Consider the following 144,179-nt stretch of genomic DNA (forward strand, 5'->3'; position numbering starts at 1 on the left):
TCTAACATTTCCCTTTTCCTCTTGTCCTGAAGAAAGTCTGGGCAGGTTCCATGTGGGCATCCTAGAGGCCCCCTCTCCCCTCTCCCGGGGGTCTGTTGCACAAAACCAGGTCATTGTAGGTCACATGCAACAAATGATGGCGACCAAAGAAAAACACGTCTTTAGGGAAAGTATGCAACCAGCTTCTCAGCTTGGGAGAGATCATTATTAATACCACCATGATCCATAATTTTAAAAAACATATTAACGTTTTTTCTTACCTGGCAAAAAAATTCTACAAACTTCTTCTATAATTTGTAAAGGGTTCAATTTCATTCTTGCTACCCTTAATGTAGCAGTGGAAATGAAAAGAGTTTGAAAAAGACATACACATTAGCAAAGTACAGTTAAAAGATTTATTGCAGTAATACAATAAAAGTTTAGAAAACATTTGTATGACTCAAACTGGTTTAGAAGTTGCAGAGCAATGGGGAATTCCTGCAGTATGATACTGTGAGATCCTCGGACACCAGTCCTCTAACAGCAGGCCACTGAATGCTCTTCCCCAAATGATGTGAGTCCTTACATGAGTCCCATCCACTCTACCCAATGGTGATACACTGTTTTCCCCCCTTACAGATGTGCAAAACTTTTCTTAGTTATATTCCATTATCAAAAAATGTCTTTAACAGGCCATTTTAAGCAGCCTGTTTGGTGCCTGTGGGTTTTTATTAGTATTACCTTGTTTCAATAAATCATTTTAAAATGGAAAACATGACCCAGTTCTATGGCTTTTTGTTTAAAAAAAATACCAGCTTCAATTTTTAAAAAAGCTGTTTACATATGGTTCTGGCACCTACATGAAAGATTTTAATGAGCAGCAAAAAGAGTAGAAAAAAACAGTGGTTGAAATGTATACTTAAGAGTATTTACAGGGTGGATCCAGTGCAAAATAATGAAACCCAAAATATTTCAGCAGGTGTAAGCCAGTATGTTGGTGTTCAAAACCACAAAAGGGTTTGATCACTTAACCCTACATAAAGTGCCTCTAGTTGATATTAACAACAACAAAATATATCCTATCCCTAAAGTTCCCACATTTGTAAATTTTGTTGAAGTACTCTAGATGAGTTTGTGATCTCTGGATTCTATTCTTTAGCTTCATCTCACGTTCATGGTTTCATAAGAGGCTTAAGAAAACCACTACGATTGCGTATCTCTCAACTGAAGTCAATCACCACCAAGCTCCAAATCCCACTCTTACAACTGGTGAGACTAAGCTCTTCTGAGGGTTTTAGGTAGCTAGACAACTCTTACAAGATCGTGTTTATTTGGTATCTGTTCAAATCCACCATCTTCACTCTCTATGAACTCCAGAACTGGATGGGAAAATGGAAGCCCAGCAATCATGAAGCTGAGCACTTAAAACAGAGATCCCAGCAGTGTCGAAGAACCCACAAGGGCCCGGGCATGGTGGCTCACGTCTGTAATCCTAGCACTTTGGGAGGCCGAGGCAAGCGGATCACCTGAAGTCAGGAGTTCAAGACCAGCCTGGCCAACATGGTGAAACCCCGTCTCTACTAAAATACAAAAATTAGCCGGGCATAATGGCGGGTGCCTATAATCCCAGTGACTCGGGAGGTTGAGATGGGAGAATTGCTTGAACCCAGGAAATGGTGGTTGTAGTGAGCCGAGATGGCACCACTCACTCCAGCCTGGGCAGCTGAGCGAGACTCTGTCTCCAAAACAAACAAACAAACAAAAACACCCACAACAAGAAAAGCCTACTTCTTCCTTTCACGGAAAATTCATAGCGCCAAGGAATTTGTGACTACCAGATAGAAATAAACTCCCTTTTGCAACTCTACCCAAAACTATACCAAACACCAAATATACCATTAGCAAAAGCTACATAGCACCTCGGACTTGGAGGCAAAGTATCAACTATAATTGTGATGATGAGAAAAGAAGCTGGGGCATGGCAAGCCTCTGAATGATTTATGAGGTGCTATCATGCCAATCACATACGACATGGTACTAATGCCTGTTAGGAATCTTCCATAGGATTTCTTTGGGTAGTTGTTACACAGGATTTTTTTTTTGCAGTTATTAAAAATAAAAAACTACTTACGTATTTGTACATAATGCCTCTCTCATTATAGTTTTCCTATAAGATTGTCACTAAAAGAATGACAAGACACATGACCTGAAAATGATCTCCTGGTGAGGGAAATCCTTTTGAGACGGAGTTTCGCTCTCGTTGCCCAAGCTGGAGTGCAGTGGCACCATCTCGGCTCACTGCAACCTCTGCCTTCCGGTTCAAGCGATTCTGCCGCAGCCTCCCAAGTAGCTGAGATTACAGGCGTGCGCCACCACGCCTGGTAATTTTTTGTATTTTTAGTAGAAACGGGGTTTCACCATGTTGGCCAGGCTGGTCTTGAACTCCTGACCTCAGGTGATCTGCCCACCTCGGCCTCTCAAAGTGCTGGGATTACAGGCGTGAGCCACCGTGCCCAGCTGAGAAATTCTTTATATTGTGCTTTCCCCAGAACAGAGCAGAGCAGCATCAAGCCGTAAGGATCTGCACTACATTTCTGAGCAAAGCTGTGTTCTCAGAGCAACAAAGAGTTCAGGGAAACAAGCAGGATGGTTTCCCCTGAAAACACCTGCCACCTACTCAATCCCACAGAAAGAAACTGGACACCACAAAAATGACCAGAGGCCACTGAACTAAGTGGCTTTTCCCCTGTGCCCAGGCAGGCACTGAGCTTACATAAGGGAATGACCTTCATGACTTATTTTCACCCAGAGAGGATAAGTTCAATTTCAAAATGCTCATAGTGTAGATGGCAGGACTTCAATCAACTAGGTAAGAATAGGCTTAATTCCCCTCAGAATACAAGAAAATAGTTAAAAACTCTCTAGGACATTATTGCAGCCAGGATTTCTTCCATTTATGGATGTGGGTCCTAAAGAAAAAGACTTTAATTTTCTTTGGTGTGTGGGGCAAAGAAAAACAGAAATGTCTGACAAACTACGACAGAGCAGCATGAATGCAATACGTGTAACTCACCCCTCCCAAACAAAATTAAAGGACCAAATTATAAAGAAATCATTTCACATTGCCTGCTGCTTCTCCGTACAAAAAAATCAATGGCAAAAAAACTCTTTATTAAAGAGCTTTTATCTTTCATGTCCTAATAATCAAGAATCACCTCTTGTGATTCAACCAACCCCTAAAACTTAGTGTCAGGAACAGTCTCAGCACCGCAAGGACCAGCGCACTGACCCAGGTCTGTGGGCCTGGTGGCCTGGGCCCAGAGGAAACCCAAATCAATTGCTTCCTTGGCAGAACTGGCCACACGCACAGGTCCTCCTTCCACCAACACTGGTCTGGGCAGAAAGACCTTCAACCCCTGTTCTATTAAGTATCATAAGCATATTGGTCACCATCACAGGCTACTTGACAAATAGAAATGTTTGTCTCCCTGCTTAAAAAAAAAGAAACACTTTAACCTTTGTTCCAGGCACTATCTTAACTTAAACAGATAATGTTTACTAGAGTGTAGTGGGAGAAGAACTTTCTTGATGCAGATTTGGCATGTTTTGGTCCATGCTCATTAACGGTGTCCAGTGTAAGCTTTAAACCAGGAGGTCACCGAGGCTGCTGCAGAGGAGATCATCCCACCTGCACTGCTGCTCGCGATGGGTGGGGATGCCTGGGTGCTCTGACTCTGGGAGACTTCCACGGACTGGGACGGGATATCACAAAACCGGGGACTAGGCAGGTTCTCCCAGTCTGTGCCCAGGTCGGTTTCTTCATCGCTGACGCGCTCGTCTCCGCTCTCATCTGATTCTCCAGCAACTCCGGGATCCACAAATTCCATGGACTCCTCAAGGTCTGCTCGTACTTCAAAGGGCCCTGACCTGTGTGCAGACAATGAGGGTCTCTTTAGGATAACCGCCATTCTCAACACCAGAAAACATGCCGTCTTCCCGAAGGCCCACCTGAGGGGATGAGGCGTGCCGCATGCTGCATTCATTCCTCAAGTCTGTGCAGCGCTCCGTGTGGACATATGATTGCGTTTTCCTTTACCCAAATAATCTCCATCCATGTTTTAAATAAAATCATGATACCACAATTTCCCACAAGTCTACCTACTTAATTGGTGATGACCCTGCATAGGAAAAAAACCTCTTCACTGAGATGGCCCATGTTGGTCCTAAGTCTGACTTCCTGTTGTAAAGAACTGCACTGTCTATGAAGTAAATACAGGGCACTCCAATGAGACAATTCTAACAAAAAGCCACTTGATGTATACTCTGGATATTATTTAGTGTAGTAAGTAATAAATGGTATACAAAGACGACTCAGTGGCCTCCTGTACATGTTTAAAAATACCACCACAATTTTCTAGGACACATTTGTAGCACAGAATGAGGCACAACTGTTTAGAATACATTCAGAGGCAATGTTGTATATTTCTGCACCATATTTCAGGAGAAAACAATTTCTATTTCTCAAAGGTCCCTAATGACACCCTCACTGCCAAGTCCTATTACCCTTTCTTAGGCCTCATCCTCTTTGCTGGCACCTCAGCACAGGGAACTGAGTCAGCAAACCTCAGAAGTCTTTCTGCATTTCTTTTTTTACTGAGACAGAGTCTTGTTCTGTTGCCCAGGCTGGAGTGTAGTGGCACAGTCTCGACTCACTGCAGCCTCCACCTCCCAGGTTTAAGCGATTCTCCTGCCTCAACCTCCTGAGTAGCTGGGATTACAGGTGTAAGCCACCACGCCCATCTAATTTTTGTAGTTTTAGTAGAGACGGGGTTTCACCATGTTGGCCAGGCTGGTCTTGAACTCCTGATCTCAAGTGATCCACCCACCTCCACCTCCCAAAGTGCTGGGATTAAAACAGGCCCGGCCACCTTTCTGCTTCTTTTTCCCTCCCTTTCAAATGCCCCTCAGCTCCGGCTCCAGGGCAACCAGGCTGCATGTCCTCCCTGTAGGCAGCCACCCCCACCCACTGCCTTCCAGGGAACTGCCCTGCAACCAGCTACAGGGTGGGACCAAGGTGCCACTATCTCCCTGCTGCTGCCCCCAAGATAAGCCTTGGTTCATTTAAGGGTTTCACTGATAACAACTTTGGGGAACAAAAGGAGAGGTCAAAATAAATAGCAGGCAGAAATGAGAGTCTAGAGTTGTACAGCCTGACATTTCAGCCTATGGTCCCAAATTCTTCACAGCCTTCACAATGATGAACGGCTAGTACTGGCCTCCAACACACCTCACAAGGTCTGCACCTTTGACTCACTTTTTACAGAAGCAAGCAGCCCTCATTCCTCCCAGACACCTGTGCTTCCCAGCTGGGTGAAGTAGTAATAATAGCTATCATTTATGCTCCAGGGACTGTTTTTAGGGCTTTAGTGATTACATTGGAAGATATGCCATGGGGTTTCCCACTTGGTATCCAGTGAGCGATTTACATGTTCAAAGAGTCCATCAGGCCAGGCGCGGTGGCTCATGGGTGTGGTGGCTCACGCCTGTAATCCCAGCACTTTGGGAGGCTGAGGCCGGTGGATCACAGGGTCAGGAGGTCGAGATCATCCTGGCTAACATGGTGAAACCCCGTCTCTACTAAAAATACAAAAAGTTAGCCGGGCGTGCTGGCAGGCGCCTGTAGTCCCAGCTACTCGGGAGGCTGAGGCAGGAGAACAGCGTGAACCCCAGAGGCGGAGCTTGCAGTGAGCTGAGGTTGCGCCACTGCACTCCAGCCTGGGCGACACAGCGGGACTCTGTCTCAAACAAACAAACAAACAAACAAAACAAAAAGCCCCTCAGACTAGGGGGCTTCCAAGTTTACTAGGCCCCACCCTGCCCAGAAGTCAGTATTTTGCAAGGGTGAAGGGAGTAGAACCTCCTACTGCCCCTTGAATTTCTCTGCCAGCAAACTAATGGCCACTGCACAGTTTTTAGCTCCGAGCACTCTTTTCTGTATCCTCACATTTCTCCTTGCACTTCATTTCTTTTCTCCCCTTTTTCTTTTCCTTGGCAAACAGTTCTACTCTAAAGCCATCTTTTCAGATTCCTCTCCTAGCGCCACTCCCAAATATCGTCTGGTTACTAAACCCTCAGGTTCATCCCAGATATCTGAACCAGTCTCAAAATTTTAGCTGGCTGAGATTCCTCCTCTCCCCCATCCTGCTCTGTGTCTGAGGTCACCAGGGCTACCTGTTATTAAATAAGCCCCCTTTCCATTCTCAATTTGTCACTCTGGCCCAGGTCCTCACCTTATCACCACCACTTCCCACCTGCCTCCTCTTGCTGGAGAGCTGCCTCTCTCTCCTTCTGGCACGCACCCACTAAAAATGTTCACCATTTAAATTCTTTGCCTGGGCTCCCTCCTGTACTAAACCCAAGATGCTCTGATTCTGTTCTGTTCAGCTGTGCAGTCCAGGGGGCCTCCAAACTGACTGCCAGGCTAAGTCTCTTGGTTTCCCCAGGATCCCCCAAAGGCCCCAGTCAGCTTTTTACCACAGCTTGCTCCTCCCTTCCTCCCTCCCTTCCTTCTTTCCCTTTCTCCCTCCCTTCTTTCCCTCCTTTCTCCCTCCCTCCCTTCCTCATTCCCCTCCTTTCTTCCTCTCTCCCTCCCTTTCTTCCCCAGTCAGCTTTATCCATAGCTCGCTCCTTCCTCCCTCCCTCCCTTCCTTCCTTCCTTTTTACCACAGCTCCTTCCTTCCCTCTTCCCTCCAAGGCTCAGCCTGTTTTCTTCTTTGATGCTGCCTTCTCTAATCCTGGTGTCTTAGTTTTCCCAGGAGGCAGGCGGAAGGGACAGAGAGGAGGAAATGGCATTTCCTTCAGGCAGAGTTCCTGGTGGACTCCAGTTCTCTGCGTGGAGAAACTCACCTGGCATGGAGCAGGTGCTCAGCTTAGTACAATGAAAAGCGACTGAACGGAAGACTCCTCAAGGAGCCCGTATGGAACAATTTTGGTTCCAACGATCAACCTACATCTCTGCCCCCAGAGCAGGAGGAGGGTCGTGGCAGAGGCCCCTGCGATGTTTCTCCACCCAATGCCTCTCTCCCACCACTTCTAGATTAGAGACACATCACCTGCCCGCCAGACCCCAAGCTAGAGACACAGCCCACATAACCAGTGAGCAAAATAATTCGTCCTATTTTGCTTAATGTCTTTAAGGAATAAAGATTATAAAATAGTTTCCTAATTTTTAGTTTAGCTGAATAATGGATATCTTTTTTCCAAGGCCCTGAACCAGGAATACTCATTTTCTCATGGTGCTGCAGGGAGGTATTCTACCAATTAAGGCAACAAAAGGATCTTTCTGGCTTTGTAAAAGTCACTTTTACAATATATCCTATTTCAAATATGTGGGAGTATGTGCATTTATGGATACAGAGACTGCACAGAGGATAAGCAATGGGCAAAATATTAATAGAATCTGGGTAAGGGTATATGTGTCTGTACTATTTTTATTTTTATTAATTTTTTTTTAAATTTTGAGATGGAGTCTCACTCTGTTTCCCAGGCCAGAGTGTAGTGGCATGATCTCAGCTCACTGCAACCTCCGCCTCCTGGGTTCAAGCGATTTTCCTGCCTCAGCCTCCCAAGGAACTGGAATGACAGGCACCCGCCACCACGCCCGGATAATTTTAGTACTTTTAGTAGAGATGCAGTTTCCCATGTTGGCCAGGCTGGTCTCAAACTCCTGACCTCAAGTGATCCACCCACCTCAGCCTCCCAAAGTGCTGGGATTACAGGCATGAGCCACCATGCCTGGCCCTATTTTTATTTTTTTGTAATTTTTCTGTAAGTTTAAATTTGTTTCCAAAAAAAAAAAAAAATTTATCTTTTCAGAATAGAATCCTCGGTTCTGCCAGTCTGAGTAGAAACAGGAAATCCCACCCAGGTTCCATGAACAATCTTCTTTACACTTTGATTCTGATGAAGCAGGTGGGAAAAGGGGACTTTTGAAGTTCTACTTCCTGTCCTCTGGCCATAAACTTAGATGTGACTCACAGCCTAATTGTGTGTGCAATTCTAAATGGAAAACCTGACTCAAGAGTAGGCCTACAGAAAACCTCAGATCCGCTTCAAAAATTCACCTCCAGTATGCGTGCCTTTTCCCCCCCAACGACCAGCAACACTGGATTCACTGCTCCTTCCTATTTTTGTCAAACTGATGGTTGCAAATGGAAACTTGTTTTGAATTGCATTTAAAATTTTTTATTAATTTTTTTTAAGAGATGGGGGTCTCACTGTGTTGCCCAGGCTGAAGTACAGTGGCTGTTCACAAAAGTGATCACAGTTCACTGTAGCCTCCAACTCCTGAGCTCAAGTGATCCTCCTGCCTTAGCCTCCCAAGTAGCTGGGACTATAGGCACGTATCACTGTGCCTGGCTGCATTTTTTTTTTTTTGTTCTTCTTGATTGAGCCTAAAGATTTTTTTCCTTTGAATACTGACTACCTTCATCTTTTGTGTGAGCTGCATGTTTTAATCTTTTGTCTATTTCTCTAATAGGTTGTTGGTCTTTCCTGTGCTGATTTGAAAGACTTAAGTTGTTTAGATTTTAATCTGTTGTCTGTTATAGAGGTTGCGAAACCTATCTATGACGTCTTTTAACTTTGTTTATGGCAGCTTTCACTAGACACACTCAGAGTTTTGACACAGGAAGATGTCTAACTCCTTTCCTTTATGGTTTTTGGGTTTTGTGGCTTACTTGGGAATTCTCTCACCATCCTATCATTATAAAACACGGTCCTTTGGCTTATTTTATAGATTTTTTTAAAAATAAGGTTGTTTATATCATCTGGATTTTATTTTTATATATAGAATGTGGTATGAACTCAACTTTCCCCCCATATGAATACCCAACTGGCCCAACACTATTGAAACATTATCTGATTCAACGCCTCCTCTATCATAAGATTATATTTCCACATATATAAGAGTCTGTTTCGGGACTATTCTCTTCCTCTAATCACTCCACCTATTTGCATGCTAACAGCATTCTGTTTTAATTACCTTTACGCTACGTTTTAAATGGACCAACTCCATCCCTCATTAGTTTTCAAAACTTCCTTGCAGACTATACTTCTAGTTGAACTTTAGAATCAGCTTGTCAAAGCTCCATGAAATACGATCAGTCTTCCTTTTGAGAAGTAGCCCTTTTGCAACACTGAGCCTTCTCATCCTGGAAAATCGTAAGGATTTTCCCTGCCTATGGCTTTCTTTCAGCTCCACTCCTCATATAGTGTGTAGCAGCCACTCAAAAAATACATGTGGAATAAAAATAAGCTTCATAATTTTTATAATCATTTTACATATATTTTATTAAGATCACTGCTATAGAATTTACAGTTTTTGCTGCTACAATAAAAGGAATACTTTTTCCATTAAATTTCCAAACTGGTTGCTGTTGGCACACAAGAAAGCAACTGTTTTTTTGTATGTTTATCTTTTTCTTTTTGAAGAGACAGGGTTTCATTCTGTCATCCAGGTTGGAGTGCAGTGGTACAAGCCTGGAACTCCTCAACTCAGGTGATCCTCCCACCTCAGCCTCCAGAGTAGCTGGGACTACAGGCATGCATTACTGTGCCTGGCTAAATTTTTTTTTTTTTACTTTTTGTAGAGATGGAGTCTCACTATGTTGCCCAGGCTGGTCTTGAACTCCTGGGCTCAAGTGATCCTCCCACTTCAGCCTCCCAAGTAGCTAGGATTATAGGTGTGAGCCACCCCGCCTGGTTTGAACTATCACTTCAAATAGTTTCTTAGTTCTCTTGGGAATCCAGTTCAATAATTATACCATCTACAATAATCCCAACTTAGTTTCTTTCTTTCCAATATAAATACACCTCACTTCTTTTTAAAAATGCTTTGCCTTGGCAAGGCCTCCAGAGCTGTTAACACAGCACTGACAGTAGGCATCCTTGATTTTTTCCTATGTAATCTATTACATAAATTACATCAATATCTATGTAAGTAACGTGCCATTAAGTATAACTTTCCTTGTAGGTTTGTGATAGATATCCACTAGTAATAATCTACTTTTAACTTGGCTAGTAATTTTTCCCCCTAATTATTAATGGGAGCTGCATTTTATTTAATTCTCTTCAGCATCTATCAGCTCGATTTTATGGTTTTTCTTCTTTAATCTGTCAATGTGATGAAATAATAAACACTGGTTAACTGCATGAGTATCTGTGACTGTGGAGGCAGCCAGGTGTGTGCTGAGACCCCGGCTCCACCACTTGCACTGGCTCTGTGACCATGGCCATGAGTTACTTGACCATACTAAGCTTCAGTTTCTCCTGTCTATAAAGTAGGAATAATATCCAAGGCAAGTAAAGAGGTTGGCCCTGTGTCAATAAAGAGTGGACCAATAAATATTAGCTCTTATTAATAAGGATAAATTTCCTAATTTGAGCCCGTTACAGGTAAGGTACAGAGAGGATGGTGAGTAAACTCACAGAAACCAACCATCAAAACTGGGATGGATTTCTAATGTTCACATTTCCATGGCTCATGAACCAATGAGGGATCAGGGGTGAGAGGTGTGAACTCCCTGTAAAATGGCACAACATTCTAAGTATATGTGCAGTTTCCTGGCGAGTTCACAGCTTTTTACAAAGGAGTCTATGTCCCAGAAATGTTAACTGTCTGAAGTGGAGAGGGGAAGGAAGCATAAGACAATGGTTAAAGGCAGATTATCACCGAAAGTTAACTGCTGCGTGGGGGAAGCCAGGCACACGCGTCAGAGGACAAGGCCTCCCCTAATGCCTTGGGTTTCAGTAGATGGATGATGCAGAAGGGAATCCCAAAAGAACTTTCCCGCCATTTGTCTTGAGTTCTCTTTCAAAAGTGTAAATATATAACCATATCCCATCTCTGCAGAAATGTACGGACAGACTGCTAAGAGCAAGGAAAAAAGGGCAAACACCCAGCACGAGGGTGTCTGGATGGAACGAAAGCTGAGCCTCGTATGGCTCGTGCTTTCGTGGGCTGAGAGAATAAAAAGATGTCACAGACCAGCCCTGGCTGGTATTTTTTGTTTAACTGTTTTTAAGCTAATTGATTTCAAACCAGTTCATCCCCTACACCTCTAGTACCTTTTGTCGCCAACAAATGGTGATCAGATTGACTCAGTGATAAGAAGAAAACTGTGCAGCTGGGCACGGCGGCTCAAGTCTGTAATCCTAGCACTTTGGGAGGCCGAAGCGGGTGGATCACCCAAGGTCAGGAGTTTGAGACCAGCCTGGCCAACATGGTAAAACCCTGTCTCTACTAAAAATACAAAAATTAATCAGGCATGGTGGTGCGCACTTGTAATCCCAGCTACTCGGGAGGCTGAGGCAGAAGAATCGCTTGAACCTGGGAGGTGGAGGTTGCAGTGAGCTGAGATTGCACCACTGCACTCTAGCCTGGGTGACAGGATGAAACCCCGTCTCAAAAAAAAAGAAAACTGTGAATTGTTACGATGGACAAGGAGTGAGCAGGAGCAAAAGAAAATGTGCGGGAAACAGGGCAGACACTAGGTAGGGCTAGGGAGTTCCCAGCTTTTTTATAAAGGGGTCTATGCCCAGGAAGGGCTGGAGAAGAAATAGATGCAGATCCGGCCGGGCGCGGTGGCTCAAGCCTGTAATCCCAGCACTTTGGGAGGCCGAGACGGGCGGATCACGAGGTCAGGAGATCGAGACCATCCTGGCTAACCCGGTGAAACCCCGTCTCTACTAAAAAATACAAAAAACTAGCCGGGTGAGGTGGCGGGCGCCTGTAGTCCCAGCTACTCCGGAGGCTGAGGCAGGAGAATGGCGTGAACCCAGGAGGCGGAGCTTGCAGTGAGCTGAGATCCGGCCACTGCACTCCAGCCTGGGCGACAGAGCGAGACTCCGTCTCAAAAAAAAAAAAAAAAAAAAAAAATAGATGCAGATCCAAAGACATGGCCTTTGGACTTCAGGGAGAGCACAAAAAGGCACCACTCCAGCAACACTTGGGTTCTTCGACTGTGCTTCAGGTATTAAAAATGATTGATATTAATTTTTTCTAAGACATGTTTACAGAAAAAAACTCATAAAAGTTCAAATATAATTACCTTTGTTTCTTTCTGTATGGGACTCCGCAATTTTTGTCCAGTTTGAGGAGTTTGGGATTAGGGAACACGACTCTACTATGCCAATATACCATTCCTCTAACATGAGTCACAAAAACACTTAGAGAAAAGCAACAAATACCTTCTTACCTGCCTAGGTGTTCAGAGCTCGGGCTGACCAGGTACATTAGATTCCTGAGGGTATGCAGTGGTTGTAACTGATCTAAATTTACATGCTAAAAAAAAAAAAAGAATTGGTTAATATTTTCAATTATTTAACGAAGTAAAAATTAGTTCACAACCTATTTTTCATACCTGAGAAAAACAAAGGTAAAGAATATTTGCATTCAGTTTCTTCACTGCTCGAGTAAATTTCTGCTTGCTTAGATTTTCGCCACAAAATTCACTGTAAAACAAATATACAATTTATAAAGTTGTATTTTTTTGAGAAAATTGTATGTTAAGATTTCCATTTACAGTACAATTAGGTATAGCACATACTCTGTGCCCTTTGACTCCTTAGTAAATTGCACTTAAGGACTTTTTAAGAAAACACCATTCCCCTCAGAGAACAATTACACTGCACCTATACACATTACGAAGGCACATACCCTTTGACCAAGCAATTCCACTTCAGGACATTTATTCTACACAAATATCTGCACACTAATGAAATGAAAAATGTACAAGATTATTTCTTGAAGCATCAACAGCAGACTGGTAAGATCTTGACACCTGTACAGAAAGGTAAACTATACAACTGTCATCTGCTTTATGCAGAATGGCAGTCAGAGGCTTACAACAGCCCTATGAGGCCCACAAGATTTGCACCCCATCTTCTTCTCTGCCCTCGTTATTCTATCCAGGACTTTGCAGCTGCCATTCTTTTTGCCCACAGCCTCTTTCCTTAGGGGTCCACACAGCCTGCTTACTCCCTCCCTCCCTCAGTTCCCCTATGACCACACACCTGCCCACTCAAACGCAGCAAGCCCCTCTCTCACTACATTCTCTTTCTCTTACCTTTTTTGTTTTTTAGGCAGGGTCTCACTCTGTCACCCAGGCTGGGGTGCACTGGCGTGATCACAGCTCACTACAGCCTGTAGCCTCAATCTCCTGGGCTCAAGTGATCCTCCCACCTCAGCCTCCCGAGTAGCTGGGACTACAGGTGTGTGTCACCACACCCAGCTAATTTTTTTTTTATTTTTAGTAGCAACAAGGTCTCACTATGTTTCCCAGGCTGGTCTCGAACTCCTGAGCTTAAGTGATCCTCCTGCCTCAGCTTCCCAAAGTGCTGGGATTACAGGCAGGCATGAGCCACCATACCTGGCCCTCTCATCCTGTTTTAATGTTCTCCACAGCACTTACTGCCATGTGACGTGCTGTTGATTTGTTTACTATTTATGCTGGGCCCTCCATGAAAATGTGAGCTCCAAGAGGGCAGGGATTATTTTTTTTTGTCACCAATGTATCCTCCAGTGCTGGCACACAGTAGGTACTTCATAAATGTTACATAACTAAAAATTTTTAAAGCACAGTGTATAACACCACAGTATAGCATACTACCATCTGTGTTTATTTAAAGGGGAAAGATGATGGCTGGGTGCAGTGGCTCATGCCTGTAATCCCAGCACTGTGGGAGGCAGAGGAGGGCGGATCACTTGAGCCCAGGAGTTCAAGACCAGCCTGGGTAACATAGGGAGACCCTGTCTCATACAAAAAAATACAAAACAAATTAGCCAGGTGTGGTAGCGTGCGCTGTAGTCCCAGCTACTCGGGAGGCTGAGGTGCGAGGATCGCTTGGGCCTGGGGCGGGATGGAAGTTGCAGTGAGCTGAGAGAGCGCCACTGCACTCCAGCCTGGGCGACAGAGTGAGACCCTGTCTCAAGAAAAAAGAAGAAAGCAAACTTTTAGTTTTTAAAAAAAATTAAAAAGAATTTTTTTTAAGTGGGAGAAGACAGTAATAATATGTTTATATATGCTTGAAATGCAATGATAGCTGGAGGGTAGTAGGAAGGTTGTAGTGCAAACTGGGTAGACTGTATATCTTTAAATTTTTTGAATTTTATTTATTTACTTTTGAGACAGAGTCTCACTCTGACACCCAGGCTGGAGTGCAGTGGTGTGATCTCGGCTCACTGCAACCTCCAGCTCCCAGGTTCAAGGGATTCTCCTGCCTCAGCCTCCAAATTGCTGAGATTACAGGCACAGGCCACCACGCCCAGCTAGTTTTTGTATAAATGTTTTGAATTTTAAACCATGGGAGTTTTTCGTTAAGAAAAAAACAACAACAAACAAAAAGAATTCAGGGCAGGGCACAGTGGCTCACCTGTAATCCCAGCACTTTGGGAGACCAAGGCAGGCGGATCACTTGAGGTCAGGAGTTCAAGAGCAGCCTGGCCAACATGGCAAAACACCCCTCACTCGTAAAAATACAAACATTAGCCAGGCGTGGTGGTGGGTGCCTGTAACCCAGCTACGCAACAGGCTGAGGTGGGAGGATTGCCTGAAACTGTGAGGGGGAGGTTGCAGTGAGCAGAGATTGTGCCACTGCACTCTGGCCTGGGCGACAGAGCGAGACTGTCTCAAAACAACAACAACAACAACAACAACAACAACAACAACAACAACAAACCAAAGAATTCAACAGCTACAATTTAACACATGAGGATCTGCAGCAAACCCTCTGAACATCCTGGTACTCCCCTTTATATTCTCTGTGATCTTCTCGAAGGCTTCATGTACAATTGTAAGATAATGAAACTAATCTGCACATAAGGCTTTTGAAATTAATCTCAATATTTCAATCTGACCTTCTTTGTCTTGATAATACTTACATTCTTATTTTTGGTTTACTGGAATAAATATGGACAAGATAGAAACCCAAAAGAGCCATGATAAAGATGACATTACCACCTTCAATTACTTGCCTGTTGCACAGCTTTTTGGGAAGATTTACATCAAGTATATGAGACAGAATGTTGACCAGCTGAGTTGCATAGCACAGCGCAGCACTGATGGTGTAGGCAGGGTTACTCTGCTCCATGTCTGCAGTAGGAAAACAACCACCACGTACAAAACCTTAATTCCAGCAAAACTACTAATGAGCCAAGAGTTTATCATTTATGATTTTATCACGATAGCACTGTTACGTTTTAGTGCTTACTCAATAGATGCTCCATGACCAGACATAAATAGTCCCTTATTTGTATTTTTTTTTTTTTTTTCTGAGAGCAATGTAACAGGGCAAATGGGCCTAAATAGACCCAGCATAAATGAAATTAAAGTCTGACCTGCGTGAACCTGATAATGTAATGTCAAAACAATAAAGGCCCAACTTGAATGGCACCTCCCCAGAAAGGCCTCTCCTGACAACCCTACGGAAGAGTCATCCCTTCCTCTGTACCCCACCCCACCCAAGGATGCTCCCCTAGTTCCTTCCACGGCACCCACTCAATGGACAGCACCTTGATCATTTACTTGCTTCCTACCTTTCTCCCCTGAGAAGGGCAAAGGGCCACATCTGTCTCGGTCACCTTTTTATCTCCAGCACCCGGCAATGTGCGTAACACAAAGCATGAGCTCACTAAATATTTACTGAGTGACTAAATGAACAATCTTTCTCCACCAAAGAGAAACTGCAGGGGTCTTAAAGGGTTTTTCCATCGGGGCCTTTCAATCTCCATTTAGGACTACTAAAACACGTTACAAAGTTATACTCTAAAAATACGGGTCTCAACAGGTGAAATATACTTCTTTAAATAATGTCTTCTTGCATAAACAAGGCAATATTAACCCCCAAAAGATGAGACATCTAAAAAATGTTTTCAGTCCATCAAGTGATGAATAAACCACATGTGGCTTATCCACACAATGGAATATTATTCAACCATGAAAAGGAATGAAACACTATACATATCATGCGGATGAACCTTGAAAACATTATGCTAAGTGAAAGAAGTCTGACACAAAAAGCTATATATTCTGTGATTCCATTTATATAAGTTGCCCAGAACAGGCAAATCTACAGACACAGAAAGCGATGTGTGGCTGCCAGGAGCTGAGGGGAAGGGAGAGTGGGGGAATGTGACACTTTCATGCCATGGGGTTTCTGTCTGGGATGATCAAAATGTTTTGAAACAACACAGAGGTGATGGGAGCACAGTGCTGTGAATGTACTAAATGCCCCTGAATTGTTCACTTGAAAGTTATTCATTTTGTTATGTCAATTTTACCTATAACTATCTCTCTCTATACATTTCAAAGGATATGCTGCTTCTCACCAGGCCCCTGGGTTGTTTTCTTCTCCTCCACCCAGCTGTAGTAGGCAGAGTAGTCCCCATTGTTAGGGAGGCTAATCCAAGGCCCTGTAATGCTGATGCTGGTGTCTCCGTTGTGGTCGTCACAGACCCATCGTCCTGAGAGGTAAGTTGTCCTCCGGGCTTCGGCGAGCTTGCTCACAGTGCTGGAGGTCATGGCACTGTCACTCTCTGAAGCCACATCTGCGGGGTCTCTACAAGTAGGAAGACACATACGGATTTCGAGAGAGGGTTTTAAGGGCATGCAACAGACCTGCGAGACATGCTAGAACATCGAAAAGCTGCCTATGAGCACGGGAATTTTACATTACATTTTTATTTTTTATGTTTAGAGATGGGTGTCACTCTGTTACCCAACAGGGAGCGCAGTGACAGAGGCAATCATAGCTCACTGCAGCCTTGACTCCTGGACTCCAGAGATCCTCCTGCCTCAGCCTCCTAAGGAGCTGGGACTACAGGTACCTACCACATCTGGCTAACTTAAAAAAATTTTTTTTGTAGAGATGGGGTCTCACTTTGTTGCCCAGGCTGGTCGTGAACTCCTGGCCTCAAGCAATCCTCTGAAAGTGCTGAGATTATAATCATGAGCTACCGTGACCAGCCAAAGTGCAAATATTTCAGTTGTGAGCCACCATGCCTGGCCAGGAATTTAACTGGAATATATGTAGAAAAGAGCTTGCCATCAGAGAGGAAGATCAAACCAGCTGTATGTGAGGAAGACGGAACCATGAGGTAGGGCTGAACATACTAGGTTCTCAAACTACTTGGTCTCAACACCTCTCTACATGCTTAAAACACTTTGGAATCCCAAAGAACTTTTGTTTATATGGGTTAGATTACTGATACTGAAGTAGAAATACTGAGAAAAACATAAATAATTCATTCAAAAATACCAATAAACCTATTATACATTTTTATGAAAAAAATCTTTTTCAAAACAAAAAATTAGTAAAGAGTGAAACTGTTCTACATTTTTAAAACTCCCTTTAATACTCAAGTCTTTCTGTTGTTCTTTCAAGTAAAAATAGCATCCCACAAAAACAGCAGCTAGTTCAGCATGCAGCTCAGTCTCTCAAGTGCTTTTCCTCGAGCCAGCAATGGTACTTCAGTGTGCAGCACAGGGGCCTTACGCATGCTTCCCATGCCACAGCCAGCCCCGTATTCACAGGTTCCATGTCTCAAACTAACCGAGGGCCGAAAATATTCGGGGGGGAAAAAAAGAAAATAAACAATAGGGCTAGGTGCGGTGAGACTCACATCTGTAATCCCAGCACTTTGGGAGGCTGAGGTGGGCAGATCACTTGAGGTCAGGAATTCGAGACCAGCCTGGCCAACAGAGTGAAACGCCATTGCTACTAAAAATACAAAAATTAGCTAGGTGTGGTGGTGGGCGCCTGTAATCCCAGCTACTCAGGAGGCTAAGGCGGGAGAATTGCTTGAACCTGGGAGGCAGAGGTTGCAGTGAGCCAAGATCATGCCACTACACTCCAGCCTGGGTGACAGAGCGAGACTCCATCTCAAAATAAAAAACAAAAACAAAAACAAAAACCAAGAACAACAAAAAATAACAACAAGCCACTATGATGGCTCATGCCTGTAATTCCAGCACTTTCGAAGGTCAAGGCAGGTGGACTGCCTGAGACCAGGAATTCAAGGTTATAATGAGCTATGATCACACCACTGTGCTCCAGCCTGGGCAACAGAATGAGACTCCCTCTCAAAACTCCCTCTCAAATAAAAAAGCAAAAAAACCAAACCCACCATAAGAAGTCACAGCAGGTACAAACGCACTGAGGGGGAAGAACATAGTGTGCCTGGGGAACAGAGATGTTCAGTGTGGCTGGTGTGTGGGATGCACAAGGGAAGTGCCAGGAGACGGTACTGGGAAAGCAGGTAGGAAGCAGGCAGACTGGGAAGGGCCTTCTGTGCTGCACCAAATTTAGATTCTGTCCTCTCGGCCAGGGGTTCTTCATATCTTTCCTTCTGCCACAACATACGTGTAAGATAACTGCTACCGCCTGTCGCAGATAAGACTGTGGCCAGTTATGAGCTGTACTGCTATGTCTCCCTTCTCCCACAAGAAGTTGAGAGAAATGAAAACAAGAAACCTTATTAGAAGGATAACTTTAAAACCACCAATTTCTTTTAAAAAAAAATTAATGGCATATAATAATATACACTAAATAAAATATTAAAACAGCACAGAAATAGTTTTTTTTTCACGTTTTCTCTTCGTGTATTTTCTTTTTGAAAAAATGTCAGCCTTACAGAAAAGTTGCAAGAATTTTAAAGTTTCCCTGTATACACTTTGCTCAACTTCCCCAAAGTATCAATTCAGGAAAATATTACACAATAATCACAACCAGATAATTAGCACTGCTACAACACTATTAACTAATTTATAGACCTTATTCAATTCTCTCCAACTGTCCTGCTAATATCTCTTTTGGGGTTCAGGATCCAAGATCACACATTGCACTCAGCTGTTAGTCTCCTAAAAACTTTCTATTCTGCTCTATTTTGAATCTACCTTTTTATTTTTCTATTTGCCAACTCTTACTAATGACAAAATATTTAGAGCCAGAGAGCCGCTTCTCAAGCTGAAAGCAGCCGTCAGTCTTTTTGGTTTTTAGGAAGCCAACTCTGGTAACAGACTAAAGGACGGACTGGAGAGAATAATCATGAAACTAGCAACAGTCCAGTGAGTGTCAGTTTCCAGGAAAAGGTGCTGGAGAGTGAGAGCAGTCAGAAGAGACAGGAAAATCCTCAACAGAGCAGTCTGGTGGCTTGTGGTTGAATAAAATGGAAGCCTTCGGTGGTAGTTTCCAAATCTGCTGACCAGCAGCAGCATCAGGGAAGTGTAAAGATACAGAAGTATTACAAGATGGACTGGGAGGGTGGAGGGGTGCCCTCTGGAACCTCTATTTCTCAGATGAACAGCCAGATGGGGGAATCACTGTCCTGTCCATCCCACCAGAGGTTATCCATGCACTACCGCCTAAGACTAAAGTCACAGTATTCAGTGCTCGATAACAGTTAACACAATAAGCAGCAGTCACCAGGAAAAGTCTAAGTCAACATGTAGTGCCCACCATATCGGAGACCCCAAGCTCCAGATGTTTTCTTATATATTTGGTCATGATTTCTCTGTGAAAAAGGCATTTTTAAATCTCCATTTATCAGACAAGGTAATCAAGATTTTGAGGTCCAAGAACATGCCCCACAACACACAACGAATAAATGGCCCAATATCGCCCATCAGATGGTTCTTTGTTTGTTTATTTGAGACAGAGTCTCGCTCTGTCACCCAGGCTGGAGTGCAGTGGCACAATCTTAGCTCACTGCGACCTCGGCCTCCGGGTTCAGGTGATTCTCCTGCCTCAGCCTCCCAACTGGTTGGGACTACAGGCATGCGCCACCACGCCTGGCTAATTTTTGTATTTTTAGTAGAGGCAGGGTTTCACCATGTTGGCCAGGTTGGTCTCAAACTCCTGACTTGAGGTGATCCGCCTGCCTCGGCCTCCCAAAGTGCTGGGATTATAGGCATGAGCCACCACTACCAGCCATTAGATGGTTCTTAATCAAGAGTGAGTCAGCACCTCATCTAGAAGCTCCAGGAGAGTACACAAGCCTGGGCCCCACCCCTCGCCTGGCTGCCTCCCCAGCTCTGTGCAGTGCGTACTGTTTGTTGAAGCAGATAAGACTTATGTTCCATCACCAGGAAAACCAATGACCCTAGAATAAGGCCCAATAAATGAGGTAATGACATACTTTAAAAAGTATTTGGAACTTGATCTATTCCTGGAGTCAAAAGACTTGCTTAATGTACCTCACACCAGTCTTTACTTCCTCGATTGGAAAAATGACAGAGGTAAGCTCTAATATACGGGATCGTCGAAGATTTGCCAGACGCTCATAATGACTTCTTAAGTCAATGGTCTTTTTTTCTACCAGGTCACCAAGTTTGCGATTATGCCTCTGAATCTTCTCCTTTTTCTCTTGGTGCCGTTGTGCTCGACTGTAAAGCTTCTGATTCTTTTCCTTGGTTTTGAGAAGGCCTTCAGAATCTAAAATAAATAAATCACACCCAACAATTATCTTTGCAAACAGTTCCTGTGTACTGCAGAGCTCCGCCCTGCAAGCACACGTGTTTTCCCTTGCAATCTAAACTGAAAGAAAAACCTCCATAAAATCAACTAATGTTCACTAAGTGGAAATTCGGAGAGTTTAGTTCAAGTAGATATTACACATAAAGCAAAGAGAATCATGATTAAAATGACTCTGGATCTCTATTTGTAATCACCATTAGTAAAAGGAGTCACTCAACTACTATTGAGTTTAAGTTTAGCACAGGAAGGACCTAATTTTCCTACAGTGCGCACCAAAGAATAGTCGTGTTGGGCAGAAAAGAGATCTAATTCAAGTTTGAAAAACTTACTGGCTATCTGATTTCCTTACAAACTTCTTAGGTGTGCCTTGGGCTATCATCAGAGAACCCAGGTATAATCTCACAGCAGGTGGTCATCCAGTAGAGGAGAAGGGCAACAGAAACAGCCCAAGAGCTCTGCAAAGTCACAGTGGAGTGTGGCAGCCACCAGCAGGGTGGGTGGGAACATATCTGGTGAGGTATCCAGAACACACATGCCCAGCATTTTAAGCGCTGGTCACACAACCATGAGGAGACATACACTCGTCCTGTCAGACGTAGGTTCTTTCTGTGGAGTTCCTTCGGGTTCTGGATCTTACACCTGCTAGGGCTGCTGGGCTGTAGCTAAACTTCACTTGAATGACAAAAACAAGCTGTCAACTTTCAGACAGATACCTAGGAGCTGCTTAGGCAACTTAAACCCAAGTTCAAAATCAAGTTCATTATTTTTCCAGGAACATCTTTTCCAGTTTCCCTACTTCAAGATTATGTTTAACTTGTCCACTGCCTAATCAACCCCTTGATGGTCAATTCCATTCCCAGTCCAAGTCTTTCTATCGAGGCCTTTCTTTTCATTCCTACTATCACAATCCTAGTTAATGCTCACCAACACTCTGCCTATCTCCAGCATGGCTCAACTCCAAGCCTTCATGCCCTCTTTCACTTGCTCAATCTTTACAAATTATAGTCAATGCTCAGTGTTTCTCCACTGCCTAACACAGAGCAAACCCCTCAGCCTCAAGGCCTCCTCCAAATTGGTATATATCCCACAGTTCCCCTCTGCATACCCTTCGCTCTAGCTGTACTCAACTGCAACATATTTCAAATCCTTTCTGTAAGATGGAACCACCTGAATGCATGGATGGATGAATGCTGAACCAGTCATCACTCCCTAACTCTCAGGCTATCTATTTGCTCCTGTTTTCTAAATGTTCGAATTTTACTCATTCAGGGAGGCCCCCCTCCATAAACATTCCCTAGACCTTTTGCTCCTTGGCACCCTACGGTAATGTGTTAGGACTCTTCTGATGGCACATAGCTCTTGGTTCCTCACATGAGGTCCCACCGAAGCCTTGCTGTCTCCTAACTAGGGTATAAAAGGCACCTGATAAATGTCTGTGGGTCCCAATCACCCTCCCACCCTCTTTCACTGAGCACCACTGAACTTAGGTATTTGGTTGCATGTATGAGATTTCTGACAGTTTTTTATTTGAGATGGAGTTTCGCTCTTGTTGCCCAGGCTAGAGTGCAGTGGCACAATCTCGGCTTACTGCAACCTCCACCTCCCGGGTTCAAGTGATTCTCCTGACCCAGCATCCCGAGTAGCTAGGATTACAGGCACAGGCCACCACACCCAGCTGATTTCTGTATTTTTAGTAGAGATGGAGTTTGACCATGGCTGATCTCGAACTCCTGACCTCAATGTGATCTGCCCGCGTTGGCCTCCCAAAGTGCTGGGATTATAGGCGTGAGCCACTGCACCTGGCCGATTTCTTACAGTTTTGAAACAACTATCAGCCAGGTGTGGTGATGGGTGCTTGTAATCCCAGCTACTTGGGAGGCTGAGGCAAGAGAATTGCTTGAACCTGAGAGGTGAAGATTGCAGTGAGCCGAGATCGTGCCACTGCACTCCAGCCTGGGCGACAGAGCGAGACTCCATCTCAAAACAACAACAACAACAACATCTCTTTGCCATCCTGCTCAATGTGAATGTCCTACAGGTTCAGTCTCTTGGTTCCATCACGTGCTAACTCATTTTCATTATCTTTACCGAGCTCTTTACAAGTGCTGAAATGAATCTATCCAGCCATGATCCTGAGTCATACAGTGGTCAGAATTTTTGGGGAGGATCCATTTCAAATTTATTATCATGACCACTCACAGGTGGCAGGAAATCATCAGTCACCCCATCTGCACTCAGTGCAGACTCAGCACCCAGTCATCCTCTCTCCCCACCATCTCCCCATAAATATCAAAATGTTTGGTGCTGTATAATCTACTCTTGCTTCTTTAGATAAGTAACTCTGACTACAGCACAGATCAACTCAACACTGCAATTGCATATAACCTAACTTCCCTATCTATGCCCTATCTGTATTATACCATATATCATGAAATCTTAAGTCAAAAGATTCTAGAGAAATAATTCATCAGTCTCTACAATTTATAATGTGTGCCCTTTCGTGAATACATGGCGTAATTCAACAACAAGCTCTTAAGCATGAGTCCAAGCATAGTTTCTGAAATCCATTAACACCTTTAAAATTGTTTGCAAATTTTGTAAGTCTGGTCTAGAGGGTGGGAAGGAGACTACATGTACATTCTAAAAGAGCAACAGTTCCCAACCCTGGCAGGTCATCAGAACCACGTGGAGTAGTACTACTCAAAGTGTGGCTTCTAGACCTGGGCCCATCTGTAAACTGTTACCGGTCATGAGGAGAGGAGGACAGAAATACAGAGTAAGCACATGGAAGCTATTTTCTTCAACATGGCGATCTGACATTGCCATAACATTCAAGCATGTGATCATTTTCCTAAGTCCAGGATAGATCCTAGGGTTCTCTCTCTAGATTTTAAAAGGGTCACCAGGTAACTGATGATTTGCTAGGGATGGAAACCACTGTTATAGGGTCCACTCCTTTAGATCTATGTCTAATTCTTTGTGGTGGTTGTTTTTGTTTTTGGGAGTTAGGAATGTGTTACAAAGAGCTGATCAGGGCTTTTAACTTGCTCATCAGAGAAACACACATGCTCAGTAAATTCAGCAATTTCAGGAGGTTCACAGATGCCCGGTGACAAAGCCCTGAATATCACGGGAAGATGAGGAGAGGGTGAACTAATGTTAAGGAATGGGTTTTTATGTTGCTACTGAACCAGAGCCTTTGGAGAATGCATACAAGACTGGGTGGAAAGTAGGTTCTATATAGTTCTGTGCACTGTTCACTGAGCTGCCCTAATTGTCTAGTTTAGTAATCCCGTGAAACTCCACATGAGCACTTTATTAGGACAAATGTTTTCAGCGGAGGCTTTACACCATTACATGTCACTATAAAAGACTTGCTTCTGGAAGCAATGAGTAGACAAGAAACAGAATTCACGAGGTCTGATGGTGACTCATTCTAAACTTTAAACAGTGATCTTCAGAAATTCATGGACTGCAGCTTGCTGCTGGCGCTCATTTAATGTTACATAAACACGCTCTTTGAGTCTGAAGTAAATCTGATTTTCAATGTGAAAATAAAATATAAAAACTGTTTTTGCCCGGGAGGCAGAGCTTGCAGTGAGCTGAGATTGAGCCACTGCACTCCGGCCTGGGTAACAGAGCGAAAAAAAAAAAACAAAAAAAACCTGTTCTTGGAGTTACTTCTAAACAGAACTTGTCTCTAACCCTAATGTAACAGAAATGCATATGATGTTACATTAGGATTAGAAACAAGAGTATTCCTGGGGCAAGTGGGAAATGGGTTAAGGATGTAGGATTTCTAAGAGAATTCGTTTTGACAGCGACCTATGATAAAGTATAAAGTGTACAAATATGAGGTAAAATTAATACAGATTACAATGTGGAGACTCACTAAGGGAAAAAAAACAAAAACAACAAAAACAACATTCTGTGCTTCTGGCATGAGCCAATAATTATTACAAGTGAGTACCAAGTTAGACTCTGAGCTTCCTGGTAGCCAAGGCAAATAGGAACATATATTCCTTAACTTTTTTTTTTTTTTTGAGACTGAGTTTCACTCTTGTTGCCCAGGCTGGAGTGCAATGGCACGATCTCAGCTTACCACAACCTCTGCCTCCCGGGTTCAAGCGATTCTCCTGCCTGAGCCTCCCAAGTGACTGGGATTACAGGCGCCTGCCACCACGCCTGGCTAAGTTTTGTATTTTTGGTAGAGACAGGGTTTTGCCATGTTGGCCAGGCTGGTCTCGAACTCCTGACCTCAGGTGATCCACCCACTTCAGCCTCCCAAAGTGCTGGGATTACAGGCATAAGCTACCATGCCTGGCTAACTTTTTTAATTGAGAAAAGAATCTGGTCATTTAAGGCCTCTATAATTGTGTATTTAATTTTTAAAAATTCCTTATACAAATGTTTTACAAGGACAGATGAAGGCGAGTAGCAAAATTCTCCAAGTTGCCACTGCCCCACCCCTCCCTCTCTTTCTGTGTCCCTCTAGTTTATTAATCCCATGAAATTCCACATGGGCACTTTCTAGGGCTGGAAGGAAGGACGTGATATACTTACTTTTCTCCATTTCTTCGTTTCCTTTACATATTGTTTGTTTTAACTGTTCAATCCTCATCTTGCAGGACATTATTTTCCATCTCTGAAAAAAGCATGTAATAAATATCACAAACGTTGGTCTCCTATGATTAATATGATTATCTACCTGGGATCACTGCTTGTTTTCAGATATGTCAGAAAACATAATGAAGAAAAAGACCAATATAATTATGTTTGTTATAGCTTTTGTAACTATGGAACATTACGAAAAACAGAACAATGTTTTTCTAGTTCAATGAAGAGAAAAGAGAAATTAGGCCGGGTGTGGTGGCTCATGCCTGTAATCCCAACACTTTGGGAGGCCGAGGCGGGCAGATCACGAGGTCAGGAGATGAAGATCATCCTGGCCAACATGGTGAAACCCTGTCTCTACTAAAAAAAATACAAAAATTAGCTGGGCATGGTGGCACATGCCTGTAATCCCAGCTACTTGGGAGGCTGAGGCAGGACAATCGCTTGAACCAGGGAGGCGGAGGTTGCAGTGAGCCAAGATCGCGCCATTGTACTCCAGCCTGGCAAGAGTGAGACTCCGTCAAAAAAAAAAAAAAAAAAAAAGGAAAGGGAAATTACACGAAAAAAATTCACATAGCTCTTTTGTATGTATCAGTAAGCAAAGAGAAAAAAGTTGAAGGACATTGTCTAAACCCGCTCTACTATACAGCTACTAGCCACATGTGGTTACTTAAAACTCAATTTAAATCAAAAATCAAAAATTCAGTTCCTTACTCACACTGCCCTCATGTCAAATGTCTGACATCACACATGGCTAGTGGCTACTGGACCAAACAGTGCAGATACAGAAGTCAAGCATCATCACATAGGGTCCTACTGACACACGGCTCCAAACCTCTAGTTCTAGTTACTGAGGAGACGGTTAACATAACCGAGTCATCTCACCCAATAAGCAAACAGTACTTGCAAGTTAATAAAAATGGCAAAAAACATTATTTTTTCAGTGTATAACTCAAGTAAGATTTCCTTAAAAAGCCTCAGAAAATTACATGAAACATGAAATTGCCTCTTTATATTACCAGAAGTTAGCTTCAGCATCCCCTAAAGCAGCAGTCCCCAACCTTTCTGGCACCAGGGACAATTGTGGAAGACAATTTTTCCACAGACAGGGTGGGGGATGGTTTACAGGGATGAAACTGTCCCACCTCAGATCATCAGGCTTTAGATTCTCATAAGGAGTGCACAAGCTAGATCCCTCCCATATGCAGTTCATAATGGAGTTTGCATTCCTATGGGAAACTAATGCCACCACTGATCCGACAGGAGGTGGAGCTCAGGCGGTAATGCTCACTCGCCCTACTCACCTCCTGCTCTGTGGCCTGGTTCCTAACAGGCCACAAACCAGTAGCTTGTTGCCTGGGGGTTGGGGACCCCGCCTTAAAGTGAACAAAGGATCAATAAAAATAGGATCTATGGCCCGGTGCAGTGACTCACACCTGTCATCCTAGACTTTGGGAAGCTGAGGCAGGCACATCACTTGAGCTCAGGAGTTTGAGGCCAGCCTGAGCAACATGGTGAAACCCTATCTCGGCCGGGCGCGGTGGCTCAAGCCTGTAATCCCAGCACTTTGGGAGGCCGAGACGGGTGGATCACGAGGTCAGGAGATCGAGACCATCCTGGATAACACGGTGAAACCCCGTCTCTACTAAGAAATACAAAAAACTAGCCGGGCGAGGTGGCGGGCGCCTGTAGTCCCAGCTACTCGGGAGGCTGAGGCCGGAGAATGGCGTGAACCCGGGAGGCGGAGCTTGCAGTGAGCTGAGATCCGGCCACTGCACTCCAGCCTGGGCTACAGAGCGAGACTCCGTCTCAAAAAAAAAAAAAAAAAAAAAAGAAACCCTATCTCTACCAAAAATAAAAAAAATTAGCCAGGTGTGGTGACATGCACCTATAGTACCAGCTACTAGGGAGGCTGAGGTGGGAGAATCGCTTGAGCCCAGGAGGCAGAGGTTGCAGTGAGCCGAGATTGTGCCACGGCACTCCAGCCTGGGTGACAGAGCAAGACTCTATCTCAAAAAAAAAAAAAAAAAAGAGGGGATCTACTAGTTAGTTAAGAGGGGATCTACTAGTTAGTTAAAAAGAATGAATATTCTCTAATGCCTCTGTAAACGTGGAAAATTAAAAGCTTAAAACAATGCTCAAATGTTTATGGTGTTACACTTATCTAAGTAGTCTGATGGTAAGAGATACAGAACAGATTACAGGGATGTTGTGGTGAACGAAACTCTAACCTCTAGAATAGAGTCAGACATTCAAAAACAGATCCACAGGGACTGAGGGGTTCAGAAATATATCAGATATGACCAATGCTCAATTTTAAAAGGTAGTAAGAGTCTTTAGAAATGAATATTGAGGTCTTAGATAGAAAAACTAGAAACATGACAGAACTCAGAAAAATCTTCCACAGAACATATTTTGTTTACTAAAACATTCAGAGTTAAAATAAGCAAAATTCACTTCTATCACAAATTTTAAGTATAATGAAATGTATGAATAATGTTTACTGTTGTGAAAAAAAATTACACATTACAGAAGAAAAACAGAAAATGTGACTGTTAGCCTGACTCCTTCCCATTTCTCAGGGGTAATCTTTAAAATTAAAGTTTAATGTGTATCTTTTCAGGGTTTTTTTTTTTTTTTTTTTGAGTCGGGGTCTCACTCTGTTGCCCAGGATAGAGTACAGTGGCATGATTACAGCTCACTTCAGTCTTGACCTCCCTGGCTCAAGTGATTCTCCCACCTCAACTTCCTGAGTAGCTGGGACTCCATGCCTGGCTAATTTTTGGTTTTTGTTTGTTTGTTTGTTTTTGTAGATGTGGGGTTTTGCCATGTTTCCAAGGGTGGTTTTGAATTCCTGGGCTCGAGCAGTCCATCTCGGCCTCCCAAAGTGTTGGGATTACAGGCATGCGCCACAACACCCAGCCCAGATTTTATGAGTCTATTTATATTTAAAATACATACTCACATAAATGGACTCATACTTCATCCTAGTTTACTTTTTTTTTCATTAATAAATACAACTTACAACTTGGACATCATTCCACAGCATGTAGACTGACCACATTCTTTTTACCAACTACATAGTATCATTTTTTTTTTGAAATGTCTTGCTCTGTCGCCCAGGCTGGAGTACAGTGGCACAATCTCGGCTCACTGTGACCTCCGCCTCCCAGGTCCAAGTGATCCTCCTGCCACGGCCTCCTGAGTAGCTGGGATTACAGGCGTGCGCCACCATGCCCGGCTAATTTTTGTATTTTTAGTAGAAACAGCGTTTCACCATGTTGGTCAGGCTGGTCTCGAACTCCTGGCCTCGTGATCCGCCTGCCTCAGCCTCCCAAAGTGCTGGGATTATAGGCGTGAGCCACCACGCCCAGCTCAGTATAATTTTTTATCTCATCCAGATTGATGAACATTTATTTATATATTTAGCTTCACCATTATGCTATAATCAGCTTTTTTTACCCATAAATCTCTATTCATGAGTATTTCCTCTTTTTTTTGAGAGTCTCACTCTGTCACCCAGGCCGGAGTGCTGTGGCACCATCTCGCCTCACTACAACCTGCCTCTCAGGTTCAAGCGATTCTCCTGCCTCAGCCTCCCGAGCAGCTGGGCTTACAGGCGCCTGCTACCATGCCCGGCTAATTTTTGTATTTTTAGTAGAGACGGGGTTTCACTATATTGGTCAGGCTGGTCTCGAACTCCTGACCTCGTGATCTGCCTGCCTCCGCCTCCCAAAGTGCTGGGGTTACAGGAGTGAGCCACCGCGCCTGGCCCTTTTTTTCTTTTGTAATTGAGATTTCATTGGTTGTGCCGAAGATCAGTACACAGACATTGCAATTTGTACCCAATTCTTAATATACGTACCAAAAATCTAAAAGCCATGTATTTTAATTCTTTTTTAAAGTTATTCCAGGCCGGGCGAGGTGGCTCAAGCCTGTAATCCCAGCACTTTGGGAGGCTGAGACGGGCGGATCACGAGGTCAGGAGATCGAGACCATCCTGGCTAACACGGTGAAACCCCATCTCTACTAAAAATTACAAAAAACTAGCCGGGCGAGGTGGCGGGCGCCTGTGGTCCCAGCTACTCGGGAGGCTGAGGCAGGAGAATGGCGTAAACCCGGGAGGCAGAGCTTGCAGTGAGCTGAGATCCGGCCACTGCACTCCAGCCTGGGCGACAGAGCCAGACTCAGTCTCAAAAAAAAATAAAAATAAAAATAAAAATAAAGTTATTCCAGTGACTTTCCAGCTTAAAATCTGGAAGCAAATTTTCCTTATGAGGTCATCAAGTACCAGTATCTTCACACGTTGATAAGCTGTTACGTATGTCCCACCAATTCACAACCGAATAGCAGGTACACTACATATTCATATTTTTAAGCTTTCATAGCACAGTATCAAAGTTATTAGGAAAACAGGACTACCACGACCAAAGAGCTCACAGAGTGCACGAAATTCTGACAGGGAGAGCCATCATCAAGGAGCGGTTTTCTTTAGGAAACAGTTCTACTAAAAAACAACATGGGAACAGATGTTCAATACATTAAATGCAGGACTGTGACTCCATAGTGCCATTTAGTATGCTTGGCATTACAGGATATAAAAACTAACCCCCCAACTATGGAATGTTAAGCTGACCCCCAAGACAGTCAAAGCCTCCCATAACTCAATATCCCACACTATCTTCTGGTTGTACCAAAAAGTAAACAATCAGAGAATGATTCCACCTTTTTAAAAAAAGCACCGACACTTAAAAGGGGCTCTCCTCAGTTTTAGTTTCTCGTTTTCTGCAGGTAAATCTTCAGTTTCTTGGTTAGCCACTTCTGACTTTTCCCCCTTTGCTCCCCTTTTCCCTTTTGTTTGCACTTTTTTGTCTGAAGATTTATCCTTTCCTGCGGCTTTCTCAGCTTCATTTCCACTTCTGCAGGAGCGAGTTCAGCTGATAACCGTGCAGATCTCCTCTTGGGCTCTTCCTTTGTGGCCCCTTCAGTGGAATTGACCTTCCTCTTGGGCATGCTGGCTGCAGGGAAGGCAGGTGCCGAGTGCCTGCGAGGCACAGCGCCTCTAGAGCCTTAGCAAAGCTGGGCTGCCTGGCTGCTGCCACGCCTTCCCCAAACTCTTTAATTGTTAAATTTTTTTTTTTTTTTTTTTTTTTTTTTTGAGGAAGTCTCACTTTGTTGCCCAGTCCGGAGTGCTGTGAGGCAATCTTGGCTCACTGCAGCCTCTGCCTCCCAGGTTCAAGTGATTCTCCTGCCTCAGCCTCCCAAGTAGCTGGGATTACAGGCATGAGCCCTTGCACCTGGCCAGAAGTTTTAAACTGTTATGTAATCTGTCAAAATGCTTTCCTCTATGGTTTATAAAGGTTCTCCCCACTCTAAGATTATGTAAATACCCACCCATATTTTCTTTGACACATTTAATCATTAATCCATTTGGAGTGTGTATGATAAATAATTTTTGCAAAAAGGATAATAGCCCGCTGTTTTTGTTTTTCTATGTCGACACCCCAGATTTCAAAATTATCCTTTATGATGGCTCCATAATTAATTGCCGATACCCCATTTTTGGTAACTAGACAAAATATTTGAGAAGGCCACGCTACAAGTGGATTAAGTAGAGGACTGCCAAATTTGATTTTTAAAAAATTTTAATTAAAAATGATTTTATTGGCTCAAGCCTGGAATCCCAGCACTTTGGGAGGCTGAGACGGGCGGATCACAAGGTCAGGAGATCGAGACCATCCTGGCTAACATGGTGAAACCCCGTCTCTACTAAAAATACAAAAAAACTAGCCAGGCGAGGTGGCGGGCGCCTGTAGTCCCAGCTACTCGGGAGGCTGAGGCACGAGAATGGCGTAAACCCGGGAGGCGGAGCTTGCAGTGAGCTGAGATCCGGCCACTGCACTCCAGCCTGGGCGACAGAGCGAGACTCCGACTCAAAAAAAAAAAAAATGATTTTATAAGCTCTACCAATTTAAAAACATGTAGCCCCAAGAAAAAGAACATGTATTACAACTTACCAACTGATCTGTTATCCATTTTCCTTCCATAGCTTTTAACACTCTGTAAGGAAAAGAGACAGAAAATAAGTTCCTGAAAATAATAAAATTCTAAGTTCAAAAATGTAAAATCAAACACTTTTAAAATTAAGTTCTCAGAAATGGCTAGAAATGTTAAAATGGGACTTAGCATTTAAAGTGTTTTCCAAATTCCCTGTTCTCTGCAATTTTTTTCATCTCCTTCCTTTCGTAGTTCTGAACACTGCTAAGAGCCTTTCTACAAACGTCCACAATAAATCTGCCCAACAGTCTTAGCCTTTGTCCTCAGTCATCATCAGTAACTGCCATCCGTCATAATTCACAAATAGTTACAAGAGAATTAATGATCCCAACGTTCGTTCCCAACGAAATGATACATGCCAGTATCTCCAAATATTGGTTCTATGGAATAAAATGTTCTATGGGAAAAATAAACTTTTTGTGTTTGAGGAAGTTAGGGAAATTACAGAGTTAAATAAATTCAAGCAGGTTTCTCTAATACAGAATATCCTGTTAGATTTAAACTGCTCATGAATGTGTTTATCAGACCACTGCAGACTCTAGAGAAGCTCGGGTCACACTTTGGGAATCACTGGCCTGAGCATTAACTGTTTTCATCGGGGGTGTGAGACATCCATGTTGGCATGGTTTGGGGAGGTGCCACAAAAGAGACGACCCTTTAAGAACCTTGAGTTGGGCAGGGCGCGCTCAGAGAAGAGGAAAAACACTGAGGTAGAGAGAAACTGAATGAAGGCACAGAGATGCAAACATCTGGGGTGCATCTAGGGAGCAGGTTCTATACCAGAAGGTTCTATAGGACAATTCTCAATCCTAGGGGGTGAGATATTCATCAGGTGTACCTGTTAATAACTCAGATTCCCCAGCCCCACCCCCCCCCAAAAAAAAACAAACGTCAGATTCCTAGGCCTCACCCCATATCTACTGAATCAGAATCTCTGAGGATAGGATTCCAAGAATCTGAATTTTTAACCATTATCTCAGCTAATGAATTCTGATATAGATAATGTGCAGACCATATGCTGTAATATACTGATATGGACAAAAGAAGAAAGGTAAATGGAAGCAGTAATGCCCCATGGGAGCCACCAGCACTAATTTAAGGCTACTAATCATGCCAACTGTCCTGGACTCACATATCAATTACCAGTGCCAGGGATTTGATTCATTGAGTATCTACTTTGTACCACGTACGGGGTCTGAGGCCAGTATTTTCTAGAAACTTGGTAGCTTCTCCCACTTTACCTCTCCCAGATGTACTCCTTTCCTACACTTTAAGAGGTTGTGGCCGGGCGCGGTGGCTCAAGCCTGTAATCCCAGCACTTTGGGAGGCCAAGACGGGCGGATCACGAGGTCAGGCGATCGAGACCATCCTGGCTAACACGGTGAAACTCCGTCTCTACTAAAAAAATACAAAAAAACTAGCCGGGCGAGGTGGCGGGCGCCTGTAGTCCCAGCTACTCAGGAGGCTGAGGCAGGAGAATGGCATGAACCCAGGAGGCGGAGCTTGCAGTGAGACGAGATCCAGCCACTGCACTCCAGCCTGGGTGACAGAGCAAGACTCCGTCTCAAAAAAAAAAAAAAAAAGAGGTTGTATCCTAGATTCAGTAAGTCAGCAATCCATATATCTGCATACCACAGCAATGAATTAAACCAAATGGTGACTAGATCACCTCCACAAATTAAAAGGCAAAACAAAACACTCACTCTTTTTGAAATTCTTCTTGCTTGCTCTTAAGTCGGCTTAACCTTTCCTTCTTGTCAATAAACCTGTAAGAAAAAATTCAATGTCTTATTTAAATGTTCATTTTTTTCATTTCAATGAGACTATGCAAATTCCCAAGAACCAATCATTCTGCAGAGTCATGTGAAAATGTCATTGTCCTGACAGTAAATCTTTTCAATGGGGTGCACACCACTGCTAACCATTTGGTTCTTTTAAAACTAAGCTCAAATCCTCAACTTTAAAATTCTTTCCTGTGTTTATAAAATGTCTATAGATATCTTCCCCTCAGGTTAAATTATTTGTCAAAACAGGAACATCAGAACACTAAAGTGAATTTGAATTCAAGGAAATAGATGCTTTCACTAGAAAACAAATTTTAATTACTAATCTGCACTCAATCCTGCTCTCTCCTATAAATTGATTCCTTACAATAAATTTTAAAAAATTGTACGTACACTTTTTCCACTAATTTTATTGCTAGTTACTACAGGCTAACAAATTACTTAGTAAAAGTTATCAAAAAGAAGGGGTATCACATTGCAGTTATTATTTTCTTTTTTCTTTTTTTTCTCACTCTGTCACCCAGGCTGGGGTGCAGTGGTGCAATCTCGGCTCACTGCAAGCTCCGCCTCCTGGGTTCACGCCATTCTCCCGCCTCAGCCTCCCGAGCAGCTGGGACTACAGGCGCCCGCCACCAAGTCTGGCTAATTTTGTTTTTGTATTTTTAATAGAGATGGGATTTCACTGTGTTAGCCAGGATGGTTTCAATCTCCTGACCTGGTGATCTGCCTGCCTCGGCCTCCCAAAGTGCTGGGCTTATAGGTGAGAGCCACTGTGCCCGGCCGCAGTTGCTATTTTCTATTTGCCAGTTTTCTATCCTTATTTTCTTCTTGCTAACTTACTTGGGGGTCTTTTTTTTTTTTTTTTTTTTTTAAAGTTTGCAGTTTAAGGTGATAACTCAGGTCAATTTTAAACTTCTATTCCTTTTAAATATAATCACATGAAGTTTTAAATTTCCTTCTATGCACTGTTCTAGCTATATCCTAAGATTTTGATATTGTGTATTTTCATTATCATTTAGTTTGAAACTTTTAATCTTCCATAAGAATCCTTTTGACCTATCCGTTATTTAGAAGTATATTGTTTAATTTTCAGATATACAGGCTTTTCTAGGTAGCTTACTGTTACTGTTTCTAATTTAATTCATTTTGATATAGCTACAAAATACATTGTGTGATTTCAATCTTGTGACTTGAGACCATCTTATGGCTTTACATATGGTATGCCGTGGAGAAAGTTCCAATGTGTACTTGAAATAATGTGTATTCTACAGCTGTTGGGCAGTGTTCTATAAATGTCTGCTAGATCTGTGCTGTTCAATGTGGTAGCCACCAGCCACATATGGCTACTGAGTGCCTAAAATGTGGCTTGCTGCTTAATAAGGGCATGGACAAAAAAAAAAAAAAAAAAAAATTGTATGACTAACATCATACAACTGACTATGGAGTGAACGTGACCCACTGACCATTTTCAAGGGAACAGGGATAATGACTCATGCTGCAGTAACATGATGTGGTGTTCAAGAATAGGCTTTTGGCTATCTCCCAGCATAAAGGAAAACAATTCAATAGGCCATAACAGACCTAAAAATAATCTGGACAAAGATGTCTTTCTAAAATACTACTTCCGTAACCCCATGTTTGAAACCTACCCCAAGATATCTAAGAGGAAGAAATATAATGGTCTAATCATGACTCTAACAAATTTAATAATCACTGAAAATGCACAATATTCATTAAACAGAAAAAGCAAATAGGCAATATTATATGTGACAGAACTATATACTTATAATATGACTATTTACATTTAAATTAATTACAATTATATTAAAAGTTCAGTTTCTCAGTTGTACTACCATCCACGTTTCAACAGCTACATATGATTTACTGGATGGCGTGCATAACAAGAACATTCCCATCATTGCTGAAAGTTCTACTGGATAGCACTGCAGTGTCCAGTAAGGTGGCAACGGCGTGAAACAGTATTAGAAAACTCAGAAACCAATGTGGAATGTGGATGAACCCACAGATTCATCAATCAGTCTATCAGGCATTTACTATGTACCTGCAACACAGAACAAGGCATCCTCCAGAATACTAAGAAGTCTAATTATAAATTCTCCTGCAGTTGACTTGAATTCTTGGACCTATCACTTGTTATATGCTTCCATTTCCTTGTATCAAAAATGAGAGACTAATATGGTATTTACTTTTACATCACTGAGACAACATGGTGATTTATGTTCTGATAATGCAGAAAATAACAAACTCACAAGTTAGCAATCTCAAACCATGCAAAGGACTGACACGGGAAAATAAAATCTTGACTTTAGAGGCCATAAAAGTTCTCCTTTGAGGTCTGTTGTAAAAATGCCACTTTGCTGTAAAACAAATTGGGAAGACAGACAACTGTGTCCAGCTTAATATGAGCTGGTTGATTTTCTCAGACTTTGTTAAAACACAAAAGAAACAAACTCTTACAAACAAATATACAGATGGCAGCAGGAATAACGAACAAAAGTACTAGTGCATCAAATATTGAAAGGAACAGCAAAGACAGCACTTTTGCACCAACCTAATACTTCATGAGTCACGTCCTCCTTCATGAAAGAAATCAAAAATAGGTGGTATCAGCAAAGCTAAAGAGCAGATGCTACCAGGCCACATGGGTGGGTCAGGGCTGCAACTGCTCACTCGGTCACTCATCCAGGCTCTGCAGTCTCCATCCCACCACTCACAGAAGGAGAAAAAATTCATTCCACAAGTCTGTGCTTTCTCAATACAGCTTCCAAGAGGTGAAAAATAAGAGTATCACTATAGTCAAACCAAATTTAATGATACATATTATATATATAGTTTTTAAAAGTGTGTGTAGGGGGATCCATATTTCACATATTGTTTTCCAAATTGCAGCTGTCACATAAAATATCTTGGTCTCTTTTACCATGCCAGAACATATTGATCTAATTCACTAACAGGTGCACAGCATTTCGCTGGATGGATGCCATGTAATTTATTTATATAAACCTCTACAGGTGAACACTAGTCTTCCTTCCAAATTTTCACTATGATCAGTAACGATACAAATGAATAGCCTAGTGCACCTTTACAGGCTTTTAAGTTTCTCTCTGAAAAATTCCTATAAATAAAATAAACCCGGCTGGGCACAGTGGCTCATGCCTGTAATCCCAGCACTTTGGGAGGCCGAGGTGAGTGGATCACCTGAGGTCAGGAGTTTGAGACCGGCCTGGCCAACATGGTGAAACTCTGTCTCTACTAAAAATACAAAACATGAGCCGGGTGTGGTGGCAGGTGCCTGTAATCCCAGCTGCTTGGGAGGCTGCGCCAGGAGAATTGCTTGAACCCGGGAGGCGGAGGTTGCAGTGAGCCGAGATCACACCATTGCACTCCAACCTGTGTGACAGAGTGAAACTGTCCCTAAATAAATAAATAAAATAAAATAAAATAAAATAAACTGCTTAGTCAAAGATATTTACAAGCAAAATTGTGGGTAATCCTCAAAATTTCCTCCAAAACACTTCATACAATTTACAACCCCACCAACAGAACCTGTTTTCTCACACTCTCCCCAGACATTGGACATTTCTTTTTATTCTTTGCTAATCTGATTGGCTTCCCATCCCTCCCTCTGAGAGATGGTTCGTAATTCGTTTATTTGCATTTATTTCATTATTAGAAAGTTTGAACAACTTTTCATATTTTATTGGCTACTGATTTTTCTTGTTATTTCCCGATGTCCTTCACCCAATTTTTTAATAGGTTTTTTTTTTCCTTGGAGGATTATTTAGCAGGGAAATTGGCCATTTTTCTTTCACACAAAATATTTTTTCTATTCTCTTGTTACTTATGTTTTTGCTCTACAGAATTTTCTGAACTTTTATGTAGGCACACATCATTTTTCTGTTGTTTAATGGCACTAGTTTTTGTGCTGTTTTCTGAAAGAAATCTGCCGGTGAATCTGTTCCATGCCTGGCTCTTACAACACTATTTCCTGTATTTTCTCTCCCAGTTAAAAAAGTCTTCTATGTTATTTACTAAATTATTCCACACTTAAATGACTTGGGTTGTTCCCCCCTAAAAAAGTATTCTCTCAAATAAACTTTGTTGTTTCATAAATTCTTCCATACTTTTATGACTTATTATTTTTTTCTGTTAAAAAAAGGTACTCCCTTAAACTGACTTTCCAGCAATCCCTCTGTGATACAGACTGATGGGAACAAGGAGAAGGCTGCTCATACACAGCCCCAGTGGCACCACAGAAAGCACACAACCCAGCTGGGGCTTCAGAGGGAGCCACCCGGGAGCACTGCCTGTCCAAGCTGAGACCTGAGGGTGAGCCAGAGTTGATCCTGTTAAGGGAAGGAAGGGCATGGAGGCAGAGAAAATTCTATGTAAACGCACCAAAGCATTTCAACATGCCAAGTGGGAAAACAATGATGGGAGTATGCTACTAATGCGGTAGTGGTTATGAATGCGAGTCTCACTTCCACTCTGTACCCCGACTACAATTATGGGCAACTGAGTGGACCTAACCACAGGTCAGACTATTCACATAAGTCTGCCCTTTATTACCAGAAAAACAACACCAGGGCATGCACTCTATTAGGGATGCAGACTATTAATACTGTGCTAGGAATAACTAGCCTCACTATAACGCCCACAATTTACTGAGCACTTACTATGTCCCAAGCACAGCACCTTTCATAAAGTAACTCTCACCCCTCTACCTGTCTGTCCAGTCCTTTCCCTCATCCCAGGGTTACACATTTACTTACTAAGGTTATGGCAATGAAAAGTCTCAGAAACACTACTAATGTATTTTAAGAAAGGCAAAAAATAGATTTCAAATAAGCAATTGAGGGCCTAAAAAAAAATATCCAACCCTTTGGTTCGGTTATTGCATTTCAAAGAATCTATCCTAAGAAAATAACAGAGATGACGAAAGATTCATGTTTGAAGGCACCAATGACAAAATCAGGCCTAACTGCAAGGAAATGGAAACTAGTGTTCAATGGGAGAAAGACTAAATGATAGTATATTGCCACAAAAGACATTAAAATATTTTTATAGGCAAAGATATGAGTATGCTTTTATTCTTTAATCATACAAGAGTATGATTTTCATAGGCAAGTAAGATTTAAAAACCGGGTCCTTATCACGATTTTTTAACCTTATGTTAGAATATTTAGGATATGAGAAAGCATAGCATAAATATATTCCACTGTCAGGAATAACGGTTAAAAATCATTTACGGAAATTAGAAACAGGCCAGGTGTGGTGGCTCACACCTGTAATCTCAACACTTTAGGAGTGTGAGGCAGGAAGATTATGTGAGTCAAGGAGTTCAAGACCAGCCTGGCAACATAGTAAGACTCCATCTCTATATAAAAAAAATACATATATATTAAAAAATAGCTGGGTATGGTGGTACATGGCTGTAGACCTAACTTCTCTGGAGGCTGAGGTAGGAGGATCCTTTGAGCCATGAATTAGAGGCTGCAGTGAGCTATGATCCTACACTATACTTTGGCCTGGGTGGCAGAGTTAGAACCCGTGTCTCAAAAAATAAAATAAAATAAAATAGAAACAAAGTGTTGTTTAGTTTCCTCATTTGTAAAATGGGAATAATGCTTACATACTCCTTGGTAAAGGAGTAAGATAAATGTGAAAGCAGTGGGTACAGATGCTTAGCACACACATATGCCAGCTTTCCGCTTCTTCACTGCAATGAGTGATTCTGCACTTAATCTTACCATGCATTAAACTCAACTATAGAATACAGTTCTATAGAAGAGACTGAGGGATTACGAAACCAGGATAAGGCAGTCCTAACTACACTCACTTCTTCTGCACACAGAGCAAATGTATACTACAGTTCCCTCATTCAACTTACTCTAAACTGAGGCATCCTTTAGAAACAAAAATAGAAAAGTTCATTTTTGTTTGTAAAATAGTAAATAAACAGAAAAATAAAAGGGATAGTCATATATAATCTTTTTTTTCATGAAGTGACTGAATGATTCTAACTTTGGGTTTTAAAAAGATAAAAATTTACAGCTGTAAAAGGAATAATATTGTGTACTGGCATGAAAAGATGTTTAGGTATGTTAAATGACCAAAAAAACCCAAAAAAACAAAACAAAAAAAACTCAGCAAAATAGTTGTGTTGCGTGATCCCACTCTGGCAGAGAATATGCACAGAATATTCAGGACTGTGCCTCATCCATAATAGAGGCACCTTTATGTGGTGGGATTGTGAGAGAATTTTCCTATTTCTACAATGTTTGAGCTAAACATTTCAAAATTTCAAATGTCATATTTACAATATTTAGCTCTCTTTAAAAACATGCATTTTGATTTAAAATGTAAACTTAAAATTCAAAATACTCAAATTCAACTACATCTTGTTTGAAGAAAATATCCAAAATAAAAATGGTTTTTAAATTTGATGGGCTGGAAATGGTCACTGCGAGTTATTCTTTACCAAGTAGAAGACCCAAGGAACTGACCTTTTGGGAGCCTGGATTACATCAATTACTTGAGGTAGGTCAGCTCAAGAGGATTTCACAAATATCTATCCCAAATGGACTCTGATTATTAAGGGAGCTAAGTTTTCCATTTTAAGACATGACTACAAATTCATCTGAAAAATATTTTAAAGGATTAAACTAGGGCTGGAGACTTTCACTTGGCTCTGGCTGAAAGTAGTTCAACTTTACTTAAAAAACACTCACTGAAACCTCACAATGACACCTTAACTACAACCCTGATCCCTAAAGTGCCCTGCTCCTTTCTGGCAGTTTCTAAAAGAAAACACATGCTCTCTCTGAATCCTTACACAACCCTCTGAGATGTGCCATCACTGCTCTGCCATGCGCAAGTAAGCACTCAATTTCCATCATCACATCAATTCAGTACCTTCCCTAGCAACAGGAGGTGGCAAATCTCAGGATTATTTTTACATAATCACATTTTATTTTCCATAGTCTGTCTTTTGGTGTTCAAAAGAGACTTGAGATTATGAAAACTCTTTTGCATTATGACAGGCCTTGAAAATATCTAGAGGTGAGAGAAACTGGGCATTTCAGGAATCTTCACACAGTGGCAGGGTATACACGTGAGGGGTGCTGCCTCTCCAGGGTTAATCCCAGCCCTTAGTTCACTAGAGCACATACGACCTTCCAAGATATAGCACAATCTGTATAACAAAATGGAATGTTTTTCTTTTCTGATACTGTTACACACACACATGCACACAGTATAAAAATATAGTTCAGATCCAAATATGAACTTAAGAATTAGCAGAACCCGGGAGTAAGTCAGTCACAACAATCCTGAGACCCAGTTTTTTCTGCTTTAAATACATTAATAACTCATGGGGTGAGGGTAGAGAAGAATTGAGATAGTAAATGCAAAAACCTTTTATAAGTTCTAGAAGGTATAATCGTAAGAGTAGCCAGTGATACTGGCTGAAAACAAGTTATATTTTCCTAGCAGATCCCCATTTTCTGGTGGAAACACCATAAACAAACTCCATGGGACAGGAACTGAGACCCTCTGAAGGACACAGTGAAATAGTTGTAAGGCTGGTGAACTCCTGTCTACCTGTAGAGCTTTTGTTCTGCTGAGTTCAGTATACAGAATTGAATTCTCAAGACAATAGATTTATATGGGCCACAGTGGCTGACAACTCAAAATATACTGGAGGCAGAACAGAAGTATCTAAAGGATATTTTTTGGATATTGGTTGTGCCTTCCCCTTGAAATCTGCAGTAATATTTAAATTTCTTCTTCATCCTTTATCCCATTTCTCAATTTGTTTAGGGCATGCATTTCTGTTTCCTGGCAAAAGTATAATCATATATTCTAAAACTTGTCAGTGAGGGCCGAGCACAGTGGCTCAAGCCTGTAATCCCAGCACTTTGGGAGGCCGAGACGGGCAGATCACGAGGTCAGGAGATCGAGACCATCCGGCTAACACGGTGAAACCCCGTCTCTACTAAAAAATACAAAAAACTAGCCGGGCGAGGTGGCGGGCGCCTGTAGTCCCAGCTACTCGGGAGGCTGAGGCAGGAGAATGGCGTGAACCCGGGAGGCGGAGCTTGCAGTGAGCTGAGATCCAGCCACTGCACTCCAGCCTGGGCAACAGAGCGAGACTCCGTCTCAAAAAAAAAAAAAAAAAAAAAAAAAAACTTGTCAGTGAAGATAATGTGACATCATTCCTGAAAACATAATTATAAAGTAGTACCTAGATGTTCATACAATTTGTCTTTCTTTTTAATCCACATGTGAAAATCAAGGGCTCCTAAACCAGCAGGTACATTTCCCCAGGTATCCTTAGATTAATTCTCAGTCCCATTCCCCCATCTAACAAGAACTGGTAACCAATTTCTTTCCTGTTGTGAGTGGAAAGATTACTTCAACCTATCAGGTGTCTACTGGGTAGCAGTGCTATTTCTGGTGTCAGACAAATACATAATCCATACAGTTCTGTTCCTGTAATTTTAATATGTCCAGCAGTACAGATTCAAACAAGATTGTGTTGGAGGTACTGCCTAATATCATTCCTCTTCTTCATCCCTTAAGGAAGCATACAGTTTAAAGGGCAGGTGATAGGGAACGCACCTTCAGTTTACACTGAAGGCCGGGTCTCCCCTGGGGGCGGGAGTGGGGGGAGAAAAGGCAGATGAGAAAGTAGAGGAGGTACTGTTCAGGACTGTGGGCAAGGTGGGAGACGAGGAAAGGATGATGTGGGTGAGGACACCAAAGTTGTAGGGAAGTCTTCCCATTGAACAACAACAAAAGAATAATAAGTTTAGGTATTTCTCAACTAATCTGTCTGCCAAACTCATATTGTTCCCAAAAGTATATAAAGACACATGGTTCCCTCCTTAAGAGTCAAAGGAACTAATTAATGTGAGATCGAGTTATTTCTTTAATACTTAATTTTCCTTGAGCTGCCAAACCACTAAAACCTAGATACTCCGCTAGTCTGTTAATGGAACCTTAAAAAAATACATTTACCTTTGCAAGAACTTTGATACGCATGATCACATTCAAGATCCATGTACGCACAGCCGGTTTGGCTAATTTACTGAAAATCAGAGGTTAAACGAGGGTTTTAAAACTGTGCTGTAAGGTTCCATATTTTATTAACAAGTGGTTTTCTACAGTGAGGGGCTTTTCATGAAGTTAAAAGGAAAAAGAGTCTAAAGGTAATCACAGAATACAAAATTTTCAAAAATAATGAAAATAGAATATCTCACAATCAACCTGTGGCCCACAAAATTCAAGGCCTATTGACAGTCAGTAAAAATCCTTGAGAGCAGAGACCCGTCTTTCTCCTCTGTATTGCCAGACCATTTTGTGCACATAACAGTGCACAATGAGAGCTCATTAAAAAATATTTGGCTATTAGAACAATGATCCTGGGTCTCAAGAGATTCTTTCACCCTACTAGATATTGGGCACAATTCTAGAAACAAAGAAAAACTAACAAGCCATTCTTCTTAAAACACATAGTTTGGAAAAGAGAAAGATGGAGAGTTAGGTGAAGCGGACCTAAGCAGACCACTGTGACAGTTCTGTTATCCCTGAACCCTAAAATTTCTTTTTTATTCTAAATTCTGAATGGTTCTGGTTATTTGCTTTATATTTTTCTGCTTGGTCAGGAAAGGAAATCCACTATAACGTATCTCTCTTCTGAAAATCTAATGCTCACATTTAGCCAAGAATTTTGGGGATTTTCTTTCTTCTTCTTTTTTTTTTGAGATGGAGTCTTGCTCTGTCGCCCAGGCTGAAGTACAGTGGCGTGATCTCGGCTCACTGCAGCCTCTGCCTCACAGGTTCAAGCGCTTCTCAGGCCTCAGCCTCCCGAGTAGCTGGGATTACAGGCCTGCACCACAACACCCAGCTAATTTTGGTTTTTGTTTTTGTTTTTTTGAGATGGAGTCTTACTCTGTCACCAGGCTGGAGTGCAGTGGCACGATTTTGGCTCACTGCAACCTCCACCTCCTGGGTTCAGGCGATTCTCCTGCCTCAGCCTCCTGAGTAGCCGAGACCACAGGCACAGGTGCCACCACGCCCAGCTTATTTTTGTATTTTTAGTAGAGACAAGGTTTCACCATGTTGGCCAGGATGGTCTCGATCTCTTGACCTCATGATCTGCCCGCCTCGGCCTCCCAAAGTGCTGGGATTACAGACATGAGCAATCGCACTCGGTCTAATTTTTGTATTTTTAGTAAAGATAGGGTTTCACCATGTTGGCCAGGCTATTCTCGCTCTCCTGGTCTCAAGTGATCCGCCTGCCTTGACTTCCCAAAGTGCTGGGATTACAGGCATGAGCCACTGAGCCCTACCCCTATGTTGAGTTTCAAAAGTTGTATTGCTTTTGACATTCCTTCAACAACACGCCTAAGTTCTGCTACCTGCTGCTGCTGGGCTGGTGATTTGAAAGAACAAGACCAGAATTCATGCCTTCATGAAACTACATTCTGGATGTGGCCATCTTCCTCAAATAAATAGTATTACGCATCATGTGTGGTACCATGAAAGAAATAGGGTATTTTGACAGCAAATAATGAATGGGGGAAAAGATGGAGGTGGGAACCTATCTTACTGAGGGAGGTCAGGAAAGGCCTCACCGAAGAAGTGGACTTTAAGTTGAATGGTGAAAGACAAGGTATCGAACAGGAGGAAAAGTGTTCCAGGCAGAAGAAACCGCAAGGAAAAAGCCCCATTGGTGGAAGCTTCATGTGACTGAGGATTTGAGAGAAGGCCTATAACTGTGGAGCAGTGAAAAGGAGGGAGCACAGGGATGAACTTATTTGAGTGCTTAATACATTCTAGGCATCATGGTAAACACTTTAAATGCATGCTCTTAGGTAATCACTACCAGAAACCTATGGAGTTAGATACCCTGCCAATTTCAAAATGAAATAAACATGAAGTTAAGAAACTTGCTCAGGGCCAGGCATGGTGGCTCATGCCTGTAATCCCAGCACATGGGGAGGCCAGGGCTGGCGGATGGCTTGAGCTCTGGAGTCCAAGATCGGCCTGGGCAACACGGCAAAACCCTGTCTCCACAAAAAATACAAAAAAACTAGTTAGGTGTGTTGATGCACGCCTGTAGTCCCAGACACCAGGGAGGCTGACACAGGAGAATCCCTTGAGCCCAGGGAAGTCAAAGCTGCAGTGAGCTGTGATCTTGCCACTGCACTGCCTGGGTGACAGGGTGAGACCCTGCCCCCTCCCTCGTCAAAAAAACTTCCTCAAACTCACATAGCAGCCGGGCTCATATCTGTAATCCTAACACTTTGGGAGGCTGAGACAGGAGGATGGCTCAGCCCACAAGTTCGAGATCGACCTGGACAACACAGGGAGACCTTGTCTCTACAAAAAATTTAAAAATTAGCCAGGTGTGGTGGTGCATGCCTGTAGTCCCACCTACTCAAAAGGTTAAGATGGGAGGACTGCTTGAGCCCAGGAGTTTGAGGCTGCAGTATGCCATGATTGTGCCAGTGCACTCCAGCCTGGGTGACAGAGCAAGACCCTGTCTCAAAAAAAAAAAAAAAAAAAGAAAGAAATCACATAGCAAGTGGTGGAGCTTGGACTCAATTCAAGGGAGCATGAGTCCAAAGCCCACATTTTAAACTCAACCTCAGAGTCTAAGTTACAGAGGCAAACAGTAGCCAAATCACAGGAGGCTTCATATGCCATAATAAGGAGCTTGGATTTTATTTTAAATGCAATGGGAGCCAATGAGAGGTTTAAGCAAAATAGTGACATCTTATTTACATTTCTATTGTGGCTTATTTACATTTCTATTGTGTTTGGAGACCAGAGGCAAGGTAGGGAAGAGTTGTCTGAGTAAAAGAAGGGAGATCACTAAGTAGTCAGGAGAGAAAAGATGGTGGTCTGAACTAAAAGTTAGATAGATTCAAGACATATTTTGACATCAAAATGAATTAGACTTGCTGATTATTTGGATGCAGAGAGTAAGAGAAAAAGAAAAGTCTAGGATAACTCCCAGGTTTCTGACTTTAGTAACAAATAGATCATGATGAATAATACTGAAATGGTCTAGAAACTGAGTTTGGGAAAGAGCGCCAGAGTCAGTTCAATCATTCCATAAATCTTTATTGAGCTTCTACTATGTGAGAATACAACAGTGTATAAAAGAGAAAAACTCTTACCCTCATAGAGTTTATATCACTGGGTGGGGGGCAGTTAGACAAATTAACATGCACAACCATCAGATGATGATAAGTGTTATAGAAAAGAAAAGATAATAAAGCTGGTTAAATAGGCAAGAGGTTAGCATTTTAATAGAAGGATCAGAAAGATACTCTCTAAGGTATGAGCAAGCACCAAAAAAAAAAAAAAAAAAAAAAAAAAGGAGGCAGCCCTGAGGATTTCTGATAGAGAAAGAGTTCCTGGCTGTCTAAATACCACTGCAAAGGTCCTGAGGAAGGAGTGTTCTTGGTATGTCTGAGGACAGACAAGAAGGCCACAGTGGCACAGCAGATTAGTTAAGAGAGAAAATACGGCCGGGCGCGGTGGCTCAAGCCTGTAATCCCAGCACTTTGGGAGGCCGAGGCGGGTGGATCACGAGGTCAGGAGATCGAGACTATCCTGGCTAACATGGTGAAACCCCGTCTCTACTAAAAATACAAAAAACTAGCCGGGCGTGGTGGCGGGCGCCTGTAGTCTCAGCTACTTGGGAGGCTGAGGCGGGAGAATGGCGTGAACCCGGGAGGCGGAGCTTGCAGTGAGCCGAGATCACGCCACTGCACTCCAGCCTGGGAGACACAGTGAGACTCCGTCTCAAAAAAAAAAAAAAAAAAAAAAAAAAAAAAAGAGAGAGAGAGAGAAAATAATAGGAGATTAAATCAGAGGAACAGATAATATAGAACTTTGGTTAAAGACTCCAGTTTTTACTTTGGGTAAAGCGAAAAACCACTGGAAGATCTGAACAGAAATGGAGGAGTAGCATAACACTGGCTGCAACATGGAAATTGCATAAAAGGGGAGCAAGGATGGAAACAGAGACATAACAGGAAATAACCTTTTGTCTCTGGTAGATCGTACCAGGTGATGGTGTAAGGGTCAGATTTAAGATAAGTTGTGAAGAGTAGATGGGATTTGTTGATGGGACTAAATAGAGTCGGGTTAAGAGAGAAGTCAAGGAGAACTGAAAGGTTTTTTGGCCTGAACCAAACGAACAATGAGATTGACATTTACTGGGTTGGGATGAGCATGGGAAAAGAGATTTATGATGGAAAATGAGTTCAGTTTGCCATATTAAAATGAAGATATCTATTACAAATCTAAATATTGATGTTGACTAGGCAGCTGTTTTCTGGACTTCAGAGAAGTCTAGGTTGCAGATGCAAGTCTGGCAGTCTTAAGCACATAGATGATATTTAAATTATGTGAACAGATATAGTAAAACGTGTAGACAGACAAGAAGGTCCAGAACTAAATCCTCAATTAATCCATCAGTTAGACATTTCCATCTCATATCCAGTATTTTTATAACTGGTTTAATTTTTAAAGCTATCACTTACTACATTAAGCAGTTTCTAAAGTCATCAAGAGCACCAATGAGACACAGCAACAAACTAAAAAAGAGTTTGTCATTCAAATCTCCTCAAAAGAGAACTCCATCCACGATCACAGAAATACTAAGAACTCAAAACATTCCCAAATATAGAGGATATAGTACCTAGTGGTTAAATGCGGGTACATAGGTCCAAGCTGTCTGAATTTTAATTCTTGTTCCTACACTCATTTGTGTGACCTAGGGCAAAGCACTTACTATGCAGCTTCCTAGTAAGGTGGGGGTAAGTTATTGGGTTGCTGCTAATGAATTAATACCTGAATTTTTGTGCTCAGAATGCTAGCTATCTTACTATCATTGACACTAAGTTGTTGAAACAGAAGTTGAGAGTGGGAGACCCTGCAGCTAATCACGCTAATTTTTCAATTTTCTTAACCAAGAACTTGTAGCTCTCTGTTTAGATTTCCAAATGGAACCAAAACATGTTCCTAAAAGCAATTCTCTTAGCTAAAAGCATGCAGCTCTCAATCTGAATTTTAAAACAAGGCCAAAACACTTTCACAAATTCCTAAGAATCCAAAATAATCTTTAGAGGCAGGGAGGGGAAAGGGGAGTTAACAGCAAGCCCCAATTCACACATTAGAGTAAGTATGTCTGATAACAAAGTCCATCTGTGACAGACTACCAGGCCCAAATACCTCTAAAGCAGTTATTTGATTCTCTTCTACTCTCTTCTCTAGAGAATGAGTATAAATGTGCTTTAAAAAATAGAAAGCCAAGCTTTTGAATGGGAGCACATACAGCAAAGAGCTGGGAATCCAAGTCAATGGCAGCTACAGGGGAAAACTTCTCCAGAGAGTCACCACTTACTCCTTTTTTCCCCAGTGGCCAAGAGCACCGTGGGGTCAAACTCCTCTTGGGTGGGTGATGGGGAAACGGCGACCTTCCCTCATCCGGCCCCTACGCTGTCCTCCGGTAGCAAAGCTCCGGTGCAGAGCAGTTAGCTACACTCCCTCTCTCTCCCTCCTCTCGCCGGGATCTCGTGCCCGGACGGGGAGCCCCAGGTTCCAGCCTTTGGCCGCCTGGCTGGAGGAGACACAGCAGAAGAAACAATAGGGCCGTGGCGGCCGCCGTACCTCTCCCTGTCGCGGCCGTCGAAGTAGACGAAATCGCCGCTCTGAACGCATTTGGCGCAGGTCAGCCGCCGGCGGGTAGTGTTGCACAGCGGACAGCGCTCCACAGCCACGTACAGCCCCTCCGCGTCGTCCACAGAGTCCACCAGGTCCCGGGCGAGCGGCCGGGGCCCGCACCCAGGAGCCTCCGGCGCCCGGGGTCCCTTCCCACTGGGAGACGCCATGATGGCCTGAGAGGAGAGCCAGTCACGTGGGATTTTGTTTTCAACCGGGTGCATTCTGGGCCAGGAGGAGGGGCCTGGGGGAGGCGGGCTGGGATCCCGGCGACCCCCCGGACCCGTCTCCCCGCGCGGGTGCTTGTCCCAGGCGCTGTTGTTTTTCCGGTCTGCTGAGGGGCAACAGGTCCCGAAGCAAGGGGAGAGTTATATTAGAGGGGCTAGTCTGCCAAACAAAATGTCATCATCTGCTGGCTCAGGCCAAGACTATGAGTTACAGCCTCAAACTTGTGCAGAAAATTGTAATACCATACCCTAAGGATTCTGGGTAAACGGAATGGGAGCGGAATAAGGGAATTTAACTTGCTGTGGATGCTTTAAAATCTGGCTAAAACTACAGCAAACAAAGTAGGGTGAAGGGGCTGGGTCTTGGAACTAGGTTGAATTTTGGCTCACTTACCTACTTAATAGCTGTGTGACTTGGGGCAAGTTCCTTAATCTTTGCGCCTGTTTTCTCGTGTTAAATGGAATTATAGTACCTATCTAATGCAGAGGATTAATATGGTTAATAGTATTATACTTTACCAATAGTGAAAACAACCAAAGTGAACGTGCAAAATCAGAATTGTATCTTTCTGAAAAGTTAATCACGTGGCTAACGTACCTTCCCTATCCTGGGGCATGCTCTAAGAGAATTTGAACTAGATAGGTGGTTAGGACTTCCCTTCAAGTTTCTTTTGGGGGATAGGGGATATATAAGATGATGTGTTGGGAGGATCATATCAGAGTAATTAGTGTTTGAATATGCCTCTAAACTACAGAGAAGAGTGGGTTTATAGGTCAGATTAAATAGACCAGTGATTTTCAAGGATTTTACTAGGCTATCCACTGATAAACTGCCCTGAATTCTCTCTAGCCAGGATTCCTTTCTCAAGTTCCATACCCAAAGATCCAGAACTGCTTACTAGGTATCAAGTGACATTCCAGGACACCACAAACTCAGATTGTTGGAAACTGACCTCTACCTCCCTACAAACCTGTTTTCTTACTTTGGTGAAGGACGTAATCACTGATGATTTACAGCTAAGAGCCATGATTCATATCAGCCCGTCCCTCCCTGTTAAATCTCCACATCACCGTCAAATGCTGGGGATTCTACAAGCTAATTCGGTCTTGAATCTGAGCCCTTTGCCCCTCCGTCTTCTTAATCTTACCCAGTCTTTTTAAATACAAATCACGTAGGATTACAAAATCAAGCAAAAGCAAAAATTCTCTAATTTTCAGAATGGAGTTTACACTAAACTTGAATGGTTCCTGAAAACTTAAGATTTATTTTTAAGTGAGAAGTCTTTCTCTCTGATCATTTCAAACGAAAGGATTATTTTTAAGGTCTCAGGCTTATGTTTAATTTGTATTCAGACAGGATCCTTCACAGTGCTTAGTACCTAATGATCAGGATCAACTGTTCAATATTTTAAAAGGCAAAAAATACACATTAATTCCTATCCTGGTAGATGATATCACAGTATTTAGCTTATGCAGTTATTTGAAACTCCTATATATGGCTATGTATTTTCAGAGAACGCGTATTAATGTATTACTTAACAGCGGAGTACTGAGGTTTTTGGATACAAAATGTAGTTTAAATATTTCAAAGGAGGGGGGCGCCACACTTCTCAATGAAGAGAAACATTTGTACAGTTCAGAATTTTTTTTGACACCTATTACGCCATGAACTCATAGGGAATAGGTTCCAGCATCCCAGGCTCCTCTCCATTGGTTCTCACAAAGTTCTTCTCTGGGTGGAGCAGGCTGGCACTTCAGTTGAACTCAGACACCTCTCCCCACACCTCTCCCTTTGACGTCTTTTTCCGATCATTTACCTTCACGCATTTCAGGAAACTTACTTGGCTCTTAGAGTGCTTCGTATGCTCAGTAGACACATTCATTCTCTTGGCAAAAATCTTGCCCTTGTTTACAACAATGCCAACAGCATGCTGGGTAACACTGTAGACTCTTCCAGCTTTGCTGTGGTAACATTTGCGAGGCACTCCTTTCTTGGAAAGCACCCATTCCCTTGATGTCTACATTATCACCTTTTTCGTAGATTCGCGTGTATGTGGCCAAAGGAACAATTTCATATTTTCTAAAAGGCCTAGAGAACATGTATCAGGTGCCTCACCGCTTTCCCTTTGTGTTCGTTATTTATGGCAAATTACTGGAAGATGGCCCTTCCGGCTAAAAGGAAACGCGTTGAGTCTTAATGATGCTACAATATCATTCTAGTGAGACCCTAAATCTCTCAAATTTTGAAATGTTTACTTGCTCAGTTTTTAAAATAACACAGGAGTCATTTTGAATACAAATTTTTCTTCGTTTCTTAGACAGGTTTACTTACACAGAATCACCCTTTAATAAGTAATGTACTTGGAACATCTACAATTAAAGGTAGAATAATCCAGCTGTTTCTGTGCTGGGCTTATGGACATATTCAGACCAGAATAATGTGAGATGTTGAATGATATGCTCAGGCTTTTTTAAAACCTTTTAGAATAGGATAGATGTTTTCAAATGCTTCATAGATCTCAGAGCGTTCTTTGGCACCTATAAAGAAATCCAGGTTTACATAATTTTTAATATAAAAAATACCAAAATTTAAACACTAAAATTTCATTGTATTGTCTCCAATTACTTTTAATATGACATCTCTTTAGCTTTACCTGAGAAATGGCATTTATTTCAGGTAAATAATTTGGCAACTACAGCCATATTTCCACAAGACACAAACCTTAGAGCAGAGTTTTCTAGAACTTCTCTGTGGCTGTCATCTTTGCTCACACAGTGCTCAGTGTGAAATGTGGAATGTTATCTCTACGTGTGCCATGAATATGGCCTCAGAGTAATTTCATCAGCACCTGCGGGCACTTAGCTACCAGCAAAAGGGACTTCCTTTGACCCACCTCCTCTCTAGTTAACATCTTGATTCCCTAATATTGACTAACAGATTGAGACAAATGAGCTTTAAATTTGTTTTACATTTTAGTTTTAAATTTAAAAAAGTTTTAAATTTTAAGTTTAAAAGGGTTTTAAATTTTAAGTTTAAAAGGGTTTTAAATTTTAGTGCATGGGAAGGATTAGAGGGGAAAATTGTACTACTGTCACTTGTAAAGTCTTGGGTTTCAAGAAATTGTAAATCATAACTGCTTTAGGAATTACAGGGATAAAAACATGAATCAGACAGTCTCCACTCTTGAGAAATATTAGTCAGTCCCTACTCATCTCTCACCACCACCAACTAACCACCACCACTACCTCCACCTTCCAAATTATGCAGGCACGTTGTGCTAAGGGTTGTGGACTGATACTACTTATGTTTATATGGAGCTTCAGCTAATCAGGACACTAATCAGCTAATCTGATATTTTGTGGGCTGGAGGCAAGGAAGGAAGAAAGGAGGATAATGAAAGGACTAACAACTGTTAGCATGAAGAGAAAGGGAAAATAGCTTTAGTTGATAAAGACTCTTAAGAACTATAAAGTACATTGCTGATAGGAACATGAAATGGATCAGCTACTGTGGAAAATAGTTCAGTGATTCTTTAAGTCAAATAATTACTACATGACCCAACAATTTCATGCCTTGGTAAATACTCCCCAAATTGAAAACAGGTACTCAAAAAAATATGCACTTTCATTGCAGCACCATTCACAATTGTCAAAAGGTGGAAACAGCTTAAATGCCCATCAATGGATGGATAACAATTTATAGTGTAGGTGGGGCGTGGTGGCGCACACCTGTAATCCCATATCTTTGGGAGGCCCAGGCAGGTGGATCACCTGAGGTCAGGAGTTCAAGACCAGCCTGACCAAGATGGTGAAACCCTGTCTCTACTAAAAATACAAAAGAAAATTAGGCGTGGTGGCAGGCGTCTGTAATCCTAGCTATTTGGGAGGCTGAGGCAGGAGAATTGCTTGAACTTGGGAGGCAGGGGTTGCAGTGAGCAGAGTTCATGCCATTACACTCCAGCCTGGGTGACAAAGCCAGACTCTGTCTCAAAATGAAACAAAAATGTATAGTGTATATATATAATAGAATATTACTCAGCCATAAAAAGAAATGAAGTACACATGCTACAACATACAGAATGTTTCTTAGGCTCATCTAAGTGAAAAGCCAGACACAAAAAGACACATAAGATTCTATGTATAAGAAATATCCAGGGAGAGGGGAACGAGGGGAACGGTTTAATGATATCAGGTTTTATTTTGGAGCAATGGAAATGTTTTAGAACTAGGTAGAGCTGGTCATATATTCACAATACACAACCAGCTACTAAATGCCACTGAACTGTTCGCTTTAAAATGGTTAAATTTGTTATGTGCATTCACCTTAAAGATTAAATAATCAGGGATGAAGTCCTTATAAGCTTAATTTTTTTAGAAGTAAGGGCAGGCAGGCCGGGCGCGGTGGCTCACGCCTGTAATCCCAGCACTTTGGAAGGCCGAGACAGGCGGATCACGAGGTCAGGAGATCGAGACCATCCTGGCTAACACGGTGAAACTCCGTCTCTACTAAAAAATACAAAAAAACTAGCTGGGCGAGGTGGCGGGCCGCCTGTAGTCCCAGCTACTCGGGAGGCTGAGGCAGGAGAATGGCATAAACCCGGGAGGCGGAGCTTGCAGTGAGCCAAGATCCGGCCATTGCACTCCAGCCTGGGCGATAGAGCGAGACTCCCGTCTCAAAAAAAAAAAAAAAAAAAAGTAAGGGCAGGCCTGGTGGCTTACACCTGTAATCCCAGCACTTTGGGAGGCCAAAGTGGGAGGATCCCTTGAGCCCAGGAGTTTGAGACCAGCCCGGGTAACATAGGGAGACCCTGTCTCTATAAAAATAAAAAAGGAAAAAATAAAAAGAGAAAAAATAAAGAGAAGAAAAGGTAAGTTATTTATTCATTGCCAAAAAGTTTACTATCTGTAGGTCTTCACCTTCAAAGATTTCGGGTGGGGAAGAGAGTGAGTTACCGACACACATAAGAGCAACTGGACCTTTGGGGCAGAAAAAGTCACAAGTTTCAGCAGATTTTTAGTTCCAGCACTAAAATTTTGGTTTCTACAAAACCAGTCTCTTTAGAAACTAAACAGTGAGTTGGTGAAGAAGCAAGAACCTCTGCCTCTGGTTTGATGGACTTCTTGGGCTTCTAGCTACATTCATCTTGAAAAACCTTGTTAGCAGACAGTGAAGCATAATAGGTACCGCAAACACACACATGCCCCTCTCCCAGAATCCCCAAAACCAAGGTTCTTCTTTCACATTTAATTGAGGAACAGTGTCCAGGTCCAGTATTTTGGGATAGCCATGAACTTCACTTTTTTCCCATAACACTTTTATACTAAAAAATCATAACTAGGAGGTGGTATAGCTCAGGGGTAGAGCATCAGACTGCAGACCAAAAATCATAACTAAGAGTATTGCCTTCAAGCACAAGGAGTATACCATCTGGAGGCCCCTCAGGAGCACCCTTTCCCAAGAGGAAATGGACATTTGAGGGATCATCATAGAGAAATGATTTTAGACATAAGAGGACTTTAGGGAAATTAGTACAATTTCTTCATTTCATAGAGGCATAAGAAACAGATGCCACCTGAACCATACAGCAGCAGCTGTGGGAAAAGAGCTCGCATATCCAGTGTTCCTTCCTTTACACCAAAAGTCAACAAATCAACATTGCCAGTATTTGTAACCAGGTGTTACAATGAGGGAATTTGGTCAATTTAATCAAACATTTCCTCACTAAAATATTGTCACCAAAAGTTTAAGGGAACCTAAATTGCCTCCATAGTCCTATTAATAATCAATCAATAATTGAAACCCCCAATTTGTAGTACCAGGCTCCAATTAGATGACCCTTGCCTTTTTTTAAAAAAAAAAAAAAAAAAAAAAGAGTCTCACTGGGTCACCCCGGCTGGAGTGCTGTGGCGCCATCTCAGCTCACTGCAATCTCTGCCTCCTGGGTTTGGGTTCAAGTGATTCTCCTGCCTCAGCCTCCCAAGTAGCTGGGATTACAGGCACGCACCACCATGCCTGGCTAATTTTTTGTATTTTTAGTAGAGACAGGGTCTCGCTATGTTGCCCAGGTTGGTCTCAAACTCTTGGACTCAAGTGATCTGCCTACCTTGGCCTCCCAAAGTGCTGGGATATGACCCTTGCTTTTTAAGCAAAACTTACCATTCCTTTTCTTTGGGCTGTAATGACTGGGGAATAAATACCATTCCTAACCTTGGTGAGTAAGGTGAAAATTGTGTGGCCTGGTGCACTAGAGAAAGGATTGGCTTTGAGATCAAACAATATGGGCTTAAGTGCCAGCTCTACCACTAACTAGCTTTAAAATAACAGGAAAATAAAGTACTTAACCACTTTCAGTTTTCTTGTAAAATAAGGACAATAAACCTTCTTATAGAGTTGTGATAAAGAGTGTGTGAGCTAAGGTTTGTAGAAAGGGGCATTTTATAAAATCTAAGCCATTTTATTGCCCTAGAGGAATATACTTCTGGATTAGGGACTGGCAAGGCTAGTCCAAGTACACATGGCTTATCATTTCATTCTGATAAGCCAGCAACATGTAGTTTCTTTATGTCTGTCTCCTTCAGAAGGGCTGGATTCCTGCCAGATGGGGAGTATGTTAGATTCACCTTTGTCCTCAGCCCCCAGCACATTACAAGTACTTGGTAGGCACCCAAAATTTATTAAATATCTGTAATTTGTCGATAAGGTTTGTAAGTTCATCCCTACCCCTTAGTCAGCTCCAAATGTCAACCTCCAATACTATGTGGATTTTCCAGTTCTGTTCTTACATCAAGTCATAACTGCACATCTTATTTTCCCAAGTTATGCCACATCCGTGTGTATATAAGTCAAAGTCTTACAGGTTTGTAAAAATAGCATTGCACTGCTCAAGTTATTCATTTTATGACATATACCAACTTGCTATTAGTTGGGGGTTACTGTTAACAATTGGCAGGGACATCCTGTCGTGTCTCTGGCCCACTCACTAATAAGTCTTGGCATTTTTCTGCTGCCCTCTGATCTACTCATTTCCGAGAAGCACGGATGTTGAGCTGATTGAGGGTGACCCTCAGCAACAATGGCCCAACTTAGTTCTTTTTGCTAGAGGAAAATAAGTAAATAAGCATTTTCCTGAAGCCTCTTTGTCTTCATATTCCTATCATCAGGGCAAGGCATCACAGCAAAATTCCAGTCTTTGTCAATGATAGAGAAAAAACCAGGAGAGTGGGTTTTCACTAAGATGATAGCTCGACAGTGCCAGGCACTGGTTTTCTGCTTCCTTACAATGCTTAGGAGATAGATTCTGTGGTCACCTGCATTTTGCATGTATGGAAACCAAGTTGGAGAACTTAAACTCACCAAGGCCATACAGTCAATAAATGGCAGATCATGATTAAAACTGGACAACTCTCCAGGCCATCCTTTTAGCCACCACACCTGCTGACCCTCACTGCTAAGAGAATCTTAATCATTCTTTCAGCTGACAAGGAGAATTAAGAAGTTGCCCAAGAGACCACACAGGTGTTATTGTAGACTTGTAAATTGCTGTGGGACAGGGTGAGCCCAGTGGGCTCTGGAGCCAGGCTGCTCATATGCCTGTTGCCCTGTGGCACACACAGCTGCTTGACACTGTTAAGTGTACTAAGCCTTTCCATTTTACAGGTGAGGAAACTGAGGTGTAAAGTACAACTCACAGTTAACTAGACCCCACGTGAAAGTCCTTATGTAGCAGTGTCTGTCATATGAGTGCCTAATATGTTAGCTCTGATGATTATGCCTGATCTTAGAAGTGGAAGTTGACATATTTGCTGTTTGTTGTACATTATTCCTGCAGAACCTAGCTATGCTATTAATTTTACTGTGGTTTGAGAAAAAAACATGGGTCCTAAATGTCACACCAGCCACAGAAAACGAACACAGATCCAGGAGAACAGTGTAAGCTGGGCCCAGGTCCTGTTGCTTTCTGTTCAGGACCATGACAGTAGGACAGCAGGGCCTCTCTGTTTTCAGCTTACTTGACGATAATTAGGACTTTCAGAAGTAACCTTGAACATGGTGGCTGTAGCTTTGGCAACTCAGGGGAATAAGACCATTTTATATGGATAAATTATTTTCAAAGGCCTGCAAATGGCATGATACAAGGGTTTCAAATTGCCACCCATCTGTACTATGGGCATTGGCATTCTACAGTTCCTACCTAGGCAAGAGCTGGAATTATTTTCTACAGTCAGACTCAAAGTTCATTTGTAATTGCAACACATTACCATTTTCTAGGCAAGTTATTTACCATTACTGAGCTACTGCTTTCAGAACATCTCTATAGAGTACCCAGTTGTGCCATGCTGCACTAGGCCACACATGAGCCTCCTCAAACTTCAGTTTAGGGAGAAGTCTGAAAGGAGACCACTTTGGAACCTTTCCTGAGGTGTTTCTCTGAGATTAGGCCCTTAAGGTGTTAAGATTTTTTTTTTTTTTTTTTGGAGACAAACTCTTGCTCTGTCACCCAGGCTAGAGTGCAACCTCCACCTCCCAGGGTCAAACGATTCTCCTGCCTCAGCCTCCTGAGTAGCTGGAATTACAGGCATGCGCCACAATGCCTGGCTAATTTTTGTATTTTTATTAGAGACAGAGTCTCGCCATGTTGGCCAGGCTGGTCTCGAACCCAGCCTCCCAAAGTGCTGGGATTACAGGCGTGAGCATGGTGCCTAGCCAGGCCCTTGAGTTTTTAATCCATTTGCAGGTGAAAAGAGTCTAGAGACACAGGATTAAGGAATAAGGAACATGGCCGGGCGCGGTGGCTCAAGCCTGTAATCCCAGCACTTTGGGAGGCCGAGGCGGGTGGATCACGAGGTCAGGAGATCGAGACCATCCTGGCTAACATGGTGAAACCCCGTCTCTACTAAAAAAATACAAAAAACTAGCCGGGCGTGGTGGCAGGTGCCTGTAGTCCCAGCTACTCGGAGGCTGAGGCGGGAGAATGGCGAACCCGGGAGGTGGAGCTTGCAGTGAGCCGAGATCGGGCCACTGCACTCTAGCCTGGGCCACACAGCGAGACTCCGTCTCAAAAAAAAAAAAAAAAAAGGAATAAGGAACATTTGTCTCTAAGGTTGAGGCAAAAATCACCTAAACCATGCAGCTTTGGCAAAATAGTTTAAGATGGTATAGCATAAACAGGTAAAACACCAACAGATAATTATTTATCATTTCAGTAGTAAGTCATGAATTAACTTTTACTTCACAATATAAGCAGAATTTGGATTTCAGTTAATATATTTAATCCCCTCCTCCAGAAGAGTCATGATCCACATCTTGCAAGAATGAAGAAATTTAAATTTTCCTATTCTGTATACTTAGAAATTTTAAGGGAAGTGTACTGTATAGTCTTTAGTATTTAGTAACAATCCTTTACTTCTGTGATTTGAAACTTCTGGCAAATGTGTCCATGAAAGCTTTTTAAAAGAGATTTGGGGTAAGTGGGAAATCTGATGTGAATTAAGAGCATTTAAAGAAATCTATAATAGGAACTTTGCCTGTACTTGGCAAATTTTCACTTTTAATAAGATTTATTTGTAATGATACATGGCATTTATGAAAGTTTCCTTCCAAAGGACTTGAAAGTGTGTTTCCTTAAGTGGGGTATGTATTTGCCTCTGATATCTATACTATTCAATTTTATTGGCAGGCTTTTCTCACTTCCTCTAGGACATATAGAGGTAAACTTTATGTCAGTCACTAGAGGGTCTTAATTACTCCAGACTCTAAATTAGTGGCATCTGAGGAATTGTAGTTTTGCTGCATTCAAAAGGCTCTTGGATTCCAAACAAGCTTTCCCCACTTTATTTTTAATTTTTAATTAAATAATTTTTTTTTTTTTTTTTTTTAGATGAAGTCTTGCTCTGTCACCCAGGCTGGAGTGCAGTGGTGCGATCTTGGCTTACTGCAACCTCTGCCTCCCGGGTTCAAGTGATTCTCCTGCCTCAGCCTCCCAAGTAGCTGGGGTCACAGGTGCCTGCCGCCATGCCCAGCTAATTTTTGTATTTTTAGTGGAGATGGGGTTTCATGATGTTGGCGAGGCTGGCGTGAATTCCTGGCCTCATGTGATCTGCTTGCCTCAACTTCCCAAAGTGCTGGGATTACAGGCATGAGCCACTATACCCAGCAACTTTCCCCTCTTTGAAGACACATTAATTATTTCTTAGAGAAAAGCAACTACAAAACTCAGAGTTACACTTAAAATAGACATGTCATTCTGCTGGATGCTGAGTTATGACTTAATCAACTTTTCTGAATTCAGGTAATATAAAAGTCTCAATTTTTTTAGATGAGGCAAGATTTTATAAAATTCTAATTTGGAGGAATATATATTTAAGAGAAGCTAAGAAATATAAAAATTAAAGTAATGAGGGGAAATTGGCCCTATTAGACATACCATGAGTATTAAAGCTACAATAAGATCAAGGCAATGGGATTATAATGGGATAATCCTAGAGCAAAGGCAGAGCCGAAGAACAACTGCATATGTAAAATAAAGGTCAAAAGGAGTCATCCAAAATTAATGAGAAGAATATGTAGTGTTAAGTTGGTTGGCTAGCTATTTGGGACTGGGGCATGGAGATCAGTTTGGCTCAGGCCACATAAACTTGACATTGATTATGGTAGAGGAGAGTAAAATGTATAAAAAGACAAAACTAGACAAACTAGCAACTTTCTGTAGGCTGGGTGCAGTGGCTTATACCTGTAGTCCCAGCACTTTGGGAGGCCGAGGCAGGCAGATCACTTGGGGCCAACAGTTCGAGACCAGCTTGGCCAACATGGCAAAATCCCATCTCTACTAAAAATACAAAACATTAGCCGGGCATGGTGGCACAGGCCTGTAGTCTCAGCTACTCGGGGGGCTAAGGCAGGAGAATCGCTTGAACCCAGGAGGTGGAGGTTGCAGTGAGTCAAGATCACGCCACTGTAGTCCAGCCTAGGCAACAGAGTGAGACTCTGTCTGAAAAATGAAAACATATATATAGGTTGCTATATATATATATAGCATTCTGTAGAATGACATAGAAAGGAGTCTCAACCATTCCCTCAAGTAGTTTTAAAAAGTGCTGTTTATGTAAAAATTATTAAAAATAAGCCAACTGGAAAAGTAACAAATATAGCAAAGAGTAATTTATCTTTAATAGTATTATAGTAAACTCATAAATCCTGAGAATATGAATACAAACTAAGTAGACCAAAGGATAAGTTATGTACATATTATTTACAAGAGAAAAAATGCTATTTATTGGATATGTTGAAAAGTGGTCGATTTCTGTCTCTGATTACCAGTGGGGTTAAAGCAGTGAGATAATCTTGACGTATACAGTTAAAGTTTTCTTTGGTACCATTTTGTTTGGAATGCTGCTGAGTATTTGGTAAAAGATATTTAGATACATTGCATGTAAGACCATGTGATACAGAACTATGTCGTATATCCCTTTAAAACAATTGGGCGATTTGTTCTAAGAACAAAATGGACATAGCCTTAAATGAAAGTCCCATTTCTGAGTGTCCACACTAATAACATAATTGTCTACAGGTAAAAACAGCCAAATATCTGCCCTTCATAAGTACCAAACAAAGAAGGAACATTTACCTAGCTAACAATGGGACAGTACATTTGATTCAACAACATGTTAGAACGGGTTCAGGAAAGGTAGGTCTGCTGGCTACAGCCATCCTGCTGCCTGATTTTGTTAGCCTATGAGCTACGAATGGTTTATTATCTTTTTCAGCAGTTGGGGGAAAAAATGTTGCATGACACACACAAATTATGTGATATGAAATTCACAATTCAGAGCCCATTCCTTTATATAATGTAACATTCAGAGCTGCTTTCACACTACAATGGCAGTGCTCAGTAATTGTGACAGACCCTGTGGCCTACAAAGCCTAAAATATTTAGTACTTGGCCCATTCCAGAAAAGAGTTTGTTGACCCCTGTGTTAGGACCTTGTGTGGCCATTAAAAGCCTTTATGAAGAGTTTGTAACAGTAAGCTTAAGCCATATATGTTATCACGGATAATTTTTTTTTTAAACTCAGGATGTAAAGATGAAATACTTATAAAATGACATAAAAACATGAAAAAATTATTGTTTTCTGTATTGGGACCTATGTTATTCCTTTCTTATTTTTCATTCCAGGTATTCTGTATTAACAAGAATTACTTTGCCATGGTGAACAAAGGTATTTAAAAGAATAAGCAAAGCACATGCATAGCAATTACATTTTATGAGTCAGAAAATAATCTTGGTACTTACCTGTCAACACAACTTTTCCAGATACAAAGATAAGCAACACAATTCGTGGTTTTACCATTCTATAAATAAGACCAGGAAACAGTTCAGGCTCGTAACTGTTAAGATGTAAAAGGAAAATGTTAAAAATAGCACGATTCAGCTCCTTTTCCATAACATGTAAGGCCCAGTATATTAAAGTGCATATTAAAGCAGTTGTAAATAAGTTAACTATTTTATCAAAAACCTTTTAACTATCTTGATGAAAAGAGTCTTGAGTGTCCTAGGTAATATCTTATGGAAGTTAGGAACATAATTAATTTTTGGTCATAACACTTTTTCAAGTGCAAGCCATCCTGGATGGTTATTAAAAATCAAGGTAACTTAGGGCATCTGAATTAGTGTATTTAAGATCTTGTTGGTTAAACATCCTCTATCTTTTCAAAAAAGTCTGTTAATAAGAATGCATAATCATGTTTTTCTGGATTTCCAAATTCTCCAGTCATAAACACATTTTGTATGCTTTTATAAACTGCTGAAGTTAACATTTCAGCAGATAGAACCTAAAGATATTTCTAGGCTACTGCTCTTTGTATTTGAAGAGGTGCTATATAAATAAAGAAAATCCAATTATCCCAAGTTTTTAAAATTCAGGATTTGTTGCCATAAATAGTAACTCATATTTACTAGTAAATGTAAGCTGGCTTCTCCGTGGAGCAAAGATGATAGCACTTAAGAGCTGCTTCTCCACACTCCAGCCTGGAGAGGAGGGCAGATTCCTAGAAAAGCTCGAGGAACCTACCAAAAATAAGTCAGGAGGGTGAGAGGAGGTGAATAAAACTATTCTCAAAGCAGTGGCCAATGAACAAGAAATATAAGAACAAAAGACATCCAAGCAATGGAACACTAGCATCTTTGCACTTAAAGGGTGAATCCAGACTGCATGGAAAAGCTCCATTCAGTTCAGCAATGAACAAACCCCAAAACAAGAGCAGATGTGGAATCTCTTACTGGCTCCAGAAAGGCCATCTTGAAGTGAGGCTTGCCCATCTCAAGTATAGGAGGTCACTGTGGGTGGAACTGTCTTCCTGGAACATCACTCTGTCTTACTGCAGGGAGCCCGTCAAGACTTTCTCCCACTAACCACTTCCCGACATGGGGGAGACCATGATACTAGAGGGAGCCCTGAAAACCCCTCCAGGACTATGAGATCCAGGCCAAGAAAATGAAGGCTGCAGACACAAAAGGAAGATTTCCATTTGATCTTCCAGCTGAATTTTAAGACTTAGAAAAAACAAAAATTTTGCTATGTAAATGATATTGAACTGCGTTTGGCTTTTAGAACCATGGTTTTAAGATTACTAGTATAATGAGCTCCCAATTAGGAACATACTTCATTCCAAAAGAAGGCTGAGGCAGAGAGAGTGGTTTTAGTTAGGGATGAAGAACATTTCACAAAGATTCAGAATATTGAACACCTGCCAATTTCTTGGCCAACCCAACTTTGACCCATCCTTCAAGTCTCACTTTAAATGTTACTTCCCCAAGAAGGTCTTCCTTGATCTCTACCCACCCCCGATTACATTAAAGACCCTGCTTTATAGTCTCATAGTCCCCAAAGGGCCTTACTTTCACAGTCATCATGTTTCATTACTGTCATTGACTTGTCCATCTTTTCTTTTAGACAGTGATCTCTATGTGGGCAAGGGACTATAGCTATATCGCTTGCCATTATCACCCTAGCATCTGCTACTTGGTAGTCACCTACATCTTATTCATCATTTACTTGTCCATCTTTTCTTTTCTTTTAGACAGTGATCTCTATGTGGGCAAGGGACTATAGCTATATTGCTTGCCATTATCATCCTAGCATCTGCTACATGGTAGTCACCTAGATCTTATTCATATAGCAAGTATTTATCATCAGGATACCTTTGAAATGAAAATTAAAGAGGGGGCTGGGTGCGGTGCTCATGCCTGTAATCTTAGCACTTTGGGAAGTCAAGGTGGGTGGATTGCCTGAGGTCAGGAGTTCGCGACCAGCCTGGCCAACATGATAAAACCTCATCTCTACTAAAAATACAAAAATTAGCCGAATGTGGTGGTGGGCACCTATAATACCAGCTACTCCGGAGGCTGAGGTAGGAGAATCATTTGAACCCCGGTGGGGTGGAGGTTGCAGTGTGCTGAAATCATGCCACTTCACTCCAGCCTGGGCAAAAGAGCGAAACTGCATCTCAAAAAAAAAAAAAAAAAAAAAAGGAAAAATTCTCATTGACAACTGTGGAAATGATTATGACATAGAAAGACTGCCAGAGAAAGTGCCCGGTAACAAAAGGAGATACTTGTATTATTAAATATTGACATACAAATTTGCAGAACCTGTGGAACTGAATGACCTTAGGGGTTTAACACATGGCAAATTTGGCCTGATAATTACAACTGATTATGTGCCATGGTTCCCCACAGAGCTACAGACAATTAGGGAGGCCTCATGTTAAAAATTCAAACCTGCTAAGAGGTGTTTTTTTGTTCTTTTTTTTGAGACGGAGTCTCACTCTGTCACCCAGGCTGGAGTGCAGTGGCGCGATCTCGGCTCACTGTAAGCTCCGCCTCCCGGGTTTACGCCATTCTCCTGCCTCAGCCTCCCGAGTAGCTGGGACTACAGGCGCCCGCCACCGCGCCCGGCTCGTTTTTTGTCTTTTTTTAGTAGAGACGGGGTTTCACCATGTTAGTCAGGATGGTCTCGATCTTCTGACCTCGTGATCCGCCTGTCTCGGCCTCCCCAAGTGCTGGGATTACAGGCTTGAGCCACTGCGCCCGGCCCCTATCTACTCTGCTAACAGGATAGTCACATTCGATGGCCGAGAGGGTAAGATGTTGGAATGAAAGAAGTTCAGTTCCAGCTTGGCCAAGAGAATTTAAGAGCATCTGTGATTCTAACCGAGGTCAAGTGCCCTAGCCCAGGTGTATATCTTGGTCAGTCGAGGGATTTGGTGTCGATGAGTTACCCTCCGTCCTTGCTCTCTGAGGGCCTGGGCTGGATGGGAGAGCCACCAAAACAGCTGGGGGCAGGGGAGGAGCACTAGCTGTTGAGACGGGAAGTTTGAAGTCAGGAAGGCTAGAGATATTCTCTAGGGAGAGGAATATACTACAGACAATGTTGTGATGGGGGCTGCAGCTACACACACACACTCAAATAGGGGAAAGCTAGTTAGGATTGCTTTCATAGACTGTGCTACCGCCATTCTTTTTTCATCTTCTCTCCAATCCATTCTCCCCTCACCAGCTGTCAGCCCCTTCCTACTGCCCTAGTCCTTTTCACATGCCTTATCTTGCCAGTGCCATTGCCAAGCTACATGTGTGCTTATTTTCTACGTGTGTGCTTATAATCTGTAGATCAGTGGGTCGCAACATGTGGGCCTCTGACCAGCAGCACTGGCATCACCTTTGAGCTTTTTAGAAGCACAAATTCTAGCAAAATCTCTTATGAAGAAGCCCAGTCAGAGATGTGTGCTTTAATAAGCTAAGTGATTGCTAAGCAATTTAAACTTAAATTTAAGTTTAAGAACCATGATTTCAAAAGACTAGGCACATGTGGTAACCTATGAGGACTCAGGCATACATAGCATCTTAATCTTTTCACTATTGTGCCCCCCGCCTTTTTTTTTTTTTTAATCACAGTTTCTCTAAAAGATACATTATATAAGCAACCCATAATGTAACTTAAATATCTTGGTAAATTCAAAGTTCAAGCTATATAACCATCATACCTACTGAACTGCTGATGGGTTAACACCAAACCTTCCAGCCTGATGGGAAATCTCACATCACAGCTTCCAACCATGTTCTGAATTTTAAAATCGAGGAATCTGGCAGGGAACCCAAGCTTCTGCACCACACGAGCATATTTTCTCGCTGCAAGTCGAGACTGCTCTTCACTGGGGAGGGGCAAATATGTTTAAAGATGTCTTAATCACTACATCCTCTAAACTACTGGTGTTGTATTGGGTTGTTACCGTTTGTACCATGTTCATCTTTCAACGTATACTATGAAGCTGTAGGCTTTGTGAGGAGGACTTACTTCCCATACTTTGGTCCCTAGCACCTTATAAAAGATCTTGTACAGTTGTACAGCTATTGAACACAATCAAATTTTTGTCTTCAATTTGTCACCTTTCATATATGAGGTACTTTTACTTTTACTTGGGTGCTATTTGCTAAAACTATTCCAAGGATTCGCAAAGTGTGTCCCCAGACCAGCAGCTTCACCAACGTGTTAGAAATGCAAAGTCCCAGGTCCCACCTCAGACATGCAGAAACTCTGGGGGTGGGGCCCAGCAATCCGTCTTTTAACAAGCCCTCTAGGTAACTGTGCTGCTCACTACAGTTTGGGAACCATTTATCCAGCCTCAAAGTGTGTCCCATTTAGAAGAGAACAATGGCTGGGCGCAGTGGCTCACGCCTGTAATCTCAATACTTTGGGAGGCCGAGGTGGGCGGATCACCTGAGGTCAGGAGTTTGAGACCAGCCTGGCCAACATGATGAAACCCTGTCTCTACTAAAAATACAAAAAAATTAGCTGGACGTGGTGGCAGGCACCTGTAATCCCAGCTACTCAGGAGGCTGAGGCAGGAGAATCACGTGAACTTGTGAGGCAGAGGTTGTAGTGAGCTGAGATCGCGCCATTGCACTCCTGCCTGGGCAACAAGAGTGAAACTCCCTCTCAAAAAAAAAAAAAAAAAAAGGGAACAACAAGAAAAATAAGGACACGTGCATACCAAAGAAAAAAAAATCCCATATAAGGAGGTAAGATATGTGCTGATTGAGTGGCACAGACAAGATATCAGTTCTTGAGTCTTTACTGGACACATTGTCCAAAACAACCACATGAAAATACCTCAAAACCCGCCTTGTTTTGCTTGGCTTTCTCGCCCAATCTTCAATTCAATTCATACTCAACACAAGAAAGACAGGAATTTGTCCTACTCTGTGGCTGTGTCCTTTAAATGTCTGTCCTGCTGCACCCCTAAATTCATAGCAGAGCCTGTGGGGTCCTCAGAGGTGAGGCTTCATTTCTCCTTAGGTATTTTTCAACTGTTACAAAACAAAACTAGGTAGCAACACCTGGTGGGTGAATCAGGTGAATTCCACCCCCATGGGTTTGGCCCTATTTTTAGGCCGTAAATCAGAAACACCTGAAAGAAAAGCCAGTTTGAACTTGTTTGCCTGGACCAAAGCAAGCGTTTGATTCTCTTATCCAGATCCTTCACCAACACTGCCCCCTCTTGGGTATTCATCACTTCATATATGTGTCACCTCATTTAATGTTGATAATGTTGATTCTCCTCACCCACCTTTTTTTTTTTTTTTTTTTTTTTTTTTTTTTTTTTTAAGAGACTGGGTTTTTGCTCTGTTACCCAGGCTGCAGTGCAGTGGCACGATCATAGCTCACTGCAGTCTTGAACTTCTGGGCTCAAGTGATCCTCCTGCCTCAGCCTCCTAAGTAGCCTGCAGGGGCATGCACCACCACACCTGCCTAACTTTTTATAGAGACAGGGTCTTGCTGTCTTGCTCAGGCTGGGCTCAAACTCCAGGGCTCAAGTGACCCTCCCCACCTCAGCCTCCCAAAGTACTGAGGTTACAGGTGTGAGCCACTGCACATGGCCCTCTGTTGATCTGGTATCTAGTCACTAGATTGACTACTGCTGCACAGCACTGCCCTTGGCTCTCTTCATCCACTTCTCACTCCTGAGATGTCCTTAGCAAGGCCATGTCCCCAGGTTAGCAGTGAAATAAACTGTTTCCATTTTGAACTACATTTTGCCTAACTGATCTATTACATTTCCCATAATGTAAATAAGTTCAAATTTCAAGTTTGCAGTGTCCTGTAGTTTCTTGGGATATCAGCTGTGATATTCTAAGGACACAGAAGTTTCTATTGAAACCACTAATAGTTGAAAGTCTGCATACATGTTCATTGTACAAACATTAGAAAGTAGTTTAAAAATCTTAAAATCTCACCCATAGCAGTGTTAACTACCTAAATTTGATCTTCTGTACTTTTCCTATGCAAACACAGGTATCTCTCCTACTCTTGCTATTACAACTAAAGAGAATAGGTTTGGATAAAATGCGGAGATAATACTGGCACCTCTTATTAACCAAATTCTCACAACTCACTATCCAAAACTTGAAAATCAAATGTATTTGGATAACAAGTATCTCTTATTATCTGAACTCATTATCCAAACTTTCACAATCAGATTTTAGGAACCAAATAAATTCAGATGAGAAAAGACACCCATGAATGTGTGTAATATGTGTAACATGAGCATATTTTACAATGAAAGTTGGATAACAAACACCATTTAGTTTCTTACTTCTCCCTCTGCAATCCAACTTAATACAATGTGACCATCCTTTCAGCTCAGTATGTGTGCGTATATGGCTAATATAATTTTACTTTATGACTTCAAATTGAAAGCCTATTATTAATTAGGTTTTCCCTGTTTTAATGCTGAAATGAACATTGTTACAGACATCTTGCACAACTGTCCAATAATCACTTTAAAATGGGGATTCCTGGGATCAACATAAGAGAAAGTCCAGAAATGTACTCAGACACATGTGAAGAACTTAATATGTAAAAACAGGTAGGGGGAAATGTGGCAACAATGGATTCTTCAGTAAATGTATCTGAGTACTGAATGATCATTTGGGAAAAATAGTTATCTTACACTGAAATAAAATTCTAGATCTGCTCTGTCCAATTAATATAAATTAAATTCAGTCCCTCAGTTATATTAGCTGTATTTCAAGCACTCAATAGCCACACATGACTAGTGGCTACATCATTGCATTAAACAGTGCAGATATAGAACATTTCCATCTAGAGAAAGCTCTAGGTGAATCAAAATACCAGCTATCCTTTTCCTATCACAAAGCAGGACCTGAAAAAGACCAGAAAGATATATGAAAGTCAATATTTGTATAATATTGCACACAAATGCCTTAAGGGCAAAGCCAAATGTAGAAAACAAAGAAAAAAATGGGATAAAATGAGTATACCCTTCAAAATTTGTGTTTTTTTTTTTTTTTTTTTTTTTAAAAAACCCACCATAGGCCAGATGTAGTAGCTCATGTCGCCTATAATCCCAGCACTTTGGGATACTTGAGCCCAGGAATTCGAGACCAGCCTGGGCAATATGGTGAAACCTCCATCTCTAAAAATAAATTAGCCAGGCCTGGTGGTGCATGCCTGTGGTCCCAGCTTCTGGAGAGGCCAAGCTGGAAGGATGGCTTCAACCTGGGTGGTGGAGGTTGCAGTGAGCCCAGATCATGCCACTGCACTCCATCTTGGACAACAGATTGAGACCCTGTCTCAGAAAAACAAACAAACAAGCAAACAAACAAAAAAACCCACCATAAAACACCATAAACAGTAATCTAAGAAAAAATATTTGCAGTATAAAGTGGTGAAAATAGTTAAACACAAAAACAAAAGATAAATCTCTCCATAGATAATTGAGCAAACAGCAATTTCTGTGCTGCTAAAAAGTTATTTAATCTCACTAGTAAATCAAAGAAATGTAAAACAACATAACTTTTTGCCAATCAATTTAGCAAATATGAAAAGAATATCGACACCCAGTGTTCATAGGATAAAATGAACACTTAGTACATTTCTAGAGCTAGAAATTGGCACAACCTTTCAGGAGGACAGTTTGTTTCTCATCTTTTAACACCTACAGGGGAGAACAGGCTCTCCCACTACAGAGTCATGGTGAAAGAATACCCATCAACGCAGAGCTTCCTCTGGGTGAGATCCAGGAGAGATGAGATTTTTAAGGGATGCCTCCTGAGCTAATGCAAGCTAATGGTCAAGGAATGTCTAATTTAGCTCCTTTACAAAGTTCTATCCATTTATCTGCAGTGAGGAAAATCCACAGTAACTACTTGCCTAGGCTTATAACACACTTTATCATTACTGTAACTTTAAAAAAATTACCTTAGAAACAAGTGGTAACAGTTAAGTCCCCTCGGTTTAATAGGGGAAACTGTAAAATGGGGCTATATCAGTATTTTATTATTATTATTTTTAATAGAGACAGGGTCTTGCTCTGTAACTCAGACTGGAGTGCAGTGATATGATTATAGCTCATTGCGGCCTCAAAATCCTGGGTTCAAGTGATCCTCCCACCTCAGCTTCCCAAGAAGCTAGGACTCCAGGCATGCACCACCACATCCAGCTATTTTTAGCTTTCTTTTCTTTTCTTAAACAGAGATGGAGTCTCACTATGTTGCCTAGGCTGGTCTCAAACTCCTGGGCTCAAGCAATCCTCCTGCTTAGGCCTCCCAAAGTGCTGGGATTACAGATGTGAGCCACCATGCCTGGCCCAAGTCAGTATTATAAGACTGTTTTTAACCCAAAATGAGGTATTTCATTGAATAAAGTCTTCAGCAAAGAAGGGCATTTTGCTCCTACTATGTGCTTTAGCACATTAATTCTATGCTTCCTTGTTTCACATACTAAAAACTGTTTCTCTGGAAAGGGTGGAGGGATGATTCCTCTTACCTTTTGGCTCCCGTGCAAACCATCTTCCCAGAGCTAAATATAAGGGCTGTTGTCCTGGGCTCTCGGATCCTCATTATGACAGCAGCAAACCTCTATACCCAGAAACCAAAAGAGAATTAGCCTCTGCTAGGAGATAACATTATCCCAATTGAAAAGCTGAGCTGCATACGAAAATCTCAAAGAAACAGATTGGATGGGAAAACTAAATGTCTGGGTCTTTTCTCCCTACATTAAGGTTAACAAAAATAATGATGATTCTAAAATGTACTTATTAACAGGTAAAAATAATATCAGTAACTGTTAAATTTGAATGCCTGTTATGCTTCAGTTCCTGTTTATCCTCATGATAGGATGAACCTGTGTTCATTATCACTCTCATTTAGTGCTCAGGGAAAACAAGGAGCTATTTAACCTCCGATGTTACACAGGAAATGGTAAAGTTAAGATTCAAAACCCAAACCGATCAGATTCCCTACTTTTTACTTTGATACACTTCTTTTCTTTTGAAGAATCTTTGGGAAAAAAAATAAGAAGTATGTTAAAGGCTCACCAAGACTTTACAATGTACAGAAAAGCAACCAAAATGCAGAAGAGTCTATATGACAGCCATGCTAAAGATGAATGACAGAAAGTTGATGTCAAGTTCTTGCCTCTTATAGTTCTCAAAGTGTCATCCAAGACCAGTAGCATCAGCAAGCCCTGGAGGTGAGGCTGACACACATTAAGATAGGGAACCTCTGGCCTGCCACATTGACATGTCATCAAATGGCCTGCTCCTACACAGTCTCTTCACCCCAACTCCTCTCCCCAATTAAGCTAGGAAGGGAAGTGGGGTGGGTACTAGCTTAAGGGCCAAGTCAGAATTTCTTTGGGTGTCAAGCACAAGTTCAGAGAGATCCTATACACTTCATCCCCAGTCCCGCCTATTCCTACCCCTACCACTCATCCAAAATGAGGGGTGTGCTGAGGATGGTGGAAAATAAAAGTTGCCTAAAATGCTGATTGCTCAATAATGTGATCACAGCTGCAGCTGTGAGGATCTTAGCTCATCTTTGTGTCTGTCCTCACCATTGTCAGCTGTATGAAATATCAAAAGGAAAGCTTGATCGTGTTCGGGTAATGTGCAGGTAACATTTAAATTCAGATGTCAGCAACAATACTACCACAACAGCGAAAACAAATAATACATAAATAGTTGATGCCTGCAAGGTCTCTGGCTTCCTACGAATGTGACCTTTTTTTTCATCTAATTTCGTAAATCCTCCACCACCTAAGCCAGTAAACTTTTTGCCAGTAGGAAGCAGGTCTTACTTGTCTTTGTATTCCTAAGTACAGAGCCTGGCAAATCGTTAAAAGTTGACAGGATGGACAAATCCAATTACCCTAGGTAAACAAGCCATTGAAAACAGGATGCCTGGCCTTTGCAGGATACAAGAAAGAACAGATTTTATTAAACTTTGAGGAGGGGGGAAAAAAAAATCCCTGAATCTTACATTAGTAAATAGGAGCTTGAACTTTATACATAGACTATCTTTGCTACTCTGGTTATATCTCTAATAAGTTGCCACTCTCTAAGTCCAATTTTGCAATAGGGGCAAGAATCCATTTAGCCTGCTCAAATAAGAGGAATTGTAAATGGAAAGATAAATAAGTGTCAGGTAGCTGAGACAACATTTAGCAAAAATTATTTCCAGAAATATGATGGAATATAAGAAAGTTAGCATCCCAATAGTCAGGTGGAAAATTACTGCTCAATTACTGCTTTATTCAGCATAAAGAATGAGACTATTTTTTATAACTCAAAACAGAGTGAGATATTAACCTTGAGTTGCCAAAAGCTTTTTCAGTAACAATTTTTTAAAGAAAAAACAGAGGAATTAGTCAATATCATGATCATATTAAGAAAAGTAAATCTAAAGAGAAGCTAATTATTGAAAGGAATACTGAGAAATCTTACCTTTGGGTTATATTCTGCATTTTTTGCGTGCAAAGCTATTTTCTTCAGATCCAACTTACAGGCCAGGTTTACAGTGGAAACTATATTCCTGAAGAAATAAGTTAGTTTAGAAAATTATATCAGATATAAAGAGTAAAAAAAAAAAATGCAAAACAACTTATTTTCTCATTTCTTAGGTTATACCTTAGCAATTTCCTAGGGGGAGAATTATTCCAAATGTGAAATACATGACAACACGATTCCTAGTAAAGTGTAAAATCCCAAAGTGAAGTGCTAAAAGAGCCTTTCCTAAAATTTCATGACTAGCTGCTAAAATTAAGTTTTAGATCTTTTTTCAAAACAATGCCTCAAAATAGAAATTTTAATTCTGAATCAATTTGCAAATCAAACTAAATTTTACGTCTTTATATCCTTGGTGTTTATCCAACCCTACCCACAATTATCAGCAACTTCAGTGCTTTAGTATAAACAATACAATCCTTCAAGAATGAGTCTATTAATCTTTAAGTCCCCTCCACCCACCATAGAAGATCAAGAATTAGTGCTTCGCCTTAAAGATAATCAAACTGTCTAAAGCAACAATCCATTTAGAACTGATAAAACAAAGAATTATGAAATCTGAAATTCTCTTCCCTACATTATTATCCTGAAATTAGTTGTCATCACATTTAGGAATATAAAATGTGTACCCAATCTGCTCAATTAAAACAAAAATAAAAACTTACTGTAGTTGAGGTACAATTCCACAACATTCTGAAACAGGGGTCATTGGTGTCATGGGAGTTATGGGTGCCAGAGACAAGGAGTCGGAGTTTGGTTTCTCAGGAGAGGGCTGGACTGAGTCAGTATCACCAGGGTGCAGCTGTGAATGGGAATTTGACAAACTACTGCTGTTTAAGCCCAGCCCAATGTCCTGTTCGCTTGGTGATGGCAACCTACTTTGTGGACTTTGGCTTTCAGAATTTTCTTCAGTTTCATGTCTGCTGCTAATGACAGGTTGGTCTTTATTTTCTTGGGTAACTTCATCTGGTAGGAAGCTAAGATCCACAGATGAGAAATCACCTGATGTTTCTTTGACTTCAGGGTTCGAATTAAACGCAGTATCCGGATTGGATGCATTCAATATGTACATACCGTAAGGTACAACTGGGTTGAACAGGGGAGACCTGGGTGGGGCAAGGTCATCCTAGGCAGTTCCCAAAACAGACAGACAAAAACACAACAGACAGAACAGCATGTTACACAAAAGGGATGTCACTTTGGCAGGCAGGCAATGTATTCAGTGTTAGAGGCAGTTCAAGATTGCTTGTATTCGTGCACTGCTTCTTTCTAGAAAATGCCGTTAAGATTCTATTACAGGCCAGGTGTGGTAGCTCATGCCTATAATCCCTGCACTTTGGAAGGCTGAGGCAGGAGGATGGCTGGAGGCTAGGAGTTTTGAGACTAGACTGGCCCACGTCTCTACTAAAAATGCAAAAATTAGCAGAGCGTGGTAGTGTACACCTGTAATCCCAGCTACTGGGGAGGCTGAGGCATGAGAATCTCTTGAACCCGGGAGGCAGAGGTTGCAGTAAGTCGAGATCATGCCCCTGCACTCCAGTCTGGATAAGAGCAAGACTCCAACTAAAAAAAGATTCTATTACGGTTACAGCACACTTAATGGAAACAGGAAAGAATATTTTAAAATGCAGAAAAAGCATTCTTCATAGACTATCTTTGCTACTCTGGTTAGATCTCTAATAAGTTGCCACTCTCTAAGTCCAATTTTGCAATAGAGGCAGTTTAGCAACCATGCTCTAAATTGTTGTATACTTTGAGGAGAACAGATATACTGTACTATTTAAGTTAATTATAAACTTTAGTTGACTTAACTTTGAAATAATTTTGAGTTTTGAATTTAAATAAATGAAGTTTAAGATATAGTTGAATGCTAATCAAGATTCACTAAAGACCCATGGTTATTCCTTCTGAGGCAAAGGTGTAATAAGAATTCTTGTAATGTTCTAGTTACAAGAATTTACACTAGGAAAAAAGTTATTGAAACTTAAATGGCAAGAATAGTGTAAATCAATGTATTTTCAGTCCAGGGAAGGCTGCTCAACTACCATTATCCGGCAACGGAGAGAATGACGTGTGCACCTGAGGAAAACAACTAATGTAAAATTCATGGACTTTATTACGGGAAAAATATCGATTACCTTTATAAATGCATACCACCTGCTTCACCCAAGTTAAAGGCCTGAACTCCAGATTTTGAGCACTGCTTGCAAGAGAAACTCAAAACGATCTTATTTCTTTTCTGACCACTAAAGGGTCAGGAACGCACCGTGTTGCATCTTCTCCGTTTCAATGCTACCTCCGCTAATGTACGTCTGACTAGAGCCTATTGGAGTGTTCTGTTACAAGTCCAGCAGGTGGCAGGGGTGACTAATTGTTTGAAGAAAGCCCTTAGAAGAAAAAAAATCAAGCTAGTCTCTTGAAATAAGACTTTTTAACCTCTGTTTCATTTTGAATACATGATAGGCTCTCATCTTTCCCCACCCTCAACCCACAGAGTGGCCTTAAGTGAGGTGGGGACAATGGGCCCCGATTCCACTGCAGGGTTTCCTTGGCCTCACCTGTCCCGGATGGAAAGGGTCTCCTAGGGCAATTTACGCTAAAGCACCAAAGCTGCAACAGCGTCTCCCTTCCCCTTCCCCATCAAGGCATCTTATTAGGGAACAAAGCTAAATGTACACAAGAATGTAAGGCAATGGCGGGGAGTTGAAGGGGGATGTTTTACAGTAATGGACACTTGACGGGCTCCCTGTAGGGTCTGCCTGTAGGGACACTCCTCAGAGCATGTCTGTGTAGCATGTTCACTGCATCCTTGGCCTCAGGATCTTTAGTCATTTTTTGTTAAACTGTATCCACTTATCTTTCTCAGAACCTTTCCTGCCTGGGCTCTTTGCTGTGTTAAATTCTAGGGAAAGTCAGCATTTCTACCTCAGTGCTGACCACTGTCTTTATAAAAAATTCTCCTAGCAAAGAAAAAAAAATTGCTCTCTTGCTTTTTGGTTTTTTTTTTTTTTTTTTGAGACGGAGTCTCACTGTCACCTAGGCTGGAGTGCAGTGGCGCCATCTCGGCTCACTGCAACCTCTGCCTCCTGGATGCAAGCAATTCTCCTGCCTAAGCCTCCCGAGTAGCTGGGGCTACAGGCTCCTGCCACCACGCCCAGCTAATTTTTGTATTTTTAGTAGAGGCGAGGTTTCGCCACATTGGCCAGGCTGGTCTTGAACTCCTGACCTCAAATGATCCACGTGCCTCAGCCTCCCAAAGTGCTGGGATTACAGGCGTGAGCCACCTCACCCTGCCCGATGCTAAGGATTTTTAAAAGTCTTAAGAGTAATTAACTAAAAGAAGCCACAGGTGTTTCTAGTTGATATTTGGCAAACCCTGCTACCACCAACTCCACCAGAGACTTGAATTCTCGAGGGAGGCCTAGTACTGGCATCTGTGCTGCAGGGTACAAGGGATCTCTGTTTCCCCTGTCAAAGCAGAAACCCTTGGGAACCTGAAGTCGCTACAACTAGCACGACGCGCTCTCTGTGCGTGTCCTTTAGAACCGGGCGTGGGGCCAGGAGCGGTGGCTCACGCCTGAAATCCCAGCACTTCGGGAGGCCAAGGTGGGTGGATGACTTGAGGTCAAGAGTTCAAGCCAGTCTGGGGAGCTGAGATCGCGCCACTGCACTCCAGCCTGGGCGAGACTCCATCTCAGAAAAAATCAATCAATCAATCAATCAATCAATCAATCAAAAACCAAAACAACCCGGGATAGCCCGTGTAATCTGGTGACTGAGTGAACGGTTCTGGATTCGCGCTAGATGAAGTTCGAGCTCTGTTTGGCAACCTTGGTCAAATTATTTCACTTTTCGAAGCTTCTAACCTTCCACGGAAAGACGTGGGAAACCAAGCCCGCCTCTTAGGGTCGCTATGAGTTTTTAGAGGAACGAAGGAAAGCCCTTGGCACACAGGACCGGGCGGGACTTGGGTCCTGACTCTGGCACAGTGGCCGGCAGCCTTACCTGAGCGGCGCACTGGTCCAGGTAGAGCTCCAGGTAGGTTTCCTGCTGCTCCATGGACAGTAATCCCACTGTTGGGGGCGGGGGCGGGTAAGGGGGTAAGCACCCAGCGAGCAGCCTCAGATCCCGCTCGGGCCGGGGCGCAGAGGCCATTTATGAGCCTGGGGGCAGCGAGGCGGGGCGGCCCTCGGCCCAGGCTCCTGCAGAGGGCGCGAGAGAAACGTTGGGCGATGGTTCCTGGAGCGGGATGCGGAATTTAGCTACCGGCCCATGGGCGCTGGGAAGCGGAGATGGGCGCCTCACCTGAGAGCAGTCACCCTACTCCGCCTGCAGCTGGGAAGCGCCTGGGTCTGCAGATTTGATTTCCTTCGATACCTGCAATGTGGTCTTTGCTTCCAGGAGAGAAATTCTCCGTGCAAGTGCATGGAAAGTTAGTGAGAAAAAAAGGGATTTTTTTTTTTTTTTGAGATGGAATCCGACTCTTTTGCCAGTGCCATTTTGGCTTACTGCAACCTCCGCCTCCCGGGTTCAAGCTATTCTGCCTCAGCCTCCCAAGTAGCTGTGATTACAGGAGTGCACCACCCGCGCCCCCCGCCCCACCCCGGCTAATTTTTGTATTTTTAGTAGAGACGGGGTTTCACCTTGTTGGTCAGGCTGGTCTCGAACTCCTGACCTCAGGTGATCCACCCGCCTCGGCCTCCCAAAGTGCTGGGATTACAAGCGTGAGCCACTGCACCCAGCCATTTTTTTTTTTAAATTTAAATACTGGGTTTCCACTCTGTTGCCAAGGCTGGAGTGCAGTGACAGGTGACCATAGCTCACTGCAGCCTTGACCTCCTGGACTCAAGCTCCCACCTTAGCCTCCCTAGCAGTTGGAATTACAGGCAAGCACCACCACGCCTGGCTAATTTTATTTTTATAATTTTTATTTTTAGTAGCAACAAGGTGTCGGTATGTTACCTAGGCTGGTCCTGAACTCTTGGTCTCAAGCCATCCTCCTGCCTCAGACTCCCAAAATGCTGGGATTACAGGCATGAGCCACCACATTCCACCAGGGATCTTTTTTTTCTCTTGAGCAGAGTGAGTGGAATGTGAGTCGCCTTACCTAGTCATATGTAGTATTTTTACATTATCAGTACTTCTCACCATCAAATCCCACGTGATTTTTCTCCAGTCACTGAGCGTTCTGTCTAAAGCCACATACAAAACAGTGTGTTGCTGCACAGTTAGGGTTGAGGAAATCTCACAAAAATAACGCAAAACATTCAGAGAGGGTTTCTTTCCTGAAATCATTATTTTAATTTTCAGTGCCTGAGTTTTCATAAGAGCTTAACTGTGTACTATGTAGACGATTTTATAAACATAATTGATACCTTTTTTCTTTTCTTTTCTTTTCTTTTTTTTTTTTTTGAGACAGAGTCTGCTCTGTCACTCAGGCTGGAGTACAGCGGTGAGATCTTGGCTCACTGCAACCTCCGCCTCCCAGGTTCCAGTGATTCTCGTGCCTCAGTTTCCCGAGTAGCTGGGATTACAGGTGCCTGCCACCATGCCCAGCTAATTTTTGTGTCTTTAGTAGAGACGAGTTTCCACCTTGTTGGCCAGGGTGGTCTTGATCTCCTGGCCTCAGGTGATCCACCTGCCTTGGCCTCCCAAAGTGCTGGAATGACAGGCGTGAGCCACCATGCCTGGCCTATAATTGACATTTTTAATGTAAGATGTGTAATAATGTACAGATGGGCGGGTGTGGTGGTTCACATATGTAATCCCACCACTTTGGGAGGCTGAGGCAGGTGGATCACCTGAGGTCAGGAGTTCAAGACCAGCCTGGCCAACATGGTGAAACCCCACCTATACCTAAAATACAAAAATTAGCTGGGCATAGTAGCATGTGCCTGTAATCCCAGCTACTCAGGAGTCTGAGGCAGGAGAATCACTGGAACCTGGGAGGTTGTGAGCCCAGATCGTGTCACTGTACTCCACCCTGGGCAACAGAGTGAGACTTTGTCTCAAAAAAAAAAAAAAAAAAAAAAAATGTACAGAGGCAGACATAAAATACATCTTTTTTTACTAGATTTTGCTCTCTGAGAGCAAGAATTTTGATAACTACTTTTAATATCTCTGTACCAAGCTTATCTGCTCAGTAAAACTGGATAGGTGAAGGAAACTGACCTTAGCATAGGGAGGAAACTGAACGTAGCATAGGAAGCACATTATAGTAGAGACAGCTCACTCTAAGAATCAAATCACAACAGAAGTCTTACAGAATTTCTAATTAAGAATAAAGGAAACATTTTGATGAGATTGGAATTTCATATAATTGCTTACGATGGCATTTAATTTAACCTAGAGGTTTGTGTTGAGATAACCTACAAATTTGTTTTAGCACAGTACCTGCCTAGTAGCTCAAATATTAGCTCTTAACTTTGTTATTAGACTGTTATAGACTGAATTGCGTCCCCTCCAAATTTATATGTCGAAGCCCTGATTCGATCTGACTGTTGTCCTCACAAGAAGACGAAATTTGGACATGCAAAGACACCACGGATGTTCACATAGAGAAAAAGGCCAGGTGAGGATGCAGTGAGAAGGCGGCCATCTGCAAATGAAGGAGAGTGGCCTCAAGAGAAACCAGCCCTGCTGACACCTTCATCTTGGACTTCCAGCCTCCAGAACTGTGAGAAAATAAATTCTGTTGTTTAAGCCACCACAGGCTATAGTATTTTGTTTGTAGTATTTTATTGTGGCAGCCCTACCAGACTTACACATAGACTTATAAAGTCTCTCATCATATGTGGTAGGCAGAATGCTGAGATGCCCCCTAAATTCCTATCCGTGGTATATACACACCTTCTCCCAGTTATTTAAATACCCATCTAAGTGCTGCTATGCACATACTTTACAGATGTAATTAAGGTCCCAAATCATTTGACTTTGAGAAAGAGTATCCAGGCTTTTCTTGGGTAAGCCTGACCTAATCAGGTAAGCCTTTAGAAGGAACTGGCTCTTCTTTGGGAGAGCGAGTCAAAAATCTGAGAAGGATTTGCCATGAGGGAGATTTTTCACTGCTGGCTTTGAAGATAAATGGGGCCATATTGGAAAGAATGTGGGCACAGCATGGTGGCTCACTCCTGTAATCCCAGCACTTTGGGAGGCCAAGGCAGTAGGATTGCTTGAGTCCAGGAGTTTGAGACCAGCATGGGCAACATAGTGAGACCTCATCTCTACAAAAAATTTTAAAAATATTTGCCAGGTGTGGTGGCATGCACTTGTAGTCCTAGCTACTTGGGAGGCTGAGGCAGGAGGATCACTCAAGCCCAGGAGGTTAAGGCTGCAGTGAACCACGATAGCGCCACTGCACTCCAGCCTGGGCAACAGAGTGAGACTTTGTCTCAAAAGATGATAATAATTGAAGTAATAATTTTAAAAAAATCATATTGGAAGGAATGTGGGTGCCTCAAGGAGCTTAGAGTGGCCCACATTTGAGAGCCAGCAAGGAAATGGGGACCTCAGTCCTATGACTGCCATCAATCATGAATCGACTTGAAAGTGGATTCTTCCCAGAGCTTCCAGAAAGGAGTTTAGTGTGGCCCAATATGTTGGTTTTAGCTTTGTAAAGACCCTTAGCAAAGAAGCTGGCTATGCTATACTCAGACATCTATAGAACAGCGAGCTTATAAGTTGGCATTTAATTGCTAAATTTGTGGTAATTTCTTACTTTACAAGAGAAAACAAATACATCAAAATTATAATAAGTAGGGACACAAATTTGCAGTGATGTGCCATGCAAATGATAGAGGAATAAAAGGCTAATAAGCTCACTTGGGTAAAAGGTGTACCAATGTTCCTTACATTATTTTTATTCCTGTAACTTTTTGTAAGTTTGAGATTGTTTCCAAGTGAAACATTTCAAAATATAATATTAGTGATTGTTTTGTGAGTGTTTTAGTTGTTTGAGATTTATACAAGATCTTATTTATGTTTTTAAATTATTTTTTAAAATAATTATGTCACTCAGGCTGGGAGTGCTGTGTTGTGATATCGGCTCACTGCAGTCTCTGCCTACCGAGTTCAAGTAATTTTCCCCCCTTAGCCTCCCAAGTAGCTGGAATTACAGGCACACACTACCTCGCCCAGCTAACTTTTGCATTTTATTTTTTTTTTTGAGACGGAGTCTCGCTCTGTTGCCCAGGCTGGAGTGCAGTGGCCGGATCTCAGCTCGCTGCAAGCTCTGCCTCCCGGGTTTATGCCATTCTCCTGCCTCAGCCTCCCGAGTAGCTGGGACTACAGGCGCCCGCCACCTCGCCTGGCTAGTTTTTTGTATTTTTTAGTAGAGACGGGGTTTCACCGTGTTAGCCAGGATGGTCTCGATCTCCTGACCTCGAGATCCGCCCGACTCGGCCTCCCAAAGTGCTGGGATTACAGGCTTGAGCCACCGCGCCCGGCCAACTTTTGCATTTAAAAAAAAAATTTTTTTTTAAGTATAGATGGGGTTTCACCATGTTGGCCAGGCTGGTCTCAAACTCCTGACCTCAGGTGATCCGCCTACCTCGGACTCCCAAAGTGTTGGGATTATAGGCGTGAACCACCGCGCCTGGCCAAAAATCTTAAGTTATTCTATTTCTGGGAATCAAAGATTGCTATGGTTTGATTGACAGTTAATTGCTAGCATTTATTCAGCTCTTACTATGTACCACACGCTATTCTAAATGTTTCACATATATGAACTCATTTAAATGTCTTAACAACCTGGTGTGATAAATACTCTTTTTGTCCCCATGTTACAGTTGAGGATACTGAGGCACAGAGAGGTTGAGTAACTCATCCTGGAGTGTCTGACTATGGAGTCATTTGCTATGTATTGTCCCTTACCAAAGGCTTACATAGACCATTTCAAATTAGTAGTATGTTTTCTTTTGAACTGTGGTTGTTATCTGTTTTGATCCTGAGTTTTTTGGTTTTTTTTTTGGCTTTAGAATTTATAATATTTTATACTTTGGCAAAAAAAGAAGAAAACCAAGAAACTACTTTATCCAATTCATTCTTTTCTTTCTCAATTTACTGTTGTAAGGATTAAATGATTTAAATAGGAGTGTATATATATATATATATATATTTTTTTTTTTTTTTTTTTTGATATAAGGTCTCACTCTGTTGCTCATGCTGGAGTGCAGTGGCACAGTAACAGTTCACTGCAGCTTCGACATCCCAGGCTCAGGTGATCGCCCCGGCTCAGCCTCCCAAGTAGCTGGGCCTCTAGGCTTACGCCACCACACCCAGCTAATTTTTTGTATTTTTTGTAGAGATGGGGGTTTTGCCTTGGGGTTGCTCAGGCTGGTCTTGAATTTCTGGGCTCAAGCAATCCACCTGCCTTGGCCTCCCAAAGTGCTGGGATTATAGACGTGAGTCACTGTGCCTGGCCATACATAAACTTTTACTAAGCACTTTGCAAGTATGAAGTATTATTATTAGAATCTTTAAGAGAATAATGTTAAGACAGGAGTGCATATTCGTGATCATGAAGAGTCTTGAACAGAGGTCAACTCTATGGAAAATATGCCTTTAACTCTTATTTTAAGAGGACCTGTCTCTCCTCACAGAAAAAAAAAAAAATGTGTATATATATATATACACACACACACACACACACACACACACATACATATGTACATATAATATATATTTGAGACACTCCAGGCTGGAGTGCAGTGGTGTGATCATGGCTCACTGCAGCCTCAACTTCCCAGGCTCGAGTAATCCTCCCACCTCAGCCTCCTAAGTATTAGTTATGACTGCAGGTGTGTACCACACACCTGTCTACAGATGAAAACCCCCATCTCTACACAAAATTTTTAAGAATTCGCTGGAAATTAAAACAAAAATTTTTGTAGAGCTGAGGGTCTTGCTAAGTTGCCCTGGCTAGTCTTGAGCTTCTGGGCTCAAGCAATCCCCCCACAACCTTGGCCTCCCAAAGTGCTGGGATTATAGGCGTGAGCCACCATGCCTGGCCTCCTCATAGACAATATTAAAATGAACCTACATTGTACATTAAATATAATTTTTATGTAACAATTTAAGAGTTGAATTGCTTATGATTAGTTGATATTTTATAGACATTTAATCAAATTCACTAATTTCAGTTTTGGAATTTAAAAAAATATTTGGAGTCAATAGATTTTCTTAGCTCTTGAACAATTTTATTGTCCCTTGAAAAGCTGCTAAGCCCTAGGCACTGAACCTCAACCTCTCAAATGCAGTCACGTCACCACTGGGGCCTGAGATTCTCTGGCAAAAATAATGAAGATGGAAATTCAGTGTTGGAGGGATGTTGAGAAACATTGTTCACTAGGGGGCGCACTTTCATCTCCATGAAGGGACTACCTTCTGGTTTGGGGAGCAAACAATCAGCTTTGAGGGGAAAGAGGAAAAAAAAAAAAAAAAAGAGGAGCATGTACTCCCTAAATGTTAAGGAAAAAAAGGGTGGCTACTTCTCCATGGCAAAAGACCAGAGGGTACTTCCAAAAATAAATAAGATTAGTTACTGTATCAGTCAATGTGAATGTATGTCCACATTTTATACAAGGAGGTCCTGTTTATAGGAGCTAAACTGAAAGTGCTTGTAGAGTAATCCACATTCACACTATCTTGATGGTTGTTAAATGTGAGGGGCAATTTTGCTGCCCAGGAAAAAATGGAAAAGAATTTGCATAAATGAGATTAGGTTTCTAGAAGCCACGTTGGGAGAGAACATTTTTTTAATGGTGGCAATATTTGCTAAATGCAGCCTTCTCTTTCTTTTAGAGGCCGCGGACGTTGGGTGTGATTAATCTCTACATGGAGCTGTCAGTTTCCAGACAGTGATTTTTTATACAGGAATAGGGAGGTGGATTTGAGCACTGCACAGAGGCCTTTTCTAGATCAAAATTCAATGAATTCTTGTCCTTTCAGTAATCGTTTGAAATAAAAACCCACAGTAATTCTTCCTCCCCCTTTTTGGTGGAGGTGGAGCATGAACGTCAGCATCTGGGAAGGAGCTGTGTAATGGCTTAGTCAGGAGGTGCTGAAGCACAACACAGATAACCTTGATCTCCATAGTCTTGGCTCACCAACCCCAGTCCACTGAAAATCTTGAATCATAATGGTGCAGCTTTCTTTCTCAGGCGGTGCTGTACACTGGCCATAAAGAAGACTCGCTGTGTTTAAAGTTTCTCAGGAAAATGGCTTAATTTCATGTAATATTAAAGACAAGAATGAAAATTTCACAAGTTCCTTGTTCTCCCTCGACTGATCCCTATTATTTTCTTTCTGTGTGAACATATTCCATGAGAGCGTTTCTCCAATAAATAATGCATTGTTTTAGAAGGCATATTATAACTGGGAAGTGTTATTTATAAGCATCGTTTTGGCAGTTGTTTCATGGAAACAGAACCAATCAATCAGCACTGATTCTGGGCAGGAGAGAGTTGCTTTACCATTTTCCACGCTGAGCACATCAGGGATGTCTGATCCCAGACAGTAGCTACCTGCCTCCTGCCACGCACAGCAAAACAGGGAGATTAGGTTTTACAGTATTTGCTTGGGAAAGTATGGATGAAGATTTCAGCTTCTATCTGTTCTGAACTCCACTTTTTTTTTTTTTGAGACAAGGCCTCACTCTGTCACCCAGGTTGGAGTGGAGTGGTGCAATCTTGGCTCACTGCAACCTTTGCTCCCGGGTTCAAGCAATTCTCCTGCCTCAGCCTCCTGAGTAGCTGGGATTATAGGTGCACACCACCACACCCAGCTAATTTGTTTGTATTTTTAGTAGAGACAGAGTTTCACCACTTTGGTCAGGCTGGTCTTGAATGCCTGAACTCAGGTGATCCACCTGCCTCGGCCTCCCAAAATGCTGCGATTACAGGTGTGAGCCACCGTCCTGGCCTGAACTCCACTTTGTATGCACCTCACTAGGAATGGATTTTTGTATGTGTTTGTACTTGTACTAACAATGAAAATCTTCTATATGCATCTACTAGGTACCCACAAAAATTAAAAATCTTCTAGAAGACTTCGGTCTGAACCGTGTCTCTAGAGCACTGGCCCTCTAGAAGGCAGCTTTACGAAATAGCTTGTGGGATTATGTAGCAGAAGATTATGGTGTGTGTAGAGAATTAGCAGTGCTACCACTAAAGGCTTCCACAACTCCTGTGAGGTCCTGGAGAAGCAGCAACCTTTGGGAGGAGGCCGGAGGCAGAAGTGAGTCAGCACTCCTACCCAGTTCCTGAGAAGAGGCTCCCTAGGGCCACTGAGTCACTCTTCCCTTAAGCCTGGGAATCAGCCCCTCCCCATCCCCTTTTTTCACTTCTATTTCAGAACCACATCAGTGCTAAGATGTACAGTGGGAATAATAAAATATAATTACCATGATGACAAATCAGCAAATGATGCTCTTTATGAAAGGAATTCTCCTTTGGATATGCTGTACTTGGAAACACCAGAGTGGCAACTCTCCAAGTTGTGCTGCTTGTAAATCAAAGGGAAAACTGTTGGCAGGGAGTTTTGACCAAGACTTTCCACTTCAGGGAAGACCTGAATACTTTTCTGCTGGTTGAGTGTTGGATAGAGGAGTCACTCTTCACGACATTTCCGAACATGTCCCTGTATTGACTATCTCAAGATGAATTAGCTGTCATTCCCTTCTTCCCCCTGATATGCTCACTCATCCATGATTCTGTGCAACATACTCTTTAGAATCTATGAAGGCTGCAAAGATGACTATCTTTAAGGAACTTACAATATAGTAGAAGGCCGGGCGCGGTGGCTCAAGCCTGTAATCCCAGCACTTTGGGAGGCTGAGACGGGCGGATCACGAGGTTAGGAGATGGAGACCATCCTGGCTAACACGGTGAAACCCCGTCTCTACTAAAAATACAAAAAATTAGCCGGGCGTGGTGGCGGCGCCTGTAGTCCCAGCTACTAGGGAGGCTGAGGCAGGAGAATGGCGTGAACCCGGGAGGCGGAGCTTGCAGTGAGCCGAGATCCGGCCACTGCACTCCAGCCTGGGCGATAGAGTGAGCCTCCATCTCAAAAGAAACAAAAACAAACAAACAAACAAAAACAATATAGTAAGGACGATATATGATAAAGATAAGGATAATAATAGCACATATGGATGATTTGCTATGTCTGGCCACTGTTCTAAGTCCCTTAAAACTTCGTTTTATCAAAATAATGCTATAGGCTGAGCACAGTGGCTCACGCCTGTAATCCCAGCATATTGAGAGACTGAGGTGGGCAGATCACCTGAGGTCAGGAGTTCAAGACCAGCTTGGCCAACATCGTGAAACCCTGTGTCTACTAAAAATACAAAAATTAGCCAGGCATGGTGGTGCATGCCTGTAATCCCAGCTACTCGGGAGGCTGAGGCAGGAGAATTGCTCTAACTTAGGAGGCAGAGGTACACCACTGCATTCCCAGCCTAGGCAACAGAGAGAGACCCCATCTCAAAAAACCAAAACCAAAATAATGCTAAAAATAAATGTAATAATCATCTCTGTTTCAAAGATGAGGAAATTGAGGCCTACAGAAGTTAGGCAACTCACTCAAAGATAAGCTGTTCATACAAACCCAATATCACAAAGTCAAATTCAGTTGAGTTTCTTGGCAGTTCTTAGGAGGGAGAGATTCCTTCCTGGGGCTAGACATCAAGGCATATTTTATAAAGGAGGCAGCAAGAGACCAAGGTCTTAAAGGGTATACGGGTTAAATTGTAGCCTCCCAAAAGACATATCCACTCAGAACCTGTGGATGTGACCTTATTTGGAGAAAGGGACTTTGTAGATGTAATTAAGGCTCTCAAGATGAAAGCTCCCAGGATTTAGGATGGGCCCTAAATCCAATGACAGGTGTCCTTATATGACAAAGGCAGAGGGAGATTTGAGACTCGGAGACACAGAGAGAAGAAGGCCACGCATGCGAAGACAGGCAGAGATTGGCAGTCCCAAGCCAAGGAATGACAAGGGCTGCCAGCAGCCTGCAGCAGCTAAGAGAGAGGTATGGAGTGGATTGCCCCTCAGAGCTGCCAGACAGAACCAGGCCCACTGACATCTTGATCGTGGACTTGTAAGAATACGTTTCTGTTGTTTTAAGCCACCTGGGGTGTGGTAATTTGTTACGGCAGCCCTAGGTAACTAACACAAAGAATACGTGAGAATGGCTGTGAAACAACAGCTCAAGCAAAGACACTGAGGTGGAAAAACACAAAGGCTTAGGTTTATTGCCTTTGGTTTGTCTGAAGCATAAGGATCCTGAAATGGAATGTGTTGTTTAAGACACGGATCATATTATGGAGAGCTTTGAGTGCCAGGTTAGGAAATGTAGGTACTATTTGATGATCAATGATGAATTTGTTGAGTTGTGTGTTCAGAAAACGAAGGTGTCTCTGAGCCAACAGGAGGTAATATGGGCCTGAATTAGGGCAGGGACAGTGGAATGAAGAGAAGTGTTAAAAGAAAAACTTCAGCTGAATTGAATTTAAAGGAGTTTCATTGAACAATGAACCGTTCATGAATTGGGCAGCCCCCAGAATCAGCAGACTCAGAGAGACTCGAGGGATGCCTGGTGGTCAGAACAAATTTATAGACACAAAAAAGGGAAGTGAAGTAAAGAAATCGGAAGTGAGGTACAGAAACAGCTGGATTGGTTACAGGTTGGCATTTGCCTTCTTTGAAGAGTTTGAACACTCACCAGTCTGAGTGACTGAAGCATGGCTGCCGGGATTGGCCAAGAGTCAGCTATGTTACAGACAGACACATACTCCTAAATTTGGTTCTCAATTTCGTCTACCTATTAAGCTAGGTTACAGTTCATCCACAGGGACTCAAATATAGAAGTATGGGGTCCTTCTCGGGTCATATTTAGTTTGCTTTAACAGAAGGGACAGAGAGGAATCGTCTTGCAGGAATCAAAGAGACTTGGCAATCAATAGATTCTTGATCTAACTTGCTAAGTAGCTTGATTCATGTTTTACCTGCTGTTGTTTACATGTGTTTGTCTTCTGGGCTGCATAACACCCACACTCTAAATGAGCTACCCCAAGTCATTTGGCTGCCTGTCAACTAGGATTATTGGCTTTTTCTGGCTTCCTGGTAATTAATCTGTGTTCTAGGTTGAGGACTTTTCTTTCTCTGCCTCTATTCCTCTTATGTAAGCTAAACCTTTGGAAATTGTTTCAATACCCCATGTCTCCTTCCTTTGGTACCTGAGCTGGGGGCAGGAGGCAGGGTTTCAGGGCAGCTATGCTGGCCTCACTCCAGCATCCTATTACAGATCCTGTCTCAACACTTTATGTTGAGTGTGGTATAGAGGAGGCCTTGATTAAGCTGTGACATCTCAGACAGATGTGAACCTTAGGGCCATGTAAAGAAGTTGGACATTACCAATGTGCTGGAGACCTTGAATGTGCTCTGAGGCTTCAAGCCTTATTAGCATCATATTCTGTTTTTCAGTTTCCCCAAATCACACTGACTCCTTTGATCTGGCTTTCTAATATTAGACTAGTGGGAAGAAGAAGAACCAGTGTTTACCCAGGGCTTACTCAGTGGCCAGATATGGTGTGAGGTGCTTTATATATATTACTTCATTTAATCTTTATATCAGAAGTATGAGGCAGGTGCTATTATCCTCATTTTACAGATGAGGAAATTGAAGTTCAAAGCAATTAAGTCACTGCACAAGGTCACACAAGGAGTAGAGCTGCCAAGATACAACCTTGGGATTTTCTCAGATATCACACCACCTCTTATCCAGAGTATACACATTTTTTTTTTTTTTTTTTTGCAGTGTTACTAAGGTGGCAGAATTCAGTTTTTGGCATATAGGCAGGATTTGGCTGGTGCATGCTGGGTTTTGACTTTGTGCCATGATTTTATACAATCATTTTCCCTGTGGTCCCTCCTATAGCACATGCCCTGACCTAGCACTTCCTGGACATCAGCTTCAAGAATGTTTGAGAACTTTCCAGGCTGATGAACTTGTGCTGTTTTCTGAAGGAACAAGAGCACGTTTTAGCCTCATGTGGAAGTTTTCTGGTTGCATGTCTAGGTTTGGTTGAATTGGAAAGAGTGAATAAAATGAATCCTCATATATAACCTGATCTCTACATTGGTCTTGGAAAAGAAATGACTTTGGTACAGTAACTGTGGGTAGTACTGCCTGCAAAACCTGTGATGTTAGGGCCTCTGTTCATACCCTCTAATCTCTAAACCCAGGCCAAATCCTTAAGAACCAAGCCAACTGTCCTTGGTTCATGCTGTTTTTGTCCCATCTTCCACCTGCTCAACCCCAGAGTGCATTTCTCCCTTCTTTCTGCAATCGTGAGTCTAAACTTTGTTCATGGCTCTGCTCCAGCTCATTTCCTCCATTAAGCCTCTCCCAACCAGCTTTCCTTTTCTGAATTCCTGCAGTCAGTTTGCTCATATGATGCTCTTCCTAGCTCTCTGATTCTGGGTCTGTGTATTATCTCTTTAACTGACTGTAGCCTCTTAAAGTGAGGAGTGCAGTCTTCCTTCTGACCCCAAGGTGCCTGGCATAGTGCTGGGCATGCCATGGGGGCATCAATTATTGATTGAGGTCTACTTTTCCAATTCCTGCTCTCAGAAAAGATAGTAGAATGGAAGGGCTGTCAGTCTGTAAATGATAACAGCCTATAAACTCCTGTACATTCTGTGAATACCAATATTCACAGGGGATATTTCTGGGTACCGAGCTTATTGGTGGGTTTCATTTCTTCTTTGAACTTTTGGCATTGTCCAAATTTTCTACAGTGAACATTTATATTTTACTTCTTACTAAAAAGTTATTTTATAAAAGTGCATATTACTTTTAAGAGAAAGGATAGTGCCTGTTTTCCATCCCCATTTCTATCTCCTTGATGCCTATGGAGATATGATTTTTCAATTTAACCATGTGCTTCAAGATCAGGAATCTAGATTTCTCATTAGCCCTGCTATTGACTTTTTAATTTTTAATTTTTTAATTTTTTGTAGAGATAGGGTCTCTTTTTGCTGCCCAGGCTGGTTTCAAACTCTGGGCTCAATGATCTCCCACCTCAGCCTCCCAAAGTGCTGAGATTACTGACTTTCTGAGCGCCTCTTAAAACTCTCATTGCTTTGGTGTCTCCATCTGTAAACCTGACCAAGTGATAAAGGAATTCTCATATCTGCCCTTTTCCAGAACTGTAAGGCATTCGAGGAGGAAATGTTCCAAAATCACTTTAAAATAATCTGGTAAATGTTTATAGACCCAGTTATTTGACTGTGCATGCTCCAGATTTCTATGCACCCCATTCTCTGTGCAACTCAGTTTTCTAAAGCACTTTTTGTTGGAAACTCAGCTCTTTGTGTAGAATTTTTTAGCCTCAAAAGTACTGTCTTAAAGAATATTGGAAGATATATGGGATTTCTGCTGAAAAGTACCATACTAGGACTGTACACTGGGAGGTAGAATAGCGCTGTGGCTAAAAGTATAGGCTTTGGACTCAATGTCCCTTGCCCTGAGAATGTTTGAGAACTTTTTGGGCTGATGAACTTGTGCTGTTTTCTGAAGGAGCAAGAGCATGTTTTAGCATCGCGTGGCAGTTTTCTGGTTGTATCCCTAGGTTTGCTTCTATTGGAAGGAGCGAATAAAATGGGGTCAGGTGCAGTGGCTCATGCCTGTAATCCCAGCACTTTGGGAGGCTGAGGTGGGAGAATCACCTCAGGTCAGGAGTTCGAGATTAGCCTGGCCAACATGGTGAAACTCTGTCCCTACTAAAAATACAAAATTAACTGGGTGTGGTGGTGGGCACCTGTAATCCCAGCTACTCAGGAGGCTGAGTCAGGAGAATCACTTGAACCCAGAAGGTGGAGGTTGCAGTGAGCCGAGATTGCACCACTGCATTCCAGCCTGGATGACGGAGCGGGACTCTGTCTCAAGAAAAAAAAAAAAAGGGTCCTATTATATAGCCTTAATCTTTACATTGGTCTTGGGAAAAGAAATTTCAGATACATTTTTAGAACCCAGATCACCTTGCTAAAATGTAAAGTTTACCTCACTCCATGATTCCGCAAATCTGCATTGTTTTCCACACTGAGTTTAGAATAAAATACAAATTCCTGAGCCTGGGCGAACAAACAGAAACCTTCCCATCTTCAGTTCCCAAATGACACTTCCAGGCTCTGAAAAAGCTCTGAGTATCATTGTTCCTATAGTTCCCTCAGCTGAGAATGTTATTTTTCGATTCTCTGTCTTCGGAAATCCTTCCTAGCCTTCAGATGCCACCTTCTGTGTGGAGCCCTCCTTGATCTCCCAAGGCACAACTAAGACACAGGGTTTCTTCTGAATGCCCATACCAGTGTGGCCTGTGTTTCATTTAACCTTGTCCTACATTTCATTGTTTACACTCCCTTCTGGATTGCATACTCCTTGAGGAGTGGAAGGTTGTTGATTCACTTTTGCATCCAGATAATGCCTAACAAAAGATAGGCAGCCTTTCATAAATGCTGGGCGTGCTTAGTATAATTCCTTCCTGATAGGAATCAGCAGCAGCTCCAATGCTTTTTAGTGGCAGCATATTTGTAGAGCAGCTAAAGGGGAGGGTTGAGGAAGGACTGTGCCTACTCTGTCCTTCTTTCTACCCCCCATCCCTAGCAGCAGAGATAGGGTTCCTAGGTCTCCAGCTCTGCATGCTTGACTAGCCTCCCGTCGCAGCGTATTTGCTGGAGAGGAAATGGAAATTGTTCCTGATTTAAGTGCATGCATCACATCAGAGGCAGGCCAGGGCCCCTTCATCTCATGAGTCAGCAGACATTAAGCCAAGCTCATCTCTTCCCCTTACCTAAAAGCCCACAAAGCAATAAACTCATTATCACTGCACAGAGAATCATGAATAGGCCAAGGACAGGTCAGTCTGGATTGTTGCAAGGGCTGCTTTTGTAAGGAAACAGGCAGTGAGCCATTTTGCTTTCAATCGCTCAGTACTTCCACTACTCACTGCCTGAACCGGAGACACCCACTTGACATTATGCAGTAGGTACCCCAGATACTGTTAGCAAACAACTGGGTCTACTCGCCTGGCACAAAAAAGCCAAACCTGACATCCGGGATTGCAGCGAGAGAAAGTGAGGCATTTATTGCCAGGCACCAACAAGGAGAATCAGGCAGCTCAGGCTGAAGACCCGAACCCCCAAGAGCTTACAGGTAAGGATTTTTAAAGGCAGGGAGGCAGAGGTTACAGGCAAAATCATAAACCAATACATGAAGGCTGGCCAGACACAATGGCTCACGCCTATAATCCCAGCACTTTGGGAGGCCGAGACGGGTGGATCACTTGAGGCCAGGAATTCGAGACCAGCCTGGCCAACGTGGTGAAACCCCATCTGTACTAAAAATACAAAATTAGCCAGGCATGGTGGCATGCATCTGTAATCCCAGCTATTTGGGAGGCTGAGGCAGGAGAATTGCTTGAACCCGGGAGGCGGAGGTTGCAGTGAGCCAAGATCGTGACACTGTACTCCAGCCTGGGTGACAGAGTGAGACTCCATCTCAAAAAAAAAAAATAAAAAAAATACATGCAGGCTATACATTGGTTTTACCTGTAGAAAAGGTGAGACAGCTTGAAGCAGGCACCCACAGGTCATAGGTGGAGTCAAAGATTTGCTGATTTGTGATTGGTTAAGGAGGTGGAGCTTTGTCTAAACATTTGGGATCAGCAGAAAATAATGTTAGTTTTGGCTCGTGGGTGTGATCTCCAGGCCCCTCAGAAAGAAATTTAGAACAAGAAACAGTGGTTGGAGTTCTGTCCTCAGTTCCCCTTTATCTAAGGTCTCTGTACCAATGTACCCATTTGGTGGAGGTCCAAATTCTGAAAAACAACTCAAGAATATATGCTAAGATGTTATCTTTACTTTCTATGGGAAGCAAATATTCGTGTGACTCTAACGTCCTTGGCTATTGTTTTAAGCTACTGTTACCATCTTGCTTATCAGGTTGCTCATTTACTTGTCAAGGCTAGCTAGATGCCTGGAAATTTCCTTGAAGGAACTCAAGATTTTCTTTTATTTCCATGCTTGGGGTTGGGGGTGGAGGAGGGTGCCGCAAGCCCTTAAAGGGGTCCCTGCTCTATCTCAATACTTTCCCAATAGCTCTGAGAATTCTTGCTGGGGGGGCATGTGGAAGGAGCCACCTTGTGACTCCCTCTGCCATGAGTCTCTGCTTCCACTGCCTTTCTGGCATCTACTCTGGGCCCTGCCTCTGCGTGTCTCATTCCTTTTGCGTAGCCTGTATACTTACTCAGCTCGCATACAAACCCCTCAGTCCCCGGACTGCCACTGGTCACGGCTGTGTGTGTGGTGCAGGCTTTAATGAAGATTTGGGCAACAGTGTGTGTATGTGCATGTATGTGTGTGCATGGGTGTGTGTGCATGAGCGTGTGTACATGCATGGTGTGTATGTGCATATGTGTTAATTTCCTAGGGCTGCCATAAAAAGTAACACAAACTGAAAGGCTTAAACAATAGAAATTTCCTGTCTCATTGTCTCACATTTCTGGAAGCTAGATATCTGAGATGAAGGTGTCTGCAGGGCTGTGCTGTCCCTAACAGGTGCTAGGGAAGGAGCTGTTCCAGGTCTCCCCTCCAGCTTCTGGTAGTTCCTTGGCTTGTGGGAGCATCACTCCCATCTTCATGTGGCTGTCCCCGTATGAGTGTCTGTGTTCAGATTTCCTCCTTGTATAACCACAGTCACATTGGATTAGGGGTCTACCCTACTTCACTATGACCTCATCTTAATTAACTATCTGCAATGACCCTATTTCCAAATAAGGCCATATTCTGAGGCACGGGGGGTTAGGACTTTAGCATATGAATTTTCAGGGGACACAATTCAACCCATAATTGTGTGTGTGTGTGTGGCATGTGTGGTCATGGTTAGGGATGTTAGATTACAGGATGGAAGGGTAACACACTTTTAACTGCATACTCAATCATCCCAGTTCTCAAAAATCCTCAGCTTTTCTGTCCCCTGAGGGCGCGTCCTGTGTCACGCCTTCCCCACAGCCTCCTGCCATGCGACGGGACACCTTCTGGCCCTCTTCTTGGGCTTTGCCCTGCTTCCTCATGGCTCATTTCAGCTCCAACTTCAAAAATCACTGTGCATTTCTGATATAAAACAGTTTCACTATTTTCCTGCCCAGGCCAATTATCCAGGCCTGGTCTAGAGGGCCATCTTAGTAACTAAAAAGTCCACTAGAGATGTTTCTTTTTTTCTTTTTTTTTTTTTTTGAGACAGAGTTTCGCTCTTTTTGCCCAGGCTGGAGTGCAATGGCGCGATCTCGGCTCACTGCAACCTCCGCCTCCCGGGTTCAAGCGATTCTCCTGCCTCAGCCTCCCGAGTAGCTGGGATTACAGGCATGTGCCACCACCCCGGCTAATTTTGTATTTTTAGTAGAGACGGGGTTTCTCCATGTTGGTCAGGCTGGTCTTGAACCCTCGACCTCAGGTGATCCACCTGCCTCGGCCTCCCAAAGTGCTGGGATTACAAGCGTGAGCCACCGCACCCGGCCACTAGAGATGTTTCTAACAAAGACGGTTCTCTCGCTGAGGAGAAATTCTGTAGTCAGCTCTGATAGTAACACTTTTTTTCCCTTCCTTTCATCAGTTAAATAAAATAAAATTATTTATTAACCTAAATGTTTTATGCACTAGTTTCTGTTATTTCTGGGTGCATTTAACAAACAATGCCTCCTGTACAAAATCAGAAAAAACCCAGAAAGGATAGTGAGGACAGGTTGTGCCTCATGGGCCAGGGATGGACAGCTTATTACCCCTCCTTCTACTGGAAACATACTAATAAATCGGTAACTCTTTCCTGCCAGGCAACGTCATGGTTTCAGAACTCTTCTCTACAGAGTTGACACAGGCCATCATTATGAGTTCATCAGAGCTGATACGAGAGATTAAGGCAATTTGCCACCCCTGTTCTAGACGTTCTGTGGAGGGAATTTTATGCTTCTGGTGACGACTTCTATTTGTGTTCATTAATAGTTGCCAGTGTTTGGAAATGAATATAGGGTGGACAATGTGATTTCTGTATTAGTCAGAATAGGCTGAGTCATGCCATGGTAACAAATGACACCCAGATCTTGGTAGCCAGCATGAATAAAGGTTGATTTCTTGCTCATAACACCTGTCCTTTCAGGATTACCTGAAGCTCTGCTCCGCATCCCCTTCATTCAGGGACTCAGGCTGACGGAGCAGCCTCCACCTGGAATATTGCTGCTCTTGTAGCAGAGGGAGAGAGGACATGGGCGAACATTAAGCTGGCTCTTTAAAGCTTCTGCTTTTAAGTGAGCCAAGTCAATTCCACTCACATTTCATTGGCTAAGCCAAATGTCAATGAGGAGAGGAAGTATTAATTCTCCCTCAGAGAGGGGCAGCAACAGCATTAAAACAGTTTATGTCAGGTACCTCATTTTTGTTATCGATCTTAAATGTCTGAGAAATGAAGTGAAAGAAAATGGAGACCTTTTATATTTATTAATTTTAATGACTCTTCTTTACTTTTCTTACTATATGTGGTAGAATTCTTATGAGGCTTAAATAATTGAAATACATATTTGATGGGATTGACATCAGAACCTTTATTATTTAATGCTTTTTCTGTAGCAGGAATGTAACTAGTTTTGAGAGAATGTTACTTAATGGTCAAAATAGGTGTATTAATGAAGGACTAAAATAATCATGGTTAAATCGCAACTCTAATGATCTAACACAACACTGTTATTATTTATCTTCATAGCAAAGTATGGGAAACCTAACATTATTATCCTAAGGAAGCATATGTTGTACTTTATTACATGCTTTTGCTAGGCAAATAATATTTTCATATCGAAATACATTAAGGCAGATATTAAAGGGTGGGTGCGGTGGCTCATGCCTGCAATCCCAGCACTCTGGGAGGCCTAGGCGGGCAGATCACTTGATGTCAGGAGTTTGAGACCAGCCTGGCCAACATGGTGAAACCCCATCTCTACTAAAAATACAAAAAAATTAGCTGGGTGTGTTAGCACATGCCTGTAATCCCAGTTACTGGGCTGATACAGGAGAATCGCTTGAACTCAGGAGGTGGAGGTTGCAGTGGACCAAGATTGCACTACTGCACTCCAGGCTGGATGAAAGAGCAAGACTCTGTCTCAAACAAAACAAAAACAAAGCTCCCCCCCCAAAAAAACCATATTAAAAAATGATCACTTGCTGTGATAATTATTCACTTCATTCCATTAATGTTAGAGTTTCAGCAGGTTACATGCAAAGCGGAAAGTTGCTAAAGTATGTTTGGAAGAAATTAGTTTAGAAGACTGCTGATAAATGTTGAACTAAAACAATTTAGTAATTCAAAGGTGCAGGGAATATTTGGTTAAACACAGTAAACAGGACTGATTCAAGACAGAACTTTAATAATGTGTCATTAGTGCATAATCCCTTTGTCAAGCAATGTTCTATAGAAAACACTTTGGGAAATGCTGGCTCAGCTTTTAATCTGTGTGTGGTGGCGATCTCCATCTCACTTCATTTTTAATTTCTTTTTATTTTAGTTTTTTCTTTCTGTTTTTTTTTTTTTTTTGAGATGGGATCTGGGTCTGTTGCCCAGGCTTGGATGCAGTGGTGCAATCATAGCTTACTGCAGCCTCGACCTCCTGGGCTCAAGCTATCCTCCCACTTTGGTCTCCTAAGCAGCTAGGACAACAGGCATGTAGCACTACACCTGGCTAACATTTTATTTTTTAGTGGAGACAGGGCCTCGTTATGTTGCCGAGGCTGGTCTGGAACTTTTTGGACTCAAATGAGCCTCCTGCCTCATCTTCCCAAAGTGCTTGGATTACAGGCAGGAACCTCCATGCCCAGCCTCCATTTCACTTGAGCCTTCCAAACCCATGGCCATTTTGGGCTCTACCATCACCCAACATGCCCGGAATCACCAGTTCAAGCTTTCCGTTTCTGGCCACAGCATCTTTTCCTGCTAGCCTGCTTTCAACCAGTCCCAGTACAACCACTTATCAACCTCACTGGAACTCCAATCCTTGCGGATTTCGTTTACTTCTAATCATTCTGTCTCCTGCTCTCTCGATTTCCTGCTTATCACCTTAGACTGCATGATACATCATTTTAGTAACATACTTGGCCAATGATCTAAAGCCCCTTTCTATCCTATCTCTTAGTTGTACCCTTTCTATCCTATCTCTTAGTTGTACCCTTTCTATCCTATCTCTTAGTTGTACCCTTTCTATCCTATCTCTTAGTTGGGTTTCGCAAAACCCAACTGTGGGTGAATACAACATTTTGCTTCTCTTAGCCTTGCTGGAAAAAGCCACACAATCACTAAAATGGGCCCGTAATAGCTGATGATCCTTCTGTATTTCCCTGTTCAGCTTACTTTTTACTCTCCCACTCACTGTAATGACTATTCCAAGGCTTTTCTGCTTCCTGGATTCCACAACCACCTCCCTCCACTCCCTCTGCAGGCCCTATCTCCTTCAGAGCCTGGTGTTCCTAATTCCAAAAACTCGCTATAGTGACCCCCATTCTAGTTTCCTTCTCCCCTGTTGGGACAGTAAAAATGTTTCTCCCCATCTAAGAACAATACCTTTCTGGGGACTTTGACTCTCATACCCTCCCAACTTTCCAAAGACCTTGTAGTTTGATTATACTTTCTCTCTCTCTCTTTTTTTTTTTTTTTTCTGAGATGGAATATTTCTCTGTTGCCCAGGCTGGAGTGCAGTGGCACGATCTTGGCTCACTGCAACCTCCTCTTCGTGGGTTCAGGTGATTCTCCTGACTCAGCCTCCCAAATAGCTGGGATTACAGGCATGTACCACCACACCTGGCCAATTTTTGTATTCTTAGTAGAGATGGGGTTTCACTATGTTAGCCAGGCTGGTCTTGAACTCTTGACCTTGTGATCCACCCACCCTAGACTCCCAAAGTGCTGGGATTATAGGCGTGAACCACTGTGCCCAGCCCACCTTCTCTTTCTTGTGTAGACTCAATCTTACTTTTCAACTGCTCTTTCTCATCAGCCATCAGCTTTGAGATATGCTTAAGTCCTATTTTAAAAAGGAAGAAGGAAGAAAGGGAGAAAAGGAAGGAAAGAAAAACCTTCCCTTGACATTACATTCTCTCTAGCTAGTCCTGCCTTTTCATAGACAAAATTCTCATTGTCTCCACTTCTTCTTCTACGCACTCCTCAATCTGCTCCTATCTAGTTAAAAAAAAAATTATTAGGATGTTATATACAGTAAAGTGTGCTAATCTTAAATGTACAACTCAGTGAAGTTTTACATATTTATATACCTCATGTAGCTACCACCCAGATCAAGATATACAGCATTTCCAGGAACAAAAGGTAGAATATCTCAGTGTTTGAGAACTTGTTATCTTCACTTAACAATACATCTTGAAGATCATTCCATAGCAGTATATAGACGCTTTTCTCACTTCTTTTCAACTGTGCAGTGCTTCATTACATAGCTGTGCCATCATTTATCAATATTCTGCTGATGTACATTTAGATTGATTCCAGTCTTTTGTTATTACAACTAATGCTTCAATGAACAGTTTTGTGCAAATGTCATTTTGTATTTCTGCCCATGTATGTTTAGTACAGATTCTTAGAATTACTGGGCCAAAGATTAAACACATTTGTAATTTGGCTAGATATTGTCAAATTTCTCCCCTAGAGGCTGTAACATTTTACATTCCCACCAGCATTGTATGAGAGTACCTGTTTCCCCATAGACTTGCAAATAACATAAGTTAATAAACTATTGAATTTTCTTTCTTTCTTTTTTTTTTTTTTTTTTTTTGAGACAGAGTCTTGCTCTGTGGCCAGGCTGGAGTGCAGTGGTGCGATCTCGGCTCACTGCAACCTCCAACTCCCTGGTTCAGGCGACTCTCTTGCCTTAGCCTCCTTTGTAGCTGGGATCATAGGCATGTGCCACCACGCCCAGCTAATTTTTGTATTTTTAGTAGAGACGGGGTTTCATCATGTTGACCAGGATGGTCTCGATCTCCTGACCTTGTGATCTGCCCACCTCAGCCTCCCAAAGTGCTAGGATTATAGGCATGAGCCACCACGCCCAGTTCAACTTCTGAGTTTTATATGGATACTGTTTTATTTATCTTTTCCTGCAGCTTAATTGAGATATGATTGACATAAAATATACTGTCACAATTTGATAAGTTTTGTTATATGTATATAACCAAGGAACCATCACTACAATCAAGATAATGACTACATCCATCTCACCTGGAAGTGTCCTTATACTCCTTCGCCATCTATCCATCCTTCCCTCATCCCATCTCTAAATGTAAGACTTCCCTCAAATTTAGGATTTCCCATACCCTTTCTCAGGGTATCAGGGGGTATGCCTCCCAACATGAGAGTGTAAATTAAAGAGGAAGAAAACAGCATAGTGAACCCAGGAGGGAGGAAAGGTAATCCTCAGCATTAAAGTGAAGGGAAAGCACAGTCTGATGACCTGCTGCAATCGAGGCTGATGGCGCCAGCCTGGAGGACAAGAATGACATCAACACAAGGCTTGATGTGTCAAGAGTTTTGAGTGGAAATTCAGAAACTTCAAATAATTTGTGCCCGAAAACCAAGCAAATGAAAATAAAAGATAATTTAAAAAGTAAGAAAGGAGGAAATAATCATATGCCGGGTGACTCACATTGTCACTGTCATGTAAATATTGAAGTTGATTTAACCAAGATTGTGATATGATTCAGAAGAGTGGCTGAACGGGAGGGCTGGTGCATGTGGCAGAAGCAAGAGGAGGCCAAAGCCTTATCTCCCCACAGGAGAACTGAAGGACAGCACTTACAACTGAAAGACACAAAAGAAACAATAGGCCGGGTGGATCACTTGAGGCGAGGAGTTCAAGACTAGCCTGGCCATCATGGTGAAACCCCATCTCTACTAACAATATAAAAATTAGCCAGGTATGGTGGCAGGCGCCTGTAATCCCAGCTGCTCTGGAGGCTGAGGCATGAGAATTGCTTGAACCCAGGAGGTGGAGGTTGCAATGAGCTGAAATCACACCACTGCACTCCTGTCTGGGTGACAGAGTTTAAAAAAAAAAAAAAAGCAATAGAAGCACATTCTCAGCTACTTCCTACATAGCCTTATACCTTGGCTTGAATGGCATGTCCTTGTGTCATTTTCCCTGAATGCTCATAACAGAGCATAGTGGCCTTCTTTCTGGCAATCTTGTGCATACCCCTATAAGGGAACCACTATAATTTTGTTTTTTTTTTTAATAGAGTCTCGCTCTGTCGCTAGGTTGGAGTGCAGTGGTGTGATCTCGGCTCACTGCAACCTCTGCCCACCCCATTCAAGTGATTCTCCTGCCTAAGCCTCCCGAGTAACTGGGATTACAGGCATGCACCACCACGGCCAGCTAATTTTTGTATTTTTAGTAGAGACGGAGTTTCATCACGTTGGCCAGGATGGTCTCAATTTCTTGACCTCGTAATCCACCCACCTCGGCCTCCCAAAGTGCTGGGATTACAGGCGTGAGCCACCGCGCCTGGCTGGGAACCACTATAATTTTTAAATTGACTTTTCTGTATGCCCATCAGAGCGTAAGCTCCTTTGGAGAAGGACAATGTTTTATAACCCCTTGGTCTGACACAGAAAGTACTCAGTTTTTATTTGCTGAATTAATGAAGAGTACTACAGAACACTGCACAAGCAAAACTTGCAAAGTCTAGGTAAAATTAGGAGGCAAATAAAAAGTCTATTAAGAAGCATAGTATATTACAATGAAACTCAGAATAACTTAAGAACATTTTACAGACATTAATCCTAGAAGCCTTGAAACATTGCATCTTCCATGGTACTGAACTGCAGTCACACATGTATCTCCACTTAACTCTTTAGGCTGTGAATGTTTCTTAATGAGAATAAGTGCTTGGAACCCTGTCATGGGGACATTTATTTCACTTTTTTCATTCCTTAATGGAAAGATTTTCATATTCATATTTCTGTTACCTCCTGCTGGGATAATTTCATAAACCCTAGTTATATCATTAAGAGTAAGAAACCACTATTTCCAGGAAGTATTATGTGATATTAAATTGTGATTAAGAGTACAAATGTGTTCTACTTAAAAAGCTCAAACAGGTTAATTGATAAAATATATTAATTTTGCTGGAGGTAGAGAGTAGGCTGGGAAAAGGAAGTGGGAGGGTGAAAAAGTGACTACTTGATTAAAAAAAATAAATTTCTTCTTGCCCAACAACTTCCTTTACATTATGAGCTCCCCAAATGCATTTAAAATACAGTTCAATTTGCCATGGTTTGACTTACATACAGATTTTTTTTTTCTAGGAGTACATCTATGAAATAAACATGTCAGTATTTGTTTTCCTAAAAGTACAGTGTTTGAGCTGTTTGCTCCGGATTTAATAAACATGGTAGACAAGGCAGTGGCACTTCTGACTGCTATACACAATGACCCACTTGCAAAATTTTCTTTGCCCATTTTCAAGATTTTGAAGCTTTGTTTGATGCCCGTGGGAGGAATGATTGCTTTCACTGGTGGATACAACTATGTTTCCACCAAATTGGAAGCTGAGGTTTCCATATGCCATTGGTTGAACAACAGCAACAAAAAAAACCCAGGGGATTTACAAAGTTGATGAGGTGATTGTGCCTGGATCCTAAAGGGGAAATGGGATTGCTGCCTATAGGAAATATGATGAAACACCTCGATACCTTTCGGGCAAGAATTTGCCACCCAGCTATGGGCAGTGCAGTCAGCAGGCAGCTTCCAGCTCTCTTCTCCTTCAGGGCCTGCTGCTTCACCAGGTCACACTCTTCCTAGTATGACAGCCACACGAGGAGCGGGTATTTCCACTTGGTGCAGGACGTGGTGATGGCCACACTGGCCCCGGAGCTCCCACCAGGTTGGCCAAGGCTTTGTTGGGCTTGCATGACAGTTTAACATCTCTCTCAGCCGCATTCCTCTCTCTTAACTTCCCATTGGCAATCCCAACAATCACCTTGCACCCCAAGCCCCATGGCAGCATCCCTTTTCAGAGAACCCAATCTGCAATATGGATCACATGAGGGAAGAAGGGATACACACATGACTCAAGCCACCGGTGCCTGTCCACTGCCACTGCCAACAATCAAAGTAGGCAGGACACTGCAGTAACTCAGTGGAAACTGGACCATGATAGGCTCAGATCCCTCATGAGTGAGGTATGGTTCACTTCATCAGGTAGAATCCCAACAAGCTGAGATGCTGGTGGAAGGCAAGGGAGCATGGAGTAGATGGTGGAAGAATAAGTCATGAATACCAGTTATGGTATTTGTATGACATGGCTGATATAAGAATGATTTCAGCAACATGTTTTCTACTCTGCTTTTCATGGATATGCTTATTTACCCTAACTTCCCTCTTCTTTCCTCTCCCTTTCCTCCTGCAGTTATATACAGGGCATACGGATGATGGTTAACCTTACAGTTTAGTCTACATGTTACAGGCTACCAGTAAGGGCTGAGTAGAGCAAAAGAGAAATGACATCTCCCAGAGCCTGGACTTGAAGCTGGATGTATAAACTCTTAGGGCTTTGAGACTTTAAAGAAGGGGTGAGTATATTTTTGTTTGCATAAGGACACTTTAATTTGGTTAGATGAGAGCACTTTGGGGATTATAATTACATGCAGAAAAGTTGATACTGGGCAGTGAAGGGGTGGAATATAAGAATAATGGTAATAATTACTTTCATATCTACTAGTATTTACTGAGCACTTACTCTGTGCTTTACATGAATTAGCTCATTTAAACCTCAAGAGAGCACTATGAGAGTGGTACCATTATCTACATTTTCCAATGAAACTAAAGCTTCTATGGCCATAGTTACAGAGAATTTCCCCAGAGGCAATGAGTGTATAGGGCCCATGTTCTTAATCTCTCTGAGCTATATTGCCTTCTTTTACTGTAGAAGAGATAAGTTATTCTTTTAGGTGGCCTAACATCTAAATCTTCTTGTTTGAAAACTTCTCCTCCACATGATTGGGTAGGAGACCTCCACCTGCTACTATAAAAGCTGAAAGTGAAGATACTCACTTCCCAGGTTGCTTTGCACCTTGGGTGTGGGCCTGTAATTTAGGCCCACCAATCAGGTACACTCTCTGCCGGTCACTGCAGCAAGATCAAGCTTCAGGAGTACCGGTTGCAACAGTGCCCATGGTGGGTTCCAGCATCCAGTGCTGGGAGTGTTGGGGTTATAGCTGCAGCTTCTGGCAGTTGGCCGTGGCACTAGGCCTGAGCTCACTAGACCAGTCTTGTAGCATTGTTTTGGGTGTTCTTGGCTTTGTAGCCTTTAAGGTTGTCTACCTATCCTTCCCAGCTATTCTACGAGGTACTCAAATATTCTGATTTGTAGCAAAAGCTCTCATCATTGTTTAGCTTTCTTTTTTTTAAACAGCTCTTTATTGAGGTACAATTGATATACAGATAACTGCACAACTTAATGTGTGTAATCTGAGTTTGCACTTATGAAAATGTCACAGGATCCTTCAGGTGTCGTTTCACCAGCTAGAAACCTCTGTGGCCAGCGGTGCCTCTGCTTGAGTTTTGCTTGTGCCTGCTGGGCTCGTTCTGCCCACTCAGCCTGGCAGGCTGCACTCAGCTCACACAACTGGCCCGGATCCCATGCCTGCCAAGGGTGAGTCAGGCGTGGCGCAGTGAGGGGTATGTGACCAAGTGAGCATGGGGTCCGACCACTGTGCACAGCCAGGCACACCAGCTGCTGTGGTGGGGTGGGTAGCTCCAGGTGCCAGCACAGGCGCCAGCTCCATGCAAGGCTGCAGCTGGATCAGGCGTACCATGCATGGCTTCCACTGAGGGCACCAGCATCTGGACAAAGGGAATGCAGTGGCACCTGAAAGTTTGGAGACTCCAGGAACCACAGAGCCCAAAGAGGGTGTTACAGTGTGTCACAGCCCTGGCTCAGGCAGCCCTGAGGCCTGGGCTTCTAGAAGGGCAGCAGCTCTTTTCTCCTTCTTATTGCCCACAGCCTGGTGAGTGGGAGGTATGTTTTGTGGGGGTATGTTTCAGTCGTTTGTGTTACAACTTTGTCAGTCCTGCTGGCCTGCAGTTCCTGGGCTGGCTCAGCCCTGCTGCTGCTTCCCATTATGTGGAGTGGCCACCTGGCACTCCAGAGGGCAGAAGGGCTAGAGTGTTACAGCTCTGGCTTGGGGAATCCCTAGGTCTGGGTCCCCAGAAGGGTCACCACTCTTCACTGCCACAGTCTGGGAGCTTGTCACCACCCACAGCTCAGCGAGCCAGCTAGGAACATGTTACAGCCCCTTTAGCTCCCACCCACACCTGGTGAGCCAGCCAGGAAAGTGTTATAGCCCCTTTCACTCCCGTCATTTGGTGGATGCTGAGTTCTTGTCCCATGTCCAGGAAGAATGAGGATACACAGAAAACTGGAGGGTGGGCAAGGCGGAGAAGAGCTTTATTGGGCTACCGAACAGCTCTCAGCAGAGAGGATACCTGAAGTGGGTAGCTCCTACCCACCAGCAGGTAGTCCCCATGAGTGTCTGAGTCTGGCAGAGTCTGGGGGTTTTTATGGGCTCAGAATGGAGGACGTGTGTGTTGATTGGTCTAGGCCGGACCTGTAAAAAGCACCACTTGATTGGCTGAAAAGCATCAAGGAAGTTCTCACTCCAGGTCAGGGACTTCACTTGGAACTGGCAGCCTGGCCCCCAGGCTTTAGGTTGTCCCTGGCTTGAAGGTGGGGTTTCACCAAGGACCCAACCCTTCCCACCTGGGAACCTGTCTGCCTCCTGCCACCATCACAAACACCCATAAAGCTATCACCACAATAAGGGTAATAGATATATCTGCCACCAACATTTCCCTGCATCTCCTTTTTTGTATGTGTGTGGTAAGAACATTTAACATGAGACCTACACTCTTAACAAATTTTGGAGTGCATGATACCATATTATTAATGTTTAGACTGATTTCTAAAATAAAATATTAGCTTACCCACATATAGCTCATAGCTCTTTTTCTGTGCCAGTCACTGTTCTACGCATGTTATGTATATGAGCCAAATTAAGTCTTAGAAAACCTTAAGATTTAAGTTATACTATGGTCCCCATTTTACAATGAGGAAACTTAGGTATAAAGAGCTCAGGTCCCAAGGTCGCACAGAGACATGGCTCAAGCCCACGTAGTCTGTCTCCAGTCTTCATACTCGCCGTGGTGATTTTTACCAGGGCACCTTAATTTCTAAATCCTTTACTGGAGTCCACTCTCCCTTGCACAGCTAGATTTTATCATCAAAGAGGATTTGTGCTGTTTTTGATTTTTCAAGGAGTGCTCAGAGGTGCGGTTTTGTTTGAGTTTCCCCATGCTAGAGAGTCTTTCTTTTGCCTTTATACATGAAGAACAAATTTGTTGTACATAAATCCTTAGATTATACTTTCCCGTAGAACTTTCTGTGCTCTGCTTTATTGTCTCCAGAATAGGTGATTTTCCTGGTGAAGTCTGAGGGCCACTGGATTTTTCTCTCTTGTATGTAAATTTTTCTTTTTTGCTTTGTGTGTAACTTTTGCTTTTCTCTGTCTGGGTTGGTTCTTTTTCCTTCCTTAGGATACCTCTTGGTTTTGTTTTTTCTTCCTCACTTTTTCCTGGGACATTGTGTTCTTTTGTCCTGAAAATTGAAGTCTTTGTTTTGGAATAGTTTTCTGCTATCATATTTTGGAAAGAATTTCTTAAAAATTCACTTGTTTGATTCTAGTCTTCTCTGGTATTCTACAAAGGAATGGCAACTATGTGTACATTGGATTTCTCTTTACTTTCCATCTGTCATCTTCACTATTTTTTTTATCTCATTGCTCCTTTCCATCTCTTTTGGGGGCTCTAAAAAAGCCTGTCCTTTATGTTCTTTATGATGCTTTTAATTGTATTTTTCCATTTTTATTTATCGTGTAGTGTTTTGGGGTAATATTTTATATTTCTGTTCTATTTCTCCCCTGAGCTCTGCTGGTTTTCCTTTTATTCCCTATTGTGTTTGGAATTCTTGTTCTGATTCCTTGGATAATTCCTTTGTTTGCATATATTCTTTATCTATATTTTGAATTATATTCCTTTACTCTTTTTCTTTTCTTTCTTCCTCTGGTGCATAGTGCCTGGGCTGGTGTATTTCTGTTGTCAATAGCGGGAGGGTACTAGCGGGGAGGAGGTGAAGAGTGAAGTTGAGCAGTCTTCAGCTTCCCAGAACTGTGACTTCCTCTTTCCTAAGTTTCATATAATCATCATATTTAGCATTCGGGAGGTAAGCGTGGTGTCCAGTGAAATCCCTTAAACTACCTTTCTCAACTATGAGACCAGGTCATAAACAGACTATTGCTATCGCGATCTCTATTTCAATACCTTTCCCCTGCCACTGTCCGATGCAGAATCAGTGTCTCCTTAGGTGCCTGTATTGCTTCTCCCATCATCTCCCATGTCGCTGGATCTTGGAGCTTTAATCAAAGACTCTTTGGAACTGTCACCTGTTCTCAGAAATGTATATACCCTGCTTGAGGGTCAAGGCTTTCAGTGTTCACCATCATTTCTGTTCAAATTTGGAAGTATTTCACTAGCATTTCTCATGGTTGATGTTTAGAATTGTAGCATTTCCTTGTTCACTGAAGATGGGATTAGAAATCCAGGAGTGACTTACCTGGGTGGTTTTAAATCAGGGTCTCTCATGAAGTTGCATCCTCAAGGATTGAGTGGGCTTAGAGAATCCTCTGTCAATCTCACACTCTTGTTTGTTAACAGGTCTCCGTCCCTTGCTGGCTGTTGACCAGAGACTTCAGTTCCACACTACCTGGCCCTCTCCATAGGGCTGCTCACACATGGCAACTTGCCCCCCAAAATGTGTGTGTGTGCGTGTGTGAGAGAGAGAGAGAGAAAGAGAACAAGAGAGCACCCAAAATGGAAACCACATTCTTTCGTAGCCTGATTTGGATGTGACAACATTATCACTTTTGGTGTATTCTGTTGGACACACAGACCAACCTTGGTACAACGTCAGCAGGGACTACTCAAGAGTGTGAATTCCAGCAGGTAGGGCTCATAGGGGGCCATGTTGAAGGCTGACTACCACAGGGTTATATGTATGTATGTGCATGTGTATGTATATGTGTGGATATATATGTGTATGTGTGTAATATATATTGCACAATACACAACTATTTGTGTTTATAATGTTACAACATTATAATGTTTATAAAAATTCTAAATTGGAATATGCTCAGTAAGATAGCTATTTTTTATTGTTTTAAAGGCAGGGCCTCACTCTCCTGCCCAGGCTGGAGTGCAGTGGTGCAATCACAGCTCACTGCAGTCTCGACCTCCTGGGCTCAGATGCTCCCCACATCTCGAGCTTCTGAGTAGCTAGGACTACAGGTGCAGGCCTGCATGCCCATCTAATTTTTATATTTTTTGTAGAAACAGGGTTTCACCATATTGCTCAAGCTGGTCTCAAACTGTTGAACTCAAGTGATCCACTTGCCTCGGCCTGTCAAAGTGCTGGGACTACAGGCGGGAGCCACAGCGCCCAGCCAATTAATTTATTTTAATTGAGAAGCAAATATTGTATATATTTATTGTGTACAACATTATGTTTTGAAATATGTATACATTGTGAAATAGCTAAATCAAGGTAATTAATATATGTATTACCTCATATACATATCTTTTTTTGTGATAAGAACACAAAATCTACTCTGAGCAATTTTAAAGATATTATACATTGTTATTAACTATAGCCACATGTATACAATAGGAAAAAATCTTATATGGCCTGGTGTGGTGGCTCACACCTGTACTCCCAGTGCTTTGGGAGGCTGAGATGAGCGGATCACTTGAGGTCAGGAGGTCGAAACCCACCTGGCTAACATGGTGAAATCCCATCTCTGCTGAAAATACAAAATTTAGCTGGCATGTTGGTTTGTGCCTGTAATCCCAGCTACTCAAGAGGCTGAAGCAGGAGAATCGGCTGAACCCAGGAGATGGTTGCAATGATCCAAGATCATTCCACTGCACTCCAGCCTGGGCAATAGAGCAAGACTCTGTCTCAAAAACAAAATAAAAAAAGAAAAAGAGAAAGAAAAAAGCTTATAGTCCTGCATGGGTCATTAAGAAAAGCTGAAAGGCTGAAAATTTTACTTTTTTTTAAGACAGGGTCTCACTGTCACCCAGGCTGGAGATAATCAGCTAGTTAAAACATTTATAAATGTAGCAACAGAATATACCTAGCAGTATAAGAAATATGAAAATAATAAAGAATAGAGTAGAAGTGAACAAAATAGAAGACAAAGGTAAAAACAATTTCAGTAGAGCAGAAAAATGGTTTTTGGAAATCACTAATAAAATTAACTTACCTCTGGTAGATTGGTTAAAAGAAGAGAGAAAGGGCACAAAAACACTGTATTAGGAAACAAGCAAACAAAAACAAAAATACTGTATCAGGAATGATGACTGGAACATAACCTAAGGAATGATGACTGGAACATAACCTAAGGAATGATGACTGGAACATAACCTAAGGAATGATGACTGGAACATAACCTAAGGAATGATGACTGGAACATAACCTAAGGAATGATGACTGGAACATAACCTAAGGAATGATGACTGGAACATAACCTAAGGAATGATGACTGGAACATAACCTAAGGAATGATGACTGGAACATAACCTAAGGAATGATGACTGGAACATAACCTAAGGAATGATGACTGGAACATAACCTAAGGAATGATGACTGGAACATAACCTAAGGAATGATGACTGGAACATAACCTAAGGAATGATGACTGGAACATAACCTAAGGAATGATGACTGGAACATAACCTAAGGAATGATGACTGGAACATAACCTAAGGAATGATGACTGGAACATAACCTAAGGAATGATGACTGGAACATAACCTAAGGAATGATGACTGGAACATAACCTAAGGAATGATGACTGGAACATAACCTAAGGAATGATGACTGGAACATAACCTAAGGAATGATGACTGGAACATAACCTAAGGAATGATGACTGGAACATAACCTAAGGAATGATGACTGGAACATAACCTAAGGAATGATGACTGGAACATAACCTAAGGAGTGATGACTGGAACATAACCTAAGGAGTGATGACTGGGACATAACCTAAGGAGTGATGACTGGGACATAACCTAAGGAATGATGACTGGGACATAACCTAAGGAATGATGACTGGGACATAACCTAAGGAATGATGACTGGGACATAACCTAAGGAATGATGACTGGGACATAACCTAAGGAATGATGACTGGGACATAACCTAAGGAATGATGACTGGGACATAACCTAAGGAATGATGACTGGGACATAACCTAAGGAATGATGACTGGGACATAACCTAAGGAATGATGACTGGAACATAACCTAAGGAATGATGACTGGGACATAACCTAAGGAATGATGACTGGAACATAACCTAAGGAGCAGCAGAGACTGGAAAGAAATTAAGAGGAAAAGTTTATGACAATAAATTTTAAAACAAATAAAAATGAGCAAATGCCTAGAAAAAAAGTTACCAAAATTAACTAAAGAAACCCCAGCCCCCTGAGTATTCACTTAAAGGCACAGACTTGATTCTTTCAAATGGAATTGTCATAAAGAAAATAACAGTTCCAGATAATTGTGCAGACAAATTCTAATAAACATCGAATGCAAACTCTTCTAGAGAACTGAATAAATAAGAACATTTATTTATTCTATGGATTTATTAAATTAATGATGTCAGAAGCGTGTAGTAACTATTAGAATTAATCCGCAAAATATTTGGTGAATTCATTGGTTAAATATTTAGCCACCACCTAATGTAGATGTCGGGCTGATGGGTGCAGCAAACCACCACGGCACGTGTATACCTATGTAACAAACCTGCATGTTCTGCACATGTACCCCAGAACTTAAAGTATAATAATAACAATAACAATAAAATATTTAGCTACTTTAAGGTAATTTGGGGAGGCTGGGCCTAGTGGCTCATGCCTGTAATCTCAGTACTTTGGGAGGCCAAGGCAGGTAGATCACTTACATCTGGGAGTTCTAGGCCAGCCTGGGCAACATGAAAAAAACCTGTCTCTACAAAAAATACAAAAAGTAGCTGTGCATGGTGGTGTGCACCTGTAGTCCCAGGTACTCAGGAGGCTGAGGCGGGAGGATTGCGTGAGCCTGGGAGGCTGACGCTGTAGTGAGCCATGATCATGTCACTGCAGTCCAGCATGGGTGACAGAGCAAGACCCTGTCTCCAGGAAAAAAAAAAAAAAAGGAATTTGGGTTTTATTATATGCTCTATGATTTAGTTGACGTAAGTGAACTTACATCAGGTGATAAAAGTGCAACAGAATCCTGTTTCAAATTCTCTTATTCATCTAGAGTACCAATACAACATAGCTCTTGTGCTAGGTTTTGAACTTTCTAGCAATCTGTGAGAGTATGGTGTTGCAGACATCCATAAGCAGAGTTCAGTGTTAGCAGAGACCATAAACTCTTCCCTAGGAATTACGGATAGGGAGCGCTGCTTCTCATATTACCCACATCCGTTCAAATTTGCTCAAATTTTTCTACTTGAATAATCTTATACAAATAACTGAGCTGGTACAATCCCTTTTCTCCCAGCATTCCAAAGAGAATCTGAATCTGGAAATACAGTCTTTACCACGGAGTTTAAGAGCAATATCTTTAATTAACATGAAATGTAAGTTCAGCCCTTTTCTGTCCCTGCTCTGCATCCTGCCAAAGTTTGGGTCTTGTTAAAATCTTCCCACTAGTTGCTGATGCCTGAAAAATCCTCTCATCAGTTCTCCCTGTGTCCTGCTCATGCTCTCGCTGGGATCCCTGGGGTTCTCCTTTTCTTTTGTGATCAAAGAAATTATTTCTGCCCTAGATGTTTATGAATCACAGTTGCAGACTTCTTGTTGGTTTGCCTATTTTCTCCCTTCTCCAAATGTATCTTTTTACTTCCAGTGGAAGCATCGCTTCCAGCCCCTTCCAGAGGCCCTTTGTTTCCAACACTCTGCTCTGTCTTTCCTGCATGACTTTATGCTCAAGGTATGGCTCTGGGGTTAGGCGTACTCGTTTTGGGCCTACAGAACTCTTGTGTATCCTGGGCAATTTATTCAACTTTTTTTTTCTACTTGGTTTTCCCATCTCTTAACTGGGAACAAGGATTCCTATCTTGCAGGGCAGTAATAAAGTTAGAATGAAATTAAGAGCTCAGCATGATGCTGGGAACACAGCACTCAGTGCATGTTGACCACCATTAGTATCATAATCCCGATCCCCAAGGCCCATTTTCTTTGTATTATAGGGATAAGTAAATCTTTAAATATTTTTATTATGTCAATTATCTATTGATCTTATCCATTTGAAGGAAGGGCACATTTTTTTGTTTTCTTTTTTCAGTTTTTTAAATATGTACATTTTTAGAGGCAGGGTCTCACTATGTTGCCCAGGCTGGCCTTCAGCTCCTGGGCTCAAGCGATCCACTCTCCCTGGCCTCCCAAAGTGCTGGGATTACAGGCATGGGCCCCTGCACCTGGCCTCATTTTTAAGTTTTGATATATAAAGATCTTTTTGAGACCTCGAGGAACATAAATTGCGAATACAATGGTGATGGCTTGTTTCTTTTTTCCTTTTCTTGTGAGATGCAGTTTCGCTCTTGTTGCCCAGGCTGGAGTGCAATGGTGCAATCTCAGTTCACTGCAACCTCCGCCTCCCAAGTTCAAGTTATTCTCCTGCCTCAGCCTCCCAAGTAGCTGGGATTACAGGTGCCTGCCACCATGGCAGCTAATTTTTTGTATTTTTAGTAGTGATGGGGTTTCATCATGTTGGTTAGGCTGGACTCGAACTCCTAACCTCAGGTGATCTATCTGCCTTGGCCTCCCAAAGTGCTGGGATTACAGGCGTGAGCCACCATGCCCGGCCGTGATGGGTTGTTTCTCTAATTGTCTTCAAAGTGTACATAACCTCCTTCTGAGCTGACATCAAGTCCTCGTTAAATATCTTAACTATAGTATAGCAATGCCTCTTGCTTCAAGAACCCTTAAAAATGAGTTGATATTGGCCGGGCATGGTGGCTTACGCCTGTAATCCCAGCACTTTGGGAGGCTGAGGCAGGCAGATCACAAGATCAAGAGATCGAAACCATCCTGGCCAACATGGTGAAACCCCGTCTCTACTAAAAATACAAAAAAATTAGCTGGGTGTGGTAGGTGCACGCCTGTAGTCTCAGCTACTCAGGAGGCTGAGGCAGGAGAATTGCTTGAACCTGGGAGGTGGAGGTTGCAGTGAGCCGAGATCGCGCCACTGCACTCCAGCCTAGCTACAGAGCGAGACTCTGTCTCAAAAGAAAAAAAATGAGTTGATATTTAAATATTGTAATGCCAGATGAGAACATTTTCTCTGTGATTATTTCACAGACGTGCACAAGACAGTCTTTCTCACGCTTTAGGCCTTATTGGACCTCTTATCAGTGTTTTGCACACCTGTGGGCCAAAAATTTTAGTCAACAATTTCTAAAAGATTGCTTGCTAATGAAAAATAATAACGAAAAATTATGATAATCACTTCACATTTATAAGAGGGAAGACAATTATATGCAATTTTTGTCAAGGCAGCAATGACAATGGATAACTTCAGCTGTGGGTCACATTAGTTTCTTATTTCTTATTGCTCCTTAATTAGAAAACCCAAACTCACCATCAGAGGTTGCTGAGAATAGCAGTAGGTGTTGGTTTTTCTGTCATATAATTCTACTTATTATTTGGATTGACATGGACCCCATATTCTCAAACAATATCCCCCAACCCACAGCCATTTGCAGTGAGCCTTTGCTACTCCTCTCTTCAAAAGGCAAAGTCTATTCCATGTTCTATCACTTGTGTATGGGTTTTCTATTACCACAGAAATTTGCACCAACCATAACTTAAAACAAATTTATTATCTCACAGTTTCCATGCATCAACAGGCCAGCACATTTTATCTGGGTCTTCCACTCAGGGTCTCACAAGGTTGAAATTAAAGTGCCGTCCAGCACCCTCATCTAGAGGTTCTTCTAGGGAAAGCTGCATTTCCAAGCTCCTTTATGTTATTGGCAGAATTCATTTCTTTCTGGTTGTAGGGCTGAGGTCCCCATTGCTTTGCTAGCTGTTGGCCATGGAACGCTCTTAGCTGCCAGACGCCGTTCTCAGATCCTTGCCATGTGCCCCCTCCCCATCTCAGTGATGGGGAATCCCTGTCTCTGAATCCCTGTCACACTTCACATCTCTCTGACTTGCCCTTCTGTTACCAGCCAGAGAAAACTATGCTTTTAAAGGATTCATGGAATTAAGTCAAGCCCACCCACTGTGTCTTCAGGTCGTTGATTAGTGGTCTTAAGATCTCTTTTGCCGTGTCACATAATCACAGGAGTAATACCAGGTGCCAGAGATCATGGGAGGCATCTGAGAATTCTGCTACTACACTAAATCTGGGCTGGCCTCTGTCTTCCTTTGTAAGTCATATGAAAGTGGCCGTAGGCCTTAAGAAGTCTTGCAGCCTCTTGTTTTGCTGTTTTGAAATGCTCCTTCTTGGAACTCAGATGCTATGTCCTGAGAAAGTTCAAGCTGTTCATGTGGAAGAGACCCAAGGTTCCCGTGGACAGCCCCAGCTGTGCTCCCAGCCAACAGCCAGAATCAACTGCCAGTCATGTGAATAAGGCCACTCTCCCATAGTCCAGCCCCAGTTAAACCATCCTGATCAACACGAAGAGACAAGCTGTTTCAGCTGAGCCCTGTCCAAATTGCAGAATTGCAAGCAAACAAATAATTGTTGTTGTTTTAAGCCACTAAGTTTTGAGGTTGTTATGCAGAAATATAAAAATAAATAGTTTTAGGGCTCTATCAGGTGCTAAGACTGTAACAGATCACACTTAAACATTGGGGTTTGAATGTGCTGGGTTAGGAGTATGGGTAAATGGATTATTATTTCCTTCTTTATTCACAGTGGACTCTGGAAATGACTGATTCACTGTTGGAGCTTTTGAATGTGATTTAAAATATGATTTAAAATATGCCAAGACCAGACACGGTGGCTCACACCTGTAATCCCAGCACTTTGGGAGGCCGAGGCTGGCAGGTTGCCTGAGCTCAGGAGTTTGAGACCAGCCTGGGCAACAAAATACAAAAAATCTACAAAAGATACAAAAATTAGCCAGGTGTGGTGGCATGTGCCTGTTGTCCCAGCTACCTGGGAGGGTAAGGCTGGAGAATGACTTGAGCCCAGGAAGCAGAAGTTGCAGTGAGCCATGATTGCGTCATTGCACTCCAGCCTGCAGCCTGGGTGACAGAATGAGACCTTGTCTCCAAAAATAAAATAAATAGAATATACCAAATAATATATTATTGATTTATATCCTAGGTGTCTGAAGAATCACCAAGAGTTAGTGAAAATTTAAGGTCTTAGTGATTGAGCCAATTGTACACATTTCAGTCTTCTGAAGAAACCCTTATTTATTGATTGATTTTTTTGAGACAGAGTCTCATTCTGTTGCCAGGCTGGAGTGCAGTGGCGTGATCTTGGCTCACTGCAACCTCCACCTTCTGGGTTCAAGCAATTCTCATGCCTCAGCCTCCCGAGTAGCTGGGACTACAGGTGCCCACCACCATGTCCGGCTAATTTTTTGTATTTTTAGTAGAGACGGGGTTTCACCATGTTGGCCAGGGTGGTCTGGATCTCCTGACCTCGTGATCTGCCTGCCTCGGCCTCCCAAAGTGCTGGGATTACAGGCATGAGCCACTGCGCCTGGCCAGAAATCCTGATATTTTATGCTCAACATTAAAAATCTAGATAGTTGGTGCCCAAAGTTAGCTTCAGTTAGGCTTCAGACATACTTGTGTTCCTCCCGAGATTTCCTTGGTTGCCACTCTGAACCCTCAGCCACTTATTCTACCTTAGTCACAACAAGGTCATGCAATGCCATTGTGGCCACATGGTTCTGCTACCTGGGGTCTAACTGGCCTCTCACTGGGAGTGCTGGGTCACTCCCCTTGCTGCTATCCAGCATCCAGGCCAACTACCCATGTGCCTGGGAGTTCTGGCTCCTCCTGTCACTTCCTAACCTAGACAAATGCCATATATACCACAGGGTATGGGATCTGCCTTCCCAAGGGGTCAACTAAGATGCTGGTATTAGGGTTCTCCAGAGAAACAGAACCAGCAGGAGATATCTGTATCTCTATCTATCTATCTATCTATCTATCTATCTATCTATCCATCCATCTGAGAGGGATTTATTTTAAGAAACTGGCTCATGCAATTATGGAGGCTTGTTGAGTCAAAATCTGGTGGGGTAAGCTGGTAGGCTGAAGACTCAGGGAAAAGTTACAGTTTGAATCTAAAGGCCTGGACAAAATTCTTTCTTTCTTAGGAGGCCAGTCATTTGTTCTATTCAGGCCTTCAACTGATTGAATGAGAACTGATCACATTATAAAGGGCAATCTGCTTTACTCAAAGTCCAGCTATTTAAATGTTAATCTCATCCAAAAAATGAGAATCCTCATAGAATTATGTTTGGCCAAACTCTGGGCACGGTGGTCCAGCCAAGTTGACACATAAAACTAACCATCACAGGGCTTAATAATGCAGCCTGTGAGTGCAGGAGACATAACTAGTTATAGGACACACTTTGGCCAGTGGAAAATAGGAAACTAGAGAGAGGGACCAGAGAAGGTCCTTCTCCCCTCCCCTCCCATAGACTATCCCCAGAGGTCTGTCTGGAGACACCCCAAAAACCTGAGTGTAAGCACTTGAGGAGTGACTTGCTGGATTTTTTATGGCTCATTATGAAGCAGTGGCCAGCACAGCCATGCATCTCCTTGCTCTGACCCTGTTCTTCCCTGATTCCTTTGCCAGAGATGTTCAGTTCTCAAAAAGCATTAGCTTTTTATCTTAAGAAAAATACTTGTCTTTGGCTGTTTTGTAGGGAATCTGGGCTAAGAGACGGGCTTTCAATATTCTTAAAAAATACCATCAAGACACACTATTTGAGCAAGACATTTTCAATCTTTTTTTTTTTTTTTTTTTTTTTTCAGACAGAGTTTCGCTCTGTCACCCAAGCTGGAGTGCAGTGGCCAGATCTCAGTTCACTGCAACCTCTGCCTCTGGGTTCAAGGGATTCTCCTGCTTCAGCCTCCTGAGTAGCTGGGATTACAGGTGCCCACCACCATGCCTGGCTAACTTTGTATTTTTAGTAGAGATGGAGTTTCACCATATTGGCCAGGCTGGTCTCGAACTCCTAACCTCAAGTAATCTGCCCACCTCGGCCTCCCAAAGTGCTGAGATTAGAGGCATGATCCACTACGCTGGGCCAACACTTCCAGTCTTAAAATTGGTCTTTATTGGCATTACCAGTATAATTTTAAAAAATTATGTAAGTTATTCTGTATACTAGAAATAGTTGAAAAATATATATATATACACACATATATATATATATTTATTTATTTGAGACGGAGCCTCACTCTGTTGCCCAGGCTGCAGTGCAGTGGCCCAATCTCAGCTCACTGCAAGCTCCGCTTCCCGAGTTCACGCCATTCTCCTGCCTCAGCCTCCAGAGTAGCTGGGTGCCCACCACCACGCCTGGCGAATTTTTTTTTTTGTATTTTTAGTAGAGACTGGATTTCACCGTGTTACCCAGGATGGTCTCAATCTCCTGACCTCGTGATCCACCTGCCTCGGCCTCCCAAAGTGCTGGGATTACAGGCATGAGCCACTGCACCTGGCCTATATATATGTTTTGAAACAGAGTCTTAGTCTGTTGCCAGGCTGGAGTGCAGTGCCATGATCTCGGCTCACTGCAACCTCCGCCTCCCGGGTTCAAGCAATTCTCCTACCTCAGCCTCCTGAGTAGCTGGGACTACAGGCACACACCACCACATCCAGCTACTTTTTGTATTTTTAGTAGAGGTGAGGTTTCACTATGTTGGCCAGGCTGGTCTTGAACTCCTGACCTCAAATGATCCACTCACCTCGGCCTCCCAAAGTGCTGGGATTACAGGCGTGAGCCACCATGCATGACCTAGTTGAAATATTAAAACCCCGTGTGAACATTTTTGCCTTCAACAACTCATGTACTTCAGTATGGAAAAGTGGAGTTAGAGTTACTATACATTTCTTTACACAACATGCTAAAAATTATATGGCTATGAAACAAGTAATTAAATTGATGGCAACAGTGGGAGACAGATTTTTCACTGTTGGAGTGGGTGTTTATAGATAAGCAAAGGAAATAAACTAGAATAATTTATAGAGTAACAGATTACAGCTGGAGACAAACCTGTGAATTTATATTTAGCTTAATATATGTATATAGATCATTACATATAGAAATATAGATGCATATAAATACACAGGTTGGTATACACACATATATTTCCTTACTCTGACAGTCGAGTAGGCCTAGAAGCAATGAAAGCCCAGTAGTAATGAGCACATCTAGCACCCAGATTTTGGTTTCTAATATCATTCTCCAATAAAGGGAATCAGGGCTCTTTGGAGAAATGACTGATTCTAGTAGTGTAAGAAAGTACAGTACAACAGTGCTAAACATACATACACACATAATGATGTGGGTATGTCAAAATCATATAGGAGTCAACTGAAAGAGCTCCTAATGGCCAAAGATGGAACAATTTTCTCAACAAAATAAAGAAGCACTGCATTTTAACTCAAAGGATAAAATAAATATCATGAGTCTGCACTGGTTCATCAACAGTGGTAAGTTGTGATGGTAGTATGTACCCTGATATGGATATGACAAAAATGGCACTTCACCTCTGTGGTCTTCCTCTCCAGAACCAGAATCCCAGTCTAATAATGAGAAAAACATCACACAAATCCCAATTAAGAGGTAACCTATGCAATATCCTACCCGTCTACTTCAAAACTATCAAGACTACCAAAAACAAAGGTCTGTGAAATTGTCACAGCCAAGACAAGCCTAAGGAGACATGACTATTAAATAGTTATTAATTAGTCATTCCAAGATGGGATCCTGGAATAGAAAAAGGACATTAGATAAAAACTAAGGAAATCTGAATAAAGTATGGACTTTATTAATAATAATGTATCAATATTAGTTCATCAGTTGTAACAGATGTACCACACTAATATAAGATCTTAATAACAGGGGAAATGAGAACTCTGCCAGGAAATATGAGAACTCTCTGTACTACTTGTCACAATTTTTCTGTAAATTGAATCTGTTCTAAAAGTAGTTTAATATAAAAAATGTATAGTGAAACTTGATCATAGTCATAATTTCCACAATTTCCTTTAACATGGAACTGTGGACTGCCTACTGTTCTCTTTGACTATAATAGAGCATGCATTGACATTCAGTTGGAGCCTCTTTTATTTGAATACCATTCTTGTAACATACCTATTTGGTGCTTTGTCAGTGCTGATCTCAGCATATTTTTTCCTATTACTGTTACGACTTACAGAACTTTGGGCAACCAAGCAAATGATTAGCATGGATTTTCAGGCATAAGGAGAACAAAGTCATCCAGCACTTCTCATTCACAAATTGTATCACAATCCACTAAGAACTGATTTATGCCTTTGTACTTCTCAGTGATTTCCTCCTGCAGTAAAGTACTAGTGTGCATAATGGATAATAACTGCTCTTCCACCTTGTATGCTGTTATTATTATCTTCTACGACAAAATCATCGATTAAAAGATTTTACCAATAGCTTTTCCTGTCTTGTCTCTGAATATTATTTCTTTTGCAACTATTGTTCAGCAATACCATGACATATACCTACTTTTAATAAGACTCATGAATAAGCAATAGTCATTATTTCAGACTAGCAAATGTTATTTCTTTCACATTGGAGAATATTAGTTTTTGTTTGTTTTGGAATAGAACAGATACTTGGTTCATGACAGTGGTCGCTCTGCAGTATTTAAATATTACACAAAGGATTCGGAGGCACCATACTACTATTTGACAACATTTGAAGCAGACAGCACACTAGAAACTAGAGAATAGATTCATAAATGAGTAACATTCAATTTCAAAGATTAATTGTATTTCTTCTTCACTCTTTTCATCTTTGGTTGCTTGTGGGAAATCAGAATACCCACAGATTTACTTGTCCCAACATGAATAGACTCACATTCTATATTTGTTTTAGATTCTTGTTCACTTTTATGTTTGTGTTGTTCTCAATTATAGTGTGTCTATTAGTACTTTCATTACTACATTTACGCTTCATTGAACAACTTTTAAGCTACCCTTTCACTTTTGTGATTTGGACATAAAATAGACAAAGAGTAGTTTCAAAATATGCGTAGTCAATACATATACATACCATTTAAATGGTATGAAAACACACTCTCTGAGATAAAACATACTCTCTGATATATCACATTAACCAAATGTAAGCTAAAGCAAATGGATTGAAGTAGTCCTGGTAACATATTTACAACTTCAAGGATGTAATGATTATTATGCATGGAATGGAATTCATAGGGACATCATATTTAATTGCATGAATACCAGTCACATTTTAAAATGTTTAACGTTAATTAGGTTTTGCTTGAAGCTTTAAAGTATGATAAGTTTCAGATGCCAAAAGTTCTGAGACTATCATGTAGAAAGTTTAAAGTAGGTGTTCAAGAATCAATAGAACTTTCTGCAGTGCTGTGAATGTTTTTTTCTACACTGTTCAATACAGTAGACAGTAGTCACATGTGGCGATTGAGCTCTTGAAATGTGGCCAGTGTGAGTGAAGTTTTAATTTTATTTACTGTTGATTAATGTAAATTTAAATGGCAGAGGACAGCACAGGGTCGGATAGGTCTGAAGCCCTTCACACACACCAAGAATGTAGACAGATTGTAAAAGGAAGAAATGGAGAGAGCTGTAACATGGATTCCCCAACTCTTTGGATTCCCTTCAAAGGGTAGAGCTGGTGCATGGATGCACCTCATTCAGGCCTGGTGAAATGAGCTGTGTTCGGAAATGTAAAGGATGAGAGAGGGGCTGGCTAGCTGCTGACATGCAAACCAAAGTTTACTGAGACCAAGGCAGCCTGAATGTTTCCCAAGGCCTCGGTGGGTGTGTGTGTGTGTGGTGTGATGTGTGAGAGAGAGAAGGAGAGGGAGGTGTGAGTACCTATCCCAGATACTGTATAATAGGGCTTCCTGGACTGGTGATCAGGACCTAGCCGAGCAACTCTAAAGCTATCAGCAGGTTTCCAGGAAGGCCATAGAAGGAATAAGGGACCAGACAAATTTGAGGTATGATTACTCAGGTCAAGGAAGCTGCAAGCAAAAGATCTCCGATTGGGAAGTCTCTGAAGAAACCATGAAAGTTATCCACAAATGAGGGTCAGCTTTAAACATTTGCCAAGACCAAAGTTTTCAAGGCCATCTTAGGTCAATCCGGGGGACGTTCCCTGTCTTCCTTGTGTCTTCCTCCCACCCACTCCCCTCCTTGCCTAAGGGGTCAGATATGGTTAGCAAGTAGGACAACAGGGAGTGTCTGGGCCCAGACATTCTACTTCTGACTAAAGGCTGTTCGGGTATTTCAAGTCAAAGTATGGATTTTTAGTTCCTAAAAGCAATCAGAAAAGTCGTAAGACCGCCTGGGTTTCATTCAGAGGCAGAAGAACTTGCCCCATCTAATGAATTCGAAGGGGTACTGAAAGGCAAAATTAAATTGCTTCATGATTATGGTACATGAGTCCAGCTTGTTCAGTATTCTAGGTATATACGTGAACAAAAGTTTCATCACTTTTTCCTCTGAAATAGACCACCAGAAAGCTACTCTGGTGATGTACCTGTGACCCTGAACTGGAATACTTGGGTAAATAATGATCTTACTTGTTTTTATTAATTTTTCTTAAATGTATGTATAGCTCACATTTATTCCAATGTCCAACATTAGAAGTCTTTTGGGTCTTTATTTGAAGTTTGGTGATTTTCTTTTTTTTTTTTTTTTTTGAGACAGAGTCTTGCTCTGTCACGCAGGTTAGAGTTCAGTGGCACAATCTTGGCTCACTGCAACTCTGCCTCCTGGGTTCAAGCGATTCTTGTGCCTCACCCTCCCGAGTAGCTGGGATTACAGGTGCACGCCACCATGCCTGGTTAATTTTTGTATTTTTAGTAGAGATGGGGTTTCACCTTGTTGGCCAGGCTGGTCTCAAACTCCTGACCTCAGCAGATCTGCCTGCTTCAGTCTCCCAAAGTTGGGATTACAGACATGAGCCACCACACCCGGCCTGTGGTGATGTTTTTGTTCCAGAAATATCAGTTAGCCTAGGAAAAATTGGTTTCGTTATACATAATTCTGCTTCAAGTCCGTTTCCAAGAACTTATCAATGACATTAAGTGAGGGCTTCCTGTACAATTTTGGAGCAACACCCCCGGCCCTTTTTTTTTTTTTTTTTTTTTTGAGACGGAGTCTTGCTCTGTCTGAGTGCAGTGGCGTGATCTCGGCTCACTGCAACTTCTGCCTCCTGAGTTCAAGTGATTCTCCTGCCTCAGCCTCCCAAGCAGCTGGGATTACAGGCAGCTGCCACCACGCCCAGCTAATTTTTGTATTTTTAGTAGAGATGGGGTTTCGCCATGTTGGCCAGGCTAATCTCGAACTCCTGACCTCAGGTGATCTGCCTGCCTCGGCCTCCCAAAGTGCTGGGCTTACGGGCGTGAGCCACTGCACCTAGCACTTTAGGGCCCTTTTTAAGAAAAATTGTTTGAAATGGTCCTGCTTTTTCACAGTTTACAAAAATATACGACCAGATGAATGTATCGATAGGATCCCCCGTTCTTCCCCAGGCTAGGGTCTTGGAAGGAGCCTGCGTAAGTGAAGGGTTCTAAAGCTTAAACTTCTTTAGTTTCATGGTAAACTGGTCTCTGGCAGCCTTTCTGGTTTTGGGTATTGTTGTATTCATGTGACAACTGGAACTGTGGCAGCCATCTTGGGACCATGAGGAAAGTCAAGTTAAGAGGACAAGCCAAGACGCTGAGTGTTGCACAGGGCAAAGAGGAAAAGAAACTTGTTAGAAACACCGAGCACCTAAATTTCTCAACCTTTGAAGCCATCTAAGTGCAGACTTCTTGGTGAAATGATAAATATATTAATGTTTAAGCCTCTCTCCAATAACTTGTAGGCAAAGGCATCCAAATAAAAACTACCACTATGCACTCTCTCCATTGTTTCATACACATTCACACATACACACAAATAACCCTAAATGTGTGGAAAGGAGATAATCTCAGAATATAGGACGATCCTTTACATCAAATTAATTTGCTTTGTGAAAAACTCAATTCATTGTCCTACCTTTTCTCTTTGGTTGTATACCCAAGGAAAACTTTACCATGGCATTTGGGAGTCACTGGTCTAGACCAGATACTCAACAGTGTGGTTCGTGAGCTAGGGTCAGTCCCAACTGTTCCTTAGCAGTCTATCATGCGACAAGCAAAGAAATGGAGAGGAAGAATTTAGAATTTTTTTGTAGCATTTGGAGATGTAACAGAGTAATTTTACATCTATTGAATATAATTATTAAAATTTGGGGGGCTTGTACTTTGTATATATTTTTTTCCTAATTTTATTTTAGTTTATTTTATTCTATTTATTTATTTTGAGATGGAGTTTTGCTCTGTCACCCAGGCTGGAGTGCAATGGTGCGATCTCAGCTCTCTGCAACCTCTGCCTCCTGGGTTCAAGTGCTTCTCCTGCCTCAGCCTCCTGAGTTGCTGGGATTGCAGGCACTCACCACCACACCCGGCTATTTTTTATATTTTTAGTAGAGGTGGGGTTTCGCCATGTTGGTCAGGCTTGTCTTGAACTCCTGACTTCAGGCGATCTGCCTGTCTCGGCCTCCCAAAGTGCTGGGATTATAGGTGTGAGCCACCGCACCTGGCCTGCTTTGTTTTTTAATTTGATTTTTCTAGTATAGTAATCTATTTTTCATTGTGTCTACTAAAAGTGTCAGTCTGCAACGGATTAGGAAAAAATAAAACAAAACTCATTCCTTCTCACAGATAGTTTGAGAAGCACTGTTTAAACCACTATTGTTCCAGCCTTAGTATTTCATATTCTCAATTTCTCCCAGTGAAATCATTGGTTTATTCTGAATACAATCCTGTCTTAGTTAAAGTATTAGGCATAGGGCTTCTAAATTTGAATGTTTAAGAAAAGGTAAATTACCTTTTAAAAAGAATCTCTTTTTTGGCTCCCTATAGTGTGGCAGTAAATCCTTGACGTCTTACAAAGCATTCGAAAGAGCACACAAATAAACTCCCAGCTATGAAGGAAATAGAAAATATATTGTTTATAAGTCAACATCTTTATCCAAGGGGCTTTAATAAATTTAAGCCACAAGTTCTAGAAATATAGAAACCAGAGCATAGCCACAGTGACCATTTACTACATTCTGATTTGTGTTGCCTAGTTGCCACGTGTTTTTGTTTTTCTTTCTTTCTCTCTTAGTTCCACTATAGCAAGTACTTTGAACGTTGAGAGTCAAACTTTTCTTATTATTTCATATTCCTCAGTAGGTCATCACAATCATCTTCCTCTTTTAAAAACATGTCTTCCCTGATGTACTCATTTCGATTATATAAGGAGTCCCCGAAACCTTCCTTCTTTTAGGATTCTCTCTTTGATCCTTGTATTCAGAAACCTTGCTATAATGAGCCTGCTTTGGGCTTTGATGATAAAAGCTTCACATGGTATGTGTTTCCTCTCTGGAACTTGATTCTTCCAGTTGCAAGGTTAGTGTTAAATAGTGTATACAAACCATTGTATGCCACTTCCTTTGGTTTATTTTTGTAATTCATGAAAGTATAGCCATTTTATTCTTTGTTGACTGTCATAGCCTTTAATTTTTGGTTTCCACTTCCTTTTTACTTTAGAAGCTTTTGACTTAATTTTGGAAAGTGAGTTCTAATTTCTTGCCTCACTTATTATGATAGACACAGCCATGAGCTTGATTTCATTTTTGTTGGTCATCCAAAAATGATGACCAACTATCAGGTAGCTGTGAGGGCTTTCCAACAATAGTTTGCCTTAAGGCTTTTAAATGTCATATTTATTTATTTATTTTTTTGAGACAGAGTCTTGCTCTGTTGCTCAGGCTGGAGTATAGTGGAGCAATCACTGCAACCTCTGCCCCCTGGATTCAAGTGATTCTTCTGCCTCAGCGTCCCAAGTAGGTGGGATTACAGGCATGTGCCACCATGCTCGGCTAATTTTTATACTTTTAGTAGAGATGGGGGGGTTTCACCATGATGGCCAGGCTGGTCTCGAACTCCTGACCTCAAATAATCTGCCTGCCTCCGCCTCCCAAACTGCTGGGATTACAGGTGTGAGCCACTGCGCCCAGCCCTTAAATCTCCTTTTTGAATTGTAATAAGACTGTCCTCGACCTCCCCTTGATCTCTAGATAATAGTTGCCAACACAGAAGAATGACAAAAAGTGCACATAAGACTGTCTTGTCGTTAATTCAGTGATGTTCATGTGCAACATATGGCTACCTCTGCATTGTTGTGTTTGCTCAAAAGGTACCCGCTCCTATTTATTGATGGAAATGCAATTATATATATATATATATTTTTTTTTTTTGAGACTCCTCTGTCTCAAATATATATGTAAATATAAAGCTATATATATGGTTTTTTGGTTTTTATGTTTGTTTGTTTGAGACGGAGTCTTGCTCTGTTGCCCAGGCTGGAGTGCAGTGGTGCGATCTCGGCTCACTGCAACCTCTGCCTCCTGGGTTCAAGCAGTTCTCCTGCCTTAGCCTCCCAAATAGCTGGGATTACATGTGCCTGCCACCATGCCCTGCTAATTTTTGTATTTTTAGTAGCGATAGTGTTTCACCATGTTGCCCAGGCTAGTCTTGAAGTCCTTACTTCAAGTGATCCACCTGCCTTGGCCTCCCAAAATGCTGGGATTACAGGTGTGAGCCACGGTGCCTGGCCATCTCAGGTATATTTTTAATGTCCTGTCAGAGATTTTTTTTTTCTGAATATGTTACCTTAGAATCATTTTATTTCCTTGCTGGCTTTAGTCTGTCATGATCAATTTCTTTATTTCTTTCTCTATTTCATTTTAAACACCTCAAGGAAAGACAACTCATATATTATCTTGCTGTAGGCCTAACCAAACGTGATTTGTTCTTGTTGTTGTTAACAGATGAGTTCTCACTCTGTCACCTAGGCTGGAGTGCAGTGGTGTGGTGATGGTTCACTGAAGCCTCAAACTTCTGGGCTCCAGCAGTCTTCCCACCTCAGCCACCCAAGTAGCTTTATCCAAGGACTACAGGTGCATGACACCATGCCCAGCTAATTTTTTAATTTCTTGTAGAGATGGGGGGGGGTCTCACTATGTTGCCCAGGCTGGTCTTGAACTCCTGTCCCCAATCCTCCCATCTCAGCCTCCCAAAGCACTGGGATTACAGGCGTGAGCCACCATGCCTAGCTGCCAAATGTGATTTTGCCACAGGGTCGTTTGCTTGTTTATTTGCTCATTCACTTATTCATTCACAAATTCAACAAATGCTTAATGATAACCTACTATGGGGCAATGCCGGTGCTAGGTATGAAAGAAACAATAGTGAAGACAGACAGGATCCTTGAGCTTAAGAAACTTTGGGTTTAATGGGAAAGAGACACCTTAAATACATATACACAAACATAATTACAAATGAAATTGTGACCCATGCTGTAAGGAATTAGTACAACTACAATTACTTTAATTTTGGGATCAGGGATTGGGGAGAGGCAAAGGCTTCCTTAGGACATGACGTTTATTTATTATTATGTTATTTATTTATTTAGAGACATGGTCTTGTACAGGGTGGAGTGCAGTAGCATGATTATGCCTCACTACAACCTCAACCTCTCAGGCTCAAGCGAACCTCCCATCTCAGCTTCCTTAGTAGCTGAGACTACAGGTGCGCACCGCCGCACCTGGCAAATTTTTGTATTTTTTTTGTAGAGGTGGGATTTTGTCACGTTGTTCAGGCTAGTCTTGAACTCCTGAGCTTAAGCCATCTGTCTGCCTTGCCCTCCCGAAGTGCTAGGATTTCAGGCGTGAGCCACAGCACCGGGCCAGGACATTGCTTTTATTTATTTGTTTATGTATTTTGAGATGGAGTCTCGCTCTGTCACCCAGGCTACAGTGCAGTGGCGTGATCCAGGCTCACTGGAACCTCCACCTCCTGAGTTTAAAGGATTCTCGTGCCTCAGCCTCCCAAGTAGCTGGGATTACAGGCGCCCGCCACCGCGCTCAGCTAATTTATGTATTTTTAGTAAAGACAGGGTTTCTCCATGTTGGCCAGGCTGGTCTCGAATTCCTGACCCCAGGTGATCCACCTGCCTTGGCCTCTCAAAGTACTGGAATAACAGGCATGAGCCACCGCCCCTGGCCTGGACATGGCTTTTGTACTGAGACTTGAAGGAGAAGGAGAGTTGACTGGGGCAGGTGGAGAGAAGTGCTTTCTAGAATGAACCCATATGCTGGGTGGATTTGGCTCTGTTTGATTTTCTCTTTAGCCTGGAAGAATTTACTTATTCAAATAATCTTGAGAATCTACTACGTGCAAGGCAGAGATAAAACCTTGTATGTGGAAATAATTTTGTATTAAATACTTTTTTATTTTTTCGAGACAGGGTCTCACTGTGTCACCCAGGCTGGAGTGCAGTGATGTGATGATGGCTCATGGCAGCCTGGACCTCCCAGGCTCAAGCAATCCTCCTGCCTCAGCCTGTTAGGTAGCTGGGACTACAGGCACAAGCCACCATGCCTGGCTAATATTAATTTTTTTTTTTTTTTTTGTAGAGATGGAGTCTCCTTTGTTGCCCAGGCTGATCTTGAACCCTTAGCCTCAAGGGATCCTACTGCTGTGGCCTCCCAAAGTGCTGGGATTACAGGCATGAATAATCACAGCTGGCCTGTACTAAATACTCTTTAATGATATAGGGAAGTGTGTTTTTTTTTAAAATTATACTTTAAGTTCTAGGGTACATGTGCACAATATGCAGGTTTGTTACGTAGGTATACATGTGCCATGTTGATTTGCTGCACCCATCAACCCATCATTTACATCAGGTATTTCTCCTAATGCTATCCCTCCCCCAGTCCCCCACCCCCTAACAGGCCCCAGTGTGTGATGTTCCCTGCTCTGTGCCCATGTATTCTCATTGTTCAGCTCCCACCTATGAGTGAGCACATGTGGTGTTTGGTTTTCTGTCCTTGTGATAGTTTGCTTAGAATGATGGTTTCCAGCTTCATCCATGTCCCTGCAAAGGACATGAACTCGTCCTTTTTTATGACTGCATAGTATTCCATGGTGTATATGTGCCACATTTTCTTAATCCAGTCTATCATTGATGGACATTTGGGTTGGTTCCAAGTCTTTGCTATTGTGAATAGTGCCGCAATAAACATACGTGTGCATGTGTCTTTATAGTACCATGATTTATAATCCTCTGGGTGTATACCCAGTAATGGGATCACTGGGTCAAATGATATTTCTAGTTCTAGATCCTTGAGGAATCGCCACACTGTCTTCCACAGTGGTTGAACTAATTTACACTCCCACCAACACTGTAAAAGTGTTCCTATTTCTCCACATCCTCTCCAACATCTGTTGTTTCATGACTTTTTAATGATCGCCATTCTAACTGGTGTGAGATGGTATCTCATTGTGCTTTTGATTTGCATTTCTCTGATGACCAGTGACGATGAGCATTTTTTCATGTGTCTGTTGGCTGCATAAATGTCTTCTTTTGAGAAGTGTCTTTCATATCCCTCACCCACTTTTTGATGGGGTTGTTTTTTTCTTGTAAATTTGTTTAATTTCTTTGTAGATTCTGGATATTAGCCCTTTGTCAGATGGGTAGATTGCAAAAATTTTCTCCCATTCTGTAGGTTGCCTCTTCACTCTGATGATAGTTTTGCTATGCAGAAGCTCTTTAGTTTAATTAGATCCCGTTTGTCTATTTTGGCTTTTGTTGCCGTTGCTTTTGGTGTTTTAGTCATGAAGTCTTTCCCCATGCTTATATCCTGAATTGTATTGCCTAGGTTTTCTTCTAGGGTTTTTATGGTGTTAGGTCTTACATTTAAGTCTTTAATCCATCTTGAGTTAATTTTTGTATATGGTGTAAGGCAGGGATCCAGTTTCAGCTTTCCACATATGGCTAGCCAGTTTTCCCAGCACCATTTATTAAATAGGGAATCCTTTCCCCATTGCTTGTTTTTATCAGGTTTGTCAAAGATCAGATGGTTGTAGATGTGTGGTGTTATTTCTGAGGCCTCTGTTCAGTTCATGGGTCTATATATCTGTTTTGGTACCAGTACTATGCTGTTTTGGTTACTGCAGACTTGTAGAATAGTTTGAAGTCAGGTAGCATGATGCCTCCAGCTTTGTTCTTTTGGCTTAGGATCATCTTTTTTATGTGGGCTCTTTTTTGAGTCCATATGAACTTTAAAATAGTTTTTTCCAATTCTGTGAAGAAAGTCAGTGGTTGCTTGATGGGGATAGCATTGAATCTGTAAATTACCTTGGGCAGTATAGCCATTTTCACGATATTGATTCTTCCTATCCATGAGCATAGAATGTTCTTCCATTTGTTTGTGTCCTTTTTTATTTCGTTGAGCAGTTGTTTGTATTTCTCCTTGAAGAGGTCCTTCACATCCCTTGTAAGTTGGATTCCTAGGTTTATTATTCTCTTTGTAGTAATTGTGAATGGGAGTTCACTCATGATTTGGCTGTCTGTCTTTTGTTGGTGTATAGGAATGCTTGTGATTTGTGCACATTGATTTTGTATCCTGAGACTTTGCTGAAGTTGCTTATCAGCTTAAGGAGATTTTGGGCTGAGATGATGGGGTTTTCTAAATATGCAATCATGTCATCTGCAAATATAGACAATTTGACTTCCTCTTTTCCTAATTGAATACCCTTTATTTCTTTCTCTTGCCTGATTGCCCTAGCCAGAACTTCCAACACTATGTTGAATAGGGGTGGTGAGAGAGGGCATCCTTGTTCTGTGCCAGTTTTCAAAGGGAATGCTTCCAGTTTTTGCCCATTCAGTATCATATTAGATGTGAGTTTGTCATAAATAGCTCTTATTATTTTGAGATATGTTCCATCAATACCTAGTTTATTGAGAGTTTTTAGCATGAAGGCTGTTGAATTTTGTCGAAGGCCTTTTCTGCATCTATTGAGATAATCATGTGGTTTTTGTCATTGGTTCTGTTTATGTGGTGGATTATGTTTATTGATTTGCATATGTTGAACCAGCCTTGCATCCCAGGGCTGAAGCCATCTTGATCGTGGTGGATAAGCTTTTTGATCTGCTGCTGGATTCGGTTTGCCGGTATTTTGTTGAGGATTTTCACATCGATGTTCATCAGTGATATTGGCCTAAAATTCTCTTTTTTTGTTATGTCCATGCCAGGCTTTGGTATCAGGATGATGCTGGCCTCATAAAATGAGTTGGGGAGGATTCCCTCTTTTTCTATTGCTTGGAATACTTTCAGAAGGAATGGTACCAGCTCCTCTTTGTACCTCTGGTAGAATTTGGCTGTGAATCCGTCTGGTCCTGGACTTTTTTTGGTTGGTAGGCTATTCATTATTGCCTCAATTTCAGAACCTGTTATTGGTCTATTCAGAGATTCACCTTCTTCCTGGTTTAGTCTTGGGAGCGAGTGTGTGTCCCGGAATTTATCCATTTCTTCTAGATTTTCTAGTTTATTTGCATAGAGGTGTTTGTAGTATTCTCTGATGGTAGTTTGTATTTCTGTGGGATTGGTGATGATATCCCCCTTATCACTTTTTATTGCGTCTATTTGATTCTTCTCTCTTTTCTTCTTTATTAGTCTTGCTAGCAGTCTATCAATTTTGTTAATCTTTTCAAAAAACCAGCTCCTGGATTCATTGATTTTTTAAAGAGATTTTTTGTGTCTCTATCTCCTTCAGTTCTGCTCTGATCTTAGTTATTTCTTGCCTTCTGCTAGCTTTTGAATGTGTTTGCTCTTGCTTCTCTAGTTCTTTCAATTGTGATGTTAGGGTGCCGATTTTAGATCTTTCCTTCTTTCTCTTGTGGGCATTCAGTGCTATAATAGGGAAATGATTTTATTTATGATTCTGAGATTATTTCTGCCTCTAGAGTTCATTTCTCCTCGTTATTTCGGTAATTGAGTAAGAAAATAAATAAAAGGACTAAAGATAGAGGGATCAGTTATAAAAGTTGGCAAAAAAATAATGATGATTTTAGACTTGTTAAAAGAAAACTTCAGTTGAATTAAATTTAAAGAAGTTTGATTGAGCAACAAACAATTTGCAAATCGGGCAGCCCCCCAGAATCACAGCAGATTTAGAGAGACTCCAGGGATGCCTCATGGTCAGAACAAATTTATAGATAAAAAAAGGAAACTGACAAAAATCGGAAGTGAGGTACAGAAACAGCTGGATTGTTTACAGGTTGGCGTTTGCCTTATTTGAACACAGTTTGAACACTCAGCAGGGTATGAGTGGTTGAAGTACGGCTGGGATTGGCCAAGACTCAGGTATTGTTACAAGCGTATACTGCTAAGTTGGGTTTTCAATCTTGTCTGCCTATTAAGCTAGGTTACTGTTTGTCTACAAGGACTCAAATATAAAAGTATGGAGTTCTTCTCAAGCCATGTTTAGTTGGCTTTAACAGACTTATTAATCATTTTTCCTGGGTTTCAGTTTCTTTGTCATTAATATAAGATGGACTAGATACTGTGGAAGATTGCACCCAGCTTCAAGTTTTTGTCAATACTAAGTTCAGTATTTGCCTATGAGATATAATTCTGGCAGCATTATTACTTGAAATGTTCTGCATGAAATATACAAAATAATTACTCCTGGGAATATATTTGAATTATATGAAGCCATTTGCAAAATCTTTTTTTAATTTAGCTATCAGTAAATTTCATATCATTATTTATTCCTTTTTCCATTCACCAAATGTATTATTATTTGGAAACTTATACTTGAAGAACACTAGACTAATCAAGTGTATACTCTGGCAAGTGTAATCAGTTATACAGTTAATGATGTATATAAATTTCTTTTTTAATCTCTTGCTGTTTAAACCCTGAGATTTAAAACTGTTATTTGGAACTGGAAAGCAAAATGTAGTGCCAAGCATTAGATTTTCCCCTGTCCTGTTCAGTTGCAGAAAATTATAAAGTACTAAAATCTCAGCCAAGTAATACAGTTATAAAATGTTATTTTAAAAATAGAATCCTGTGTGTGTGTGTGTATGTGTATATATATTTTTTGTTTGTTTGTTTGTTTTTTAGACTGAGTCTCCCTCTGTTATCCAGGCTGCAGTGTGGTGGCAGGATGTCGGCTCACTGCAACCTCCATCAGCGATTCTCCTCTCTCAACCTCCTGAGTAGCTAGGATTACAGGCGCGCGCCACCACACCCAGCTAATTTTTGTATTTTTGGTAGAGATGGGGTTTCACCATGTTGGCCAGGCTGGTCTCGAACTCCTGACCTCAGGTAATCTGCCCACCTTGGCCTCCCAAACTGCTGGGATTACAGGTGTGAGCCACTGCACCCAGCTTGCATGTATATTTTTCAAAGGGATATGCAAATACTGTTAATTGCGTTACAATTTTGGCCAGAAATGAAGCCCCTGGGGTCAGTCCAAGAATGCTGCAGCGTTTTGCCAATTTTAAACCTGTTTTCATTCCTTTTTTGATTTCTGGATGAAGTATGAACCACTTTTATCATTCTGCATAGATGGTATCAGCCCGGCTGTTCCCTCATCAAATTAATTAATAAAGATTCCAAATGAGTCATAATTTCATCCAGAGTAATTTTGGCAAGAGGATGACTTGGCTGAAGTTTCTCACTTGTCTTTCTCCAAAGAGAACATTAGTCTTAGAGTCTTGGCCACATTCTGTACTGCATCCCTGTGGACCATCACCTGCCATTGGATGGAGTGGGGTTTCCTTACTCTAAAGATGACAACACAGAGAATAAAATCTCTACTATACTCACATGTTTCAAGGGAAAAATAAACCTAATAACTATTTAGGTGGGAAATGGCTTTGGAGTCTGATAAGTCAGGATTGAAATACTGTTTTCATCAATTATTTGCTATATAACTTTAGTTTCCTGTCTAAAAATGGAGTAATAATTTTGTAACCCACATGCAAATAGACCTTGTTAAATTACCATATGCTTATATAAGATTGAGCTCAGCCTATTGACATTTTGGGGAGGGGGAAGCCAAAATCTGCATTGAGAAGTACTGAAGACTTATGACTGGAGGTTACTCAGGAAAAAATAAGAATATTGCATTATATATCACACAAGCAAGGTTCTCTAAAACTCCTCTTTAAACATTTTTACTTCCACCCACCGCACCCCTCCACCACCATTTCAGTACCTACATCCATTTTCATATGCATTAGTTAGGGTAATGCCAAGCTAGTATAACAGAGTCCCAAAATCCAAAATGCAGTGGTTTAAAGGAAAAATATGCTCTCGCTCTGTCTCTGTCTCTGTCTCTGTCTCTGTCTCTGTCTCTCTCTCTCTCTCTCTCCCTCTCTCCCTCCCCACCCCCTTCACAACAGCTAATATACAAATAATCCTGGCCAGCAGGGCAGCTTTGTTCTCTTGTTATTCAACAACCCAGGTTATTTCTGAAGTGTAGCTCTGCATTGACATTATCTACATAATATGATAAAGGCATATGGATTCTAGACAAAGGGAAGGGAAAAGAGAGTGTGAAGGAGGCACAGCTCTGTGTCTGAAGATCCTGGCTCATAAGTGCACATTTCACTTCTGCTTGTTACCAGAAAGGGGTCCCAATCCAGACCCCAAGAGAGGGCTCTTGGATCTTGCCCAAGAAAGAATTCAGGGCGAGTCTGTAAAGTGAAAGCAAGTTTATTAAGAAAGTAAAAGAATAAAAAAAAATGGCTATTCCATAGGCAGAGCAGCCCTAAGGGCTGCTGGTTGCCCATTTTTATGGTTATTTCTTTGATGATATGCTAAACAAGGGGTCGATTATTCATGCCTCCCCTTTTTAGACCATATAGGGTAGCTTCCTGACATTGCCGTGGCATTTGTAAACTGTTGTGGTGATGGTCAGAGTGTAGCAGTGACAACATCCAAAGGTCACTGTCTTCACCATCTTGGTTTTGGTGGATTTTGGCCAGCTTCTTTACTGCACCCGTTTTATGAGCAAGGTCTTTATTACGCGTATCTTGTGCCAACCTCCTATTTCCTCCTGTGACTTAGAATGCCTAACTGTCTGGGAATACAGCCCTGTAGGTATCAGCCTTATTTTACCCAGCCCCTATTCAAGATGGAGTTGCTCTGGTTTAAACACCTATAACATGCTGACGTTTCGATACAGGAGCTAAAAAGAAATTACTTAGGCAGTTAGTGAGGATAAGAGAGTCCTCAGTAAGGCTTCCCTTTTAACAAAAAGCAGCCTCCAAATCATTTCTTTTCTAGCAAAGAGCAGCCTGTAAAATCAAGCTGCAGACATAGATAAGCAAGCTGGAAACTTGCATGGGTGAAGGCCGGCAGCTGCGCTAATAGGAAAATGCTACCTGGGGGCCAGGCATGTTCAATACGGAGGCTCCATTTTCCCTTTAGTCAACCATGTGTCCAGTAAAGGAACAGGCAACATGGCCAAGCCAGGTAGAGAACCCACCTGCATCATAAAAGATTAGGGTGGGGTGGCCAGCTTCTTCCTGTGCTATGTAAATGACACACCTGGTCCAACCAATCTTTGGGCCCTATGTAAATCAGACACCGCCTCCTCAAGCTCATTTATAAAACCCCATGCATTTCACCATGAAAGCGGAAGACTCACTTGGGAGCCTCTCTCTCTCCACAGGGGAGAGAGCCCTTTTCTTTCTCTCACATATCAAACCTCCGCTCTTAAATTCATTCCTTGTGTGTCTTGTGTCCTTGATTTCGTTGGCGTGAGGCAACAAACCTTGGGTATTACCCTAGACGAATGACGCCGCTTCAATCTCACTGTTGACAACTTAATCACATGACTGCCCATAAAGTGGTAATTTGCAAATTAGCCACAATCCTACACTTTACCCTGTATCCAAGCTGTTTTCAATGTGATTTTGCAGCTTCTCTTACTAAGGAGGTCGAGTCTATTTCTTCTCCTTTAGAATCTGGCAAATGTTTGTTTTTTGTAAGTAGAGTGTGGCAGAAGTGATGTGGCAGTTCAGAGCCTAGACTTTAAGAGTCGTTCCACTTTCTCTTTTGGAATTCTCTTCAGGGGTCATGTGAACAAGAAAACAAGTCCAACTAGCCTGCTGGAGGATGAGGCACCATGTGGGGCAGAGATCAGCCATCCCAGCTGAGCCCAGCCCAAACTGACGACCCATAGACTTGTGAACTAAATAAGTGGTTATCTGTTGCAAATTGGGTTACCTGGGAGGTATTATAGATGCTGAGATGGAGTTAGGAATGCAAAATACCTGTGAAAGGGAAGAGGAAGGAAGCAAGGCTTGGCTAGGGGAGCCATCATGTTCCTGACAAGTGTCTGTCAGTCCAACAAAAGTTCCAAAATAAAAATTGTCCATTAGAGGATGTAGGGGAGAAAAGTAATCTCTCTCTTTTCCATTGCTAGGTTCATGACCGAGACACCTGTGAAAGGAAAATAAATCTTGGGACCACAAAATCACTAAGCCAAAGGGAAAAGCCAAGCTGGGAACTGCTTAGGGCAAACCTGCCTCCCATTCTATTTTTTAAAAAAGATAGCTACTAAGATTTAAAAGCTACATACCTCCCTCATAAAGAATTTCCTTGTGGGAAAGGACAGACAGAACTCAGAATCATTCCTCTACAGAGATAAATGCCTATCGACTCTGTCCTTTGGAAAGACTATTCAGAAACTCAAAATAATGCAACCATTTGTTTCTTATCCACCTATGACCTGGAAGCCCCATCCCTACTTCAAGTTGTTCTGCCTTTCCAGGCCGAACCACTGTACATCTTATATATATTGATTGATGTCTCATGTCTCCCTAAAATGTATAAAACCAAGCTGTGCCCCGATCACCTTGGGCACACGTCATCAGGGCCTCCTGAAGCTGTGTCGTGGGCATGTCCTTAACCTTGGCAAAATAAACTTCCTAAATTGATTAAGACTTGTCTCAGATACTCTTTGGTTTACAAACCTATAACAAAAGACAGATTAAAAACAGAAAAGCATATAAATTTATTTAATGAGTTTTATGTGACACTCAAGCTTTTGAAAATTAAGACCTAAAGAAATAGGGAAATGTATATATCTCAATGCTGAGTTTGATGAAGTGCAGAGTTGTGGAGAAGTGTGGTTAGACAAAGGGTGTACGATGTAAAGGTAATAAACTGGGGGTAACTTAGCAAGAACTGTTTGTTCAGATTCTTCTGTGTTCCTGCGTCTTCAGAGATAATGGTATTCCTTTCCTCTAGTTATAGGGAGTGTGTCTCTGTGACTTTCTTTTTTTTTTTTTTTTTTTTTTTTTTTTTTTGAGACAGAGTCTCATTCTGTCGCCCAGGCTGGAGTGCAGTGGTACAATCTCAGCTCACCACAGCCTCTGCCTCCTGAGTTCAAGCAATTCTCCTGCCTCAGACTTGCGAGTAGCTGGGACCACGGGAGCGTGCCACCATGCCTGGCTAATTTTTGTATTTTTAGTAGAGATGGGGTTTTGCCATGTTGGCCAGGCTGGTCTCGAACTCCTGCCCTCCAGTAATCTGCCTGCCTTGGCCTTCCGAAGTGCTGGGATTACAGGCATGAGCCATGACACTCAGCCTGGGAGAGTGCCTCTAGAATGAGGGTCTTATGACCTGTATCAGAGGAAGGTCAGATAATTCTTTTATGGCCTGCTTCAGGGAAGAAGGGTGGGAGAAGATCAGAGAGCCCTTTCTGCTTCCACGATTTTCTCAAATGTCAAGGTGCCCTACTTTGTGACAGTGTGTTCTGAACTCCATCAATGAGTCCTGCATTGGACAGAAATGGCTAGGCCTTTGCACCACTGCCTTGCTCAGTCATAGGCTAGGGGTTACCCAGAGATGAGAATGACTTCAGTTTGAAAGCTGTCAGCTAATTATACTTCTCACTGTCCAGCAGTGAGTCCTCTCTCGAAGAAGGATCTGAGTGGGGCATCTTCATGTATGCCACATTATTGCTTTAGACCACCAAGTCTTCGGGTTATTTGTTATGTTGCAAAAGCTAACTGATTCACATAACTGCAAGGAAGGTTGGGAATTAAGCTAGGCACCCTTTAAAAAAAAGAGAGAGAAAGAAAGTGCGTGGGTATAGGTGTATGTGCAGGTGATTCCAAGCCTCTCTTGCAGTCAGGGCAGAGGCACAATGCCTGTCAATCAAAGCACATGCCCTCGATTTTGAAATGAAAATACTGATGCAAAGAAGGAACCCAGCAGAATCCTGTCTGGTAGCTGTTTGGAGGCACAGGAGCAGTGTCTTCAGCAGCAATGTCCAAAGTCCAGTGTCAGTGGGTGGGGAGGCAAGCTGGCTGTGGCCCAATGACAGCACCAGTGGCATCTTCCTTGCACAAATTTTAAATTAGTTCCTGTGGTTCATGGCTTTCCAAAAATTCCATCAGATGCCCAATATATTTTCAATAGATTTCCTCTCCTGCTTAAATCAGTCTGAGTAGTTTTCTGCTGCTTGTGACTGAGAGCCTGACTGAAATAGAATACATGACTTTTTAATTTCAGCCCACACAAGTGGGGAGCAGGAAACATTCCCTTCCACTTTGGGCAAATTTTTACATCTGGAGATGCTGCGGAGAGAAGAATGAACTTACATGGGAATCTGATGAAAAGCATTTTCCTCCTTCAAGTCAAATTACTTGAATTTGATGTCTTTTGCTATTCACTTGCTATATGACCTTGAGCAATTCTCAGTTTCTGAAAGTCTCTAAAATATCACTTATAATACATGCACCTGGGAGTTGCTGTGAGGCGTAAATGTGATAGGACATGTGAAAGTAATCTTTAAATTGTTACATACTTAGCAAGTGTAAGTTATTTTTAAATAGAAAAAAATCCTACCAAGCTCTTGCTCCAAACCTGATACACTAATTCCCCCCTTGGGACAGTTTGGATAGTAATTAAAGTCAGTTTATGAGCTTGTACACATTCTTCACATAATTTGAGCTTGTTCCAACTTGTTTGTATAATTAATTGGTAGCATTTTCTGTGCCAAATGTACCTTTGTAATCTTCTTCTTGCTGTATAAGTAGCAGGAGTCACCCATCTCAATAACTCATAAGCATTTTTTAAAAATTTGTGAAAAAATAAATTTTGTCCTTTGGGGTCTAAAATAAAAGTAAATAAATGTAATGTGGGTGAAAAGTACAGCTTTTGTGCTCATTTATGCAGTCCGCAGATTGGTCTTTGCATTTTTCCATTCTTAGTTTGGAGTTTCAGAACTTGGTTAGAGAACTTGGATAGGGAGTGGGGAAGCAGTTCAGGAGACAGTAGGCCTAAGAGTATATCTGTAATTCTTCTTGAAATTCTTTGCAAAACATTGTTTGGCCTGTATATGATATATGTTTATTACAGAGAAATTAGAGAATATAAATAAAAATTTTTTGAATCCTATTATTACTGCATTGGTATTTAGTTATCTGTTGTTTAGTTGTTCATTTTGTGTATAATTACTCATTGTGTGATATGGCTTGGATCTGTGTCCCTGCCCAAATCTCATGTCAAATTGTAATCACCAGTGTTGGAGGTGGGGCCTGGTAGAAAGTGTTTGGATTATGGGGGCGGATTTTTCCTTTAGTACTGTGTCGCCATAGTGAGTGAGTTCTCGTGAGATCTGGTTGTTTAAAAGTGTGTGGTACCTCTCTCCTCCTCTCTCTCTTCCTCCTGCTCTGGGCATGTAAGACAAGCTTGCTTCCCCTTTGTTTTCAGCTATGATTGTAGGTTTCCTGAGGCCTTCCCAGAAGCAGAAGCCGGCTATGCTTCCTGTACAGCCTGCAGAATTGTGAGCCAAGTAAACCTCTTTTCTTTATAAATAACCCAGTCTCAGGTATTTTTCTTTTCTTTGTTTTTTTTTTTTTGCTTTTTTTTGAGACGGAGTCTTGCTCTGTCGCCCAGGCTCGAGTGCAGTGGCACAATCTCGGCTCACTGCAAGCTCCGCTTCCTGGGTTCAAGCGATTCTCATGCCTCGGCCTCCCGAGTAGCCAGGACTACAAGCGTGTGCCACCACGCACAGCTAATTTTTGTATTTTTTGTGGAGACAGGGCTTCACCATGTTGGCCAGGCTGGTCTGGAACTCCTGACCTCAAGTGATCCGCCTGCCTCAGTCTCAGGTATTTCTTTATAGCAGTGTGAGAATTGACCAATACACTGTGTAACAGACCACCACATACTTAGTGGTATAAAACATTTTGTGATGTGTGCAGATTCTGTGGGTCAGGAATTCAGATACAGAGTTGTGAAATGGTTTGTCTCTGCTTCAAGATATTGGGGGCCTCAGTTGGGAAAAGACTTGCTGGTGACTCACTAGCTGGGGACTGGGGTCATCTGGTAGCATCCTCACTCAAATGTCTGCTAACCAGGCTGGGATGACCTGAAGGCTGGTCTCAGCTGGGTTGGTTGACTGGAATCTGGACCATCTACGTTTAGCCTCTCTTTATGATTTGAACTTCTCACAGTATGGTGGCTAGGTTCTGAGAATTGTCCCAAGAGGAAACTTCTAGAGAGTGAGTCTTCCGAGAGAATCAGGCAGAAGCTGCATGATTTTTTTATGAATTAACTTCGGGATCTGCATAGTGTTACCTGTGTTTTACTCTATTGGTCAAAGTGGTTACAAGCTTGCCCAGATGCAAGGGGAAGGGGACAGACACAGGTCTTACCATTCAAACGGAGAAATATCAAAGAATTTGGGGACCAACTTTAAAACACATGTCTTGCAAGACTCTTCTGTATGGCCTACAAAATATACCCACACACACATACATATGCATTTAAGTGCATTTTAAAAACAAAAATATCATGCATTCTGTGTTAAGCACAACCTTATGTAACAAGGAAAGAAAAGTTTTATTGAGATGACTGTTGACTTTCAAGAATATTTAAATTCCAAGAAGTTCTATACAATGATCTTAAGGTGATCATCCTTCAAAGCACATTTTAGAGTTTCTTAAAGATTAATTCAGTCAAAAAATAAAATTTTGGAAAGACAGTATCCATTGAGAGTTGCAGAATACAGATCTAAACAGTGATAACTTTTCTAATTTCTAACTTACTGAGTTCAACATTTTATTTCAAGACTCTAAATGGAGCCCTAATTAAAAAAAAAAAAAGAAAAAAAGCCGAAAATAAGGTGTTATTTTGTCTCAAATACTTCTTAAGATAATGTGAATTCCACATACCAAAAACATAGTTTGAGTTTTTTTGTGGTCACAGGCAGGCTGTAGAGAGGGTCCTTCAGACACGGTCATGCATGAAATCACCTGGGCCTGTTCGCATGCAGCCTAGGCTTGGCCCCAGGCTCTGCAGTTCTAACAAGCTCCCAGGTGAAGCTGCTACCTCCTCAGCAGAACATTTTTCGAGCAGCAAAGGTTGGAACAGACAGGGAAACAGCCTGCATAGGCCTTATGTTTCATTTCAACTTGTTTTAAATTATAAAAGAAACACATGTTCATGATATAAAATTTATGTATTACAAAAATACGTAACTCCCTTAATGATTACTATCACAGAATGAAAAATTATACATATACATACATATATATATTTTTAGAGACAGAGTCTCAATCTGTCTCCCAGGCTGGAGTGCAGCGGCACAATCATGGCTCACTGCAGCCTCCACCTCCCCTGGACTCAAGCAATCCTCCTGCCTTAGCCTCCCAAAGTGCTGGGACCACAGGCCAGCTATTTTGCTTTGTTTTGCTTTGTTTTATTCTTTGTAGAGATGGGGTCTCATGATGTTGCCCAGGCTTGTCTCAAACTCCTTGCCTAAGTGAATCTCCAGCCTTGGCCTCTCAAAGTGTTAGGATTACAGGCATGAGCCACTGCACCCGGCTGAAAAATAATATTAACAAACGTTTGTATATGTTTGTATTGAGCATTAAGTGATTTATATGCATTATCTGACTTAACCCACAGACAATCTCAGACAATGGGGAACATATTTATTTATTTATTTTTTGAGTCAGAGTTTCGCTCTGTCACCCAGGCTGGAGTACAGTGGCGCTATCTCGGCTCACTGCAAGCTCTGCCTCCCAGGTTCACGCCATTCTCCTGCCCCAGCCTCCCCAGTAGCTGGGACTACAGGCACCCACCACCACGCCTGGCTAATTTTTAAAACAATATTTTTATTAGAGACAGGGTTTCACCGTGTTAACCAGGATGGTCTCGATCTCCTGACCTCGTGATCTGCCCACCTCGGCCTCCCAAAATGCTGGGATTACAGGCGTGAGCCACTGCGCCCGGCCACAATGGGGAAAATATTATTATTCATCCCATTTTACAGAAAAAGGAATGAAAGCTTGAAGGGATTAACTTGCCAAGTGCAGTTGGAAGACGGCAGAGCTAAGATGCCAACAGGCCTTCAGACTGACTTCAGAGCTTTTATTCTGAACCACAGGGTGAGACGGCCTCGTCCATTAATTATTTCCTCTATATGCACTATCATTAATTAGAATCATAATTTTAAAACATAGAATTAAACCATGCAAACACTTTTATTTTTTTAATTTTATTTTCATTCTGGTTTTCTTTGGTGCGAGTCGTTTATTTGGGGAAAATTTTCGGGAAACCGGAGTGGGGAAACTGCAATGAGTGACATAGGAATGGAAGCAAAACCAGCTGTCACTCTGGGCGACTGGGGCTCAATCCCACTGGAGACTCTCTAAGGAATCATGTAGAAAATGCTTCAGAAATGTCCACTTGAGACAGGGATTATCTACTGGCTCCCATTACTTGTTGGTCAAAGCAATGCTATCTCCTTCCCATTTCCAATATTGTGCCTATTCCTGCCTGCCTGAGAGGACTCCTACAAGCAGCCGATAGAGTATGCACCAGAGAGGACTGAGGACATCAGCTCAGAGATGCTCAGGGTGGTCAAGAGGAGGCACCATCAGGCTGTACCTGCACACAACTGTTGTGCACAGTAATGCATATACATAATTAAACATTTAAATAGAAATGAGTCTGTGGATTGAGAAGTCTCTCTCTGACCACTGACCTCTAGTCCTCCAGTCCTCCCCGGCAGAGGGAATTTTTGTTTCTACTTTCTCTTTTTTGTATTTTTAGTAGAGATGGGGTTTCACCGTGTTAGCCAGGATGGTCTCGATCTCCTGACCTCGTGATCCGCCCGTCTCGGCCTCCCAAAGTGCTGGGATTATAGGCGTGAGCCACCGCACCTGGTCTCTACTTTCATGTATATCTTTTCTGAGATACCACACTGTATTAGTCAGGGTTCTCTAGAGGGACAGAACTAATTATATATATATATATATATATATATATATATATATATATATATATATATAAAGTATTAACTCACACAATCACAAGGTCCCTCAACAGGCCATCTACAGGTTGAGGAGTGAGAAGAGCCAGTCCAAATTCCAAAACTGAAGAACCTGGAGTCCAGTGTTCGAGGGCAAGCATCCAGCCCGGGAGAAAGATGAAGGCTGGGAGGCTAGGCCAGGCTTTTCACATTTTTCTGCCTGCTTATATCCCCGCTGCTCTGGCAGCTGATTAGATGGTGCCCACCTAGATTAAGGGTGGGCCTGCCTTTCCCAGCCCACTGACTCGAATATTAATCTCCTTTGACAACACCCTCATAGACACACCCAGGATCAATACTTTGTGTCCGTCAATCCAATCAAGTTGACACCCATATCACGTGTGTGTGTGTGTGTGTGTGTGTGTGTATTTTTTTAAAATTTTTTTGAGATAGAGTCTCTCTCTGTTCCTCAGGCTGGAGTGCAGTTGTGCAATCTCGGCTCACTGCAACCTCTGCCTCCTGGGTTCAAGCGATTCTTGTGCCTCAGCCTCCCAAATAACTGGGATTACAAGCACCTGCCACCACGCCTGGCTAATTTTTGTATTTTTAGTAGAGATGGGGTTTCACAATGTTGGCCAGCTTGGCCAGGCTGGTGTCAAACTCCTGACCTCAAGAGATCTGCCTGCCTCGGTCTCCCAAAGTGCTGGGATTACAGGCGTGAGCCACCGCACCTGGCACACATGTACATTCTTAGTATTAAGAATGTACCCTTTCTTTAAACTGTTAGTGACATACTACACTGGCTACTGCACCAGGCTTTAAACATCTTCTAACTATGAATCTTGATGATAATAACATGTATATGTTTAGAAATTCCTCTTCTTTGAAATGACTAGTATTTCATTTGTGGCTGTAATTGAATTTATTGTTTTTGTTTTTTGAGACAGAGTTTCAATCTGTCACCCAGACTGGAGTGCAACGGCGTAATCCCGGTTCGCTGCAACTTCTACCTCCTGGGTTCAAGTGATTCTCCTGCCTCAGCCTCCTGAGTAGCTGGGGTTACAGGCATCCACCACCACGCCTGGCTAATTTTTGTATTTTTAGTACAGACGGGGTTTCGCCATGTTGCCCAGGCTAGTCTTGAACTCCTGACCCCAGGTGATCCACCTGCCTCAGGCTCCCAAAGTACTGGGATTACAGGTGTGAGCCACCATGCCCGGCCTGTATTCGAATTTATTTAACCAGTCATCTTATTGATGATGTTGGTATTTCCAGTATTTTTTTAAAGCCAAGTTTATTGAGGTATACAGGTAGTAAGATTCACCCTTCTAAGTGAACAACAGCTCCATGAATTTCGGTACACATGTATAGTCATGTAACCACAGTCAAGATGCAGAACATTTCCATCCCTCCAGAAATCTCTCTAATGCACCTGTGTAGACAGACCCCTTCGCTCATCCCTAGCCCCTGGCAAACAACATGGATCGCGCTTCCTCCTCTCTGCCCTGAGCATCCCACGTGTCAGCTTTCTGTCCCTGTAATTTGCCTTTTTCAAAAGGTCATATCAATCATACAATCATACAGGGTGTAGCCTTTTAAGTCCGGGTTCTTTCACTGAGCACAATGCAGCTGAGATTTAGCCATGTTGTTGTGTGTACCAGTGTTTGGCTGTTTCTTATTACTCTATTACTGCCCAGATTCCATTGCACCACAGTGTATTTATCCATTTGCCAATTGTAAGACATTAGGTTGTTTCCAGTTACGAAGGAAATAAATAAATCTGTTACTATTGGGCACTGGCTTTTGGGTGGACATAAGTTTCATTTCTCTTGGGTAAACAAAGTTTTTATTTCTCAGAGTGGGATTGCTGGGTAGTGTGGTAAGTGTATGTTCAGTTTAATAAGCAATTCCCAAACTGTTTTCCAAAGTGGCTATACCACTTTGTTTCTCTACCAGCAATATATGCATGCTTGCCAGCATTTGGTATTATCAGTTGGTTTTATTTTAGCAATTCTGATTAAGTTTGTAGAGTTTTTGTCTACTATAATCAGTGCTACAATGAATATCTTTATACACAAATCCTTTGTAATTAGGTGTTAATATATCCATTAGATACTTAGAGCTAGGGCCGGGTGCGGTGTCTCACACCTGTAATCCCAGCACTTTGGGAGGCCGAGGCAGGTCAATCACGAGGTCAAGAGATCGAGGCCATCCTGGCCAACTTGGTGAAACCCCATCTCTACTAAAAATACAAAATTAGCCGGGTGTGGTGGTGGGCACCTGTAATCCCAGCTACTTGGGAGGCTGAGGCATGAGAATCGCTTGAACTTGGGAGGGGGAGGTTGCAGTGAGCCAAGATCGCGCCATTGCACTCCAGCCTGGCAACAAAGCGAGACTCCATCTCAACAACAACAAAAAAAGGATACTTAGAGCTAGAACTGATGGGTCAAAGGGTATGAAAAGTTCATTAGATATTGCCAAACAGCCTTCTGAGAAGGTAGTACGAATTTACCCACTTACCCAGTAGGTATGGTACTGCTGGTTTTCCCACATCCTCACCAAGGCAGTGAGTTTCTTTTTTTTGTTTTGTTTGAGACAGAGTCTTGCTCTTTCACCCAGGCTGGAGTGCAGTGGCACAATCTCAGCTCACTGCAACCTCCGCCTCCCAGGTTCAAGCAATTCTCCTGTCTCAGCCTCGTAAGTAGCTGGGATTACAGGCATGCACCACCATATCTGGCTAATTTTGTATTTTTAGTTGAGATGGGGGTTTCTCCATGTTGGTCAGGCTGGTCTCAAACTCCTGACCTCAGGTGATCTGCCCACCTCGGCCTCCCAAAGTGTTGGGATTATAGGTGTGAGCCACTGCACCCAGCCTGCAGTGTGTTTCTTAATTTCAGCACACGTTTTAAAGTGAAGCTTTACTTTAGAGGATTGCTGTGTAAGTCTCTGGCTCTTCAGGTTGTTGGTGAGGACTCAGGGCAAAGCGTTTAGGGCAGTGCCTGCTGCACAGCAAGTGGCGACGGATGTGGGTTATTGCGTGATAACCACTAACAGCTCCACTACATGGTTACTTGCCTCTCTCTCTGAGTTCCTCATCAGTATATCCAGGACCGATTTTCTCTGAAGGGCTCAAATGTTCTACCTGTGGAATTTAGTTAATCCCCATAATCTCTTTAAATGCTGGCCAGGAATTCAGGCACTGTGGCTTTATTTTGCTTTTGTTTTTTAATTAATACACTTTATTTATTTATTTTTTTAGATCAGATTTATGCTCACAGCAAAGCTGTGCAAAAGTACACGGAATTCCTAGGTACCGCCATCCCCCACCACACACACACACACACACACACACACACTCACACACACACGCACTCCTCTACTATCAATCCCATCACCAGAGTGGTACATTTTTTGCAATTGATGAACTTACATCCACACATCATTACAACCCAGAGTCCATAATTTACCTTAAGGTTCACTCCTGGTGTTGCACATTCCTTGGGTTTTGAAAAATGTATAATGACGGGTATCTACTGTTATAGTATCATGCAGAATAGTTTCACTGCCCTAAAAATCCTTTGCACTCTGCCTATTTATTCCTTCCTCCTAACCCCTGAAAACCACTAATGTCTTCACTGTCTCCATAGTTTTGCCTTTTCCAGAAGGTCATGTAGTTGAAATCATACAGTATATTGCCTTTTCAAACTGGCTTTTTTCACTTAGTAGTATGCGTTTATGTTCCTCTATGCTTTTCATGGCTCGATAGCTTATTTCTTTCTAGTGCTAGATAATATTCCATTGTCTGGATGTATCACTGTTTATTTATCCACCCACTTACTGAAAAACATATTGGTTGGGTCCAAGTTTTGGCAATTATGAGTAAAGTTGCTATGAATATCCTTGTGCATGTTTTTGTGTGGACATAAGTTTTCAATTTATTTGGGTTAATACTGAGGAGTGTATGGCAAGAGTATGTTTACTTTTGTAAGAAACTGCCAAACCGCTTTGCAAAGTGACTGTACTAGTTTGTATTTTCATCAGCAATGAATGGGAGTTCCTGTTGCTTCACAACCTTGTCAGCACTTCTTGGTGTCAGTGTTTTGGATTTTGGCCACTCTAATAGGTATACAGTGGTATCTCATTGTTTTAATTTGCAATTCCCTAATGACACAGGATCTTGAGCATCTCTTCATATGTTTACTTGGCATCTATATACCTTCTTTGGTGGGGTATCTGTTCAGGGTTTTTTGCTCATTTTTAAATCAGATTTTTTTGTTTTCTTATTGTTGAGTTTTAAGAGTTCTCTGTATATTTTGGGTAACAGTCCTTTACCAGGTGTACACTTTGCAAACACTTTCTCCCAGTCTGTGGCTTGTCTTCTTGTTCTGTTGGCTTTTTTTGTTTGTTTGTTTTGTTTTTTCCTTCAACCTCTTCCTTTTCCACATAACGATGCCTCTTCTATTTCATTGTTTTTCACACCAGGTTCCATTCTGGAAGGGCTGCTTGCTTGGTGCACACAGTCCGGGCATAGGCTGGTGCTCTCAGGTTCAGATAAATACTTTCAATAATCCTTGTAGACATTGCTTTTGGTTTGTTTTTTTTTTCTGTTTGTTTGTTTGCTTGCTTGCTTTTTTTTTTGAGACAGAGTCTTGCTCTGTTGCCCAGGTTGGAGTGCAGCGGTATGATCTTGGCTTAGTACAGCCTCAGCCT

The 144,179-nt window shown here is 42.1% G+C and overlaps 2 protein-coding genes across 2 annotated transcripts; both read right to left on the reverse strand.

Annotated features, from left to right (window-relative positions):
- Positions 1-381: 381 nt before the first annotated feature.
- ATG14 (autophagy related 14) lies at positions 382-47,910 on the reverse strand. Its single transcript, XM_005561325.4, has 10 exons — positions 47,682-47,910; positions 32,886-32,948; positions 31,143-31,185; positions 25,075-25,156; positions 20,232-20,469; positions 16,367-16,596; positions 15,014-15,131; positions 12,402-12,492; positions 12,237-12,322; positions 382-3,906 (listed from the first exon to the last, which is right to left on the reverse strand). The coding sequence occupies exons 1-10, from the start codon at positions 47,900-47,902 to the stop codon at positions 3,600-3,602; spliced, it is 1,479 nt and encodes a 492-aa protein (XP_005561382.2). The 5' UTR covers positions 47,903-47,910; the 3' UTR covers positions 382-3,599.
- A 2,336-nt stretch (positions 47,911-50,246) lies between these two features.
- Positions 50,247-74,950, reverse strand: TBPL2 (TATA-box binding protein like 2). Its single transcript, XM_005561326.5, has 7 exons — positions 74,826-74,950; positions 71,486-71,946; positions 70,761-70,848; positions 68,804-68,895; positions 63,999-64,166; positions 60,250-60,344; positions 50,247-50,497 (listed from the first exon to the last, which is right to left on the reverse strand). Exons 1-7 carry the CDS (start codon positions 74,877-74,879, stop codon positions 50,421-50,423), a joined length of 1,035 nt encoding a protein of 344 aa, XP_005561383.2. The 5' UTR covers positions 74,880-74,950; the 3' UTR covers positions 50,247-50,420.
- Positions 74,951-144,179: the final 69,229 nt, after the last annotated feature.

This window comes from Macaca fascicularis, chromosome 7 (genome assembly GCF_037993035.2).
Source record: "Macaca fascicularis isolate 582-1 chromosome 7, T2T-MFA8v1.1".
Taxonomy (NCBI): Eukaryota; Metazoa; Chordata; class Mammalia; order Primates; family Cercopithecidae; genus Macaca; species Macaca fascicularis.

Coding starts and splice junctions, on each gene's coding strand:
- ATG14 (XM_005561325.4), bottom strand. CDS start 47,902: ATGGCGTCTCCCAGTGGGAAGGGACCCCGGGCGCCGGAGGCTCCTGGG. Junction 25,157..31,142: donor AATGGATAACAGATCAGTTG/GTAAGTTGTAAT, acceptor TGCTTTTTTCAG/AGATGGAAAATAATGTCCTG. Junction 12,493..15,013: donor CCCAAAAAGCTGTGCAACAG/GCAAGTAATTGA, acceptor TTTGTTTTACAG/TGAATTTTGTGGCGAAAATC.
- TBPL2 (XM_005561326.5), bottom strand. CDS start 74,879: ATGGAGCAGCAGGAAACCTACCTGGAGCTCTACCTGGACCAGTGCGCC. Junction 70,849..71,485: donor GGAATTGTACCTCAACTACA/GTAAGTTTTTAT, acceptor TTATTTCTTCAG/GAATATAGTTTCCACTGTAA. Junction 64,167..68,803: donor GTTTGCACGGGAGCCAAAAG/GTAAGAGGAATC, acceptor GCCCCTCCCCAG/TGAAGAGCAGTCTCGACTTG.